Raw genomic sequence first — 103,387 nt, 5'->3', positions numbered from 1 at the left:
AGGTTTCTATTCCACAGGTTATAAGGTTACCAAATGGCCAGTTATACTTCATATTAATACACATTTCCTTTGATATGTACTGGTGGTTCTGAGGCTGGAGATCTGGACTGGCAATCGGAACATTGCCGGTTCGAATCCTGTAAATGTCAAAAGGGACTCTGCTCTGTTGGACCCTTGAGCAAGGCCCTTAACCTACAACTGCTGAGCGTTTTGAGTAGTGAGAAAAGTGCTATATAAATGCAAAAAATTAATTAATTATAGAATTGCATGTATATGTTATATTCTGTGTATGCTGTTGAATATTTGCTTCTGTTGGTATTGTATTATTGTCACAATTCTGAAGAGACATGTAAGTAAGAATGTCATTGTACTCATTTACAGAGACAGCCACTCCATTAGATGACATAGGTGACTGTGATCTGATGGGCACCATTTATAAAAGCTAAGGGCCACATGCTCCGGACACAGAGGGAAACTGTTTGATGAACTCTGATGATACTGAATGAGAGATGTCACCTGCTAGCAGCGTTTATGAAAGTAAAAGTGTGCACTGTAGGTCAAGGGGTGTACACTCCTTAAAGTCCATGGTAAATAAATAAAGGGTCACCATTTGTGTTACTGAAGGGGCTTGCAATCTGGACACCGAGGAGGAACACCACAGCTCATCAAAGTCTAAGGGCTCGTTTATACTTCACGCTCAGAATGCAGACACACACGCATCATAGCTGCCGCGCATTCCCAGCATTCATTTGACGTGTCCTCTGAGCAGGTTCTCAGAAATTAACGCAACGTGTATGCGAGTTGCAGTACCAGCAAAAAGTAGGGGGTCGCAGTGTGATAAAAGTAGGAACGTGACGTCAGAGTCTCTGTGACAGAGAGCTGCTGTGCAGATCCTAGTAGGTTCGATGTGTGCGCTTTGATGTTTGATGAATGGTTCGATATGGTGAACCAAAATACCAACATACCAATAGCCGCTATGTACAACGAGGAGCAATGTCAGTCCACCCTGCCTAGGGCTACAAATAGGCTTCGGCACTGGTCATTTAAACCATCACTTCTATTAGAACGGAGTATAGTGCAATTACCAATAACCCCAAACAAATAAATATAAACAGCCACAATTTGTACACTAATTTATTTAGTTTTCTTTGCCCATTTCGCTGTTTTAATGTTGTGTAACCTAACCCAGTCAATTTGCATTTCCAATACAAATGTAAAGCAAAATATTCAATATAGACTAGATTACATTTATCATACTGGTACAACTATTAAAAATTAATGAAAAATATCCACAAAGTAATAAAAGTTTGTTAATTTACATTCAGAATCACTGGCACAATGAACTGTACTGAAGCACTAGCATTATTTCTTGGGCCAGCATTTATTAGCATAGGTATATAGTGACTTGAAAAATGCTAGTCATTTTAGATTTCACATAAGATCTTAATTCTTACAAGGAGCACATAAACAATACACAAATGCAGCAATAACAACAGCTAAAAATACACTTATTAATTGGGACTGAAATAATATGCAGTCTCATCCTCTGAAAAGACATATAGTTACATGAAAAAAACAGCGCTCTTAAAGAAAAATGCAATAAAATACAGTAATTAGGTAAGTGAGACACTTACTGGAGGTACATTGGTCTAAGACTGGAAAACTCCTGGAAAAAGAAATCCTTTTTTTTTCAAGTAGAGACTATTATCAATCTGTGTACAAAACACTTTCCAAAGAACATTTATCTCCATGGAACTGTTACAGCGTGTACAGGATGGCATGATTTGTTTTGGATCATAGCAGAAATAAACAGTACAGTGTCATGCAGAGTGAATTTGATTGGTTTAGCCTTAGCAGAGGAGCTGGAGCAGCTACTTTAACTTTGAATGCTGTGCCTTCTCTTTTTTTTTCTTTCAATACTTACCTCTCTAATAAATTTGTAAAATGCAGTAAGGTTCTGTCATAAAACTTTTATTGGTTCTATACCAGAATTTTCCTATTTGTGTGCAGACCTCTCCAGCATTAGCATTGACTTAACTAACTAATAATGTGTCCCTCTTTGCTAATGACTAGCAAAACATGCAAGTTCATGCACCTTTCATGTCACAAAAAGCAATCAGACAATGGGATACTAGTGACTGTAATATCATGACATTTTGGCAAATTACAGCCAAATGGATTTAATGCTAAGTAAAGTGAGAGCATTACAACAAGCCACTGTTCTGGAAAATCTATCCTTTATAAACTGCCAAGATTGAAATATCAGCTCTTCATGTTTAGAATCAAATGGTTTAGAGGGTAAAAAGAACAAGCTGCAATAATACAGACACAATATACAGACTACACTCACCTCCAGGGGTGGACCGTCCATTAGGCCATTTGGGGAATTCCCTGTTGGGCTGTGGACTCTGGTCTGGTCATTTTTCATGTTGTTTTATGAAATAAATTTTATGTACTGGTTACAGTTTGATATTAAAATACATTTTCTAAACTACTAAACATTATCTGTCCAGTACTGCAATTTATACAGTCCTATATAATATACTGTATTATGTCATCAAGTTGTTTTAGTTGTCAATACACAACGTTGCAGCAAAAAATTTGGTCAAAACTTCCTTTTGCCGATTTCTGTTTCAGTACCGCTAAATTTTGGTTAGCATATAAATTACTGCAATTTATTTCATTTCATATCTAGTATTTAAATTCTTTGGTACTAATAATTCATTTAGATTTTGTATTATGCATTTTATTGTTCTCTGGTCATCTGCGTGAGTGATAATTACTGGTTTTCAGCTGCAATTATTAGTATGATGAAATAAAGTTGTAAAGCACAGGATAAGAATTTTTCATATTAGGATGGAACATTTATAGTTTATCGTTAAGTTAATGGAACATTTCAATCATGTGAGGTTTTCACTATAACCTCGGTTATAATTTATTCCATTGTAAATGAGCAGCTACTAGCCTACTAGGGTACTGATACTTGGACATGACATTGATATTTGACATGTACTCTAATAACATGTAAGCCATGTTACTAAATTTATAATTTTTCATTAAATTTTATTTCTAAGCATGTCGTCAAATTTTAAGTTGTGTCTAAACAACAGTGTACAGACTAAGTTTGGCAACAGTTTAAATAGAGTTCATGTCATAGGCTCATAGCAAGTAGTGAGCCACGTACTCATCACAATGAATAATGGGGCGAGTGGGTCAACCTCATCACCTCACTCGTTGAAGGATGCCCGGGCCAGTTTTGAGACCCAGTCCGCCCCTGCTCACCTCACTACTTTAACTGCACACTGCATATACAGTAGCAGTGCTAACTTTTGTGTGGCCTGGTGTTTTCAGGTTAAACAATTTCTCTATACATGCCTGTTCCTTTCACACCAGGATCCTGGGCTTCTCTGAAATAGGAGCATTATAATGCTGGCTTTTTTTTCATGAAGTAGAAGGAGAACTTGTAGGCTTCCTTGATGGCCTTTTCCAATTTAGCGCAGTCCTCCTAATTTGTGGGTGAAAATCAATATACAGCGTAAAGTCTTGTAAATAATACATTCCTGATACTGATCTCTAAACACTGTAGGGCCAATTGGTCCAGTCGCTCACCCACAAACAGGCTTGCAGCACTTGGCACGAAGATAATAATTTCACTAACTACAAGAAGAAATATTTTTTTAAATAACTAATTGCAATAACCATAACATAGGAAACTGAACAAGACAAACAATCTTGAAACAAAGCTTATAGTGTTGTAAACACTTTCATAATAAGCTAAACTACTTATTTATGGCCCATAAGGCAGTAACACCACTGGTATTGCCAACTCAAAGATCAATGATCAGTAATTTTCATGTATTTCAACTGGAATGGTGTGCACTGTGTGAAAGAGGTAGGCAATGTCAGTCCTGAAGAGCCACAGTGGCTACAGGTTTTCATTCCGACCCAGTTGCTTAATTAGAAACCAATCCATTGTATGACTCAGGCGCCGCCGCGAGTGGCAGCCTTTCCAACAGCTCCGTGTTGTGAATTTCCCCTTGGATTAATAAAGTATCTATCTATCTATCTATCTATCTATCTATCTATCTATCTATCTATCTATCTATCTATCTATCTATCTATCAATCCTTGTCACTTTAGAAAGTCTCTGATTTTCCAGTAATTGAAAAAATTTTTGTTATGATAAGTTATTAAAATTGAGAATAATTGTTTAAAAGAAGAAAAAATGTTGTCATTAGACTAAAAAACTTTAGGGGTCTCAGTGGCATTGGATAGATTCAAAGTTACTTTATTTAGCCATGTTTTTACAAGAAAACATGAAACTTGCCTTCTCAGCTGCATCTAAATAATAAGACAGAAAGAAATGAAACAAAACAAAACAAATAGAAACAAGACAGGTTGAGGTAAGGCAGTTTGATAGTGCATATTTACTGCACACAAAAATGTTTACAGGATAAATAGCAAACCTTAATCATTTTCTCATATTTTCCTTTTAAAACGTTGTCTGGCACTAGGAAGAAAGAAATTTCTGAAGCAATTTGTGTGAATTTTCAAACCAACTATCCGTCTTCATTTACCGAAGTTAACATGTACATGTAATGGATGTCTGTCATCAGTTGAGATGATTTCCAGTTTCTTTAGCATTATCCTCTGACACACACTTGCCAGGTTGTCTACATCAGATATGTGACTAGCTTTAAAGTTTCCATTAATGTAAATAGTTGAGCCTTCAGATATCACCTTCACGAATACAGTACCTGATTTTTAGTGAGTGCTCAATCACAACACCCTTTCTAAGAATGGAGCATATAAGGAAAAATGAAGCTAAAGATCTCCTCTGCACAGCTAATTATGCAGGTTCGAGTTTAATTCTTTCCAAAGTCTTAAAGTGCGGACATTGTCTCTCCACTAATAAATCTGAAGTTTAAAATTATGACGATCAATTCAATTCAACTCTTTAGTTTTCTAATTTTATCCTGTAATACTTGTTCTAAAACAGTCCCCCAGACTGATGTTTTTACTCCATTACGCTCACTTCTTTTGTAAGACACTTTGGAATTGTGGAATGGAAGTTAAAATCTATTGCTAGCTTCTGTATGAAAATCTGCATGTTCTCTGTATAGCTAGGTATTATTATAACAGATAAATAAGCGTGCTTATATAGAGTAGGGCTGCCAGTGTGGAAATCAGTTTTTGGCTACTTGCTTTAGCAGTGTCTAGATTATCGTCCAATTAAGATGCAAAACGTATGACAAGTTTTCTGATAAGCTTAATTAAAAATATAAGAAAAGACTAGAATTTCTGCTTTTCGTTGTAATCAACAAATTGTGTAAGAATGTTCTGTGACCTTTGGATAACACTGAGCTTATTTTTTCTAACCACTTCTTTGAAGATCTCTGTTATAAAAATGCAACTCACCCCCCTATGAGGGAGCTTTTTGCACTTAGTCTTTGTAAGGCAAAGACCCTCTACTCACCAAGTATAAAGAAATAAAAGAATTCTGCTTATTTGAATAGGTGTCTGCCTGCTGTTGTCTCGACTTCGTCCACAGCATCTACAAAGCAAACTCATATAACGTAAGTGTAAAATGGCACAGTGTGAGTGTGGGTGTCCAACTATACCTAACTGCAGCCTGCAGTAGAAAATAATGTCAATGTCTGTGGTGCTGCAGGATGCTAGAGAGGCACAATCCCAGTCTCTGTCATTCTAACACCTGATGCTGCATTCATGTGCTGTGAATCGACCTTCAAGTTTAGCTTCCTCACTTCCTGATCATTTTTTCCCACTGCTGTTTTATTTTTTAGAACAGATAACCATGATGAGAACAAAAGGTTCTACTGAAGAGACAAAATAGCAAACCTTCAGTGTCTTTGAACATAACAAAATGACTGTTCACTCTTGTCTGTTATGGGGGTGAGTCATTCACTTGTCCACCAATTTTGCACATCTTTTGTCAACTCCTGACTTTTCTCTCTTCCTCTTTCTTGATTTTGACTTCTTCTTCCCAGTAATCGAGTACTCTCAGCTCTCTTTTATGACTCACTTCTGCCTCTTGCTTAAGCTAGTTTCAGACTCCCCTTCCCAGAATCATTTCATGGAGTCCTTGGTGGCTCTTCTATGGTGAGACCTTTTTTTTCCTTGCCAGTGGCATTTCTGCATTAAGGACCAGTGAGGCTTGGCCAAACCAGATGGTTTGTAAAACAAGACTCCCCTCATTAATTTAACATATTATTAAAATGTTTATGAGAACCCTTCTTAAATGACTTTTTCCAACTTTTCCTTCAAAAGATTAATGTTATTTCATATCTAGAAAAATACTGCTTTTTATAGTATGTGGATTTGTGCTTGTTCAGGGTGCTGCAAGTCTGTTTTCGGCTGAGGGGCTAGCTCTATTGGCCATGCAGTGTTCTAGGGTTAACCTTGGGTATGTGTCCACATTGTGCATCCTGAACGTTCCTGTTTTGTGAGTGGAGGCTAGTACCCCTTATTCTCAGCATTAAAATTAGGATCACTTTTTGGTTTTTTAATCACACATTTGTACTTCTGGTGTGAGCTTCTCCCAGTCATGGTTATACAGTGCAAGCCAGCAAAAAGGTACAAAAGTTCAGCACTATTTACTTCCTTAAACCTAGCAATAGTAATGTGAAAATTAAAAAGAAATAAAATCAATATCAGGAATGTATAGCCCACAAGAACTTACGTTGATGGGGTTGAGTGGCATCCAGGTCTTCAGTCACCACTGTGGCAAACCATTTGATGGCAATAATTTTGAAAAAAGAGGCCTTGCATGTGTTCCTTTCACTTCATAGCAAAGAAGCCTGCAGTATGATGCCTGTGCAGAGTCCTGCTGCAGAAAGAATAGCTTTCAAGAAAATTGTTTTATCAATAGTTTCCTGCCAGTGTGCTCTAAAGCAGGGGTTCCCAAACTTGGTCCTGGGGACCCAGTGAGGTTGCAGGTTTTTGTTCCAGCCAGATTCATAATCAGTGACAATACCTGATAACACTGATCTCATTTAATTAACTGGTATTAAAAAAGCACAGAAGCATGATTTTAAGATTTATAAGACATTTAGAAATATTTTTGTTTTTGCTATAGATTTAAACGCTTAACTTTCTTTTGTTGATTTCATTATATGTTGCCGTTTCTCTGTGCAGTTTTCCCCCTTCGTTGTATCTTATTAATGACAATTAAAAATGAGCAGAGCAGACACTCTGGCAAACAACACTGAATAATCAAAGGCTGCAAGTACTTTAGCATCAGAACCACTAATTAGTAAATAATGAATTAAATTAAACAATTAGAACACCTAGAAAAGTAGAATAAAAGATGAAAATATTGTTAAAAAGAAAAAAAATACATTATTCCCATATAACTGTTTAGTACATTTTAATATTTTAGTTTTTTTTTTACCAAAATTAGTTTTCTGATTTCTATATTGGTCCCAAAATACAGAACTTTGGAAATAACAGTTCACTTATTTAGCCCAGGAGACCAAATAAAAACAGAAGCTGGTTGGAACTAAAACCTGCAGCCACAGGGGGTCCCCAGGACCCTGCTCTAAAAAGTAAGCACCTGGCTATGGTGTAGCTCTGCTAAAGGACAGGCCTAGAGTCTTGTGTTCGAGTAGTGCAGTGTGGGTAGTCTGCGTGTTCTTTTCCTGTTACTGTGACTTGTCTGCTTTCAATTCTAAGTTGTTCATCTCTTTCAGTTTTGGCAATCCACAGCCTATATATTCCTGGGTGGTTGCGCGGCTGTCAATTTATTTAATATTTAAATCCATTTTGTTGTATTTTATCAGATGATAGCAATATCAGAGGGTGCCACAAGTACTTTGTGACAGGAAAGAGCCATGAAGTTGTGTGTTTCACTATTGCTTAGCAAATGAGGGACATGCAATATTGGTAAATTAATGTTTACATTAGAGAAGGCTGAACACATAATAGAAGATTCTGGTATGGCCCCTCCAGAATTTTAATGCCAAAATGCCTCTGAGCTTTGCACTCCTGAACCCACACTAGCATTTAAATGGCCACGTCTCTCACACATTCTCCATGCTGGTTGTATTCTTAAAGGCACATCACCATCACATCCAATGACACTGAGGACCATGTAGTACCATAAGACAAGGAGTGACTCTGCCTTATTGCCAAACTGATTCTAAAATGACATATTGGCACTGTTTCAATCCAGAAGATCTTGCAACTCTTGACAGCCCTCAGGGCACCTATATTTTTCTATACATGCACAACTTCTGCTGTATCGCCTGCCCTCTAGCATCCTAAGGGAAGAATCCTAGTTTCCTCCCACAGTGCATCTGTCTTGTGCATTGCCCTGATGGGCTTCATATTTGACAGGGTTTCCTCACATCTAACTGCTCCTGCCTCAACACTGACTTCTCCTTCTGTTTTTATTTAGCAAATAGAATACAATAGAATATGCAAAATGTATTTGACAATGATTCTTTAAATAAGCTTAATAATTTTAAATACAAATCTTAAAATGAGCAAAACAATATATAACAGCCTTGTTGGATATAAAACCTTTTTACTTGCTTAGATTTCACTTTTTGCAGTGTAAGGTGTAATGCATGAAAGACTCTATAGTGTATTTAAAATATATGATGGTTTTGTTGACTTCACTGTAAACCTTTTTCAAAAATAAATTACTCAGGGTGAAACGCCTTGCCAAGTTTTGTTCACACATATGATTCACATTCCTCACACAATAATAAAGGCATGGCCCCGAAGCACACTTGTGAACTGTTAATGGAATTTGCCTTAGTGTGGTGGAAACCTGCTGTTTCAGCACAGCCCACTTTATCAAGTACTGTGATATGCCCATATTATTTAAAAGGTAAATATCCCATTTAAGTGATGTGTTTCCTAGGAGAAATAAATGTACCATAGGAACTTTACGTAATGAAATTTCAAAAATGGAATTCTTCACTGTAAAAATCTTTTCATGCTCCAACATTTTATTAAATCTTTGCTAAGCCTGTACTTCTTAGGATCAAACTGATCAGCTATGTCTTAGGAAAAAAAATAACGGACACTAATACACAAAATAAAGCTGATGTTTTACATTATAGGCACTACCTACAGTATAAACCTCATAGGAGACATCAGTACACTTTGTCTTGAAAAACAACCGCACAATTTATTTATCACTATGCTATTCTCTATCACAAGTCATTCCTTCACTCACACCATCATTTCTGCCATTCACTTCTGCACCAGTCAATATCCTCTCCCATTCTTAGTTCCATTGCCACTTATAGTTATTCATAGTTTATGTCCTAGCCTAGAAAGGTGACCTTGCTTCCTCGAGAGAACCTCACAACTGCTGGAGAAAAATGTCCTTAAAGGAAGGTAAGCTTCTTCTAACTCAATCATTTCTACAGAACGGAAGCAGCCTCATCAGGTTCTGGAAAGCATTGTAGGATTTGAGCTGGAACTTGTGATTTACAGTGGGCGGCTAGCAGGCGGGAGCCAGGTTTGTAATATGAAATAGGAGTAATATTTCTAATGAATAGATGAAGCACTACAGGTTTCCCAGCCTGCAAATGATTCTGCTGCATTTTGTTTATGAGTCCAAAATTCAGTGCTGACCTTTCTCTGTGTTCTGAAGTTATATTTTAACAAACTTTTCTACCACTGTGGTAAACTGTAGCTGTACTATTAGGCTCAGGCACATCTTAGTATGGCTTCTGGCCATGTCTGTCTTTCATTACCATTGCCAATACTTATTTGCAGGGTAGTGACATTGATAATATATGAATGAAAACAGTCCAAGTGGTCTGAAGGTGTACACACCAGCATCAGATCACCCATTGCATAAGGCAACTAAGATACTGTTGTTTTTATTTGGTGCTTGATTACCATCACACTGAACACATAGCCTTGAAAAACAAAATTTTAGGACACAAGTTAAGAAATCTGCTTTGATCATGTATCAGTGTAAACTGAAACAGACAAGTTAACTGTCTCGATTGTCAATGCTCCTCATAAAGAGTATAATAACAATAAAAGGTAGTGATAGATAAATATACACAGAATGATTTTTAAAATCTTAATCCAATTGTGTCTCATGTAACTGATTTAAAAGTTAGACCGTTGAGCATTTATATTGGTAGGTGATGAGTGCCCAATCATTATCCCAAAACATCATTCAAAACAAATGAGCTGCATTCTGTACTCCCTAAGGGGCTGTTTTCCATTTGACTCAATTATCATGACAATGTTTTCCATTTGTCACCTCTTTCTGTTCCATATATAATGACTAAAATTCTCTGCACCCCATTAACTCATCTACTAAACAAAAAAAATATATATATGACCAAGTTTCCTTGTTGGACAAATACTTTTCGTCGCTACACATACAATGCAAGCCTGCAGTTTCACAGGCATAGAAATATAACACCTTGCAACAAATGATTTTAAAATATTAAATCATTCATGTCCTAGCAGGTATTTTGTCTTTCTTTGTCTAAAGGAACAAGAAGAAGAATGCATTACATTTATACAGCTCTTTTCTCACCGCTTAAAGCACTTAACTTACAGAGTGGGGAGCCACTTCAGCCACCTTCCAATGTGCAGTAGCATCTACCCGAATGATGTGATGGCAGCCATTTTGTGACCACACATTTATCTATTAGTTAGTGAAAGGGGTCAGAGAGATAGTTAGCCAATTAAGGATAGGGAATAATAGGAGCCAGAATGACCAGGCTGTGGTGGACAGTTTATCCTGCACATTTGGAAACACCCTGATCTTTATGAAGGATGCCCAGGGATCTTTTAATGACCACAAAGAGTCAGAACCTCTGTTATTATGTCTCATCTAATGAACGGTGCCATTTTTAAAGCATAGTGTCACCATAACTGCACTGGGGCGTTGGGATCCACACACACAACACAGGGTAAGTGCCCTGCTGACCGTCACCAAAACATATTTTAGCTTTAAGTGGATTACCTGTTCTGAAGTGCATGTGGGTTGGAACAAATCTTTGTTTCTATTAGGACACCAGTGCTTTCACATCACTGCAGATTCCATTACACATGACCTCCCAAGCAGTCTATTATGGATCAAAATACCCTACTCTACAGATTTATAGGGTCATTTTTGTCAGGCGTACAAACTACGATACAGTGAAATTCCTATTAGCACGTGTTAATCAACATGCAACACACTGCCATTTTCTGAGACCATTATGAGTGAGTAAAGCTACCTTACCTCAAAACTAGGTTCTCCTTGCCTGAAAAATCTCAGAACACAATTTGGAGATTGAAACCTGCCTCCATCAGATTAATGGCAGCATGCCTTCTCATTTTCCCTTGCCCTAGACAATATTTTAAAAGCATTTATTGAGGTAATGCCTTTATTATATTTTGCTTTATCCAATACAGTATGTTGCATGTGGAAGCCTGATGCGTCTCTTACAAGAGCTGATTACTCAGTTGTCCCTACATAGGCTGTTGCACAGTTACTAACCTATTTTCTTTTCCCCTTTTATTCTAGAAGAGAAAACCCCTGAAGATAAACAGTGACATAGATTCCATCCTCACTGCAATTCAACCTCTTCCAGCTGACACAGTGTAAAAGTGCCATAAAAAGGAAGTCACCCTCGCTAATTCAGCTGCCGTGTTGAAGGACAGACCTCAGCCTGGGCCAAACTTTGTTTCCAAAGTTATTTAGTTTATCATCATTGCCAACAGGTATTTTACCAACTGGGACCTCATTTGTCTCTCCTGTATTACAAATGTGCTTTGTATTGTGAAAAACATACACTTATTTATTGACATAAAAACAGAAATAATTATGCATATACAGGTGCTGGTCATAAAATTAGAATATCATGACAAAGTTGATTTATTTCAGTAATTCCATTCAAAAAGTGAAACTTGTATATTAGATTCATTCATTACACACAGACTGATGTATTTCAAATGTTTATTTCTTTTAATTTTGATGATTATAACTGACAACTAATGAAAGACCCAAATTCAGTATCTCGGAAAATTAGAATATCGTGAAAAGGTTCAATATTGAAGACACTTGGTGCCTCACTCTAATCAGCTAATTAACTCAAAACACCTGCAAAAGCCTTTAAATGGTCTCTCAGTCTAGTTCTGCAGGCTACACAATCATGGGGAAGACTGCTGACTTGACAGTTGTCCAAAAGACGACCATTGACACCTTGCACAAGGAGGGCAAGACACAAAAGGTCATTGCTAAAGAGGCTGGCTGTTCACAGAGCTCTGTGTCCAAGCACATTAATAGAGAGGCGAAGGGAAGGACAAGATGTGGTAGAAAAAAGTGTACAAGCAATAGGGATAACCGCACCCTGGGGAGGATTGTGAAACAAAACCCATTCAAAACTGTGGGGGAGATTCACAAAGAGTGGACTGCAGCTGGAGTCAGTGCTTCAAGAACCACCACGCACAGAGATATGCAAGACATGGGCTTCAGCTGTCGCATTCCTTGTGTCAAGCCACTCTTGAACAAGAGACAGCGTCAGAAGCATCTCACCTGGGCTAAAGACAAAACTGCTGCTGAGTGGTCCAAAGTTATGTTCTCTGATGAAAGTAAATTTTGCATTTCCTTTGGAAATCAAGGTCCCAGAGTCTGGAGGAAGAGAGGAGAGGCACAGAATCCACGTTGCTTGAGGTCCAGTGTAAAGTTTCCACAGTCAGTGATGGTTTGGGATGCCATGTCATCTGCTGGTGTTGGTCCATTGTGTTTTCTGAGGTCCAAGGTCAACGCAGCCGTTTACCAGGAAGTTTTAGAGCACTTCATGCTTCCTGCTGCTGACGAACTTTATGGAGATGCAGATTTCATTTTCCAACAGGACCTGGCACCTGCACAAAGTGCCAAAATTACCAGTACCTGGTTTAAGGACCATGGTATCCCTGTTCTTGATTGGCCAGCAAACTCGCCTGACCTTAACCCCATAGAAAATCTATGGGGTATTGTGAAGAGGAAGATGCAATATGCCAGACCCAACAATTCAGAAGAGCTGAAGGCCACTATCAGAGCAACATGGGCTCTCATAACACCTGAGCAGTGCCACAGACTGATCGACTCCATGCCACGCCACATTGCTGCAGTAATCCAGGCCAAAGGAGCCCCAACTAAATATTGAGTGCTGTACATGCTCATACCTTTCATGTTCATACCTTTCAGTTGGCCAACATTTCTAAAAATCCTTTTTTTGCATTGGTCTTAATTGATATTCTAATTTTCCGAGATACTGAATTTGGGACTTTCATTAGTTGTCAGTTATAATCATCAAAATTAAAAGAAATAAACATTTGAAATACATCAGTCTGTGTGTAATGAATGAATCTAATATACAAGTTTCACTTTTTGAATGGAATTACTGAAATAAATCAACTTTGTCATGATATTCTAATTTTATGACCAGCACCTGTATGTTACCACTTTGGATGGAAGAAATAAAGCATTATAATGTATGAGAGGGAAATACTGTAGATTGTCAGCTTTTGTGTTGGTCAGAAGATGTTTGCTTTACTGTTTTGGGCAGCTTTGTAGAATATCTTACAATATTAGTGTGACTAGAGTTGTCTGTATTGGGGAAAAGAGAGGTGGATGGAAGGATTGGTGTTAATCAAACAATCTGTTTTGGTTTTGGCAATGTAAAATTCCTTAACTTCCTTGTTAGACAAGGGTTGCTGACCATTAGATTTATTTTAGTGTAACACACCCAAACTCATTTTAAGAAACAGAATAATACAATTTATTGGTAATCAATATGATTATAGAAATTATGTCTTACATACAGTATATTAAAATATGAGGTATAAGACAGATAACATGGAAGAGACTGCTGTTAGATGGTTTTAGAGGTTTTATGGAGATTATTTCTCTTTAGATGCTTTAAGTATAAAGTCACAGTCTTCTCACTGTTGCTGTATTGAATGCACAGCCTTAGAAAGGACTTGCATTTTTCTACAGCTTGAGTCTCATTTTTTGCAATGCTCATAAAGTAACATGTTGATTGGACACAGTTATTCCTGAGCTTTGTACGTACTAAGAATTAAACATGAGATGGCAGGTCTTTGGTGGGCTCTTTCCTTTAAGGAGATGTCCAATGGTTTGTGGATGGGGTTGTCATTGCCCTGGGTTCAAACGAACATCTTTACTTGCAATGGAGTACAAGAACTGGTTTTGCCATGTAGTATTGTGTTTGTGCTTGAATTGTAGTATTGTCGTCCTCAGCTCATTTTTGGCATCAGGCTATTTGACATGCAGCTTCAAAGGCAAAACAGTGACTCAATCCGGGTACCCTGATGTGATCAAGTAACACCCAAAGAGTTTAGGCACTGAAATTCTCATCTTAAAGTAATTCCTCTTGTCACACATTGGGTTTACTCACAGAGCTTTTGCTTGGAAGAGCTGATCTTAGAGGTAATAATACACCAAATCATCCAAGTATTCAGAAAAGTTCTAGTGTGTTAATAATCTCCAAGGGCTGAAATAAGGCATTGAGAGTGAACCTTCAGGCTCCAGAGAGGGTTCATTCCACTGTCAAAGTAATTAAGGCTTTAGGTGACAGTTATAGCACGTTCTTGCAAGTGCCTCTTGGACTGGCTAAGTGATTATCAAATGTTGGCTAACACCAGCACTACTGAACAGCTCATTCATTCAAATACTGGAATTATTTCTTCGGAATACAGATGGGAGGGGGCATCTGCATCTCTGTCAAGCCTGTTCTTTTAGCAAAAGAGACCTTGTTTACTATTGAAATCCTAGCAAAATGTGTCAATGCCCTTTTCATTGTAAAACCCTGCCTCCATTCAAAGCCCTTATAAATATTATATGTGTGCAAAGACAACTGTTCTGCTGCCCTGCCATTATCTGATGATCATCTTGATTTTATGAGTAATTCTTGCAAAGAGATGTCAGTTCTTGTGTAAATGAATACAGACTTGTACTGTAGTTGACATGATATTCTGAGTCATTTGCTAAAATAAGAAAAAGAAAAAAAAAAGAAGAAGAAAAGCAAGGAAGCTAAACTAAGTTTCCCAGTTTCTGGTAATTTTAATAATAATGTACTTACTAAAAATATATTTTTACATTTTTTTTCAATTATACATGCTTCAGATACAGTACTGTAAAAATGAAAACCTGAATCAAAATGTTAGAGCCCATACATATATAATAAGTTGGTAGTAAGGGTTTTCAAAACCTGATTATGTCAGTTAATACAGTGGTAAGAATATATTCAGACATTGCATATCAATATGTATCCTTCACATTATTTTGAGCCACCTTTCTGGTATTCTATGATTATCTTAGACACTTTTATAGTTTCACCAAGAAAAAGCAGTCCTTTTGGGTTTTGACTAGACTAGAAGAAAAATCACAAATCAGTTTTCAGTGGTAGAACTCAAAACCGGTGTGGGAATCTTTTAGTGCATTGTTTTCTTTAATTACTTTCTCATGTTGAAAACATTAAATGAATGGTAACTGTAGCTACTCATGATCCTTACTAGAGATTAAAGTAGCCATAAAAATACAAACTGCTTACTGAACTTCAGTGCATAGTTATTAGTCTGATAAGAAAAATCCATTTGGCACTCCCACCAAGCACTCTGTTAACTTGGTACATGTCTTTGCATCACAATATTAGCAGCTCCAGGCAAGTACATTGTATTGGAAGACTAAATATGTTCTGGTAATTCAGCAGAAACATGCAATTTGATTTACTTTATATTGATCTACTGCTCAGCGCAGATGAACATGCAAAGTGTCTTTGTCTAATGAAAATGGCAGGACTGGAACATTAACATGAACCTAATTGACTGGAGTACATGATCTGTGCAACTATCAGACAAAGACAGAATACCAAATATTAAAAGGTCTGAAATGACAGACAAAAAGACAAAGTACCTATTGTAAGACAACATTCAAAATACACAATGGGTTCTTTAATTGCATGTTTCTGTCAGGATCTTATTAAATTCTTTTCCTGCATTGTTTTATGTCATTTAAAAAAAAAAAACTTTTTAAGGTTATTTTGGTGGCATCATCCCGTCTCCAATTTGTTTAGGGTTTCTTCTAGGGGACAGTCATTTTCTGTATTTTTTCCTACTTTCCTACTTCTATTTTTTTTGTCACATGGACCAATGACGACTTTATAAAAGATAACAGTGCACATGGACTGGCGTTGTCTGACCTTGAGACTAAACACAATCTAAACTAAAGCTTTTCTTAAAAAGAAATAACAAACGGGATACTATTTACAAAAGTACTTTAGTCTGTATTTTGACTTCAAGTGTAGTTTCTGTAGTATTCACTGTCCTTCTGCTGTCTCTTGAACAAAGACCTTAGTTTCCCAGTCACCGAAAATCCTAAAGTCTGTTTTCCCTGTCAGCATTTCAAATGAACAAATATAACATTTTTAAATTTAGATTTAAGTGTTTTCTTTGATTTGTTGCAGCATATTATAAAGGATGATTTTAGATGGTTGTATTTGCTGTGCCTGTAGTCTTACCTTCCTAACTATAGCACCTATTAGGTAATTTGGAAGTATGTTTAATGGCAAGATCCCTTCCACAAAATTTTTCTTTACGAATATGTTGCAGTTTTTATCTGTCATCAAGTCTCAATTTTTCCTAAGCACCCGTAATAAAACAAGACTTTGTTTTTGAACCTGAAAAATACTAAACCTGATTTAAGTATGTGTTGTTCTTGTAAACACGTTGTATGCATTTCCTAGGCATTTGTTTCTCCTTTCACTCCTTTTATACAATGCATATAAAATTGTAAAAGCAATCATTTTCAGTGACTTGCTGAAAATGTTTACATAAAACAATGCACCTGAACTATTTGAAAGCACTCATAAGACTAAAATGCACCATTCAGATGGCTAAGGGTTAACCCGCACTCAGAAAGCACAATGGCTAACTTCCATTTGAATTGATTCATTTTTCCCTGAAGTCAATTTTTATAATAGAAAGATCTGACAGACTGCAGTGGATTGATGGATTGTACTCATTTACAAAGTTTAGATTTTTTCAAGTATGGGTTCTTTAGAGAACACACCTCACACGTTAATCAATGAGCACCAGCTATGAGAGTGACACACAATACTGACTGAATCTGATATGTGAAACAAAACCTAAATGAAAGTCCGAGAAAAGAAACAATCAGAAATACAAGATTCATTGGAATAAAATGATAAATGAAGTCAAGATGCCAATTCTTCCCAAAGAAGCAACCTCTCCAACGTGAGAGCTTTTAAGAATTAGTGAATCTTAGATTGGAATATAAGACCAGAGATTACATTGAAGCTACCCTGCGCAACTGGAATTTTTTTTGATTACTCATTCTTTTTGATCCTGCAGATCTGTTCCAGAAAGTATAAAATATACAGAACAATGAGGAAAATTCTCCAGAGTCTAATGTGTATCTTAGGTATATGAAATTTGGACAAAAGCCTCACTTCATCTATAGGATAGTTTGATTGGTGAATCAAAATTCTGAATTTAGTTGTCTTGATATGAAAGATTTGCTGTAGCAGTTCATCTTTGGCTAAGGATCTGCACTGGCATCTGGAAGGTTGCTGGTTCAAAATCCTCTTATTGCAAGAAGGGATTCTATTCCTTTGGGCCCTTGAGCAAGGGCCTTAACCTGAAAAACTGCAACAGCGTGATGACCCTGCACTCTGACATCCAAAAAATCATGCGAAAGACAATTTCTCTTCAGAGATTAACAAAGTATATCAAATCAAAATCATCTGTCTGTCCATTATGTGAGTCTCACCTGGCAGCATTGGACATGGGGCATGAGGATCTTCCACTAATTCTATCCATCCATCCATCCATTATCCAACCCGCTATATCCTAACCACAGGTCACAGGGGTCTGCTAGAGCCAATCCCAGCCAATACAGGGCACAAGGCAGGAAACAAACCTCAGGCAGGGCACCAGCCCACCGCAGAACTAATTATATTATTATATATTATGTTTTATACCATTGTATTAATTATATTATTATTTTTAGCACATTATAGGTGTTAAGATTTGTGAATTCCCTTAATTATTTTATAGCATTAAGCGTTTCAGCTCAAGGCACTCTACACATTTAATTTTATATCCCTGAAAAACAGGTCTTAGAAGACCATTCTGTTCCAGTTCATGTCTTATGAATTGTTTTGCATCTCAGTCATTCATTCATTTTTGAATTGCCAAATCGTTTCTTCTTTTGTTAGACATACAAGAGTAAAATGTAAACAAGCCTCACAATGTTAAAGCTGACCTGTAAAATGAATATGCTGTCTCCCATCTTTGTGGAGCTATGGACGCCTCTAAGATGTAAGTCAAGAGATTCTGGTGACTCAATCCACAGAAAAGAAAAAGCAAAAAGATGTAACAGATTAAAAAAATGATTTAAAGTGAATATAAAAGGCTAAAACAGATTGAAATAACAAAAAGGAACAGTTTAATCACTACTAATATACCTGAATCTTTAGAATTCTGATCTCTGTTTGTTGGAATGAGAATATTCTTCTAATTGCTTAGGCAAGCCCTCATTTTAGAAGTCAAGTTTTAGTGTCTTTCATTTGTAATGTTAATAGGCTCGCCTTTAGTGCTCAGTGTAGTTCAGCTACTACTTGGTGTCAAGCTCATCTCTCAAATAGCCAGTTATCACATTCATACTGATGTGCAAGTGACCTAATAACTAAGCTTATTTAGAATACCTCTAGAGTAGCCTAGTGTCTGCCATTGTATATTAGCTGGGAAGTGCTGCCCTCACTACAATATAAGATGCTTGCACACTGTTTTGCCTTCTTAAATCCACCATCAACTGTGAAGGACATCCTCACTGCTGACAGAATTATAATAAAGGCCTGGCTTTCTTTTGGCACCACCTTTCTCGCCTGACACTTAGTCACTCATTCCTGAAAATTCAGCCCTTCTGTGAAGTGAACACATACCTGACACAAAACGGTGTAGCTTCTGGAGTTCTTTTTATCTGCAGGATTGGCACCATCGCTGCAACCTGCAATGCTTATATATTGAACAGTGTTCACCACATGAGCACTGATATTTTGTAGGCCTTTGCAGCCCATAATGAAGGGAGTTTCTTTCAATATGTGCTATCTCTATTTTTGTTTTATTAAACTGGAGCTCATCAAATAGCTAGTTTGATATCCTTGGTGTTTTAACCCTATTGCCCTGTTCTGGATAAGAAGGTTAGGAATATTTATGGATGCTGTGCGCAATGTACTTCTATTTTTGTGTCGGCAGAACTCAACATGTTTTAGAACCAGGCACTTTTGTTGATAAAGACAAGAACTACCATGTGCCAAGCAGAGCTTAGTTTTAAATAACCATCCATCCATCCAGTATCCAACCTGCTACATCCTAACTACAGGGTCACGGGGGTCTGCTGGAGCTAATCCCAGCCAACACAGGGCACAAGGCAGGAAACAAACCCCGGGCAGGGCGCCTGCCCACCGCAGGGTGCACACACACACACACACACACACACCAAGCACACACTAGGGAACCATATTTTCATATTTATTGTCTTAAGATTTTCATTGGCACCTCTCTACTGATGGATATTTTGTTGTGTTGAATTGCTCTTTTCCTGGCTTTTAGTTGGAACAAGCCATATTGATTACATTGCATGCTGTCACCAGTGAGAAATTGCTCAAGACTTCATGTTTCTCTATTACACTCCCTCACACAGAGACTCCAAGTCAGCAGATGACAGTGTACACAGTTGAGCTAGAGGGAATTCCCTGTGCCCAAATGGGTGTCTGAATTGTACTGTAGCTGTGAGGGTATGGTATCATGCAACAGCAGGCTTGCTCTCTCTCTCTGCCTTTCTGCTCTCACTACACAAGCGAGTATTTCTTTAATGCAGAGATTATATTGCAACGGGAAAGTCCAAGCATTTCAAAAATAGCTGTGCCAGGGTGGTGTCAATCTCTTAATTTTATAAGAGCAGGGTAACATAAATACTTAAAGATTAAATTTATACAGTAGGTACTATAATTCCAATTTCTGAACATTGGTTATTTACATGTAGTGTTTAACACTTAATGGTAGCCAGTGGTGAAGTTAGTGGGGAATTTACAAGAGGAAATGTTATTATCAAGCTGTTTTACATCGAAAAGCACTTTGGCCTAAAAAAGTAGAGAGTCGCCTTAAGGGACAGAGTATTTTAACTGATTCAGCATACTGTAGATTGATGCACCTTCAATAAGGCACAATGCTATGGGTGCTAATGGTAGGTTCAAACAGTAATTACCACAGTTATGTAAGTGTTTAATTCAGGTAACATTCCTGACGATGTGATGAAACTGGCAGCACAATGTGTCAGGACAGAATCACAATAATAGAATATTCTGACTTTACAATAGTTGTGACAAGAACAGGCCGCTCATCCCAACAAGCTTGTCCGTCAAATTCCCTTAGGTTCTCCACATCAACAGTCCTGCTTTCCACCAGTGTGACAAAAAGCTTACTGATGCTGATTTTTGTACAAAATTAATACGTTTTTATTTGTGTCTATGTGTTCTTCTTGAAAAATGCATTTTAAAGTAACAGCTGGGTTCCACTATACTAATTTCCTTCATAACTTTGAACACCAGTCATGTCACCCCTTAATCTCTATTTACGTTAAGTGAAAAGGTTCAACACCTTGAACTGTTCTTCACGGTTCATACCTCTCAGTCCTGGAATCAGCCTTGTCACCCTCCTTTGGACTTTCTCTAGAGTTGCTATATCTTTTTGTAATATAGAGACCAATATCGTACACCGTACTCCATGTGAGGCCCCTCCGGTACATTATATAACTTAAGCATAACCTCACTTGAATTGTACTCCATGCATCGTGATACATAACCTAAAATCTTACTGGCCTTTTTGATTACTTCTGCACACAGTCCTGTTAGTGCAGATGGTGACAAATCCACTATGACTCCTAGATCCTTCTCATAACGGGTGCTTTCAAGTTTCAGAAAGTGTTCTGTTAGTTTTGGCCCCAGCAGTATTGCTTAGCCAAGTTATATTTGCTAATATAGGGTGGTAAAAGTTAGGAAGGATTTTTGGTAAAACAAGAAAGTCTGAAATGTCCAACACTGGGCAAAATAAGATCTCCAGTGAGATTTTCCAGTGAGGCTCTTACTTTATGTTTCTTTTCTGCTTTTTTGTACTCCTCAAAGCTCTCTCACCTACACTGAATATGAGAAAGTTATTTCTGCACAGTAAAATAGACACTGCAAAACATCCTGCATAAGAAGGCACTTGTTCTAAGGACTGCCCAATCAGGACATAAATGCTGCAACCTCTTTGTTAGCCTTGATGGACCAAATTATCATTAATGTCCACTAAGTGCTTTTGAAGAGTAAAATATTTTGCAGCATACCATAATTGAGTAGGCATAAAAAATAATTTACAGTTTAATCACCCTAAAATGATTTCTAGTTCATTTATAGGTTTGTAACTTTCCTAATTACATGGAATATTTGAAGAGAATCATCTTAGCGCTTCTGCTTTAGCACTCCAGACTCCATTTCTTTAGAGTTTTAATATTCTTGTCATATTCTCGTGAGTTTATTTTAAAGATGATTTGGTTTAATCCCTCCTAAATGTTCTGAGTTTGAAGATGCATTTAAGTGTACCCTGTGATTAACTGCATTATGACTTAGGCCTAGTGACACCAGGATGCACTCTGTCATCCAGAACTACTTAGATGGAATAAGAGGGTAAAGCAAATGAATGGATGGATAGATGTACACTATATAGTTTGAATGTATAATGTTTAAAAATACTGAGCACTTACACTGACTTCTGCAGCTTTATAGATTTATACAACCTGGTTGTCAACACCAGACGTCTAAAGCTCCATTTCTCCAGAGACACACATATTGCACATTTGTCAGATGTTGCCTTTTGATTCCTTGACTGTACCTTTCTGAATTATTAGACAGTGTGCTACTGAGTACAGAGATTGAAAGAATTTCACAGATGAAAATACAGCCAGGTCATTTTTTTACAGTTTTTATGGTATACTAATATCTGTTTTTTTTTTCTTTGTAAAAAAATAAACACACACTCATCTGTCTAATAATATTTGGCTCAGTATAGAGAGGTAAAAATGTACAATAAAATCACTGCAGCTGTTTAAAAAGTCAAACACAGGTATCAATTCACGATTTGCTTCTGTTGTACTCCTAGGTGGGCTATTCTCACCATTCAGCCATTGTCTTCATAAAATAAAGTAAAGAAGTAAAAACAACAAAAGCAGGGAGTAAGTGACTGAGAGCCTGCAGCCATCAGCTGTGCCTGGCTTATGCAGTCTGTCACAAGTTTCTCCCCCATAACCCTGATAACAGTGACATTTAAATCTGTCTCTCAGCTCTGACAACTCTTCCACAGAGGGGTTTCCTATCACAATGAAGTTCCCATCTTCTGTTGGTCGTATCACGTAGTTCTTGGGGTTCAAGTGCAAATAGTGAGGTGCCTGCCAGTCCTTTCTCATACACCTCCCATTATTCTGGCACAGATGTTCACTGCAAACTTCAGCCGCTTTTGTCACATTGGTGATGTAAAAGCCAAGATTGTCATTCAGGAACTTCTTGACTTTGGTACAGTTATACTGCAAATTAGAAAACAAACAAGTAGTGTTGTTCAGAGCATCAATGGAAGTTGTCACCCTTTACACCCTTTACCAGTATTCCCACCTGAAAACATTTACAGTATAAAGCAAGTTGACAAAGGGACATTAATTGTCAAATTCAGGTAAAAGTAATTGTTTTCTTTAATATACATACTGTAATTAGTTCTGCTTTGTAGTAGGTACTTAGATGAACTGGCACCCTGTGCAGGGTTGCTTCCTGCCTTGCACTGCATGTGCTCAGATAGGGTCTCAACCTCTGTCCAATGACTAAATTCATAAATTGAATGGATAATACAGCATACTTGCCACATAAATCAGTAATGTAAAGACTTTGCTCTCTGGTAAAACATGAGAAGGCAGCAGTCTTTTGGAGTTACAGTATACCTGTATACAGTATACAGTGTGTACAGTATACCTAGGCATGTCCAGTATACCTGTAACTTTAGATGTGAAGGTCTTCACCCCTCACTTTTGTAGACCTGCTTTCTCTATGACAGGGTTTTGTGAAGTTGGACACTATCTTGTCAATGGTATTGTGAAGGCAAGAACCACACCTAAATGGGGTACCAGACCATCATAACAAACATTTACACCAGGACCTCCAAATCTTGAGAATACTGCCATGATAGTCTCGACCCAATCAATAAGTATCACATGAGGATACACCAAATTACCCAGTGAAAACCAACAGGAGCAAATGTGCAAATTCCACAAAATAGTGACCAGCGGGAAATCCAAGCCAGAAAAGGGCTTGCAGCAGGCCGGTGTGGAGTAACTATGTCTGATGCAATGTACATATTTGTTTGTTCTCGAAACTCCAAGGGGAACCACTCTCCAATCTAATGAAAGTATACTGCGGAGTTCAAAACTCTAAGGGGAACCCTAACACTCTATTAAAAAGTTATAACTTACAGTATGTGTGTCCTCTTCAGGCACTGACCCAGACCCCTGGAGGTGAGAGGTAGTTGTGCTAATCATTGTGCCACCCTTCCAGAAAGGGATCTTACAGACATTCTAAAACTAATATACCACAAAGAGTTTGAAGAATTGACTGGGAGATGGAAATCTAATTGGAACAGGCAAAAGTATACACCAAAAAACGAGTAAGAGCCTGAAGCCGGAAAGTCTAACAAATCTTTCAATACAAACAAAACACTAAACTAGAAAAGAAGTTGGAACACAAAGCGATTTTTAACCAGAAGACCTACGCTAACTTGGGATTCTTTCCATTTCCTACACTGATATTTATTTGACTGTTTTCATTTTTTGGATCCAGAGCAAGGATACCATGACTAGAGTGCCACTAAGGTGTGGTGACATTATGGCTATTATGTGACTATGACTAGTAAAGAACACCATTGTTAGAAACAAAATGGCAATGTCCATGAAAAAGGACACCAAATGTAACAATTTAATAATAATAATAATAATAAACAATTTAATAATAATAATAATAATAATAATAATAATAATAATAATTTAATAATAATAATAATTAATTTAACAAATATCAGTTATAAATCTTTAGCAGAAATAAGTAATTAGGCCAATTCATAGCAGAGGAAACGTTTCCAGCAAAACCGATCTAATAAGCATCAAACAATATAAAAAAATTATTTAATCTGATATGAAAAAAGTCAAGAGAACAATTTAGATTCTATGAGCTTACAGGTACAGTACCACAGAGATTGCATCTGGCCAGGACAGGGAAAAATTTGAAGGCACATTTCAACACTTTTCAAATAATTTAGGACAATTTCAAGTCTAATTACTGTCACCAGTATGTCACATTACCAGGAATAACACAAGTTCTTCAATGTGTGACTTACCCTTGAGGAGGTTAGATTAAGATCTCCCCAGATGACAAAGCCAGCAGCCCCCAAGGATGCACTCTCTCCTATTGTGTACATATTATCATTCTGTAATAAAAATAACATTAAGAATTGGGTCTCACATCTACATGCTTAAAGAATTTTGTAAAATCTAAAAGAACAATCTATGCATTAAAACAAGTACATTTAAATATTGTTTTCCATTTTTCATTTTGTTTTGACTGATAAGACATTTCATATGCATTTTAGATGAACAGCCAATAAAACCCTAGAATAATTTAATAACCCATTTCACAGAAAAATTAATTGCAATTTTATTTCTGAAACTTATTTTTTGTGATCATTTTTTTATTAATATGGCCTAGATTAAACAACACTTAACTTCCACAAATGACAAGTTAAGCAAAATTAGTAACATCCCTGAACCTCAGTCACAACCCATCTCATATTCCAAGTGCCCTGTATTGTGAAAAAGAGAGATGTTGCAGAGAGTTGGATTCAAGAGCCATAACTGATTTCAAGTCGGAAGGTAATCTGAGCTGTTTCATTGCTTACAATGGGCACCAGAGGGCAGGCTGACTTTACATTTGTGATTTGGCTTGTGAAAGAAATTATCATCCTTTTCAGGAGTTATGCATGCAATTCAGTGAACAAGTAAAAGGAGTATTTATTCTGCAGATACATTTTACAATTTAAAAAACATAAATAATTTATTTGTAATGGGTGACATATCATTTTACCACGTTTCACCTAGCTTTTCCTGTAAAGCCCTCTCCACTACATTAACATTTAGGCCATGATACGTGAATGTCCAGAGAAAAAAGTGTAAAAGTATGTTTTATTTTCATTTTCTTTTTATATTTTTATGATTAAACCATGGTTGATGTCCCTTTACAATTTTGATTATGAAGTTGTCTTTGGAGGCCTATTTTATCATTTACTACCTGTATTTTGAAATATATGTAAGATCTTTCAACAGAAATTTTTTAAATTTTTATGACTGTTTGTAGCTTTTGCTGCTTGGATATTTTTGCACAGCTTTTCTAATATTTTTACCTTTACTTTAGTTTTTCTCAACCACAGATTTCATTTTATGTTATTGTCAATTTTTTTTACCCAATTCATGGCTGGATCTGTGACCTACATTTGACTGAATTCTTGCATTTTCCACTTTTTTTTTTGCTCTAGTCTGTATGGTGGCCTTAATATTGTATTTGTACTGTATATAATAAGCCACATGTCTCTCATTTTGAATCCACCTTTACCATCGTCACTAGCACCTCTCTCTGGTACAGGGCCCCCATTTTCACCAACTGAAGAGTAGGGGAGAGTGCACAGGATGGGATAAAGACTTGGCAGGAAAAAGCATCTGCTCCTTGGAACTTAACGGCTGTTTTATTCCTCCGCAGAGCTGTAATACATGAAAGTGAAAGGCTTTCTTATGTTCGGTTTATATAAAACTGGAATCTAGGCATGGATTTGTGTATTGTATTGCTTTTTCTGACTGTTTTCATTCTCCTGCAGTGTATCATCATACCTAAAACTAATATGTTGTGTGATAATATGTTTTCACCCAGCCATGCATTCAGTTCATTATTTTTATATACTTTGGACCCTTTCCCTGTTTACATTTCATACCCAAGGTCTGTCTTTGTTCACACCTTCTACATTCAGCCCGCACTAATCTCACCTCTCACTCAGTCTGTGTTGCTTGGCATGTTTAATTATTGAAGTGATGGAGATGTTTAACACGCAAGTAAGAATTTCACTGTACTCCGTGACAATACTACTACTGCTCAAGTGGTGCTGAACTTAGTTAAGTGCTTTGTAAGAAAGTCTCATTTGTGCTGTGGAGTTACTGCTTCGGGGTCTGATTAAGGCTTTTTTATTGTTGTTACCTGTTTGCAATTTTGTTCTTGCTGGCTTCTCTTCTGCCATCTAACTATTAAAACATTAGAATAATCAGTAACACTTTATCTATTGCTCATATACTCGTAGGTTAACAAGGCCTTAACAAACAGCAACAACAGCATTAATTTTATTTACCATATTTTCATGCAAAGAATGTAGTTTAATGTGCTTTACAAGATGTCAAAGAGAAGGTTACAAGACAAGAAAAAACAAAGTCTTCTTTTGGTTTTAATGACACAAAGCATTAGTAGGGTGATTATTCATCTGTGTAATTTGGTCTACTAACATAACTTCACTTTGGAATGGTCTAAGGTGGCTTATCGGAGACACAGTTCTCTTGACATTACATATTGAGTATAAGACCAGTGAATCCTTCATATTAACAAGCCATTTTACCATCATATTAAAGTGATGAATAACCCATTTACTGATGTTTTGTAAGCATTATGAAGACCAAAAGAAGCCTAAAGTCTTATCAAACAATCTTAATGAGAACAGGCCACTAGCCCAAGATGGTCATCAATCCCACCTCATTCCTCTCAAATAACATCAACTTGAGATTTGACGGCCTCCACAGTACTACCAGCCTATTTGGTAACTTGCTGCTTTAGTTATGTCCACTCTTTGTCCGGCTACTTTATTTCAGATTCTTAGTAAAACTCATAAAGTCATCAAATGAAGAAATTCCTCCTATATTATTTCATAGAACACATTCCTTTCACAAAACACCATTACAAGGTGCTTTGTATGTGCAAATGATTGCACCTGTTTTTTTACAACTGGAGTGACATAGTGAGTCAAATAGTAAAAAATGAAACAGCCAGCCTAGAGAGTAAAATGTAACACCTCTTCCACTGGACTACACTGCCTGACTGATAGTGGTTGCCGTCTGCTGCCTTTAAGTAGTAGTTTCATAAAAGCCATTCAGATTAAAATCAGACTTTGTGACTAGTTTAAATAAATCACTTTTTCTTAGTCTGAGATTCTTTACCATAGATTAATCATTTTCATCGATTTTTAACTTGCTTGTTCCAGTTTTTTTATCTCAGAGCAGCAACACTGGCAACAATGAGTACAACCCACTTTGGGATTGAGCAGCTAATTTATTTTATTATCAACTGAAAAATACTGATAGTTTTAATCAATTTTTATTTATTAATATTTGTCTATTGCCTCATTCTGCACTGTCACAGTAGAATACACAAATGAGACCGTTATCATAGGAAGCGCATCAATCCTGAGGGTCACCAAAACCAGTAAGATGGCGTCTCATTCTTTTCATATGAAACAAGCTAAATATACCCTGAAGTACTGCTTTCCCCTGACATCTTCCAAATGGTGGACCACTCTTATTACTTAGCCTGTTTTTCCTGTTGTCTTCAGAATCACATTAGGTCAGTGATATATAGAAGTTTAAAAAAAGGCAGGTAATTGTAACATGTACTGTATTTGCTCATCCAGCCTACTATGGTAAAACGATTCTTGGGACTTTAAAATGCCTACTAAAGAAACATTTATCAATTCATTTAGTCAATGCCAATTAATTTTCTCCCAATCAGCACCATGAAAAAGCATTGATCATCTTGTAAATGGAATATCTTTCCTAAATCAGCAAATTCTTTACAGGTCATCCTTACTTGGCTTTTGGGACGTGAACTTGAATCTTCATCCCAGGCACACTGAAGTAAGCAACTATCTTAGCCAGTCATATCAAAGGAGAAATCAATTAGACTTCTTACTAAAATTGTATCTCTTCGTTATATATGCTCATTCCATTTGAGCCCCACTTTATTAGCTCATTATTTTCTGTCTCTGGATAGTCTTCAACATTTGAAGAGATCTGCAGAGATTGCTTTCCCCTGAAAAGAAAAGCTTTCCTAATAAAGCATGTTCTTTAGTATTCTTATTTTTGTTGCTCATATCTTTCAAATCCTTAGCATGATTCTGGACCCTGTCATCCCATTAACTTTAGTCTTATGACATTTACACAGGTTTGAATATTCTTCCAGGGTAGTGCAATTTCCTGTGGGAGTGGAGCTTGGACCGGCTCGCTCTTAAATTTTTATGATAGCTTTTATTAAATCAGGTGGGACTTAGAGCTTCTCATTCTTATATTATTATAGAAGGGTTTATCAAATCCTGCTTAGTTATTTCTTTTAGCTGTTACATAAATAACCGATATGTCTCTCTTATGAGTTTTTCATTGCTAAAAAGTCAAGTCAAGTTGGGGAGCATGCACTGGTACAGTGTGTTACCGTGCACACCACATGACGAAACAGCTTGGGATCCCAGTTGGCAAACCCTCAGGCAGACACGTGGTCCAGTATAAACCGTTTGGAAATGACCATCTATCTGCCACAGCCATGTGTTACGTGGGTGACCACTTGGCCTGGTCCAGCCATTTGGGTTCCCAACAATGAGGATCCTGTGAGCCAGATCACCCACGGGGAATCACACCATATGGCCATAGTGCAGGAACTGACTGTCCCTCACAAACAATGCAGATAATGTACCTCATTTGGGACTCCATGATCAACCGCTCATTTGACACAAAGTCAAATCAACTGTATTTTTCCATATACACACAGTACCAAAGGACTTCAGTCTTCGTCTCAGGTCACTGGATAGCGTCCATGTCTCAAAATCATATAGCAAGACAGAAAGCACCAGGACTCTGAAGACATTAACATTATAGCTGTTTATCCATATTTATGCTGTGTTTTGTGTCTTACAAATAATTAATTAAACTTTTCAATTGGTTGATATCTCATTGTTTCCAAGGTGCAAAGTTGTTTGCAACAAAATGACATTACAGGGTGTTGCTCATGTGCTTTTATGGATGTAACCATGTGTTGGGTGCATAACGTTGCTGGGATTGTGGTCTCATGGTCGTTTTGGTAATACTGTATAAAGTAACATGAAAGCACATTTGTGGAGAAGCTTACTTATATTCTGCATTTATTTATTAGAGAGAAAGAAACGAAATTCTCTCAGGGGCAGTTATACATTGCGTTGTCACGATGTAAGTCCAGACACAGAATCAAAATTCAATGCGATATTGACGAAAATTTTATTTAAAAAATTGTTTTACTGTAAAAGTGTAACTTTAAAAATATTTGCATGTTAATTTCAAAGCCAAACAGAGCAAAATCATATAACGCAACGAAACACTTGAATGTAACAACATTAAACATAATTTACTTTCAAATAATTCCGTTTTACTATCTCTCTATTATAATAAAAAAATCCTGGAATGAGAAGAGACTTTTTAGCCTGGGACGAGATGTGACTTTTTCAGAGAGATACTTTCACTTCCCGTGAGGCAAGACTTTGTGACAAAGATTTAACCACGCCTGGGGCTGGAAATAAAAGACAAAGAGTAGATGACAAAGTAGAACATCATAAAGAATTCAATAATGTTGTGGCGTGATACACATGCAGAGCAGGTTAGAGATAATGTAAGTACTAAAATTTGAAAATCTCAAAAAATGATGGTAAAGGTCGCATTAGTGCAAACAAATGGAAATTATTACTCAGTGAAATAATGGAACAGCGAAAAGAGATTGAATATATTGTTCGGATGTGTTTGGTGTGTGGGTGTGTGTCCTATGGTGGGATGGTGCCCTGCCGGGATTTATTCCTGCCTTGTGTCCTGTGTTGACTGGGATCGGCTCCAGCAGACCCCCCCTGACCCTGTGTTAGGATATAGTGGGTTGGATGATGGATGGATGGATGGATGGACGGATGAATGGATTTAAACTGTAAGTCGGAGACTTGTAGATTGTCTAATTCATCTTTGCAATTTTGCATCAAGGAAAAGTAGTGTTTCTTCCCAATGAAGAGACATATCTGCGAGAATTAAAAGATTTTTTGTTTGGTGAAAGTGAAAACCACATATGAGAGACGCAAAGTAGTTGGTGCAAAGTGCTGGCTGGGGGGTTTGCGAGCGTAGTGAGCAGGGGGCAAAGCCCGCTACTTTTTTAAATATGGTTAATTACTCGCTGTAATGTAAAATAGTTAGTTCTGTTATGTATATGTAACAATTCCCAAGGAAATAACAATCTGCTCAAATTGCAAATCCGCATCCCCATATGAAAGCGACAGAACCGCAAAGTGGCTAGTGGTAAAGTGGCTTGGGGGTTTGCGAGCAAAGTCTACTATATAATAAAACACTAAGGTCTATGTGTCCAGTTTCTCAGACCAATGTTATTAGTCAGTTTGGTTTTGGTGTGATTTGTCAGTTTGGTATTGATGATGCAACGAAAGCCAGCCGACTTTAAAGATGGTAAGTATAAAACCAGATAGGAGGGGAGAAAGGTGCCTCACAAATAATGGAAGAGTATGAGACTCACACTCAAATGAGGGAGTGCTGGTGAAGAGGTGTTCATACATAAGCAAATACGGAGGAAAGGCAGTAAAGGTACATTTGCAGTATTTGCAGAGATAACAAATCTTTTTTAATTATTCTGTTACCTGTCTATGATGGGTACTTTGGCTAGTATTATATAAAAATTAAAACTGAAACAGGCAAAATGAAGAATGTATTTAATATTTTTCTAAAACGTGCATCCAAACTTACTTTCAATAGAATGGATCTATTACATCACCTCTAAAAGTTGATGCTAAGGTTATTGTGGGGTATCAGTGCTCATATTTTGTTTCAAAGCTACTTTTTTCACAGTTTGCACTGCTGTTGGATGTTACATCTGAGTTATGTCAGCGGCATTGCCTCTTTTATTTAACTACTGTATTAAGTACTTTAATGAGAAAAAATCAAGAGCTCGACAAGCCTAATCAAATGCTTCCCTGGCCTTTTTTGCCTTCTCTCTACTCCCAATACAAAATCACTTCCTATATACTATAAAATATAGATATTTCTAAAAGGTATATTAATGTATAGTATAATTTGAATTTAATTGTTCCATACATCAATACATTTGATAAATATGAATTTTTTAACTAGGAAATACTGATAAATGATATTAAGCCAAATTGCTGCACTTTAAACTGGCATTAGTCTCTTTCCCAAATTATCTAATTCAGTGTTTCTCATCCTTTTTGGTGTTATGACCTACTTTTTCCAATGCAAATGTCTTTGCGACTCACCGTCGGGTGAATTGAACATGATTGTCAGGGCAGAGAGTGGGTCCCCCTTGTCAAATCAAACACAGTCGTCAAAGCTGGAGGGGTCATTGAAGCAACAAAATATTATGTCCCAACATGACTCACTACCATTATAAATAATAGTAACTCATGACCCAGTCATTGAGAAGCACTAATCTAAATTTATCAAGTTTTAAATTTAAATAATAAATATTATCTTAAAATCTCAAAAAGCATTTAACATTCTAACCAGAAAGATGTTATGATTTGAGGTTTGTTTTTATTATTACTATTCTTGGGCTGGTCTGAAACCAGAAAAATCATTTTGGTGTCGTTTTGGGGGTATAAACATCCAAGAAATCCAGTTTTGTTAGTTGACCATCCATTGGATCCTGACATCCCATTCTTCATGATGCCATTTTGGTTTGTCTGTTTTGTGGCTTTTGTGACACCTGTTTCCTCAGGGATTTTCCCAAGGTGCATCAGGGCAGCACTGTTTGTTATATCATCGATGAGTCAGTATAAAGGTCACCCGAAAACAGTCTCCATTATCCAAGATTGGACCGAAACTAACAACTTACTTCTTTATGCTCTTGATTACTGTATTGGTTATTTGAAAGAAAGCTTTCAAATGAGAAAGCCCCCCAGCAATCACACTTTAACAGAAAAGGGTCATAAAAAATAAAATATAATAACACACACACATCAATGCAGTAACTAGGTTTTAGTTACAACAGTATAACAAAGAAAAAAATCACCATCAGACTAATGCTTGTTTTTATGGTCAAGTCCGCAAGTCCTAAACTAACTGCCTGAAAAGGACAAATTATATATATGCCACAATGTGCAAGAGAAAAAATGGCATGTGATTAAATATGTTTTAAAAATGAACACCAGAAAATAATGGAATCTGACTTCTTGAACATGATCAAAAAATACTAAAATTAGGCCTCATGTCACCATTCCCTCTTGTACTGAGAGTGCTTTTTTAATCCCCCCTCAACCCAGAGTAGCATCAAAGAGGTCAAAATATCTAAAAATACAGCAATTGTGTTTATTAACAAAATAGTATTGCAAAGCCTGAGTAAACTTGGCAAGCCACTAAGGCTGAAAATGAAAACAAATGATCAGGCGAGCTCAGAGCTTATGGTCAATAGGAAAAGGAATATGTCTGATATCAAAAATAAACTCCAAAATCCAAACAAGAGCCAAAAAACAAGGTCAATATTAAACACTGCAAATTTCCTGACCCTTGTAATATTTTAAAGCAGCAGATCCCAAGAATGGATGTGTAGCAATGTGCACCTCTACCCTAAATAGAAATAATGCAGTAACATCATATGTCTCCCCCACATGACATCATGTGCCGCTTCTGGCCGGCAATGGCCATTTTCACTATAAAGATCATAGTGGCACTCATACCTTAACATTGTAAAATGGTGTGGGCTATGACATAAAAAGTAATTAATCAAATTTCATAACAATAACAATAAAAATGAAAAATGTTTTTAAATTTTTAAAAACAGAATAAATATAACTTTAAAATCAGACACTTGTTAGTGACAAGGTAGAGATCGGTAAAGTGATAACACAAAAATACAAAATCTCTGCAACCCTAAATGTGTTTTCTGTTCCCATCTGCCTGGTGGGGTGACATATCCACAACAAATGTCCAGCACCAAACATTGCCCTCTTCACTTGCCATTGCTCCATCCTTCTTCTCTCTGGCCTCTAACTGACAAGAGTTAAAGTCTAGCCTAAACCTGCTTTATATATTATACAGTAATCCCTCGCTACATCGCGCTTTGACTTTCGCGGTTTCGCTTTATCGCGGATTTTATATGAAAGCATAACTAAATATATAACGCAGATTTTTCGCTGCTTCGCGGGTTCTGCAGACAATGTGTCTTTTTTACTTCTTGTACATGCTTCCTCAGTTGGTTTGCCCAGTTGATTTCATACAAGGGACGCTATTGGCGGATGACTGAGAAGCTAATCAATCAGAGCACGCAGTTAAGTTCCTGCCTGCTGAATGCGGTGTTAACCAGGAAGTCTCGTCTCGCTCATTCAGCATCAACGTGTTTCGCTGTGTAAAGAGTTGTGCTCTTTTGTGTTTATCTTTGTGCATAGTCAAGCCCTTCATTATGGCTCCAAAACGATCTGCTACTGCTTCAGGGGCCGTGCCCAGCAAAGCGGAAGATGTTAACGATTGCGAAAAGGTAAACGTTTTGCATGTGTTGAAGGCTACGATTCTTTTTATTTAAAAAATAGGAAAGGAATATAAGATCTACGGCCGCAGTGTCCTTTTAACCAGGGTGCAAAACAAGTTGTAAGTGGATGTAATAAGGCAGTAGTCTGGATGGAATCTGCTTTAGGGATTTGGATTGAAGACTGCCAGAAGAACAACAACGGCAGTGCTACACAATCGCCTGGAGTGGCTCCTTTACAAGGGCTGTAACGCTCTCCTTTGTTGTGCAGTAAAATAAAACTCATTGTTATCGGACAAGTCATCGTGTCATTGTTGGTGAGTAACCATAATTCATTTTCTACTTACAGTACTTAGTACATGTACGTACGTTTAGTGTCACTGTACACACATTTACTGTATACTATTTTTCTTGCATTGTATGCGTATTTATTGCTGGTGGCCTGTCTATCATAATGGCTGTAACATATGTGATATTGGAGACACTCAATATCTTTAAAATAATATTTAGGTTTTACTGTATATAAACAGTGTGTTTATATACATAATTTCAGTGAATCTTACCTTATATCTAAGAGAATACAACGGGATTATGCTGTATAACTCTGCGGGGAATATTTATAAACAGTGTGGGAGAGTTTTTAAGGCCTAAAATATATAAAAATAACCATACAAACATATGGTTTCTACTTCGCGGATTTTCACCTATCGCGGGGGGTCTGGAACGCAACCCCCGCGATCGAGGAGGGATTACTGTATATATTTTTGATTTGTTTTTTGTATTGTGTCAGTTTTCCTACAGCTGTTCAAGGGTGTTGCCATTTCAGCTTTCATTCCTCCAATGTAGTGTTGCCACACTTATTTAGAGAAGTGCCCATGCCAGCTGTGTGTGATATAGCGAGTCCATAGCTTAGTAGAAAAGGGCAGTTTTTAAAAAAATAATCACCACACTCGTGGCTTAAAGAGGGGGCGTGGTAGTGTGGCCGGAGCGGTTCTCAGACACAACGTGCTGCAGGCGTTTCCTTGCTTATATGCACAGGTGAGGAATCATCTGCATTTGTAATTGATGCCGGGAACTGCTAATCGCCACACCTGTGCCACATCCCCATTAAATATAGTAGGAGCGCGAGTGCAGAGGGAAGGGAAGAAAAAAAGATTGAGAAAGTGAGTGGAGGTTAGTGGAAGAAGAGGAAGCTGGACGCCAAAAGCCGGTGCTTGCGAGAGAAAGAGAGAGAGAGAGAGAGCAGGCAGCAGCGTGGAAGAGCCCCTTAGGAGTGTTAGGCCAACTCTCGGGGATAGCAAGTAGTGGTCGCTCTTGCTGAGCGCTTGTGAGAAGCAGGAATGACCAGAAAGTGGTTGGCTCGTAGCAGGAGTTGGAGGCTCAGGAGGTGGAAGCCCCAGCGTAAGCACAGCTGGAACCCAAGTCTCAGTCTAGTGAGAGCTGAACGAAGCCAGTGATCGGGAAGCTTCCAGACCAGTAGCAGAAGAAGCTCAACTGCAGGTAGGGTGACTCCCCTGGTGCATAGCCCAGATGGGAGGAGCAGGGGAGCCACCAGCAGAAGAAGGTACCAGGATTGCTTCCAGCCATTGTTTTAACCTCGGTTTTAAAGGATTTATTTAGTGGATTTTAATCTCCACTGTTTCACTCCGTTTTTAATGGATTATTTATTTAATGACGTTTGGAGCTCTGCACCATATTTTGAACACTGTTTTGTTTTTTTTTAATGAAAGCACTTGCACCTTTTTGCACCATCCCCTTGCTTCGTTGTGTCCTCACTGTCCAGCTCATCCGGTTACATTATTGACGGTGTCAGGTTCAAGAGCTGCCAAAAGTGAAGTGGGAGCATGAAGCAGATCCCGCATCGTCACTCTGTGTTAAAGTCAGAGGTGAAGCCAGCTTTTGTGAACTCCAGACAATTCTGCCAGTAGTTTTCTATTTTTTTACACTAGTGTTAAAACTTTCTAGAATTTGGAACAAAGTGTTGTCTATTCACATTATTTGTTTCACTGTCTCACTGTTGATGGGTAAAACCAAGCAACTCAATGACATGTTTATTAATATTTTTATTTATTCATGTTGAATGCCAGTTGTTTGTGACAATTAGGCACTTCTAATGCCCTATTAATTGGAATTTCCCGTTTTTAATGTTGGGAAAGAGACAAGATTTTTAAGAGCAAATCAGAAGAGAGATGTGAAACAGAAAAAGCTCAAAACCAGGAGTTTGAAAAGTGCTAAAACAACAAAGCAAAAGAGCAAGATGAAAATCAATATCAGAAAAACCAACCAAACATCCAGAACTCCACATATTAATTCGAAAGACAAGAATTATTTGTAATAGATTTAGCAGAGTTTTTTTTATCCATGGACATAGTGAAGTTGGGTGGCTATTTAAACCCACCACTGCCATTACCAGGAAGTGATGAACCTGGACACCACAGTCCTTAACAATGGGAAAGGTTACCATGACAACTGGAACGTGTTGTCATGTACTCAATTCATACAAGAGAGAAGAGATAAAATTCAAAAATATAACACTATGCAAGTCATATCAGGCAGTTTAAGGAGGATGGTGGAGATTTTGTGGTTTAGTTGTAAAGGGAATTTCAGAAGAATTATCAGGATATGGCAAAGGTCAGTACACTTGTAACAGAGATTAATGCCCATATTTTACAGGGCAACACAAAATTTGAGAATGAAAACTATTATGAATGTTAAGTTTCAGAAACAATGATTAGTTTGGGTGCATTATTTTTTTGTTTAACTATTTCTAGTAATACTGTTATATTTTAGCATTTTGCTGGTGATGACATCACAGCACCACTTAGCTTCTCCATCCTCCTCACTGTTAATTTTGTTGGCAACTTGACTGTCTCATAGTTGATGTGAGTGCTGATTGAGATGTAATCACCTCTGTGACCACTTAAGGGCTCCCACAACATTGATAGAATCCAAGATTCTACATAAATAATAATAAAAAAAAAAACTCCACAATTCATATCAATTATTTAAGAAAAGGCTATTTAAATAGTAAGGAACCTTCTGCAACAGTTTTTCTAAGTTCACATTCATCTTGCCTTCTTTGCTTTTCATCTTGACATGCTTAGAGCAAAACTGAAACTAGTCAAAAGCGCAATCCTAAATCTCATTTTTATTTCACAAAGCCTTTCGTTTACTTTAAAGAATCTTTGGACATGCATAAAATGTCAAGGCAATCTAATAAAACAAGACCACAGTCACATCATGAGCTCACGTGCACCACATACATGTCAATCACACAATGGCATAGCGACCAAGCACCTCCGAAGTGGAAACACAGTGAAAAATGATACAAAATGGTGCAGATTTTGACATCACCATGATAGCGATAAAAATATAACAACAGAGAATAACAACAAACATTATCTGTGCAGGTGGTAGCACTGCTGCCTCGCAGTTAGGAGACCCGGGTTCACTTCCTGGGTTCACTTCCCTGCATGGAGTTTTCAAGTTCTCCCTGTGTCTGCGTGGGTTTCCTCCCACAGTCCAAAAACATGCAGGTTAGGTGCATTGGCGATCCTAAATTATCCCTGGTGTGTGTGTGCCCTGTGGTGGCCTGGCGCCCTGCCCAGGGTTTGTTCCTGCCTTGCGCCTTGTGCTGGCTGGGATTGGCTCCAGCAGACCCCCCGTGACACTGTGTTAGGATATAGCAGGTTGGAAAATGACTGACTGACTGGCTGATTATCTGTACACTCCCAGCACTACCCTTGTTCTGAGTCTCCTTTTCCCTGCCTTCAATAACCAAGAGATGAATGGTCACTGTGACATCCAATTTCCATCATACTGCTTCACTGTGTTCACTATGTAATATCATGATGTTGTTCCCATCTTCCATCCTAAGAAGAATCCCAGCTAAAGAAACATATACAAAAAACAATCAAACGATAGAAATGTACCATAACTGCACAACAATGTGTTAATCCAGCTGTATATCCTGAGAACTATCACATGTACACATTCTTGTTGACATGTTTAGCAAGTCCATGTGTGGCATTGTGATTTGCAAAAGATTGCTGTAGATCTTCTATTATGCCTTTGGTATGAGACACCTAAAATGTAAATCAATAAAATCATAAAAAACATTCAGTTGTAATATAAGCATAAAAACCCAGGAAGAATTGTGAAAAAAGAGACCTTGAATGGTTTATGAAATATTGAAGTATAGCACCACAGGAAAGGGTCAACAAGAAACACCCTCAAAGACTTACGTCTTTCTGTAATAAAACTTACTGTAGAAAGAAAAGTAAGCGATTCATCTCGATACCCAAGACGAGTGTAGACAAATGTTGGAAGGTCATACTCCATGGAAGTCATTGAAGCAACCCTTAAAGATTCCAGGACACGGAAGCGGGAGAAATGCAGGTTTTTGATGCTATCTGCATGCACTTTCTTAATAGCTATGGATGGGTAAAGAGCTGTACTGCTGTTCCACAACCAAAGAAGCTCATCATTTCTAATGCGTTCCAACATGGGGCAAGATCCCGTGAAGTTTAGTTCATGAATGTTGTAATTATGGCAGTCTGGATAGAGGTAGTATCCCCAAAGAACTCCAGGTCGCTTCCTAATACCAAGCTCTAGAGTCCTTCTCATGAATTCCATTGCACTTTTTTCAAAGCTTATCCTGGCTAAGTATTCAAGTTCTTCAGCTGAAATGTTAAGGTATGTTTTAGAAACAAGTTCTCTGGATTTCCTTTTGTATATTTCCTTTTTGTGCCAGTTTCTTGTCCATTGTGGCCTCCAACATTCCCAGTCTATAATGGCCAACCCGCTGAAATTTACAGCTGGAATGTAAAACTTAATGTCCTCTTCAGCTTTCTTCAGATGATGCTGCAAGCTGAAGTTCTGTGGAAGACCACCATTCACAGGTAAACCTTGCTCACTATAAAAAGGATAGTATCCCAGTCTGTTTGCATAAAATATAGTAACCTTTTGCCCAGTCAGCGTGCCTCTGGGACTTCCATTAATGTGGAACATTTTCAGGTTCACATGTATGTTGTATTTTCTAGTGCAGAGGTCTATAGGTGCATTCCAGGCAGCAATAAATGGCTTTCGCCCAATCAAAGGCAACATAGCAGGTTTCAGTGCAAATGAGGATGCAATAAGTACCACCAGACATGAGCAGATGAGAACATGTGGAAGAGCCTGGTTGGGGGAGAGATGAGATGTTGTGCTTCTCATTGTGGTATTCATTTCCAACCATTCTTTATTCAGCCTAAAAAAGACAGGGACAAGAACACAATTTACTGTCAGTTGTCTTCATAAAAAAGTCAAATGGTAATAAAGTTCCAAATACACATCTCACAAGTATATATAATAAAATGTTTTAGCCAGTTAAATAAGGAAACTGCAAAACACCACATGAGCATAAGAGAATTTTCAAGCTGCATTTGTTTTCCAAATATCATCTGTTCATTGATTTTTAAATCTGCTCTTTTTTATTATTGTGGTGGTACATGGAGCTGGAGCCTATCCCAGCTGCACTAGTGTTATGTAACAGCTCCCAGGCTTATACTTATTTGTTTTTTTATTGTCATTTTTGAAATATTATTGTTATATCTCAGCCAGTGGTTCCTCCTCTTGCTGGGATTCAGATGAATGTCTCTTTTGTTCATTTTGTATTCTTTGATTTATGTTGCTTAGGTATATCACTCTTTATTTTTGATTTTGTCTATGTATATAATTTGTCTTTGTTATGTTTGGTGAGTTACTGTGACCCGGGTTCGCTTCCCAGGTCCTCCCTTTGTGGAGTTTGCATGTTCCCCCCATGTCTGCGTGGGTACTCCAGTTTCCCCCCACAATCCAAAGACATGCAGGATAGGTGCATTGGCGATCCTAAATTGTTCCTAGTGTGTGCTTGGTGTGTGGGTGTGTGTGTGTGTGTGTGCGTGTGCGTGCCCTGCAGTGGGCTGGCGCCCTGCCTGGGGTTTGTTTCCTGCTTTGCACCCTGTGTTAGCTGGGATTGGCTCCAGCAGACCCCCTTGACCCTGTAGTTAGGATATAGCGGGCTGGATACAATGTTCCCCCTAAGGAACAAGGGCATGTGTGCAAAATATATTTTGTGTGTGCGGTGCTCTGAAACGACTTGTGCAAGGTAATATGTATTTTTAGGCTTGCAATTTAAATATGTGATGAAGGTCTGTATTGTGATAAATTAATATAATATGTATGAAACTTTATTCATTTACCGCCCAGTTATAGAGAAGCATAAATGCAAACAAAATACATGTAGCAAAGAAGCTATCAGTATAACTGACATGTAGTATAATAACTAACGCAATGTAAGTCAACTGTGGCAGTGGCACTACCAATAATCACACTGTTATTAACATAACGATAAATTCCTTCCACACGTTATACGTTTTGTGCAAATCCACAATCTTTGCAGCATTTAAATATAATTTTATTTGCATAAGATGATCCAAATGAGTAATGTCAAGTTTCGTGTTTTCACTTTAACACTATTCATGAGGCTAAAACCTCGTTCACAATCATAGATTTCATCATTTAAAGTTACTCCTGCGATTTCAGGTAGTGAATTTATAGTACCAGATTTCAGTTTCTCTCTGATTTGAAATTTGAAGTCATTGTATTGAGTAATAATTTGAAGTCATTGTATTGAGTAATAATCAACTCATCATTTGTTGTAACAAATCTTTATACTTTACACACAGTTCTTTTATCTCTTTGACACCAAAATCAAATGCACTGTTTTTCAAACCTGTGGGATCAAAAGCTGACCAAAATTGTACTTCATCCGCTGGAAATCTTACCTTTAAGTGATCACAGACTGATTGTATGAACTGTGTGACTTGTCTTGTGTCAATACCTTCATTTTCACTCAAAATTTGCTTGGCTTTTTCATTCCAGTAAACATTCTCACCCAGATATTGTGCTTCCAATTTGCAGATTTTAGAAAAGAAAAATTGATGTGCTTCAATTGGTGATAAATTACTTTGTTGTAATGACAACATCATGTGCTGTATACAGAGCAATCTGATACAGTGGATCTCGTAGTGATTTCAAAACATAATTACAAACAGGATCATTGCAATCTTGCACTTGTTCTTCACAGTATGCAGCTAAAACAACAAGATTTTTAACAAAAGCACTGACAGCAAAGTGACGTGACAACCAACGAACTTCATGAATTGGTCGAAAAGACATTACATCCATATCATTTACATTTGCCAATTCTTCAAGTGCACCTTTTTTTAACTGAAGATCGACTAAATAAAGTATAAACGGTACGCAACAGAATCTCAATATTTTTAAACAAACTAACATCCTTCCAAGAATCAGTGCCAAGTCTTCTCGGTGAGCAACACAGTGCTGTTCCGCAAGATGAGGAACCTTTGCCTTGAGTAAAGCGGCCAATCCCTTCCTACGGACTAACATAACTGATGCCCTATCTGACGTTATCATAACCGTGCGGTTCATATCGAGTCGATGATCAGTGTAGTATTGTCTTATTGCTGCCTCAAGGGCTGAAGCATCACATGCGGTTAGCTGAATGATCTCACCAAAAACGGTTTTGTAATTATGAGGGGCCAAATAGGCCATAAATCATATATTTCTGTGTGTAATCTATTGGTTTACGTGTGAACACTATTGTTTTATTAATATTTACTATCGGTTTGCGTGCATACTTAATTGGTTTGCGTGCGTACAATACTGGTTTCATTCATATGAACTATATTGGTTCGTGTCCGTATATTATCAGTTTGTGTGTGAACTATATCCGTTTGTATATGCATAGCACTGGTTTGCATATGAACTATATTGATTTGCATGTGTATGTCCCTGGTTCCAGTACGATTTGTTATTGGTTTGTGAGTGAACTGCATTGGTTTACGCTTGCATGTTATCGGTTTGCGTATGAATTATATTGGCTTGTGTTCTGTGACGGTCTAACAATGGATTTGCGTATGCACTATATTGGTTTCATGTGGGTAACCTGTCGATTTTGCGCTTGAACTCTATTGGTTGTATGTGTGCACAATGTCGGTTTCGCGTATGAAACATATTGGTTATGCGTGCGCACACTATCGCAACTCTGTGTATGAACTATATCGGTTCTGCGTGTGAACTATATTGGTTGTTCACGTGATCTTCAGAGGAAATGGGCGGGGCAAGAAACAGGGCCTCAGGGGCCGGTAGAGTCATGGAGTGTAAAGAGAAGTGTCTAGGAGACGCATCTGCGTTTAAACGGCACTGTATATTTTTTTTCCACACCATACGTCTGCAAAAGGACTTGGTGGTAATTATTACTATTTAACATAATCTACCCTTGAGTTTGTAATGAACACAAGGCTGAAGTTAGGTACGTATTGGGCCGTCTTCTTATTTGCTTCCTGGATCATGTTTGCTCGCACCCAGCCACAGTACGTTTTCACACAACTTTTGAAACCAGTTATTCATTCTGAAGGCAAAATATTCTACATTTACTAACGCCTTTATTTAACATACAACATTTAGATACTACTGGTTAGATTTGCCCAGTGCCCCCCTGCGCCGCACAGACAGGTGAAGTGACTTGTTTATGGTCACATAGTGTCATTATCAGGACTTGATCCCACGAACTCAGTTTAAAAGTGCAGTCTTAAACACTGCGCCACAATGCTTGCACATCTACAACGTGTATATTAATTAGGATAATATAAACAGATTCCATTGTTAAAGTTGAGTTTAACATTTTTAACCTGTTCACGTTTTGGTTGAAATTTATTTTTTCAAATAATGGATCAGTTTGCGGATTAATGTACACACTGTAGAATATTTTGCCTTGCTGTTAATATAGAAGAAGGTTTGTGAATAAGTAGGTGACTGTAAACTTATACTGGATGTAGCTAGAAGTGAATAAAAAGGCAGCTGAATGTGAACCTAACTTAAAAATAATTACCACCAAACCCTTTCACAAACATACTGTGATGTGCAAAAGTATTCAATCCCCATGAAAGTTGTCATAATTTTATGCAAGACAAAATATTTGTACACATATTTATTCATTCCATATTTTTTCTTATGCTGTAACAAAACATTTCCAAAGTCAAAATAAACTATTTTATGTAGACATTTAATTGAAGAAGAAAATCTCCAAAGTTAGTGTTTACATAAGTGTTTAAACGTCTGTGCTTTGGAAGCTCCAGGTTTACACCAATGACAAGTTAATTACAAAGGTGGCAGACATTTGACAGTCATATTAAACATAATGAGGTGCTCCTTTCTCTCTGGATATAAAAAGCCCCCTTCGTAGGGGCCGTAGTTTTTGGTGGACAGTCACTGAAAAAATCAAGAGAGAGGAGCATTCTGCTGATGTGAGAAATAAAGTTATTGAAATGCACAAGGTAGCAGGAAATAATTATAAAAATATCAAGAGTCTGATGTCCCATTGTGCACTGCTGGATCCATCATCAGAAAGTGGAAGGTTCATCACAGCACCCTGACTCTTGCTAGAACAGGCCGCTCCTCAAGACTGAACATCAGAGTTAGACATCAACTGAGAGAGAGGAGACTAGAAATCCAACTGTCACTCTCAGATGTTTGCAAAGCTTTTGGCTGAAACTGGAGTGAAGGTGCAGGGGTCCACAATTTCAAGAGCGCTCCATTAAACAGGCCTCTACAGGAAGGTGGCAAGAAGGAACCCATTCCTTATGATGGTCCACATAAAACACATATGGCGTGTTTCCAGTTAAATGTGGGGAGAAGGGTTTATGGTCAAATTAAACCAAAATAGAACTTTTTTTCTCAGACTTCAAAGAGAATGTGTGGTGTAAAACAAACACTGGCCGTGCCACAAGAAACACCAGACCTACAGTGGAATATGGTGGTGGCAGCATCTTGCTATGGGGATGTTTTTCATGTGCTGGGACTGAGAATCTTGTCAGAGTTGAAGGGACAATAGATGGGCACAAATTTCACACAATATTGCAAGTGAACTCATTCCAGTCTACTATGAATTTAAAGCTTTCAAGATGACAATGACCCTAAGCATTAGACCAAAGTGACACTGGGATGGCTCAAAAACAGACAGGTGAATGTTTCGGAATGGCCAAGTCAAAGCCCTGATCTTAACCCTGTTGAGAATCTGGGGCACTGTTTGAAAACTGCTGTTCAGAGATACCATCCCACCAACAGAGGGTGCCTAGAAATCATGCCAAGAAGAATAGGGAAGAATCACGCCTGAGCAATGCGCAGAACTGGGACATATTTACGTACCCCAAAAGAATGAAGGCTGTTACTGCAGCAAAAAGGTTCTTGACAAAGTATGAATATGTTGGGCTTGAATACTTAGGCAAACAATCACTTTGGAGTTTTTCTTTGGAGTTTGATAACGTTTTATTACAGCACAAGAGTTCACATTAAAAATACACAATGGATAAATATGTGGACAAATCTTTTGTCATGCAGAAAATTAGGATGACTTTTAAAGGGATTGAATACTTTTGCACGTCACTGTATGTTTGTGAAAGGGCTTGGTGGTAATTCTTTTACCAGTATTTTCCCTTAATTCTGAAATGATCACAGGGCTGAAGTTAGGTTCGCATTCGGCTGGCATTTTATTCACTCCCAGCTACTCCCAGTATAAGCTTGCAGTCAGCTACTTATTCACACAGCTTTTGCAAAGCAGCTTCATATTCTATTATAACAGTGATGCAAAATATTCTACAGCGTGTACATTAATCGGCATCATTACAGACTGATCCATTATTTGAAAAATAAATATTCCACATTTTGGTCCTGCACGGGTCAAAATTGTTAAACTCTAATTTAACAAAGAAATCTGTCCTGTACAAGTTTATATATGCCAATGTCACAAAACTATGAAAATTAAGGTGGCCCAACGCCATTTAACACTTTACAGTGCCCATTAAATATCACAGTAAATCCCATTTATCTGATCTTGAAGTGGGAATACATTGTCAGTTTCACCCTGATACTCGCACTGGGCAGAGCAAAACTCCGCTGCATCTTAAAAAACGCATCTGTCTTTTCACAAAACTGTGAAAGGTAAGGTGGCCCAATATGATGTAACTGACACATGCAGGTCTTAAATGTCAAATGTTTAGCTTTTCATAGAATGGACACGTTTAGTCAATTAATATTCACGTTATAGATGTGCAAGCATTGCGGTTATGGCTTTGCACTTTCAACCCTTTGTTCGTGGGTTCAAGTCCTGGGACTGACACTGTGTGACCCTGAGCAAGTCACTTCACCTGTCTGTGCGCGTGCGGGTCGCCGGGCATAATAAATCTAACTAGTAGTAACTAAATGTTATGTTGCATAAAGACGTCAATCGTAAATGTTGAATATTTTGCCTTTAGAATAAGTAAAAATTTTGCAAATACTGTATGAACAAGTACAGCTGCGGGTTGCAAGCAAGCATGTAGATGGGACCGAATAAGAAGACGGCCGAATACGTACCTAACTTCAGCCTAGTGTTCATTACAGACTCAAGGGTAGATTCTGTCAAATAGTAATAATTACCACCAAGTCCTTTCGCAAACGTATGGTGCGGAAAAAATATACAGTGCCGTTTATCTATCTATCTATCGATCTATCTATCGATCTATCTATCTAAACGCAGATGCGTCTCCTAGACACATCTCTTTACACTCCAATGTGACTCCATGACTCTACCGGCCCTTGAGTTCCTGTTTCTTGCCCCGCCCATTTCCTCTGAAGATCACGTGGACAACCAATATAGTTCACACGCAGAACCGATATAGTTCATACACAGAGTTGCAATAGGGTGCGCACGCATAACCAATATGTTTCATACGCGAAACCGACATAGTGCACACATACAACCAATAGAGTTCAAGCGCAAAATCGACAGGTTACCCACATGAAACCAGTATAAGACGTGCATGAAACCAATATAGTGCATAAGCAAATCTATTGTTAGACCGACACAGAACGCAAGCCAATATAATTCATACGCAAACCGATAACATGCAAGCGTAAACCAATGCAGTTCACTCACAAACCAATAACAAACGTACTTGAACCAGTGATATACACACGCAAATCAATATAGTTCATATGCAAACCAGTGACATACACGTACAAACGGATAATATACGGACACGAACCAATATAGTTCATGTGAATGAAACCAGTATTGTACGCAGGCAAACCAATTAAGTATGCACGCAAACCGATAGTAAATATTCATAAACCAATAGTGTTCACACGTAAACCAATAGATTACACACAGAAATATATGATTTATGGCCTGTTTGGCCCCTCATATGTAATCACACGAACTTGTTGGACGATATTTAAAGTAGATGATTAGCATTTTATGTACTGTTCTGTTAGTACTTTCATCAACAATGAGCGTGTGGAACGATGCAGCTTGAAGTTCTATAAATATGTAGTTTGCAACCACTTCGTTGATTGCTTCAACAAACTCAAAGCCATAGTTCTTACTTTGCCAACTGTCTGGTATAGAAACATATTTTCCCATATGGTCGTGAATCATTTGCACTGACAGCATCGAAGCGTTCATCCTGATGGCATGAAGGACATTATCCATTAAGATTCGAATTTGCTCCTCGTTTGATCACTGGCGCTCGTTATGCTCAATTCGTTCTTCTCGCTCAGTGCTTGTTTCAACCAGAAGACGTTTCAGGTCGATTCCATGTGAGCGATTGTACAAAATGTCAACATTTTCTAAGTGAATACGCGACAATAAATGTCGTTTACAGTATCAAGCTTTCACGTATCCCAGCGCTTTCCGGTGACATATTCGTTGTCTTTGTTAGCCTTATTAGGCCTATTTGAACTAGCAGCACAGAACTTACACTTAAGTCCATTCTCGTCCGAGTATTCGTATGTGCAACCTAATTCAACTGCAACATTCCTTGAATCTGGCCTATCTGAGGTTACTTTTACTTTTAACCATTCAGGCTTAAATGAATCTCGCGCTTTCTTATCTTGCATTTCTTTACCACTTGTTGTACATGCTTTTCTCTTCAACATTTTAAAATATCGACACGAAGACTTTTAATTTAACGAAATCGACCTGAAAACTGTTAATTTAACGCACTACTGTATGTCTAGAGAAAGCGAACTGAGTGAAGTACAGTAGACAGTGCAGCGACTGGTCACTCAACGAAATAAAATGTGCTAGCTAATGTATGAGGGGCCAAAAAGGTCATAAAACATATATTTCTGTGTGTAATCTATTGGTTTACGAGTGAACACTATTGGTTTATGAATAGTTACTATCGGTTTGCGTGCATACTTAATTGGTTTGCGTGCGTAAAATACTGGTTTCATCCATATGAACTATATTGGTTCGTGTCCGTATATTATCAGTTTGTGCGTGAACTATATCCGTTTGTACGTGCATACCACTGGTTTGCATATGAACTATATTGATTTGCGTGTGTATATCACTGGTTCCAGTACGATTTGTTATTGGTTTGTGAGTGAACTGCAGTTTTTTACGCTTGCAAGTTATCGGTTTGCGTATGAACTATATTGGCTTGTGTTCTGTGTCAGTCTAACATTGGATTTGCGTATGCACACTATACTGTATTGGTTTCATGCACGTGTTATACTAGTTTCATGTGGGTAACCTGTCGATTTTGCTCTTGAACTCTATTGGTTGTATGTGTGCACTATGTCGGTCTTTGTGTATGAACTACTGTATATCGGTTCTGCGTGTGAAATATATTGGTTGTTCACGTGATCGTCAGAAGAAATGGGAGGGGCAAGAAACAGGAACTCAAGGGCCGGTAGAGTCATGGAGGGTAAAGTCAAGTGGCTCGGAGAGGCATCTGCGTTTAAACGGCACTACAGTATATATATATTTTCCGCACAATACGTTTGCGAAAGGACTTGGTGGTAATTATTACTATTTAACAGAATCTACCCTTGAGTCTGTAACGAACACAAGACTGAAGTTAGGTACGTATTGGGCCGTCTTCTTATTTGCTTCCAGGATCATGTTTGCTTGAACCCAGCCACAGTACTTTTTCACACAACTTTTGAAACCAGTTATTCATTCTGAAAGCAAAATATTTTACATTTACTAACGCCTTTATCCAACATACAACATTTAGATACTACAGGCTAGATTTGCCCAGTGCCCCCCGCGCTGTACAGACAGGTGAAGTGACTTGTTTATGGTCACATAGTGTCATTATGAGGACTTGAACCCATGAACTCAGTTTAAAAGTGCAGTCTTAAACACTACGCCACAACGCTTGCACATCTACAACGTGTATATTATTTGGCATAATATAAACTTTTCCAGGACAGATTCCATTGTTAAAGTTGAGTTTAACATTTTCAGCCCGTTCAAGTTTTGGTTTAAAATCTGGAATATTTATTTTTTCAAATAATGGATCAGTTTGCAGATTAATGTACACACTGTAGAATATTTTGCCTTGCTGTTAATATAGAAGAAGAAGCTGGTTTGTGAATGTGACTGCAAGCTTATACTGGATGTAGCTAGAAGTGAATAAAAAGGCAGCTGAATGTGCACCAAACGTAAAAAGAATTACCACCAAACCCTTTCTCAGACATACAGTGGCGTGCAAAAGTATTCAATTCCCTTGAAAGCTGTCATAATTTTATGCAAGACAAAATATTTGTACACATATTTATTCATTTAGTATTTTTCTTACACTGTAACAAAACATTTCCAAAGTCAAAATAAACTATTTTGTAGACATTTAATTGAAGAAGAAAATCTCCAAAGTTAGTGTTTACATAAGTATTTAAACCTCTGCAGTTGTGCTTTGGAACCTCCAGGTTTACACCAATGATAAATTAATTACAAAGGTGGCAGACAGTTCACAGTCATAATTAAACATAATGAGGTGCTAATTTCTCTCTGGATATAAAAATCCCCCTTCGTAGGGGCCGTAGTCTTTGGTGGACAGTCACTGAAAAAATGAAGACAGAGGAGCATTCTGCTGATGTGAGAAAGTTATTGAAATGCACAAGGTAGCAGGAAATGACTATACAAATATCAAGAGTCTGATATCCCATTGCGCACTGCTGGATCCATCATCAGAAAGTGGAAGGGTCATCACAGCACTGAGACTCTTCCTAGAACAGGCCATCCCTCAAAACTGAACATCAGTGTTAGACACCAACTAGAGAGAGAGGAGACTAGAAATCCAATTGTCACTCTCAGATGTTTGCAATGTTTTTTGGCTGAAACTGGAGTGAAGGTGCAGGGGTCCACAATTTCAAGAGCTCTCCATTAAACAGGCCTGTACAGAAGGGTGGCAAGAAAGAAGCCATTCCTTAAGATGGTCCATATAAAAACACATATGGCGTGTTTCCAGTTAAATGTGGGGAGAAGGGTTTATGGTCAAATGAAGCCAAAATAATTTTTTTTTTCTCAGATTTCATAGAGGTACTGAATGTGTGGTGTAAAACAAACACTGCCCATGCCACAAGAAACACCAGACCTACAGTGGAATATGGTGGTGGCAACATCTTGCTATGGGTCAGAGTTGAAGAGACAATAGTTGGGCCAAAATACCACACAATATTGAGTTCCTGTTTCTTATCCCCGCCCATTTCCTCTGAAGATCATGTGAACAATCAATATAGTTCATATGGAGAACCGATATAGTTCATACACAGAGTTGCGATAGGGTGCGCACACATAACCAATATGTTTCATACGCGAAACCGAAATAGTGCACACATACAACCAATAGAGTTCAAGTGCAAAATCGACAGGTTACCCACATGAAACCAGTATAAGTCGTGCATGAAACCAATATAGTGCATACGCAACTCCATTGTTAGACCGTCACAGAACGCAAGCCAATATAGTTCATACTCAAACCGATAAAATTCAACCGAAAATCAATGCAGTTCACTCACAATCCAATAACAAACGTACTGCAACCAGTGATATACACACACAAATCAATATAGTTCATATGCAAACCAGTGGTATGCACGTACAAACGGATATACAGTAGTTCACTCACAAACCGATAATATACGGACGGACACGAACCAATATAGTTCATACGGATGAAACCAGTATTGTACGCAGGCAAACCAATTAAATACGCACGCAAACCGACAGTAAATATTCATAAACCAATAGTGTTCATACGTAAACCAATAGATTACACATGGAAATTTATGATTTATGGCCTGTTTGGCCCATCATACTAATGTGGCTGGTTATTTACACTGACGATCTGTGCACGGGATTACAAAATGACTGCGTGGCAGGTTTACAACTAGTGTGCGGCCGCGCAGCTTAGAGGGAACATTGCCCGGGTAGCGAACCCGGGTCTTCTAACTGCGAGGCAGCAGGGCTATCCACTGTGTCACCATGCCACCCAGAGCCCTATATTGTACACTATATTAACATAATATAACATTTTTAAGCCATCCCAGTAAATACAGTGTCACCAAGGGCCAAAACCTACAAGCATCATTTAGCACAAGGCAGGTATTAACATTGAACTATAGGTACCAGTCCACCACAGGGTCCACTCATGCCCACTCCCATACTCAATCTTGCACAGAACAAATTTAGAATCACCTATTAGCCTAGCCTACATGTCATTAGGGAAGAAAACTCTGAGAAAAACAAGGAAACTTCATATAGACAACAAACTTCTGTAAGATTCAAGCACAGGTTGAGGAAACAGCCTTAAACACTACAGAACATTCATACTATTCAACATTACTGCATAGTTTTCAAAATTCATTTGGTCTTGTTGCATAAGTTTGCTATGCAGGTTGTGACATGTAATTGTCCATGCATACCTCCATCCATGCATCAATCCATCCATCAATTACTGAACCCAGTTAATCTGGTCGAAGGTCACAAGGGTTGGAGATTATTTCAGCCGCATCAAACACAGGGAGTATAATGAGTCACTAAGATTTGAATTAAATATGTTGCAGAAAGTGAATGGATGGATGAACGTATCAGAGGTCAAAGTACTTGCATTCCACATCAGGCGAACACAACACCTTTGTCACAATTCAGGTTCTGATGAATTCAAGCAGTTTTAACTCATTAGATAGAAGCAGAAAAATGATTACTCAGTGCATCTCATAATTGATTTTTGAGGTAAAACTTTTTTTACTTGTGACTGTACTCATAGTTGTCACAGATCGCTCCCGTATGTGATAAAATGCTACCTCGTGTGATCTTAAGATGTCTAATAATCTCATTTTGCCCTCTTTTTAGGAGTGGCTTACTTAAAGTGCATCAGATAAGACACACTCAGGAGAAGTGTTAGGTATCAGGACATACTGTATACCAGGGAACCAGAAAACCCAAAAACGTCAGAAAGGTGAAGGAAAGGACTTCCCCTTCCAGGTATGTGATTTAAAGAGAAAGTGGCTGGGAAAGACAAAAGTGTTATTCACTTATGTCCTTTGTGTGTCATTATGCTAGCACCAAATACTCAAAGTACTGTTTGTCAATTTGGCTTCAGATAAAGCCATCTTTATACAATTTAACAGTCACATCATACTTGTAGAATTTTTAAGTAAGTTTTAAAATGAAGAAAACATTCAACATTTAGTTTATTATACCTACAGCAGGTAATGAATTTCCCATCCATCCATTTTTAAATCCACTTCATACAAATATAAGCTATGAGGGAACAGAGCCTACCCTGTTAGCTATAGGCAGTCAGCCATCAAATGTATGGGGAGTCACTAAATAACCGATCCTTCAGGTCTTTGTGATTCAGAGTTCCCAGAGGAAATCCCACGCAGACTCAGAGAAAAATCTACGAACTGCATGTGGGCACCACCAGCACAGCAGGCATCGACTGGCCTTGGATTTAAGCACAATTTCCTGCAGATGTGAGGCAGCAGCAGCACTAATCACAGTACCATCTGCCAATAGATGCTGTCATAAACATTTTCATATGACTAACCTAATACTGTATATCTGCTTAGGGCATACATGAGCACTTTACGGATTTATACATTTGCTTCATATGTTGGTGTATGTGCTGCTTAATCTCTGAGCAATACAGATTCATAATTTTACAAGTAAAAATTGGATCCGGGAATTTTTTTTCTATAGATGTTAAAATTACATATGCAGACATAGATACTTGCTTATAAAAGTGGCTACCAGAATTTATTCTAATCATTTTAAAAACAAATGTCATGCTTGATAATCTGTAGATTGTGCCTCACTTCAGTCAACATATGAAAGTTTGCACATGGTTTAGATTAACCGCTGTGCACAGCTCTCATTTTGGCAGGAGGTATTTGTGTCTTCGGAATCCCATTCCTGTGATTTCAGGCAATGTGGGCAGATGGCTGACTGACAGTTTTTTTTAATTCTGGTTTGAGGTCAGTTGTCTTAGTGGGAAAAACTGGAAAGTGCAGCGAGCTCCTGCTACGCTTGTGTAATCACATTCATCAAATATGGGTTGACAAGTTTAGGCTTTAAAGTAAACTTTTTAAAAGTAATTTGAAATTAATCCTTCCACTTTTTTACACAATAATGGCAAGCATTCTGTTTTACAGTAAGAATGTTATTTGTTATCTAGCAACCTGAAATAAGTAAGCAACATGTAAATTGATGCAAAACGTTTAAAGGGTTAATTACACAAACTAAGGATAGAAAAGCAGTACTATTAAAATCCTGTAATTAGTTTTATAGTGATAAACATAGCGCATCTGGAGACACAGTGGTTAGTGCTGCTGCACCCTCACAACACCAGAGCTCTGAGTTCAAATGACTGTGTGGAGTTTTCATGTTCTTCTGGTACTTGAGTAGCCTTTCTTCGGGTATTTGGGTTTTCTTCTTCACGTCACCAGCTAGTGACATGATGATATTACATGTCTAATGCTGTCACAATACCACATGTCAGAAATCAAAAACGGCGATAGCAATGGCAAAAATTGGTGAAGAAAATATCAAAACAACAATTAAATCATGATACCTGAGGATGTTGGTGTACTGCTTTAGAGGAGACTGTGCAGTCAACGTTAATGATTGTTAACAAATTGTTTGTGCTGAGACAACACCATGATATCTGAGAATTTATTCAAAAACCGAAACACTAAATCAAATACTAAGTTAGGAGAAGGATCACAATTATTCTTTATACATAAGGCCACACCTAAATTGCACACATATTAAGTACTCACAGTCTTGAATGCCATTAAATATGCGGTGCCAGCGTATAAAGAGTCACACTGGTAACGTCAAGAGACATGACTTTGATTTGATTTTCAGGTAACTGTTGATTTTTTGCCTTTTGTTTACCAATTTGGACTTCTTTGCCTTGGTTTGCTTGTTTAGGAATGCCCGTTTTGCTTATTCTTCACCTTTTTATTGTCTTTCCGCCATTTTTGATTATTTTTTAAAAAGAACATTGATTTAGAAAGATTCTTCATGGGTTTTTGTCATTTCAAGCCCAAGGTTTATGTTCATCCTCTCCCTAGTGTTATGCACTGGGTTGAAATTATCTTTGTTTTATTGTTGTTTATGGCATCTTTGAGTTATTATTTTTCATACCTTTATGCTTTTTCTGTTGATTTCATATTAGATGTTGTAATTATGTTCTGTTGCTTCAAATGTAGTTATGTTCCCTGTTTTTTGGAGGTAGAGTCCCAAGAGGTGGGGCCACTCTAACATCACTACTCCTGAGCACTCCCTCTAGCTACTTATACTATGTGACACGGGTCAGGAGTGGGAATCGTTTAGCATTTGTTGGAGTTGTATCACTTTTTATGGTTGGGTTTTCTGTTTTTAATTTATTTTTTCATTTTCTTTTAAGGATTCTGATTGCAGGACTGTGTATTGAGACTTTATTTGCCTAGGATTGTCTTTTAGGTCATTCTTTTTTGCATATTTTTGATCCTTTGAGCATTTTTCTTGTATTTTTCTATCTTTTCTAATTAATCATTTTTTATGAAGATTCTTAGTTTCTCTTTTTGTGTACACCCCAGTGTTTAATGGTGACCCTTCTCCTTGAGCAACTTTTGCTTTATTTTTGTAATATTTATAGTTTTTTTGCCAGCTCCCCAGTTTTGGGCATGCTCCAGCTGAAGCCAGCATGTTCTTAGGAGCCTGGCTGAAGCTAGGTGAACCTTTGCTGGGCTGACCAGATAAGATTCTGGTCAGCTCCCTAGCTGTTTTAGGAGGCCTCATTATATTAGACTTTGTGGAAGACTCCATTTCATGAAACCTTGAAGGTTATTTTGTATATTTGGGAAATTCAAAAGTATTTTTGAACTTTTTTTAGCCCGTGCCCCAATTTGAAACCTATCTTTGACTTTAGGGCCAGGCTGCCTGGGGTGTGGCTTATTTCTGAGTTATCAAATGTTTATTTTCAGTATACAGTTCAAACAGGATTATACTCTACTAGCTGTGTAAGCCCATGCTGTAAAATGTACGGGGTCCTAGAAAGTATTGATATCGTCAGAAAAAAATTGAAATGCAAAGATATCAGGTAGTTGAAAGGGACTATTCTGGTCATCTGTCTCGTAGGAGGTTTTGTATTGCTGACGTGCTCACATCTGTTGTGCATTAGCAGTTAAGGGAATGTTTTTCTTTAGAGGTTTCCTTTTGCTGGCATGCTCGCCTCACTTGTGTTTTAGCAGCAGGAGGAAAAGTAAAAAGGATACAGTTTTGCAGATGTGCTCACCTCGCTTCTGTGTTAGCTGCTAAGCGAGTGACTCTTTCTTCGGAGGTTTTGCTTTGCCGACATGCTGGCCTCACTTGTGTATCCTTGGCCCGACTCCACTTCTCACTTCCAGGCCAGACAGACACACACACTTCCACACGTAGATATTTATATATAAGATATATAAAGTTTAAAACATTCCCATGCACAATCTTACTTGCTACAAGTATGTGTTTTCTGAGTAATTTAGCTGGCATTTTTATATGTTTATCTTTGTATCTAATAGGGGGCTATGCCCCCTGCTTGCTTCGCTCGCCAACCCCCAGTTCAATGTACCATTTTCATCTGTGATATTTAAAGGTAAGTTAAACGTTTTGTGAGCTGTTTTACTGTATGGAAGAAGAATTGCTGCTATACCTGTCCATGCTATCGATGTAATGTTTTTGAATAGCTGTTTGCAATAATGGAGTAAACATTTATACAAAAATGTTTTTCCTGTTCCGTCTGGTCCATCTATGAGGAATAATCGCTGTTTAATTTATCCGAGGACACCTTTTTGAATTGTGTCAAAAATGGATCTTTGATCATCGTTTAATTTTGAGTATATTTCCTGATATATTTTTCTATGGTCTTCCACTGTTACATCTTCGTCTGCTTTTATCTCTTTCTTTACCTCTGATAGCATCAACTTCCCCTGTCATAATTAGGTATACAAAGAAATGTCTTAATTTGTCAGGCATCATTACAGACGTGGCATCAGACATCATTTCATATACACTCACCTAAAGGATTATTAGGAACACTGTTCAATTTCTCATTAATGCAATTATCTAATCAACCAATCACATGGCAGTTGCTTCAATGCATTTAGGGGTGTGTCCTGGTCAAGACAATCTCCTGAACTCCAAACTGAATGTCAGAATGGGAAAGAAAGGTGATTTAAGCAATTTTGAGCGTGGCATGGTTGTTTGTGCGAGACAGGCCGGTCTGAGTATTTCACAATCTGCTCAGTTACTGGGATTTTCACGCACAACCATTTCTAGGGTTTACAAAGAATGTTGTGAAAAGGGAAAAACATCCAGTATGCGGCAGTCCTGTGGGCAAAAATGCCTTGTTGATGCTAGAGGTCAGAGGAGAATGGGCCGACTGATTCAAGCTGATAGAAGAGCAACTTTGACTGAAATAACCACTCGTTACAACCGAGGTATGCAGCAAAGCATTTGTGAAGCCACAACACGCACAACCTTGAGGCGGATGGGCTACAACAGCAGAAGACCCCACCGGGTACCACTCATCTTCACTACAAATAGGAAAAAGAGGCTACAATTTGCACGAGCTCATCAAAATTGGACAGTTGAAGACTGGAAAAATGTTGCCTGGTCTGATGAGTCTTGATTTCTGTTGAGACATTCAAATGGTAGAGTCAGAATTTGGCGTAAACAGAATGAGAACATGGATCCATCATGCCTTGTTACTACTGTGCAGGCTGGTGGTGGTGGTGTAATGGTGTGGGGGATGTTTTCTTGGCACACTTTAGGCCCCTTAGTGCCAATTGGGCATCGTTTAAATGCCACGGGCTACCTGAGCATTGTTTCTGACCATGTCCATCCCTTCATGACCACCATGTACCCATCCTCTGATGGCTACTTCCAGCAGGATAATGCACCATGTCACAAAGCTCGAATCATTTCAAATTGGTTTCTTGAACATGACAATGAGTTCACTATACTAAAATGGCTCCCACAGTCACCAGATCTCAACCCAATAGAGCATCTTTGGGATGTGGTGGAACGGGAGCTTCGTGCCCTGGATGTGCATCCCACAAATCTCCATCAACTGCAAGATGCTATCCTATCAATATGGGCCAACATTTCTAAAGAATGCTTTCAGCACCTTGTTGAATCAATGCCACGTAGAATTAAGGCAGTTCTGAAGGTGAAAGGGGGTCAAACACCGTATTAGTATGGTGTTCCTAATAATCCTTTAGGTGAGTGTATATAGTTGTCCAATTTACATAATCCAGCTTCTCGAGTCGCTTCTTAGTTAGAACATTTCTATACAATGTTGCTCCTTTCGATTCTCGTAACAACAGTTTTAAATGAAAGCGTTCGCTATCTTTTGGTGATACAATATTCAATCGTGAAACACTTTTGCAATTAATTTTTCTTGGATGCCATTCGTTTTTATTTTTGCCACGTGTAATGTTGAGGAATTTGTGCATACATATATGCCTTTGCATTTAAGTCTTTTTTATTTAGTTTGAAATAAGCCAATAATTTTTTTATTTTTTTGCTACTTGTAAAGCATCTGCTTCTTCGCCTCCTTTAAATTGAACCATATTCTGTCCTTGTAAATGAATCGGTAATAGTTCTACAGAATGACTTTGACCGTGCATTGGTAATTCCATTAAATGCCACCTGCTTTCCATTGCACTAATGTATCGAGTATCTAAATATGCTTGAACTTCGTCCTGAGCTTGTTCTTTCAATAAAGTTACAGGTACTCTATAGTGCCCTTTATGAATGTACTTGTAGATGTACTTAATACTCATCACTGATGCACAATATTCAACATTAATATGACAATCAAATCTTTTTAGCAAATACTGGTTATATAGTACAGTCATTGAATTATTGATCATCACAATTTTTCCATCTTTCTTTCCGTGATAAGTGTGTTGTTTATGACGATATCTCTTCGGCGATAATCTGGAAAGCTAGCCTTAGTCATATCTGTTGTTTGAACGAAAGCTTTTGGAAATTTTTTTAAACACTTTTTTCCTGTCGAGTCCCAATATGCTGAATCTTTTAAATGAGGTCCGTGAGACATGTGTTTAATGACTTTGTACCATAATTCAGGATTGGTTTCTCTGTTTGGAATTTCAGCACAGACAAAACGATCTACATCATCAGCAGTTAATGATTTTTTTTTGTAAAGTAACCAATAAATGCTGTGAGGTAAACCCCGTTTTTGAAATTCAATTGTGTAAATGTATGCTCGGATTTGACCGAACACCCTTTTGAGTTCTTTCAATAAAATTAAGACCTTCTGATAAAACAATCTACTTATGAAAGTCGGAATATCCAGAGCCGATGTAACTTGTGGCATTGTTTTCAAGTATCTCCGGATTTCTGGCCATTGTGGATTGCAAGTCATTGTAATAAATAAAGCTGTCTGACCTATAGTTCTGTATATTGCCATTGCATCATGATATAACTGCTGCAATGCTCTTGGACTACCTTGATATGATGATGGTATATTACTGCTTTACCTATTTTGAATTTGGCTGAACTATTGATATTTGAATTTCGAGTGTGATCAATGAGTCCTTGCATATGTTCCACTCTAAGTTTTGCTTGATTCGATTTAATAAAGAAAATATGATTAGCTTCGACTTTTAGATACACATTAATAATGTAATGTTGTGTTAAGACATTGAGATGACAGAAGTGGGTTAAATACATTGGAACGACATATTGCTAATTTTGCCATGAAATATTGTGTTGGTGTTAACCGTTTTTCTGAATTTGTGTGTTTCATATTGTATGACCATCCTGTTTCTCCATCTGGGAAAAGCAAGGGAAAGAGTAATGGATCGGAATGTGGTGAATTATTAGACAGAAATGTTGATTCATGTTCTGCTTTCGGATGAACATGAATATCTACTGTGTTTTTGATATTTCTGTCTTTCGATTTTATTATCGCTGATAACTCGCCACATGTTGGTTTATTATATATGTGTGCGTGATCTTTCTGATTTATATAGAAATCCAAGAAATCTTCTTTGTCCGTGTTTTGTCCTTGCTTTATCCTGCTTTTTTTCAATGACACCTGGTCCGTGGTGACTATTTTCCCTTTTTCGAGTAGTAATTTCTGTTTGGTTGCGCTACGGCGATCTTTACTTTCTTTTTTTTATTCTTTCTAATTTTCCTACTTTCATATTCTTTAACTTTCTCCACATGTGTATTGCTCCATTGTTGTTTTTTTTAGCCTTTCGAATTCTACTGCTTTCATAATCTCAAACCTTCTCTGCATGTGTATAGAGGCAACATCTGAATTGGATTTGCTTTTTTTTCAATTCCGCTTGTTCCTGGCTGATAATTACTTTCCTTATTTTATGAATTTGCACCTAGATTATTCTTTTTCTTTTTTGTCTTTCCAACGCTTTTGAGTCTCTTTTCTCTGCGCTGCTCTTTCTTCTTCATTTAGTTGTCTGTGTTTCACTTATAACGTATTGTCCTTATACGCTTTATATGCTCTGAGAGCCCTGGATCTGTGTGTGGTCAAAGCATTTACATGAGTGATGGTTTTTCTCTTCGTGGTCTTATTTGATATTGCTTGTAAGCAGGGTCTGTCTTGCAAGAATCTCATGTTCTACGTCCCCGTGAGACGTTTCTGGGTCAATCTCTTGGCACAAAGTCTCATGTTTATGGTCCAAGCGAGACGCTCCATGGCCAATCTCTTTCGTCTTGTGGGTCTTTTAACTGTCTTCTGTGTACTTAACATGAAGATCACGTATTGTCTCCTAGTCATTTCCTCCCACAGGATTTTGTTTTCATAATAGAGAGATAGGAAATATAGAAACTCATTTTGATTCTAATGTCTTTTTTACCCTGCCAAATCCTCAAAATAATAACTAATAGAATAGTAAAAAGTAGTAGTTTTAAAGAATATATATGAGTTTAAGTTTTGTTTTTTTCCATTTTGTAGTTTGCAAAATGTATGGAACTTGGGTGCCTCATGTAATTAAGTTTCAATTCTGAATTACCACAAATTACAGAGTAGCAATTATAATGTGTGAGTCTTTCTTTCCACAATGTCATACATCAAGATTAATCAACATTTCCACCATCAAAAATGTGATGTCATATAGTTTGAAAATCCACAGCTATATTTCATTTATTAAAATCGTTTTTAAAATAAAATATTTAAAAGTATCATTCTTCTTCTTTTTTTGTACTTTATTTGGAATGCCATTTTATGGGTTCACTTAATGTCACTTGTAAAAGGATAGTTTGGAATGGTTTATTGCATTAAAAGAGGGGGAGAGAGAGGGAAAGGGAAAAAGAGTTAAACTTGAAACAAGTGATTGAGACAAACCTCCACTGAATTACATGTAACATGGGGGCCCTAGTGGCCTCTCTTCACACTGAGCCTTTCTATAAGAGATTTAACTCTTGTGTGCATAAGATGGCATCTTCTTCACATGCCTGTCTTTTAAGTAACTCTTCAAGCATTCCCTTCACATCTTCCATCTCTTTCTCTGTCATAACAGTAGTCTGTTTGTCTCACCAGTGAGCCTTCACCCCAACACTCCTCCAACCCCAGGTTTAGTTACATCTTCAAAGCTTTCCTCCCAGGTTATGACTTTTTTGATCAGGGTGACTCTTCTTTCATGACAAGGATGCCACAGTAAAGCTCCCCCTAGTGGACTCTGAGCTCCCAGTAGTCCTGAAGGGCTGGTTCTTCAGGACATGCCCTGTCCCTTAAAAGATACAGTATAGTTCCACCCCCATGAGTCAGGAATGGTGTCCATCTCTCTAGTAGTTGGGTGGGTTAGATTTGGCCTCCTGCCAGTCCTCAATAATCTTACTCTTGAATGGACAGCCTGGATGCAGCACATCCATTTGCAGGACAGTATGTCTTGTGGCCATAGTCTCTCACACACATCAAATGAAGGATCAGGCACCTCTTGCATCTGGTGCTCCCTTCCCCTCGGCTCAGTTTCCCTCTGCAGTTCCGCTGGTGTACATGCATGTTTCACATATGAGGCACCATGTTAGACAAGGCCTATTATCTTCTGTATAGGTGTGCCAACTTGCTTTCCAGCAGCCAGTGTGTCTCTCTCTCTCTTCTGTGAAGGTTCACTGGGACACTTGCCTATACAAACTGCCAGCTTCCACAGCTTCTTTCTGGTCACTTATTGCTTTAAACAATTTGACATTTAAAAGCAGCACATATCTAATGCAGTTCTCTTTAAACCAAATGTTTGTTCAGGATAAATTTTAGTCTCCGTGAAGGTAATTATAGTACAATTATACATTATTATAAAACAAAGTATTGTGGCTTGATTTGCACCCGAGCATGTTTTTTTTATTTTGTAGTGTTTGCATGTTGTCTAATTATATATTTGTTTGTTTTTTTTTTCCACATACTGAAGACATGTGTGATAGGATAGCTGGATTCTCTAAATTAGCCCTGTGGGTGTTTTACATGTGGGGCTCAGTGCCACTGACATGTGGGAATCCTTGTAATGGTTACATAGATTCAGAAAATGAATGGAATATTACTGCCTTTTTGTAAATACATGATAAACGGATGCCTTACAAGTCCTCAGTTGGCTGCTTCCTAAAAAAGATCACTCTAAAGACCAGTTTCATCAGGAATGGTGAAAAGATGATTCTTAGATTTTGGTTTTAGAGTTTCAAAGAAAAAATATACCTGACTCATAATGAAAAGTTTCAAATGGATAAAGATGTAGAACTACACAGAAATCCATGCTCCTATGTGTGCTTTTTCACCCATTTAACCGTTTCTTTTAGAAGGCACTGTTATTTGGAGTGTATTTAAGGAAGAAGCCAACTGAGGACCTGTAAGGTGCTTGTTTCTCAAACTGCAGATTTCCATGTCCTTGTCTGGGCCTTCATATCCTGGTTAGATCCATCTTGTCCTCTTTTCTCAAGACAGTAATAGACACCTTACACCTTTGTAAGAAATCTTCAGTTTTTTGGAAATTTGTCACATGCAATAACATCCATTACACAAACCAACAATAGACTGACACATTTCATGAGAAAGCTGTTTCGGTCTGGACATTTCAGAGCATAGAGTCGAAGTTTAGATATGCCAGGGCCTTGCAACCCAAAGAAAGACAATTTACTTGATTTGTTGAACAGAATAGCAGGTTTCAGCAATGCAAATAAAATTACAAAGGTTTCTCTAAATATTACGTAGCGGTGAGTTAAGAAAGTTGACTATTAGGACAATGAAGGAATGGCTGCTGAAAATGGGCTTTGCACTCATAATGTGAGTAATGAAATAAAAATCAGTTATTTCAAGCAGCAATAGAAACACTAGTAATGCTTTAGCTGCATTTTTACATCAATTTAAATGGTATCAATTCCTATTAAAAACACAAACATTTCTAGGTGATTCCAAACCTTTGAGTGCAGGTGTAAAATGCCCAATAGGGTCTCATACAGCAGTTTCAATTGTCATTTGACTCTTACATTAAAATGACATGTAATGTACTTCAGTATCAGAGTATTTTAGGCAAACATATTTTGCTTGCAAAACAACCTTTGTATTACAGTATATCGTGCCTTGTATTTAGTAGCAAACTCACAAATCAGCTTACTCCTGATTATGCTGAATCTAAGCACAGCTTTAAACACAAAAGCTTTCCTTCAATGAGGACTGAGGTTTAGTCGACTCATTTGTGTTTTCCATTATAGTATTATAATGCATATTATTTATCGGGGTGCAAAAGCATGCAGATGTGTTGCATGTTGATTGGACCAGAAAGTAAGCATTTTACTGTACTGTGTATTCATGGCAATCCCATTACCAATTAATACCAGTTTAATTCCAAAATACCCGGAGACAGTGCAGTATCATATTAAGCCTAGTGTGCATTAATATATATTACCACTTGGAGGCACAGTCTTTCAGTGTTTCATGTTACCAGCAAATAATAATAAAACTGAAATACTATATGCACATACTGACCTCCCTGTTAAAGTGACATTTTAATAAAATCTGTCCATTTTTATAATACTATCTAAATTTATGGTAAATACTATATTTGCCATAAAATATATATGTGTTCTAATTTTCCCAATATTAATATCATAAATGCAATTTTTAAGTTTTGGGAAAGCACTAATTATAACTAGTAATTTTAGAACACAAACTGCAAGAAGACTACTTACCTATTGGTTGCCAGTCCTGTATATCCACATCATCCTTTTTATTTCTTTAAATTCTTTATATGATTTTGTAGTTTAAAAAATGTAAATGATGCTCCACAAAAAGGAAAATCAAAAATTATGAAGTAAAAACATTACAGCTTTAAATGTTACAAAATACAATTATGAAGTAATCTAAAACATTAGTCTGCATTTGTGTAAACGTGTACCAATTCATCTATAATCCTGACAAGTCCTTGTGACCATCTGTTCCTTGGTAATGGTGCTTTTTTTAAAAAAATTTTTATTCCATCAAAGAATTACGAGCATTTCAGCAGCTTCCGAGAACTGTATGCATCTCTTTTTTTTTACATAACGACCATTAAAACATGCTCATCAAAACCGATCATCAGCTGTAGTCATAGCTTTTCTCAAACATTTTGTACATTTTAGTTTCAAAAGTGTTCTTCCACTATCCTGAAATTAAGAATTTGCTGGAGAACTCTCTGAAGCTGTAAAATGACCCTGCCACACCAACAGGAGGTTCCCAACCAATAGCCTTTTATTTGAGAACAAAAGTACAATATTACCTTTTGGGAATTACAGGCGATTTTAAGAAAAATGATGTTTTTCCTCATCACAGGACTTCACATCTTTGTTTTTTTTATAAGTCTTTGATAATCTGCGTTTATTATTTTAAAACTGCCTGCTCTTGGTATGTGCATTGTGGTCAGCCTTTATGATGTTTTTGGAATTTAGAGAAGAAGTGATTTCATAAATCTGTTAACCATGAAGGAAATTGACCATATGATGCTTTAACATTTATATTTTTTGCTTAATGCTTACTATGAAATATTCTCAGTGTTCAAAGTTACTTTTTCCTATTCAGGGCCAAAAGCAACCACAATAAGAGCAAGGCAGAAGACATGCCAGCCCATCGAAGGGCGCCCAGACTTTGGAAACTCACCAAGCCAGCATGTCATTCGCTGGTGGCAGGAAACTGGCAACTGGTTAAGATTGTCTTCTACCAGACAGTGACTTTGGGAATCGATGACTTCAGTCATTTACAGAATATATTTCAGACCTCCCACATTGATCACAAAGGACAGTCACTTTTGATGGCATGCTAGTGTCAGTGAATTGGCCTGTTGCTCCCTCATTACTCTGATATAGAGCTGTTCCTAAATCTTCCTTTTGGTCACCACTAAGAGCTAATGCAGTTCTTTTTTTATCATTTCCATGATTTGTTTTACTAGGGGGCTTTGGCCCCTGCCCGCTTCACTTGCCAACCCCTCTGGCCTGCACTACACGCCAGCCACTTCACGTCTCTGACGCTTGTGTATGTGAATTTCATTTTCACCAAACAACAAATCTTTTAATTCTCGTGGATATGCATCTTCACTGGGAAGAAACACGCTAATGCGATCTTTACTATCATTTTCTTGAGACTTTGAGAATTTTATTATCTCTAACCAGCTCTGCATGTGTATCGCGCCAACATTTTTCAATTCTTTATGACGTTCTACTTTGTCATCTACTCTTTGTCTTTTATTTCCAGCCCGTGGTTAAATCTCTTGGCACAAAGTCTCATCTTGCGGGACATAAAAGTATCTCTCTGAAAAAGTCGCATCTTGTCCCAGGCTAAAAAGTCTTGTCTTGTCTCAGGATTTTTTTATTATAATAGATTTATGTTTTTCCATCTGCATTGGGTGTAAAACATGTCCAATGGGTGTTGATTTAATAGAGATTTGCAACAGAGTGCATCAGGTAGGTGCCTCAGGGGGCTTTGTTAGAGCTGTTGTGAAATTTGAAATGCACATCACAGGTAAATGGAAAGGCCAAGCTGCTTTTAAGTGAAGTTGGCTGCTGGATAAAAGGATAGTTTGTTTTTTTCTCACAGTATGATTTGCCTATAATGATGGTAATGGTGTGTAAAAATGCAAGTGCTAAAAATTATTTTAGCAAGTTATTTGTTACAGGCATTGGTGACACTGAATTGGCCTTGTGTGGGTATGGGTGTGACTGGATCCTGTGAAAGACTAGCATCCCATCTGACTTGTAATCGATTATGCTGGAATAGGTTCCATTATTCCACATCCCTGAATTGGATTAAGTGGGTTTGAGAATAATGCGTTATGTTATGCAATGTTTTGGTTTGAGAATTTGCACAGCTTGGTAGTGAGTACTCCATTCCAGTAACTAGAGGTTGTGGATTGAAATTTAATTTTGACATATTGCTGAGGTACTGAGTGTTGTCGTAGGCTAACCCATCCCACTATAACTAGCACTAAGCAGAAGGTAACAGTAAATGGGATACCAATACATTGTCGGGCACCCAGCACATTCCAATTTAGAGGTTGGTAACCAGTAAACATCTTTGAACTAATAACCATAATTCTTAGTTTTGTGTTGTGATCTGCTATTTTTGCCTGCATCTCAATTACTTTGTCTTTTCTGTCATGCTGTCTTGCCATGGGCGCCCTGGACTATCCACCCATTCATCCATCCATTTTGTTACAGCAGGACCTTGCTTTCAATGTTCTTTGGCAACATTTTTTGTAAGGCATTATATGATTGTTACCTTAACTAAATGCAGAATCAATCATAAATGTTCTACAACAACATCCACAGATCCACTTTCTGACCTTCTTAGTCTGCTTTGATTAGATATATTGAAAACAAAAGTATTTTTGCTATGCCTCACTCAGAAAGATGTTATTCTACTGGCTTTCCTTGCAAATGTGTACAGTGGATTCTGAATGTACTCAGACCACTTTATGTTCTGCTCATTTTATTGTCTTGTATATTTAATTTTAAATAGATAAATTTGTCATGTTTTCCCATCATTCTACACTCAATAATGCAGAGTGACAAAGTAAAAACATATTTTTGGAAGTGTTTGTAAATTTATTAAAAATTACAAAAACTTAAATCTCTCATTTATAATATTTAGTATTTAGACCTTTTGCTGTGGTGCTCCAAATTATAGTCAGGTGCATCCTGATTACTTTAATTATCCTTCAGATACATCTAGAACTTCATCTGAGTCCACCTGAGGTAAACTGAACTGATTAGTCACGGTTTATAAAGAGACACACCCGTGTGTATAATAAGGTCCCACAATTCACACAGCATGTCAAGACAAAACAATCCGAGGAACTCTCTTTAGATCTCCATGATAAAATTATAGTTAGGTATAAATCAGAGAAAGAGTATAAAACCACTTTTAAAGTGTTGAGTGTTCTCAGGAGCACAGTGACCTCAATAAAACTGAAATGGAAGAAATTTAGAACCACCAGGACTCTTCCTAGAGTTGGCCTTCCAGCCAAACTGAGTAACTGGGCAAGGAACCCAATGGTCACACTGAGCTTCTTCTTAGATGGGAGAACTTATCAGATGGACAATCATCTCATCAGCCTCCATTAGTCATTTATGGTAGATTGACTAGACAGAATTCGCTCTTGAGTAAAAGGCATATGACAGCCTGCTTGGAGTTTGTCAAACTGTATTTAATGATTTAACAGTCTAATGAGACGCAAATTGAACTCTATGGGTAGAAATCCAAGCACTATGTCTGGTAAAGACCAGACACCGTTCCTCATCTGCCTAAATACCATCCCTACATTGAAGCATTCTGGTGGGATCATTATGCTATGGAGGTGCATTTCAGCAGTAGGGAAATAGGAAATGGTCAGATTTAAAGGATGAATTCAGTCAAATACAGAGACATGCTTGGAGAAAATCAAACCTGCAATTCATGTGACCTCAGATTAAGGTGACAGTTAATCTTTCAGCACAACAATGACTTGAAACGTACAGCCAATACAACCTTGCAGTGGCTTTGATACAAGTCTGTGACTGTCCTTGAGTGGCCCAGCCAAATCCAAAGCACACAGAACATCTATGGAGAATAGAGAGACCTGAAAATAACGGTTTACAGGTGCATCCCATTCAATCTGAAAAGATCTGTTAGGGACAGTGCTCAAAGCTTGTGGAGACTTACGCAGAAGACATAAAGTTGTATTTGCTGCCAAAGAGGCTTTCACAAAGTAATGCATTTTAGAGTCTGAATACTTTCAGTTTTTGATGTTTTAAAATTTTCTGAATCCACTATTTGCTTAAAAATAATCACAGTTATTGTGTTAAAATGAATGTTAAACAGTAACAAAGCAGTTAGGCAACAGTATTATAACACGTGTGAAAGGTGTTGTATGGTACATCATACATTTTATTGCAACAAATAAATCAGTGGTTTGTAGGGCAGGTCAAACTATAAGTACTAAGAATGACAACAGCAAAGAAAAATAAGAGATTAGCATTTCAAGCTCAAGTCGGCTTTTGGGCTTCTTTATAGATTGAAAATATGCATTCCATAAAAGCTTTGTAACTGCTCCTCTTTGATCTTTGGAAATGATAAACATGCCGATTTGTAGGAGTACATTTTGGCTTTAATCCATTAAAGATTGCTGCAGATCTGGCAACACTTTCATAATCCTGTGTTAATTACAGTATTAATCTTTGTGTTAACATTCAAAGCATAATTACAGCTCTTCTCTTAATGTACCCATTTCATAAAATAATGGAATTAGTTTTGATCTCTCTTGCTCTTGGGAATAAATAGGCACACAAGAACATTAAACAATAATAGGTGTATTTATACCTTGACACAGTCAAAGCTGCTCATGTAGATTAATAGAAAAACTGTATTTCTTCCAATGAAACATATTTTGCATGTCAAAACATAGGTACTTAAATAGCATTCTTTAGTCTTATGAAACTTTACACTTTTAAATTACAATGCCAACAACCAGCACAGAGACAGAAAATAACATGGCATGGACTGAGAACTTTAACAAGACAACGTATGCCTTTCTCAGTTCTGTTCATCTCCATCCTGGCAGAACTTTGCCAATTTGTTTATCATCATTGACTGTTTCCAAGGTAATTGATAGCCATGTGACCTGTGTCTGCCTGGTGTCTGACATCACGATGACATCTAAGTATTTGGATAGTACGAAAGCTCTACTTTGTGAATATCTTGCTTTTTATTTTTAATTTTTAATTTTTTATTCTAAGCATGATCTTTTGGTTACATAATATTTTTAAACCTCTGTCATAACAACTTAGATACATGCTTTTTCAGCACTTATTTTGTACTATATACTGATGACCAAAATGTGAAATTGAATTTCAGATTCCACAAAAAATTGACATGCATTGATTCTGTATGTGTCTAAATTTTTGGTATTTAAAAAAAGATCTGTAGTTAAAAAAAAAAAAAAGCTCCACACCCATTTCCTGTCACATGTAGACATTTTGCTGAGCATTCAGACATGCGTTGTGTGTATACTATGTGATGGATGGTTGGGGTTTTTACCCAGCCGGGACAACTTCACGTTGGAAGGACCAGGGGCCTCATGTATAAACGGTGCATACGCACAGAAATTTTGCATACGCCCGTTTCCACGCTCACATTGCAATGTATAAAAACTAAACTAAACTAAAGCCACACACATTTTCACGCCAGCTCAATCCCTGGAGTACACAAGTTCTCCGCTTGGTTTTGCAAACTGCCAGCACCCAGCATCAAAGCAGTGCTTTTGTTCCAGTGTGGTTTCACTTTCTTGTTTAGATTCACATCCCTGACGCAGCTTTATCAAATACACTGAAATTAACGGCATATCGTTTATTAGTTTCAGGCATCTCATTGTAATCAACCTATAACCATATAATGGTGCACCGAATGGCCAAAGTATTCTAAATACCATCACTGCTTTAGTGTTGTTATTCCAAGTGCACCACTGAGTATTTAACCCACTGTATCTGAGTGTGGAATCATAGCTGTACAGCAGCTGATCAGATTATTGGGATACAGCATCTAGCACACTGTCTCAGCCATGCACACAGTGTATGTGAGCTTTACCCATACAGTATGGCAAATGCTTCACAGCCTTTCCTGTAGGGACCATGCGACTGAGAAACAGTTTCATCCCAGGAGCTCTAAATGCACTCAATCAGTCCATCAGTTGTTCCTGGCTTGGCATTTATTACAGAGCTGATTGTGTTGGGAATGGTTACTTGGAGAAAGAAAAGGAAGGACAGGAATTGGAGATTACTGCAGCTGTACTGTCTCTTTCAAAAGTACTAAATTATTTCATTGAAGGTTGCGCTCAGTGCAACAAGCATCTTGCGGGAGGCAGGAACAATCTCTAGACAGGGCGCCAGCTCGTCACTATCACTGCGCCACCATGTTCCCATGTTTAATACATACTTTAATTCCTATCATTATGAAAATGAAATCAAGTATACATTTTAATATTTAAAGTGTTCAGACAGCTGTAATATCATGAATGTAATGTATTCTGTGTCCTGTCGGCAGAAGAGAAAACCCATTTAAGAAGCATGTAGTGATTCACACACACAGAGCACATGAAAATACACATAGAAAGAAGCATTTAATGTGCTACTTTAGTTACGGTGGAATCTGAGAAACTAGTAAATTAAATGATTTTAAGATGAAGTTTTTGACGTTCTACTTTGATGACAAAATAAAGTACGTGATTAGAGTGGAAATTTTGAGATTAAAATTGACATTTGGACAGTTTTTTTAGCTGTGTCCCTATTTTGGGCACTTTATAACTTTCTGACCTTGAACCTTCGAGTTTCTCTGCAACTCTGTTACTTGATCAACTTCCTTTTGTTGTTTATATCACTGCTTAAACCAACAAATAGTATGTTTTTCCTAGCCTTCCTTGGTATTCACTGAAATTCTTCTTTTTCCCCAGTGCTTTTCCCATTGTCTTTTAACAGAACACAAAACATAAGAGGCTATTTACATTGATTTGCATATTCAAAGATGCATATTTCTGGGAGGAGTCTGGGAGGGGTGACAGGCGCGTGCACAGGCGTTTAATTTCATGCAGACCAGGATTTATGTAGCGGACGAATGTGGAAGTTGGCGTACGCACAGATTTATGCATCTGGATTTTTTTGTGCCTATGCACATTTCCGCTTTTGTCCATATGCCATGTTTTAGTGTGAATTCTACGCCCAGCATTATGCATGAGGCCCAAGGAAAGAGAACTTGTACAGGACATTACCTCCCCTGTATTGGCAGAGGGCAGCCCCCCGGTACAGTGCTCAGCTGTACTGGGGTCAATGGTCACCACCAGGGAGTACATGGAGAACTGTTGAGCCCTTTATTGCAGCACTTACGCCACACCCTGAAGGAAATCACGGAATACCTGGAGCATTTCCAGGTGACCTATAAAAAGAGCCGCCTTACTCCATTCGGGGAGCCAGAGTTGAGAGGTGGAGCATGAAGCTTGCTGGATGAGGAGTTAAGGCAGAAAGAGACAGAGAGAGGAAGAGAAAGAGAAGAAGAAATGGCATTGCTGTGTGCTTTATTACATATTACATATTACATGGCTTGTTGGTGCTTTTGTACAGTGCATTGGTGGGAAATGATTTGGGCAGTGTTTCCCACTGAATAAAGCCTTTGTGTGTGCTGGACTTGTGTCTTGCATCTGTTTGTGTAGGCCTCTTACTTTTCCCTGATGGCAACACAAAATAGATGATCTATAAGTCTCCAACTTAAAGTTTAAATCCGAACAATATGTTCAATCGTGAAAGTATCCCTCTGAAAAAGTCACGTCTCGTCCCAGGCTAAAAATGTTCGTCTTGTCCCAGAATTTTTTTATTTTAATAGAGAGACATAACATTCCATACAATTTAGTCAAATTTAACAAATTTAGAGTCAGTTTGTAAAATTCTGCACAAATTGAAACCTCCCTGTTTTGTTTATCACTAAAACTTTCCCTCAGATCATCTCCTAGTCCATTTTTTCAAAATTCCTTTTCAGGACAAACTGACAATTTTTTTTTCACCTCTGAGGCAAAATTGACAGGAAGTGAACGGTGAATGATCTTTTACTTTAACTGTTTATTATTTGTAAACTTCTAAAAGAGTTCTGAGACTACTCAGAAATCATATAATTGAATTGTTCCAAGTTAAACTGAATTATCGCAGTGGAGTGGGATAAATGCTGCTATCTCAGAGACCCAATAGGAAGGGCACAATGCCCAGCCCAGTTACTCTCTGCATGTGTGGAGTCTGCATATTCTGTTGTCTTCAAAGCAGTACTCTCACATATTACAAAAATGTTTATTGTAGTGGAATTTCTGGCTTTACATTATCCTGGAATGAGTGATTTTAAGCTACCAATAAAATGCACCTTTATAATGGTCGCAATAGCATTTTTAGCTCTCTGCACTCTCCTTCTTCTAACTGCTTATTTTCCACAATGCTTCCCAAAAATAATAGAAAATATTTATAAAACCTGACAAAGTGCAGGCAATGAACAAGATGTTTGGAAGAAAGCCAAGGTATCGACCAGGTCCTTCCGTCTCTAATAGAGACAGAGGAACATTAGCTGAGAACCTGAGTCTTTATACTTTCTGGAGTGCTAATGCTTCCCTCCTAGCACTCCATTAAATTCACAACACTCCAGTTTCTTTAAATCTCCAAATAAATATTACTTTATTTTCACTGAGTACCATATTTGCTCAACTGAAGTTTCACTAAGTAAATAAAGGCCGGGTTTTTATTCAGACAGCTAGCAACTAAAAAGCCTGTTAAGTTGACACCAGGCTAGTATATGCAGCATATGGCATTTACTAATAGTTAAAAGCGATGCAATGTACATTATAAGCATAAATGTACCTGAACACAATGGTTTATTTAGTAGGAACACAACTCTAAGTCAGCTAAAAGGCTGCATTACGCAGTCAGTTCCATATTACAAATTATTTCCTTAACACAGCTAAACTCATTCACTTCAAGTTTTCAGGAAAATACCGGGACACCCACTTCCTGTGTATATGTCGATATGTCAAACCACAATCAGCTCTTCCAGTCTTTTCAGATCTTCATTAATCATGCCTGTTTTCCTGCAATGTAAATTCAACAAATTCCTAAGAATGACAATAGCATTCATCCATAAAATACAGCAAGAACCTTACAGATGAAGGTTCTGTGCTCTGTAATGGGCCAGGATGCCATCCAAAGCTTGTTGCTCCCGATGGTGTCAGCATGCATTCTGCTCTCCAATGACCTTGTAATAGAATTAGCATGTACTAAGGAATAGATAGATGAACTGAATTAGAAAACATCTTAAAAGGCATCTGAAGGCAATAACAACAAAAAAGGCTAAAAAAGTGTTATAACAGAAGATAAAAGAAAATGTAATATGATTCATCCATACCATGTCAAAACAGCCTGCAACCAATGATGATCAAATTTTCTAGAGAGCTGCAGTACCTATGACTGTGATTTGTCAGTCATCTTTTAACATTGTCTCTTTAACAGCCTCCAAAGCTGTACAACTTGGTAACAGGGTCTTCAGTAACCAAAAATAAACTTAAAATTGGTTGACATGAGTTTAGTTAGATTTCTCATTGGCTTTCTATACTATTAAATTGTTACCTCTTGTTGAGTAGCTTCTTTGAGATTTGAATTTTGATTTTAACTTGTGTGACAACTAGTGGACGTTACAACACCCCAAACACCTTACACAACTGCATGAAAAGTCCTGGGATTAAACATAAGGTTTATTAATACTTTACAAAAGGCTTTTATCACGTTGTATAAACACGAGTATTTCTTTCTTTCTTCTCTCTCTCGCACTCCAACTCGCCTGGGTGAGGCAGAGTTGACTCCTTTTATGCAAGACCTAGGTGTATCTCCAGTGCTAGGGCTTGTGGGAAGTCCCTGAAAGCAGTGATCATAAATCACTACTGCACCGCCTGGTGGAACCCGTGGAACACAACATAGCTGCTCCTTTGCACCACAGTTCCCATCATGCTCTGCAGGTGTCCATTTGGGTTCCAAGGCTCATGATGCTGCCATCTAGCATATGGAGTCCTTACCAATTGCTCCATTATGTTATCCTCCTAGCCAGTTAAAGGTCCTTTAGCCACACCTGCTGGGATGCTTACAAACTCCTCAAATTGTTAGCTCCTCATGCCAACCTTGTGTGTCATGCCTTTTCTTTCTCCTGGCTTCACAGTCAGGTAATGGACTGGGACCCACCCAGACAGGGACAGCAGCCCATGTGAGCTGTTGTTACACTTGGTAGTAGTAGTGTAGTCAGGTGTGCATAGTGCAGTGAAATTCTTACTTGTACCCATTCTCAGGCAACATGATAAAGAAGATTTTGTTAAAATGTAGAACTTTATTTTATTTAATGGAAATCACAAATCTGCTTACCTGATATACTCCTTAGTCTTGTCCTCTAAGCACGCCAATTTCATCTTTTAACACACCTGACTACAGAATTCTTGTAAAGAAGACAGACTGGGAATTTAGTGAGATTATCTACTGTATGTTGCCTGAGGTGGCTGATTGAGTTTTTTTATAGAATATATCAATTGGATGCATTCTAGATGTAAAAGGATATGTAAAGGCACAATGCAAAATGCACTCATGACTCACTGATTTTGAGCTCACATTACAAGAAGAAAATGTCTCAAAGTCACACTCGCAGTCCTAACTAGTCATAGTAGTACTACTTATTAATATTATTTATTTATTTGGTTGATGCATTTTTACAAGGTGACTTACATCATTTGAGATACAATTAGTATTGTCACATATCTACAACTGAGTGCTTTTACAAACTGAAGAAATGAATGAGACACATTCACCCAAAAGAAACAATCGCCAGTGATGCCTACCCTAACTAACCCTAACCCTAATCTCAGAATAGCTATAGACTTAAAATTAATCTTGCGTCACAAACCTAAAATTGTCTGCAACTCTCTTTACAGTTATTCACACATTATCACACCTTTCTAAAAAAATGTTGCCGTTCCATGTGAACAGCTGACTCGATTGGATTTATAATTCAGATCTGCATTTACAAAAGAGACAGAGCTTTGCAGAAGGGTTTTTAAACTCTGACATTTGCTAATTCTTAGTACACTCCTGGAATTGCCTGTGCAGTCCCAGAGGGCACACGGAAACTCCCTCCAATGGCTTGAGTCTCTTCTACACTGCTGTGCCACAGATGCAGCATCCTGTGTCAACTGAGGAAGGCTCCCAACATGCCAACAAGAGTTCCCTTTTGTTTTAGTTTATCTATATTCAGGGTCCTGACTGACCCCACTTCTCTCTATTGTGGTCAATCATATAGGGCAGCACTACCTTAATACTATTACACTGTCTTTCCATCTGTAAAAGGTACACTGAGCCATCTTTAACTCATGGGCAACACTTTATAATAACTTTTATTATTTTCATTAATAAACTTTTCCAGTGAATAAGCAGATTCAGCTTTAGTTTAGGTCCTGCTAAAATATGTATCACTAATGATCCACATTAATAAAAGGATACGTGTCTGTGTGTCTCTCTGGTTGCTGTGTCTCTGTCATCCCAAAAGACAGCGCATCACAAACATTCATGCTGCTTTTACAAATCTCATACCAAATGTTATAAAACTCAGACATATATGCATTGTGTGGTTCACTGTAAATGTTAATGCTGAGGTCTATGTTGAACTTAGAAGTTCAGCCCATCTTAGACGGCTAGCACAGCTAGTTAGATTCTGAAGATTTAAACAAGCATTTTGTTACTCGATAATGAAGATTAGAAAATAGTAGTCATCTTTAAGACGGCAACATGGGTCCGGCTCTCATCATTTAAGACAGTATGCTGCCATTTGTCAAGCATTCTCTCGGTGACTCTCCCTCTTTATATGTGAGCACAGAGTCAAGACCCAGGAGGATTGACTTCTCTTGTTTTTTGTTATGGCTCAGTTCCTCTTTGATTACAACTCTGCTAAAGTTTGTGGATTTTCGATTGCCATAAGTTTAGTAAAAATGACAAAAGCAATCCCTTCCACGAATATAAATCAATAATCTAACAGAAGAAAATGTCGACATACCTCTCTGTCTAAGAGACAGTGGGCTCCAGATGATGCCTTTGGTTTCTGACTGAAACATTCACGCTGAAGCTCTTCTCAACAAAGAAGACATTTGAATTGGCCATTCTTGTTTTATATACCAAATGCCAAACAAGATGGAATGAATTAAAAAAAATAGAAAGCAGGGGTCCAAAAAATTCTTTCAAATGTTATTTTATTTCTTTTTTTCTGAGATGCTTTTTCAGTCAAAATAAGAGCCACAAAGTTGTTTTATTAGGTTTGAAAAATCTGAGACATCATTGTGGTCAGGACAACAACCAAGGTAACCACAAACCTCAACTGGGTAGCCAAATCCTGTCATACAGTCACAGTGCATTGGACGACAGACTAGCTGGAACCGAGAACTTCTTCATTGCCTTTCTGTCATTTAGCAGAATTTGAGAAATGAAACAGAGTATGTGAACGTTTGACAAAAAGAAGTATAAGCAAAAATAACATGAAAACATAAATGTAACCACTCAATTTACTTATAATATAGGCAGATAACTCTTCCATGCTAAGAACAATGGCATGTTCCACAAGAGCTCATTTATGCTCCAGGCAAAAGACTATCATTTGGATTTTTTATAGAAATGTCTTCACAGGGAAGCTTTTCAGTCACACCCACACTGCTAGTGGTTAGTAAGAAAACATTTTAATTAGACAAGTCGTGAAGCCATCATTTGAGCAAACACTCCATAACTTTGAGCCGTTTTTCTTCTGTTTTGATGCGCTGGTCATAGAAACAAAGGCTCCATCCATGTTAAACAAAGGAGAGCTTCATTCATGCCAACCCCAGCCAAAGAATACAGAGTAACATCCGGCTATATCAGCTAAATTTTATTTCCTATCCAGGGATGTTAAAGGGCTCAAAAAGCATAAAGAAATTCGGACTGGAGTTTTAAGTTTGCTAGTGTGAATTGTAATATATACAGTATATACAAAATTATATTTTAATATGGATGGAGTGCTGACTCTGAGGTTTGGTATCTGGAATGTTGCTGGTTTAAATACCATTACTGTCAGAAGAGATCCTAATCCATTGGGCCCTTGAGTAAGGCCCTTAACCTGAAGATTTCTCCAGGGGTGCCATACAATAATACCAATTATCTTTACATTTATAAAGCATTTTTCTCATTCCTCAAAGGAATTCAGTGAGTGGGGGAGCCACTTTAGCCACCACTAATGTGTAGCATCCCCCTGGATGATGCAGTGGCAGCCATTTTTGTGCCAGTACACTCACCACACATTAGGTGGTGAAGGGGGTAAGAGAAAGAGCCTGTTAGAGACAGGGAATGATTATGAGGCCAGAATGACTAGGCCATGGTGGGCAATTTAACCTGGACATCGGGAAACATCCTGCTGTTTACAAAGGATGCCCAGAGATTTTTTTATGACCACAGAGAGTCAGGACCTCGGTTTTATGTCTCATCAGAAGGACCATTTTTACAGCACAGTGTCCCCATAACTGCACTGGGACATTGGGATCCACAATTTATCCCACAGAGTAAGCTCCCCCTGCTGGCCTCGCCGACACCTCTTCCAGAAGCAACCCAAGCCTTTCCTGGTTAGTGTCCAATCCAAGCACTGGCTAGGTCCAAACGTGCTTAGCTTCAGGTAGATTAGGTGTTCTAAAGTGCACGTGGCATGGCTGTTGTTAATGGCTAACCTTGTGCTCTGACTTTCAAAGGTCAAGCAAAAAGACAATTTCCCTTCAGGGATTAATAAAGTATATCATATCAAAAAAAAATCCAAAATGTTTGACTTTGTAGCAATTGGCACCCATCCTGCCTTGTGCCCAGTACTGTCAGGATACACCATGAAATGAATACGTGCATTAGAAATTAGATAAACAGGAGGCTTCCATCATAGAACTCACTAGATTACATAATTTACCCATGAGTCATGCCTGTATTTTTTGTTACTATATACTTAGGCAGGTACTGAATGGGCAAAATGGGGGTTTACAGTTCAAAGTTTCAGCCTTTACGCCTCACTCCCTGCATTTTTGTAAACCAGAAAGGGGGAGGACTCTTTCCATGTTGCATGAGTGTGAATAATCCATCCATCCATTATCCAACCCGCTACATCCTAACTACATGGTCATGGGGGTCTGCTGGAGCCAATCCCAGCCAACACAAGGCGCAAGGCAGGAAACAAACCCCGGGCAGGCTGCCAGCCCACCACAGGACACACACACACACACACCAAGCACACACTAGGGACAATTTAGAATTGCCAATACACCTAACGGGCATGTCTTTGGACTGTGGGAGGAAACCGGAGTACCCAGAGGAAACCCATGCAAACTCCACGCAGGGAGGACCCGTGCCGCCCTGAGTGTGAATAATATATTTTGAAAACATCTTAAATGAATGAATGCATTTCCTAATGTTGTTTTGCAAAATTCTGAGTGCTACATCATTACCACAAAGGATTCTTTTCTGTTTCCCATTCAAAAATCTTTGCTGGAACCCAGCACTGCCGCCTTTTTGCACCAATCAGGGAGAAGACATTTTTTGGTGCTCGCTTTAGCAATCACAATAATTAAGACTAACTGTCCAATCTTTACGGTGTGTCAATTGTCTAATCTTAAGCAGAAATCAGTCACCCCATAACCACAGCAGGCTATTCTGTTTGCAGCAGTATGTTGCTTTGTTGCCTGATTCCCATTGCACGTACCCTTGAAAAGCAAAACTTTTAAGACCTTACAGTTTTTGCTGACTTGCACAGTTATGCTTCCATAAATCCTAATAAACAGGAATGTAATAAAGATTGTAAGTGTTAATGACCAAGGTCATAAATTCTGTGGTCTGAGGTTGCTGATTAAAACGCATGGAAGGAGCATTGCTGAAATTCTTTGCCTGAATGCTTTTTGCCATCGTGTCTGATTGGGCTATCATTATAGGCTCCTCCATTCACTCCTCATGGCAGCTCCAGCTGTTTCCAACTGTAAATCCATTTAGTGGACAGATTCCCTGAAAAGCCCTTTTGCATCATGACTTGGATCCTAATAAATCTGACCCTTGTCTCCTCAGAACATTTTGTGCCTTTGATGCACAAACAGGAGTGTGAATGGCTCGATAATTCTTCACTTCACTTGACCTGAGTCCATTCATTCCGAATTATAAGTTTTTTACTATATAAACTGCATTTTTGTTTTTTTTTTGTTACTTAAGATATATGGTTTTTACCCTTTGGCCATCCACATGTTAATGTAGCTTTGCCATATTCTCCTAGGCCAGCGTTTCTCAACCTTTAAGTATTTGCGACCCGAGTTTTCATAACAGTTCTAATCACGCCCCCCCCTAACATTTGTTTGAAATGTAGATGCATATTTTATTATACCCACTGTGGTGTACAGCCCAGACACAGACAGGTAGACATGCTGGTTTCACCACACACACGTTTATTTACAAGTATTATTTACAAATAAGTGCACGAACCCAGTGCCTCAGCACCAATCACCCCTTTAAGTCCTGGCCACACAACAATGCCTTCTAAGTCTTCAGACTGCCTCCACTCCTCTCCTCCGAGCTCCGTCCACTTCCACCTGACTCTCGCCATCGAATGGAGGGAGGCGGCCCCTTTTATGCACCCCTGGATGGGCTCCAAGTGCTTCCTGAGGAACTTCCGCCGACACACCCCCATGTGGCGGGAGCACCAGCTGTGTAGCCGGAAACCATCCAGGTGTCGCTGCTCCTCTTCCCACCAGTACTTCCTGGTGTGGCGGAAATGCTGAGGTCCAGGGCTCCCAAGGCATTGGGGTGTCCCCTGGTGGTGACCACGGGCCCCTACAGGGTTGGGCTTCCAAGCCCTCTACCCATGGCCCCCAACACAACCAGGACGGTCGCCCCCTCATGATCTGGAGGAGGCACAAGCCCTCCTCCGGTCCTCCTGGGCGTCCTGGCTGGGTACCACCCCCAGCCGCGTGCCACACCACTTAACTTTTATCGACATTTATCTAACTCTATATTTATTGTTCTAGTATCAGAATGTAGTTTAAGTTCATTTGTTTTGGTTTCAACAGATGTTTTTTGCATATTTTTGATTCTTGTTTTCTTTTTTTCACATCTTCGCGCCCCCTTTTTGTTACTTCGTGCCGCCCTAGGGGGGCCTGCCCCACAGGTTGAGAACCACTGTCCTAGGCCACTGGCTCTTTGTCCACTAATCAATTCCTGTAGTGCATAATGAAAAAATTGTCCAGAGTGTAGAAGTGTGTGGCATAACAAGCCTGTCTCATTCATCAGCAATGGACATGCCAGTCATATTAGTGGTGGGACCTGTGTTCAAATTTGGCTGTTGAATTTGAAAACAAACATAACCTTGTCTTCAGTTAATTCTGGACTATAACCAGATTGATTGATGGGAATTCCTTTGAACATTTCATAAAATGCTGACCGATGTTTGACAGAACAGTCATGCTCTTGAGAAGAAGCACACCAGGCTAATGAAGTATAAAATATATAATTGACTCTGTGTCCCTCAGTATACGGTATGTGGCAACACTGAGAATGACTGAAATTTTACAACTCTAGGTGATACTAAAATTTTAAAAATATTTAAAATCAGAAACTGATTACCTACTTTACATGACTAGTACATATCTCTCTATTATAATAAAAAAAATCCTTTGACGAGGCAAGACCCAAGAGATGAGACTTTGTGCCAAGAGATTTAACTACGCCCGGGGTCAGGAAATAAACGACAGACTAGACGACAAAGTAGAACGTCGTAAAGGATTCAAAAACATTGACACGATACACATGCAGAGCAGGTTAGAGATAACGACAGCACGAAAATTCGAAAGTCTCAAAAAATGATAGTAAAGATTGCATTAGCGCAAACAAATGGAAATTATTACTCGGTGAAATAATGGAACAGTGAAAAGAGATCGAATATGTTGTTCAGATTTAAACTTTAAGTCGGGGACTTGTAGATCGTCTAATTTGTGTTGCCATCAGAGAAAAGTAGTGTTTCTTCCCAATGAAGAGGCGAATTTGTGAGAATTAAAAGATTTATTGTTTGGTGAAACTGAAATCCACATACGCGAGTGACAGAGACGCAAAGTGGCTGGCGCATAGTACAGGCGGGGGTTGGCGAGCAAAGCGAGCAGGGGGCAAAGCCCCCTAGTAAATATAAAAATATAAATCTGAGCAGTGCTGTCAAATTTAAGATTTAAAATAAATTGGACTTTTTTCATGATGCAATTGATGTTAGACAGCACATAATACATTGTCTATAACACATTAGATGGTGTTGTCATAAACTGCCTAGCTGGTTGCAGCTGCCTATTACATGGCGTGGCACCACAGTGTAAAGCACTGCTAACTCATGGATCCTGCCTTTGATGGATGCAGCCTTTGAATGCCCCAACCAGAGAGTTTGAATATTCTCTTCCTTATTTTATCTGAGTTCCCAGGTTTTCCTCTCATGTTTGACAAATGTGGATGAGTGGACCTTGTGATGAACTGGCGTCGTTGATGCTGTTTTGGATTAAGCAGATTTGGGACTAATATCTTATTACTAAGTGGAGCACAATGGTGGCACAGCTGCCTCACAACAAAGAGACAAAGATCAAGTTGTGGTTGTTCCTTATGTAGAGGTTTGCATGCTCTCCCTGTGTTTGTGTGAATTTGCTCGTTTCTTCGCACAGTCCAAACACATGCAGATTAGGTGAATTGGCATTGCTTAGTTGGCCCTAGTGGATGTGAATGTTTTCACCCTGGACTGGTGCCCTCTCCAGGGATTGTTACTGCTTTGCTCCTGATGCTTGCCTGGGTAGACTCCAGCTTTCTCACAGCCCTGCTCAGAATAAGCGTTTTTTGATGAATCTTATTACAAAGTTATATTTTGGCTAATATATTATACTAGCTGTACTATAAGCCTGTGCTGTAAAAAGCCTGGGCTCCTAGAAAATATTGAAATCGTCAGAAAAAAAATTGAAATGCAGAGTCAGCGGTTTCGTTTTTCAGATCTGCTCGCCCTCCTTGTCTATCAGCGGCTAAGCAAGTTTCTCTCTCTGAGGTTTCATTTTGCCAATGTGCTCGCCTTGGTTGTGTATTAGCAGCTAAGCGAGTTTGTCTTTCGTCATTTCTTTGAGCTTCATGCTGTAGCCTCGTACTTCCGGGCTGGACATTTATATATGAGATATATATATGTGTGTGTGTGTGTGTATGTGTGTGTGTGTAAGCGTGTGTGTACCATATCTTCTGTGTTATGGCACACTTGACATGAACATGTTTATTTATTAGCGATAAAATCAAGCTACTTATAGGCCAATCAGTCTATGATCTTTAAACTTTAATTAATCTCCAACTGCAGACTGTGATCAAGAAAGTTTTTTTTTATTACTCGGATGCATGATAGAATGTATGTAGTTGCATTTTGGAGAATAACTACTATATTCATTGAGGACTATAACTGGCCCCATGTAAGTGAGTGTAGGTGTGTGAGTAAATGTGGCACTTTGTGGACTGGCTTCCCTTTGTGATTCTGTTCTGGAACAAGTGGGTTTAGAAAAATAAATAAATGAATGAATGAATATTAGAAGGAATGAAGGATGAAGATGAAGGATGAAGGATGGCATAGTGGCCAGTGGTGGTGCTGCTGCCTCACAACAAGGACACCAGGGCTTGTGGCCTCAGTTGTTCTTTGCATGGAGTTTGTATATTCTCCTCATTTCTGGGTGAGTTTCCTCCGGGAGCTCTGGTTTTGTAATGCAGTCCAAAGACATGTTATTGTTAAATTGACCTCTGATTTGTGTTTGTGCGTGTTCACCTTGTAATGGACTGATGCTCTGTCCTTACTAGGATAGGCTCCAGCTTTTTAGCAGTCATGCCCTAGATGAGTGGAAAACTTGATGGATCGGTGAACACTAAATTGCTGCAACTTCTGTGCCAGTGAAATAGACTGGCAAAGAGACATCAAAGTGGCAGCATATTTTTTCTTGTTGTTTTTGTAAGATCAAGATTAGTGTGCTTTGAACTATGAAAAATATCATCCTAAACATAGGAGCTAACAATAGTGAACATTTCCTACCCAACCTTCCACCTTTTGTAAGTTCAAGTCCCATGTAATCCTAACATGGGCAATGGTGTCATCAGCTGACAACATTAGTCTACAGGTAAAAGGGAAGGATATTAAAAAAGGAAAAGTTAGAGGTCCGCTAAAACTACTAAAAGGATGAAACAGCAGTGGACCGAAGTTTGGCACTTCTGCATTAACAATGTTCAGGAGGATTTATCTAGAATGCCAACAGTTTGCAGTACTGGATTGACTCACTAGTCCATCAAAAATATGAAATGCAGGTACCTCTGTCTATCAGAATATAAGAACAGGGCAGTGAGTTAATTGAGGAAATCAATATGGGGGCCTTCCATTTGGGGTGAGGTCATATTTTAACAGCTATTGTGCCCAAACAGATGAAATTATGATGATTAATTGAGAGAATTTGGAGAGGTCAAGTAAAATGGAACTGAGAAAGATACCATCATAGAAAGTGAACAGGGAATTAAAAACTACATGTCCAGAACAGGAGAAGAATACCAGTACATAGGCATGAACATAACATGTATAACATCGGACTAGAGATGGCAGAGATTATCACAGTATGTAGTTTAAAGTTAATCAGATACTGCCTGTGTACTTAAATACATTATTATTATTATTATTGTTATTGTTATTATTTATACGGAATCTTTCCCATGCTCAAAACACTTCACAATTATTCAAAAGCATTCCAAAAGAATAAAAATGCAGAAAAAGATCAAATAAACTATAATGGATACAAACTAATATTAAACATTAAACAAAAAGCAATAGATGAATGCATAATTTGTAAGTACCAGGCAAAAAAAAGGATTTTACCTCACTATGATTAGACAGGCAGAAAACCCACCAAAACAAAAAAACGCAAGGGAAAAGAGAGTTTCAGAAAGCAAGTTGTCACATTCAGTTCTGTGTGAGAGGTGACACGCTGGGACATACGGATCATCAATTCTTGTCATGGATGGGGCATGGCAGTGAACAACCCAAAAGCTTTCACACTTGACAGGCAATGGGCTAAAGAAAACCAGCCTGTTTTACGTTTATAAGAAACACAGCTTGCTCTAATCCTTCTTTCACAATATGTTGGACTAAGATATGAGGTGAAGTAGGCTATTTGTGGTATTAGTTGCTTGATACACTCAGTGCAATGTTGCTGATCAGGATTATCACTTCATGAAAGCAGTGCATCCACCTTTTCCAGTGTAATGCCCCATAGCACAAGGCTAGGATAGTCCTGGATAGGTTCCAGATATGTGAAAGTGAATTTAGCTTAACGCTTCCCCATCACCAAATTTTAATTTCTGTTAACAATTTTTCAAAACTGGAAGGCAGAAAAACAACAAAACATTCCTTGTCCACTACAATTGTTTAATCAGCTTAATAATTTAATTAATCAAAACTTTATATAAAAAACCTAATAAAATGAAATTATCCATCCATCTTCCAACCCGTTGAATCCAAACACAGGGTCATGGGGGTCTGCAGGAGCCAATCCCAGCCAACACAGGGCGCAAGGCAGGAACCAATCCCAGGCAGGGCACCAACCTACCACAGGACACACCTACACCAAGCACACACTAGGGACAATTTAGAATCGCCAGTCCACCTAACCTGCATGTCTTTGAACTGTAGGAGGAAACTGGAGTAAACCCACGCAGACACGGGGAGAACGTGCAAATTGCTTCCCGGGTCTCCTAACTGCGAGGCAGCAGCACTACCACTGCGCCACCATGCCGCCTAAAATGAAATTAGTGAAGGAAAATCAATAATTATAGTGAATATAATTTAAAAGATGCTATCTAGAAAAATAAACAGGAAAATTCTCAAAACTAAGCAATAGAAAACATTATAGGAGACTTTCAAACCAAAAGACAAGGAAATAACATAAACCAGAAGTAGTCTTAGAGCTATAATTCCATAAAAAAAAATACAAAACTAGTGCAAGAGACAGAAAATCAAAAATATTAGATGGTCAACAGAAACAGCTACCCTTCACAATAAGAGGAAACACAAAAGTAGGAAAAAGAACACAGTTGCAAAAATATGAACTAATCACACTGTAAATGGCTGTGGCAGCAGGTTCCTTAAATGATCCTCTCAGATAACAGTAATGCTATTGACAACAGCACCTGAGAGGTATGCAATAAGAGGCCCTGCTCTGCAAACAAAGATAAAAGACTTGGAGAAAATAAAAAATAAAAAAGATCTAAAGAAGCAGCGGGAAACAAACACAAAATAAAACAAACAGTGGCAAGGAACAGAAAAAAAATGTTGTAACAAATTCAATTGATCATCTATCAGATGAGATAGAATGTGTTATTTGGAGTTATGATCCACCATAGCCTGAGATCCTTTTGCCACACTTTTGACAATCTATTGAGCCCATTGTATGAGGAACTTAGGCTCTTCTTAGGACAAAGCCCTCCACATACCTAATAAAGTGTCCAAGCAGTGTACACTTGTTAGCGCAGTTATTTGACATTTTCATTGTACCATGTGGACCTTATTGACTGTTTATAGTAAATAAACAGTGTTGCCTCCAGCTATATTGACCCTATTTAAAAGGTCTGTTGATTATCTAGTCCACGGGTCTCCAACTGCATTTCTGGGACCTCATGCATAATGCTGTGTGAAGAATTCACACTATAACATGGCGTATGGACAAAAGCGGAAATGTGCATACGCACAAAAAAAATCCAGATGCATAAATCTGTGCGAACACCAGCTTCCATATTCTTCCGCTACATAAATCCCTGTCAGAGTGAAAAGTAACACATGTGCACATGCCTACTGTCCAGCCCTGTTTCCTCCTAGAATTACGTCTCTTTGAATATGCAAATCAATATAAATAGCTCTTAAGCTCAGCGCTCTGTGAAAGGGCAATGGCAAAAGCATGGGGGGAAATAGAAGAATTTCAGTGAATACCAAGTGGAGGCAAGGAAAAACATACTATTTGTTGGTTTAAACAGTGGTATAAACACCAAAAGGAAGTTGATCGAGTGACATAGTGTGTCAGAGAAACTCGAAATTTCAAGTTTACAAAGTTGCACAGTGCCCAAAATAAAAAAGAAGTTGCCAGCTATCAAAGTTGCTGTGAACAGGCGAGTTGCAGCCCACCATCTGAGTGTCATATGAAAGCTTATCAGAGTACAGAGAAAAAAAAAAAAAACAATTTGGACACAGTGAGGAAAAACCTTGAAATGTCAACTTTAATCTCTAAATTTCCACTTTAATCATGTAGTTTATTTTGTCATTAAAGTAGAATATCATAAACTTCATCTTAAAATTGTTTAATTTACTAGTTTCTAAAATACCATTGTAACTAAAGTAGCAAGTTAAATGCTTTGTTTTGTATTTGATCTATGTGCTCTATAAGTGTATATCACTACGTGTTTCTGGGCTTCTTCTTTCTCCAACAGGACACAGAATCCATTACATTTGTGATATTACAGCTAACTGAATAATTAAAATACTGGGATGTATACTTGATATAATTTTCATGAACACGGTGGCGCAGTCATTGTTTATGCTTCACGCAAGATGCTTGCTGCGCCATGCGCGACCTTCGATAAAATAATTTATTGCAGCAGTACTGTCACTTTCAAACGTACTAACCCCCAATTCCTGTCCTTCCTTTTCTTTCTCCAAATACCCAATCGCCACACAATCAGCTCTGTAATAGACGTTAAGCCATCTGTAAGCTTTGAACGCCATTTCTTCAAACCTTTTAAAGAACATTGAAATATCTTCATAGTACATGTTTAGATATTCCATCCGTCTATCCTTCCCTTGTCGCGCCAGCCCCAGCAAGAATACAGCGCGAGGCAGGAACAATCCATAAATGGAGTGCCAGCTCCTCGCTAGTGCTGCAGCACCATGTTCTCACGTGTTATTATTGACAATATAGATTATTTAAATTAAGTTAAAGTTTTATCTGTATAATATAATAAACATATTTTGCTGTATTTCATCTTAAAAATGATATCATCATCATATGTAAATACATACTTTATATAGTGGCTCAGGTTGTGCAATATTATAACTGTATCACAAGTTTACAGTGAGGTAATTGTACTTATAAGTACAAACAGTTCTACAAGGAGTACTTGATGGACTGATTGATTGCGTTTTTAGTTCTTGGGATGAAACTGTTTCTGAACCGCAAGGGAAGGCTCTGAAGCATTTGCCATATGAGAGCAGTTCAATAGATAGCATGGCTGAGGCAGTGTGTGCTAGATTCTTTATACAGATAATTCTCTTTCTAATCAGCTGCTGTACAACTGTGATTCCCCACTTGGATACAGTGATCTGAATACTCCAAGTGGTGCAGTGAAATTAATATGGAAAAAGATGATCCGCTGTGGCAACCCCTAACGGGAGCAGCTGAAAGAAGAAGAAGAAGGTGCAGTGAGAGTAACAACGCTAAAGCAGCTATTGTAGTTTGACCATTCTGTGGACCATTATATTGTTACAAGTTAATTACAATCAGATGCATTAAACTAATAAACAATATGCGGTTAATTTCAGTGTATTTATAAAGCCACATCAGGGATGAAGATCTTAAAAAGAAAGGGTAGCCACACAGGAACAATAGCACTGCTTTGACGCTTGGTACCGCCACTTTGCAAAACCGAGCAGAGAACTTGCGTACGCCAGGGTTGGAGCTACCGTGAAAATGTGCGTGGCTTTACGCCAAGTTTAGGTTTTATACATCGCTATTTGAACGTGGAAACATTTGTACACAACATTTTTGTGCGTTTATACATGAGGTCCCTGGAAAGCTACTGTGGCTGCAAGTTTTCATTCTAACTCTTTTCTTAATTAGTGACCAGTTTTTGCTGCTAATTAACTATTTCCCTTTATTTTAATTGCCTTTTCTTGAGACTCTGACCGCTGAATTGATTAGTTTTTCCATAAACAACACCTAAACATAAATTTGATGTGAAGTGAGCCAACAGGTGACCAACTAAGTTGGGGCCTCAAACTCCAACCTACTTCACTTCATTGAGTTTCTTAATTTGAAGCCAATTCTCATTGCTAATTAAAACCATTATTTAATTCCATGGCACTCATTCTGCCATGGCAGACAACTCCAAAACTGTTAATTTTCTTTTTTAAGAGCGCTGTCAAAATGTTTTATGGACCTGAGCAGATCAACATTACTGAGGCCTTCACCTTTCTTCATTTTCAGTTATTGTGTGATGGACGCAGGTTGTTGTTTATGTGTTGGTTCATTGTGTGTCATAATATTGTTTGGTTGCTAATTAAGTAAAAAAGAAATAATTAAGTTGTACATTAATTAAAATTAAGGCAAAGAGTTAATAAGCAGAATGAAACCCTGCAGCCACAATAGCTCTCCAGGACTGGAGTTGGAGACCCCAATCTAGTCTTTCTAAATTATCTGCGTTGCATCCTGTTATCTTGTGCTTGTTTGATTTTTTTTGTGTGTGTGTATAGCAGTTTGAGCTGATCTCTCAAAATGAATATGAGGTTGAAAGGTAGTGATGAACCCAGGATAGGGCACCAGATCATCTACAAATAGTGAGCTGCTTACAGCTTCATACACGGAGGCAATGAAGGGATTTTAACCTGTTGGATTATATTCAGCACCATAGCCAATAAACCTCCATTATTTGTAGGACTTACTTAATCTGTCTCAAAGCTACCATTTTTTAGAATAAAATTAAGAAACTGTCTTTAGTTGTATTAGGAGCCTTCCATTGTCCCAGTCTTAAATATCAACACGCCTCACTGTTGCAAGCTTGATCGCTGTGATGAAAAATTCCAAATGTATAGATCACTCCTGCAAATATAGAATTGAAATAGTGATGCTGTATAAATAATATAACAAGCTGGTACTAAATTTCTGTAGAATGTACTTTATAAATGTGTATTGGGTTGAATAAGACTATCCATATATATATATATATATATATATAATTTTTTTTTCAAGCCTGCTTAATCCAATTCATTGTCATAGTAAGATGGAGCCAGTCCCAGCAGCCCTAAGAGCATGTCAGGGTTGAGCCTCAGATAAAACAGTGATCATCTGTAAAAGTTATTAATTACTTTTCAAAGGTTGTTTATTCCAACACACATCCCAAAAGCCTGTTTTATTATATCAAGGCTCATTAGCAGCACACAAATGAAGCAAACACTGTCTATAGCTGTTCTAGGAATGATGAAGGCTTGTTGAAGCTATTATCATTTGCTTGACAGGAAAACAGCCAGTGTACCTGGATGACTTTACAGGATTTTCTAGCTTTCCTCTGTCCTTGCTATGCCAGGGCTGTAGTTTGAGGCTTCGTTATCGTGGGTTTCCACAACACTCACCACTATATTTTTCAAAAAGCCATTTAAACCAGAGAAGGTCTGCACTAATCACTACCCCTCCCTGATTTTACTACTATAAAATTAAAGCGAAATGTTATCCTGTTCATTCATTTTTGTAAATGCATGCCGCCTACACATTAGCCAATATATTCCAAAGGCAACGCTTAGCCACAAATTAAAATCCATCTAGCAGTCTTTCATTTGTGTATTAAAAACAATGTAAATGAAATACAGGGAAGTCAGACTATTGAAATACTGTTTAAACTTAAATTACCATTTTATAGCCAAATAAGTTTTCTGAAACATATAATTGCATTAAAAATAAATAGAACTTTAGTTACTGAATGTTTCATATTAATGACTAGCATAAAATACTTTAAAAAACATCAAGAACATTTTTGCAAACCATAATGAAGATTAGAAATTTGAGATTAGCCATGGAAACAATGACAAAAGAGAAGACACTTTTAAGAACAAAAACAACTTAAGTAATAAAAATATAATATACAGCACACAAGAAATGAAAGCAATGTAATCTTTACCTTCATGTTGGTTGTCTGAAAGTTCAGTACCTGCTGAAATAAAAGAGAGTTGTGACTGTGAGTTATACTGGCAGCCCAGAATGAAGCCTACTATTACGTGGTGACTCAGTGAATGAACTTAACTTGGCAGAGAGAGTGACTCTCTTTTTAAGGATGGGCTTAGATAATTTTCCTTTTTTTTGGCTTTGTTTTCACTTTTTTTCTTCTCATCAAATGCTACAAATTCCCTACTTTTTTGAATGAATAAAATTCAGTTAACAATGTCTCATAAGTTGCTAGAGGATACACTGCTACTTATTTGCTTAAATGCCTTAGCATTATCTCTGACTGTGGTCTCCACTGTTCAGCACTGATCCATCAACAGAAGATTTTTATGTTTTGTTGAGGGCCACACCTCAATGGAATATGGATTGATCTAATGGTGATCTCTTCACAGAGAAAACTTCTCCCTCTGTAAAATGTACGAGTCTGTGATTTGTACTTATGATGATGGGCTATTTAAAGTTTGATAAAAGCAGTTACTTACAGATAGCAGAGTGGTGAAGAGGTTACTGCTATGATAGATAGATAGATAGATAGATAGATAGATAGATAGATAGATAGATAGATAGATAGATAGATAGATAGATAGATAGATAGATAGATAGATAGATAGATAGATAGATAGATAGATAGATAGATAGATAGATAGATAGATAGATAGATAGATAGATAGATAGATAGATAGATAGATAGATAGATAGATAGATGCATTATGCAGGTGCCCAGTAGCGTTTCTTGACACACTTCTGGTTATGGTACATCTAACTATTGGTTAGATGTATGCAGTTTTAGTAACATACTTTATTTCAATTGCATCTGTGGTGGATGGATAATGTTCTTGATTCATTTTCAGTTTACTGGTTCTGCACATTGACTAAAATTTTAGTTTTATGATCACTGATGTAGCTGATGCTTTATTTCCATTGCCCTGATTTCTTTTGGGTTTGCACTAACTGCCTGCATCCCTCATTGGGAATGGGATGTAGACATCAAATCTGTTTACTGAAGACAGCTTCAAAGTGCATACATAACTTTATAAATAAAAATAGTAACAAATACGTTCTTAATCTTAAAACATATTAATACATTTTTTAGATTGAATTTAGATGAACACTGACAGTGATATCCACAAAGTGTAGCTAAATCTTGCTAATACAAGACATGACCAGTTGGCAACAGAAAAAACTAAACTCCAGTTAACTAAGTTCATGAAGAAAATAAATCTCTTTTGGATCACCGTCCTTTGGAATAAGGAAAACTAGAGGTTACCTGCCATGTAGACTACCCATATAAGGTGTGCATTAATAATAATAATAATAATAATAATAAGTTTTATTTATATAGCGCCTTTCATACACTCAAGGACACTTTAAAATTCAATATACAACATTAACAAGACAGTAGAAATTACATACATGAAAAAGAATAATACTCATTGACAATGTGTTTTTAACAGAAGTTTGAAATTAATAATAGATTTTTCCTCACGAAGGCTGAGAGGGAGAGAATTTCAAATTTTAGGGGCTATCACACTGAAAGCTCTGCCACCCATAGTTATTAACCTGTATTTAGGTATAATGAGTAACTTAGCATCTGATTATCTTAATGCATGAGCAGGAGTGTGAGGAAGCAGCAGCTCTGACAGATAATGAGGGGCTAAACCAAGAAGGGCTTTAAAGGTGAGAAGAACAATTTTATATTTGATTCTTGAAGAAACTGGTAACCAATGTAAATCATAGAGGACAGGAGTGATGTGAGCAGATTTTGTAGTGTGTGTAAGTAAACAAGCAGCAAAATTCTGAACATACTGTAATCTATTGATATATTTAGTCGGGAGGCGATAAAACAAATCATTGTAATAGTCCAGATGGTTAGTGATTAAAGCATGAATGAGTGTCTCAGTATCTTTCATACTGAGGAAAGAATGCAGATGAGCAAATGTTACGAAGATGACACTATTTTACTATTGAGCTAATGTGTGATTGAAAAGTAAGAAGCTGATCAAAGATGACACCCAAATTACAGACTGATGCTGAGGGTTGAACCAGGATCCCATCAATGTCAATTTTTAGCCCACGAAGGCTATAGAGGACAGATTTGGTACCAACTAATAAGATTTCCGTTTTATAAGCATTGAGTTATAAAAAAATTATCTGTTATCCAATGATTAATTTCCCAAATGCAGTCAGTCAGCTCAACTGGTGAAGATGTTGCAGTTGCTTCAACACTTACGTAAAGTTGTGTGTCATCGGCATAGCAGTGGAAGCTCAGACCATACCGACAAATAATCTCACCTAATGGGAGCATATAGATATTGAAGAGGATTGGACCGAGAACTGACCCTTGAGGGATACCTTGTGTGAATGAAGTAGTGGCAGATTTGTATTCCCTAATGAAGACGTAATACTGGCGATCACAAGGTATGATGTGAATAAAGAAAGAGCAGCGACAGAGACACCTATAGCTGAAAGTTGGGACAGTAAAATGTTATGGTTAACTGTATCAAACGCCGCGCTCAAGTCAAGAAGAACTAGAATAGCGGCCATCCCAGAATTATAAGTAAGTCATTGGCTTCCTTAAGTAAAGTAGTTTCAGTGCTATGTAGGGCTCTGAGTCCAAATTGAAAAGGCTCAAGCAGGTTATGCATATTTAAATAATCATTGAGTTGAGCAGCAACAACCTTTTCTGAGATCTTAGTCATAAATGGTAGATTAGAAATAGGAGCTGTAAGGGATGTGAGCCAGGATTTTTTTTTAAACAGGGGTTACAGCAGCAGTTTTTAAATCATTAGGATTTAAATCATTAGCATTGGGCTCAGAGTAGCCCCATGGCTGTACTTCTATTTTCTCAATTCATGTGATCATCTATGTACTGGAAGTCTGAATCAAGAACCCATAAATGAAGGTGAGTGGTATATTTTTAAGATTGATTTTAATGTAATCATTTAAAAACTTCTATGCTATTTATTTAAGTGCTCCTTACATTCGACGTCATTCATTTCAGTCCTGAAGAGTCGCAATGGCTATAGGTCCCAGGTGCTTCTACTGAAGCCATTGTTGCTCAAGCACCATTTTAGTTAACCCACTTGCTAAGATTGCCAACCAATAGCTTCTTCTTTTAGTCTGAAACAACTGCATTGTCTGTTTCAAGTTGCTTCTTGTTCCTTTAACCAGCTTGCAATGGGAAGCAAATGACAAAGGACGTTTATTGTCTAACTCAGTCCCATTTGCACTTGTGTGTTCACCGTGAAGTAAATTAGAACATTAGAATAGTCAAGATGAGAACAGGCCATTCAGGCCAACAAGCTTGCCAGTCCTTTTCACTTAATTCTTCCCAAAGAAACTTTAAGTTGAGTTTTGAAGGTCCCAGAAGTCCTACTCTCTACCACACTACTTGGTTAACTTATTCCATGTAGCTACTGTTCTCTGTGTAAAGAAAAACTTCCCAATTTTTGTACGAGATTTTCCCTTAACAAGTTTCCAACTGTTTCCACCGTAATAATTCCTTTAATAATTTTAAACACTTCAATCTTGTCTCTTTTTAATGTCTTTTGGCTTAAACTGAAAAGTTTCAACTCTTTTAATCTTTCCTCATAATTCATTCCCTGTAGCTCTGATCAGCCTAAGTCACTCTTCTCTGGACTTTTTCTAGTACTTCTATGTCTTTTTTGCAGCCAAAACTGCACATGGTATTCCAGATGAGGTCTAACCAGTGTGTTATAAATCTTGAGCATAACCTCCTTCTGACTTGTACTCCAGACATCATGCTATATAACTTAATATTTTGCTGGCTTTCTTAATGGCTTCTGAACACTGTTATGTATCTGCTTTAGAAAAAAAATATTTGGAAAGAAATAGAAGACAAAAAATGAACTGAATGAGTGAAAATTACTAACCTGCTCCAGGCAACTAATCATTTGGATGATATCCTAGAAAAGGAAAAATCTACAGTATGGAAATGATGTGACATGGATGAATGACAAAACTTACAAGCCATACAATTAAACAAGAACTTCCATCATCATTATCAAGAACTAAAAAACTAGGCTGGAAAAAAAATCAAAAAACTGTGGCTGCTCCGTGGGATCGAACGTGGGGGACACTGACTTATTATGAATGCACTAGCTGTGCTGCCCATCTAAGATGAGTTGAGATCTAAGTAATCAAAGTAGACCTCAGCATTAATGTTTGCAATGCAGCGTGTCTGTCTAGTTGCTCTGTCTCTGTCTCTGTTACATACCATTTGGTACAGGATTCATAAAAGCAGTGCTAATGTTTGTGATGCACCATCTGTTGGACTGCAGAGATATAGCAACCGGATGGAGACACAGGCGGACACACGAACACTTGTCCTTTTATTTAGATGGATACTCTGGCTGAGAAGCAGAACTCTGTTTAGTTTATTTTAGTTTACTAATTTACACACTGTCTGTTACATTTTTTCAAATAAACATATAGGACTTTTTTATTTTGTGTTTCCTTAATGAATCTCCATTTTAGTAATCTTATATACTATAATTGCTGAATAGGAATGCTATAACAAAGATATGCCTGTTATGCCTGCATAAGTAGATCTGGAAGATGGATGAATGAATGGTAGTAGCTCCTTTAATATTTCTCATTAACCATGGGATAAACATTTTTGTGTAAAACCGTTTAAAGTTAGCTATAAGCCTCATTGCGTGCATTCTTTGTATGATCCAATGAATAATGAATAAACAATGAACATAAACTTAATTTTACTTATATTATGTTATAAGAAGAAAGGACAGGAAAACACAAAAGGATCATGCTCCACTGTATCAGCCTGGCGAATTCCTATAGGCAGGCTATTCCAGATTTTAGGTGCATAGCAGCAGAAGGCCGCCTCGCCACTTCTTTTAAGCTTTGTTCTTGGGATTCTAAGGAGACACTCATTTGAGGATCTGAGGTTATGATTTGGAATATAAGGTGTCAGACATTCCAATATATAAGATGGGGCGAGATTATTTAAGGCTTTATAAACCATAAGCAGAATTTTAAAGTCAATCCTGAATGACACAGGTAACCAGTGTAGTGAAATCAAAACTGGGGAAATGTGCTGAGATTTTCTTTTCCTAGTTAGGATTCTAGCAGCTGCATTCTGCACTCGTTGCAAACGATTTATGTCTTTTTTGCGTAGTCCTGAGAGGAGTGCATTACAGTAATCTAGTCGACTGAAAACAAAAGAGTGAACTAATTTCTCAGCATCTTTCAATGATATAAGAGGTCTAACTTTTGCTATGTTTCTTAAGTGAAAAAATGCTGTCCTATTGATCTGATTAATATGCAATTTAAAATTTAGATTACTCCAGCTACAAATTTCTTTCACTATCTTCAAATCAGGAACTTTAGAACCTTCCAGATTTTCCTCATCTTGCACCCTCATCCATGCTGGAAAAAATATTGCTCAATCTCAAGAACTTAGACTCCATCTCTACAATATATAAAATCATTTTACAATCCCTCCCTTTCAAAGATCCAAGAGGACACCGGGAAAAAGATCTCTCAATTAATATATCAGAAAAGGAGTGGAAAGTAGCAACGCAGAGAATTCACTCGAGCTCCATATGCGCAAAGCATACAATTATACAACTTAAAATTATATATCGAGCACATCTGTCTTGACTAAAACTCTCCAAAATGTTTCCAGGACATGATCCAACCTGCGAACGTTGCAACCAAGTCCCAGCCTCACTGGGTCACATGTTCTGGGCCTGCACCAAATTAACATTATTCTGGACAAAAATTTTAAAATACCTTTCAGGCAGTCTTGGTCTCACAATCCCTCGTAACCCATTAACAGCTGTGTTTGGGGTTCTTCCAGAGGGGCTTAAAGTGGAGAAAGACAAACAAATTGTGATGGCATTCACTACACTGTTGGCACGCAGACTCATTCTGATAAACTGGAAGAACCCAAACTCTCCTCTTTTAAGTCAGTGGGAAACCGATGTGTTATACTGTTTGAAATTGGAAAAAATCAAATACTCAGTTAGAGGATCCGTACAGACTTGCTTCAAAACATGGCAGGATTTAATCAGTAATATTTTAAAATAAGCTCATAAAGCACAGAGAATTTATTGAATTAGGTATGTTTACAAGACTTAAATTTCACACCGTTTGCCTTGCTCTCTCTCTCAGGGGTGGGGATCGATCTGTTCATAACTCAATTTTTCTTTTTGTAAAAACTTGATTGCTTTGTATGGATTGCAATAAAATTAATAAAAAGGAAAAAAAATAAAATAAAATAAAATTTAGAGTACAGTCAACAGTTACCCCTAAGCTTTTTACCTCCGTCTTGACTTTTAATCCTAATGTATCCAGTTTAATTCTAATAGCCTCATTGTATCCATTATTGCCAATCACTAAGATTTCAGATTTCTCTTTATTTAACTTGAGAAAGTTACTATTCATCCATTCTGAGATACAAGTCAGACATTGTGTTAGTGAATCAATAGAATCGGGGTCATCAGGAGCTATTGATAAGTACAGTTGTGTGTCATCAGCATAGCTGTGGTAGCTCACGTTGTGCCCTGAGATAATCTGACCTAACGGAAGCATATAGATTGAGAATAACAGCAGACCCAGGATAGAGCCTTGTGGAACACCATATCGGATATCATGTGTCTTCGAGTTGTAATTACCACAACTAACAAAGAATTTTCTCCCTGCCAGGTAGGATTCAAACCAATTTAAGACACTGCCAGAGAGGCCCACCCATTGACTAAGGCGATTTCTAAGAATATTATGATCAATGGTGTCAAATGCGGCACTCAGATCTAAGAGGATGAGAACAGATAAATGGCCTCTGTCTGCATTTACCTGCAAGTCATTTACTACTTTAACAAGTGGAGTTTCAGTGCTGTGATTTGTTCTAAAACCCAACTGAAATTTATCAAGAATAGCATGTTTATTGAGGTGGTCATTTAACTGAATAATGACTGCCTTCTCTAGAATTTTACTTAAGAAAGGCAGGTTAGAGATGGGTCTAAAATTTTCAAGAGTCGAGGGGTCGAGATTATTAGTGATGTTCTTGTAGTTATACGGACTAATGGGTTTTAACAACAATAAAAAATTACTTTTAATGTAGAAGCATAAGTTCAATTATTTTCAAGTCAAGTTATTTTTCCCCAATGAAAATATATATTAATTTGCCACAGGAAATTGTGTTCTTAAATGAAGCATTTTTTTGTAAATAAAAACAAAAACCATAATACTGTGCCTGTTCTTGCAGTTTAAAATATGACCTGTGGGGCATCAGTGTAAACATGAAGTCAAAAACCTTAAAAGTTGCTAAACATTACATTTACAAGTCAAGAATGTTTTTGAGTATGGATTCCCATCTTGCAATTGGACACATAATCTAAAATAGTGTATCCATTTTGTTTTTAGAAAAAGAAAAAAAAAACGAGATGTATTTCTGAGATTCTACCATTTTAAAAGAAGTCTGACTGTGTTCTAAACGTCATTGCCTACCTCCATCCACAGCAACATTTCAGCCTTAGGAGAGTAGTTTACTGTAGTTTATTTTGTAAATGTTGCAGTTGCCATTGTTTTCTTTTTTTTGGAGTAATTTGTGGGCTTATGGTAAGAATGTTCTCAAGGTTTACATAAATTAACTTTCATTTTATACTCCACCACACAGACGCACAACCATCGCACAACCATCCATATACTAATTTCCACTCATTTTGGATCACCAATTCATCTAATCTGTATGTCTGTGGGAATGTGGATGGAAACCCAATGATAGCTTGAGGAGAACATGGACACTCTGTGGAGATGATGATCAGTGTCGCAGGCGGCTGGGGGTGGAGCCTAGCCAGGACGCCCGACGGGACCGGAGGAGGGCTGGTGCCTCCTCCTGACCACGAGGGGGCGATTGCCCTGGGTGCCTGAAGAACCCTGGAGCCCAGCACTTCTGCCACACCTGGAAGTGCTGGGGGGAAGAAGAATGGGGACACCCGGAGGGCTTCCGGGTGCGCAGCTGGCACTTCCGCGACACGGGGGCGTGTCCAAGGAGGAGGAGGATGGAGCTGGAAAGAGGACTGGAGGCGGCCAGAAGGAAGGCTTAAAGGACTGTGTGAGAGGCCCGGACTTTTGGGGAATCAGTGCTGGAGGCACTGGGTTGTGCACTGGACTTGTAAATATTGTATATAGTTGTGGTGAATAAATGGGTGTGTTGGGTGAACAAACGTTGTCCGCCTGTCTGTGTCCAGCGCCTGTTCCACATCAGGCACAAGATTTACAACAAGGATGCAAGATTCATGAAGCAGCAGTGCTAGACTATAAGAGCGACTCATCTATGCAGTTTTCATTTTGCTAGTAAACAACATTCCCATTGCTTCAATTAAACCATTTTGTGTTTCACCTTTTGGCTTCAGTCACCTGGAAAACGTTTGGAAATGCAGATCATCAGGAAAACATTTTTTTTTTCATCCTGTGCTTTAAGTAATTATCCTTGGAATAGTGAGTGCCACAAACTGGCTGAAGAAGGACATTCAGCACCATACTTGGACCACAGTGCTTGATTTGCTTGAATCTGTTGTGCATGTACAGTATTCTCAGCCACATTTGTTGTGAACCAAAAAGTTAATCACAAGTACCAAAAACCCAGTGACCCTTGCAAAATTTTTCAGGCACCAACTCTGACTTCATGGCATCATTTTCAACAAAAGGGATTGAGAGTAGCACTTGATTGTATATTTTATATGGGTGCTTTTCAAAACAGTTTAGTAGAAGTTAATTTGACGCTAAGCAGCTCTAGATGTGTAATTTTGTGCTATCCTACTTCCTTATTTATATCAAAACTCCACTAATAATAACTTATTCTTAACTCAGGGAAACAGTGCCAAGATTCTGTGATAAAATGTATTACAGTACTTCCAATTTCCTTTCGTTATCAAAAAACATTCCTTAGATGACATATTTTCTGAAATGGACAACTTTGCTGCTTCAAAGTGAGTGTATTTGGTAAATTTTAAGGCTTTTGCAGAACCTATTTTAATAACAAAAACAGCACGTTATTTTCATTTTTTAGAGTATCACAAGGGTGTCATAATAAAGAATTACACTCCATGGTAAAACTCAGAAAGGATGGACCTGAGAGCAATTCAGCATATCAGCGTGAAATAGCAGAGACTGATAGAGTAGTAGGTATCAAGTATCAGGTATGGTGCTACGAAAGTGCAACACAAAGAAGACAGCCACTTTCTAGATAAAAAAAAATCCTGTGATACCCCAGGTTGCTAGTGAGCCAGCAGATGCCAGGATGTCTCAACCTCTGAGACAGAAAAAAGAAATAACAAGAGGCAAGTGGGTTCCTCCTTCTGAAAAGAAGGACCAAGGTATAGTACATCTTTACAGGTCTGGCTGGAAGCCATTGGTGATAACAGGCAGGATTGTCCTGTCCCTTTAAAAGAACAGATTAAGATCTGCCTTGGAGAGAAAGCCTACAGGCCACTAGGAAGAAGTCTAGTTTGGCGAAACCTAAAGCCAGAAAAAGCCTACCCTGAAACTCGGAGTAGGCTTAGCTGGAAGTAACACCAGAAGCTCATTTAAGTCCCTGCTCTTCCAGAAGCAGCATTTTGCCTGTAATTAGAAAAGGGGGGTGGTTTACCCTCAGTGGACAAGAGGGTAGCCTCCCTCCACCTTGGGGGGACGGGTCCTAACTGTTGTTTGTGTGTATGCGACGAATGGCAGTTTGGAGTACCCACCCTTTTTGGAGTCCCTGGAGGGGGTGCTAGAGGGCATACCTTCTGGGGACTCCCTCGTTCTGCTGGGAAACTTCAATGCTCACGTGAACAATGACAGTGAGACCTGGAAGGGCGTGATTGGGAGGAATGCCCCGATCTGAACCTGAGCTGTGTTTTGTTATTGGACTTCTGTGCTCGTCACGGATTGTCTATAACAAACACCATGTTCAAGCATAGGGGTGTTCATATGTGCACTTGGCACCAGGACACCCTAGGCCTCAGTTCAATGATCGACTTTGTGGTCATGTCATCAGACTTGCGGCCACATGTCTCGGATGAAGAGAGGGGCGGAGCTGTCAACTGATCACCACCTGGTGGTGAGTTGGCTTCGATGGTGGGGGAGGATGCCGGTCAGGCCTGATAGGCCCAAATGTGTTGTGAGGGTCTGCTGGGAACATCTGGCAGAGTCCCCGTCAGAAGTAGCTTCAACTCCCACCTCCGGCAGAACTTCGACCACGTCCCGAGGGAGGTGGGGGACATTGAGTCCGAATAGGCCATGTTCCTTGCCTCTATTGTTGAGGCAGCTGACAGGAGCTGTGGCCGTAAGGTGGTTGGTGCCTGTCGTGGCAGCAATCCCCGAACCCGTTGGTGGACACCAGTGGTGAGGGATGCCGTCAAGCTGAGGAAGGAGTCCTACCGGACCCTTTTGTCCTGTGGGACTCTGGAGGCAGCTAATAGGTATCGGCAGGCCAAACGGAATGCGGCTTTGGTGGTTGCTGAGGCAAAACATCGGGCATGGGAGGAGTTTGGGGATGCCATGGAGAACAACTTTCGGACAGCTTTGAGGAGATTCTGGTCAACTGTCCGGCATCTCAGGAGGGGGAAGCAGTGCAGTGTCAACACTTAATATGGTGGGGATGGTGCGCTGCTGACCTCGACGTGGGAAGTTGTGGGTCGGTGGGGGGAGTACTTCAAAGACCTCCTCAATCCCACTAACATGCCTTCCAATGTGGAAGCAGAGCCTGGGGACTCAGAGGTGGGCTCCCCCATCTCAGGGACTGAGGTCACCATGGTGGTCAAAAAACTCCTTGGTGGCAGGGCCCCGGGGGTGGATGAGATACGCCCGGAGTTCCTTAAGGCTCTGACAGTTGTAGGACTGTCTTGGTTGACATGTCTCTGCAACATTGCATGGACATTGGGTTTAGTGCCTCTGGATTGGCAGACCAGGGTGGTGGTCCCCCTCTTTAAGAAGGGGGACCAGAGGGAGTGTTCCAACTACAGAGGGATCACACTCCTCAGCCTCCCTGGAAAAGTCTATTCGGGTGTTCTGGAGAGGAGGGTCCGTCAGATAGTCGAACCACGGATTTAGGAGGAACAGTGTGGTTTTCGTCCTGGTCGCGGACCAGTGTACCAGCTCTACACCCTTAGCAGGGTCCTGGAGGGTGCATGGGAGTTTGCCTAACCAGTCTACATGTGTTTTGTTGACTTGGAAAAGGCGTTCGACCATGTTCCTTGAGGAATCCTGTGGGGGACATGGTGGTATTATGGGGTACCGGACCCCCTGATAAGGGCTGTTCGGTCCCTGTACAACCAGTGTCAGCGCTTGGTCCGCATTGCCGGCAGTAAGTCGAACCCGTTTCCAATGAGAGTTGGACTCCGCCAGGGCTGCCCTTTGTCACCGATTCTGTTCATAACTTTTATGGACAGAATTTCTAGGCGCAGCCAGGGTGTTGAGGGGGGTCCTGTTTGGTGGACTCAGGATTGGGTCATTGCTTTTTGCAGATGATGTTGTCCTGTTTGCTTCAACAGGATGTGATCTTCGACTCTCTCCAAAACAGTTTGCAGCTGACTGTGAAGCGGCTGGGATGGGAATCAGCACCTCCAAATCCGAGACCATGGTCCTCAGCCGGGAAAGGGTGGAGTGCCCTCTCAGGGTTGGGAGTGAGATCCTGCCCCAAGTGGAGGAGTTCAAGTATCTCGGGGTCTTGTTCACTAGTGAGGGAAGAATGGAGCTTGAGATCACAGGTGGATCGGTGCGGCATCCGCAGTGATGCAGGCTCTGCATCGATCTGTCGTGGTGAAAAAGGAGCTGAGCCGTAAGGCAAAGCTCTCAATTTACCAGCTGATCTACATTCCTACCCTCACCTATGGTCATGAGCTATGGGTAGTGACTGAAAGAACGAGATTGCGAATACAAGCGGCTGAAATGAGTTTCTTCCACAGGGTGTCTGGACTTTCCCTTAAAGATAGGGAGAGAAGCTCAGTTATCCGGGAGGGGCTCAGAGTAGAGCCGCTGCTCCTCCACATTGAGAGGAGTCAGATGAAGTAGCTTGGGCATCTGATCAGGATGCCTCCTGTACGCCTCCCTGGCAAGGTGTTCCGGGCACGTCCAACTGGGAGGAGACCCCGGGGAAGACCCAGGACACGCTGGAGGGACTATGTCTCTCGGCTGGCCTGGGAATGCCTCGGAATTCCCCTGGAAGAGCTAGAAAAAGTGGCTGGGGAGAGGGAAGTCCTGGCATCTCTGCTCAAGCTGCTGCCCCTGCGACTCGATCTCAGATAAGCGGAAGAGGATAAATGGATGGATGGATGGATGGGGTGGTTGAGGCCACAACTAAACATGTTCTAAGAGATGAGGAAAGCGACATGGAAGATTGTCTTTAGTGGAACCTTGGAGATGGAAAAGAGAATGGGCTACCACACCTTGTACACAGAGGCTCCACCCAGTGTAATTAGGTCCATGAGGGAGATAATGTTTGTCTTTTATTTATAAATCTATTAGACATGAGTCCCCATGGATAATGATGTTTAATGATGACATCATGATCTTTAGCAATAGTAGGGAGCAGGTTGAGGACACCATGGAGAGGTGGATATAGGCTCTAGAGAGGAGAGGAATGAAGGTCAAGACAGAATACATATATGTAAATGAGAGGGAGGTCAGTGGAATTATGATGATGCAGGGAGTAGAGTTGGCGAAGGTGGATGAGTTTAAATACTTGAGATCAACAGTACAGAGTAATGGGGATTGTGGAAGAGAGGTAAAAAAGAGAGTCCAGGTAGGGAGGAATGGGTGGAGAAGAGTGTCAGGAGTAATGTGTGACAGACGGGTATCAGCAAGAGTGAAAGGGAAAGCGTACAGGACGGCAGTGAGACCAGCTACGTTATATGGGTTGGAGACGGTGGCACTGACCAGAAAGCAGGAGACAGAGCTGGAGGTGGCAGAGTTAAAGATGCTAAGATTTGCTCAGTACATTAGAGGGTCAGCTCAAGTTGGACAGTTGGGAGACTTTGTCAAAGAGGCAAGATTGCCTTGGTTTGGACATGTGCAGAGGAGAGATGCTGAGTATATTGGGAGAAGGATGTTAAGGATAGAGCTGCAAGGGAAGAGGAAAAGAGGAAGGCCTAAGAGGAGGTTTATGGATGTGATGAGAGAGAACATGCAGGTGATGGGTATAACAGAACAAGATTCAGAGGACAGAAAGATATGAAAAAAGATGATCCACTGTGGCAACCCCTAACAGGAAAAGCTGAAAGAAGAAGATGTGGCACATGTTATTCTTTTTTATCTGACCAATACTTGTTTAAAAGAATAGAAGCACCATTCTATCTTTTTACTATAAAAGATAATAAAAAAGCATAAGTTATAAAGGAACATGAAGCGTTCGTGCATAAGGAATTAAATTTTATAATGGAAGGTTGCTGGTTCACTTTAAAACAAATAAGTGAAGAGTCCTATGGACTCTGACTTAGTCATCCATTTTCTAACTGTCTTATGTAGTTCAAGGTTGATGGCAGCAGTGGGTTCAAGGCAAAACCATCCTTCTTCGCAACTCCAGTCCATTACATTTGGGAATTTTGCTCTTTTCAATTTTCATTGCTCTTTTGGTTTGAGCTAGTACTTAAAATGATGGATGGTTCCACCTCGAGGATGTTAAACGTAACATTAGTTTCTCACCTTATGGTTTAGTTTTGTTTTAGTAATAACAATTGGGCCATTTGAGCAAACATTTTGATTATTTATTTTGATTACTTTTGGAGTTCCTGTTGTCAGGGCAGCACCAGCATTTTTAGGGGCATGTCTTCTGAGGTTGTGAACCATCAGTCATGATGCATTGGGATAAAAGTTTACCTATAAGGTCATTTCTTCATCTAAGTTCATGGATTCAAATCAAAACATTTGGTTTTGCTACAACCTTTTTCTTACTGATTCTGGTCATCCGAGGAAATGACAAGCTGAAATGTAGACAAATTTTTGGGAAGCCATCCCAGCTGTCCCTGTTTACATAAGTTTTTTAAACAAAAGAAACAGAAAATGCTGCCACTGTAACAATTGCTCTTAGTGGCTTCTACAGTTGTTATTTGGATGTGGGGCTCTTTTGCTCAGGTCGTTTAGACAAGAAGTAATGCCTCCTTCCATGTTTATGAACCATGGACTGGAAAGGATGGAGTCAGTTGCCCTCATTGGGCAGTTTCTCTGCACTGTAGAGGAAGAAGAAGAAGGCATGACAGTTAACGGCAGCACCCGCTCATGGTTTGGGGTGGAATAACTGGAAGGAACTCAGAGGGTGGCCCTCTAACATGCATGCGTGACATGTTCTTTCTGGTTAAGAACTTTTACTCTCGTTTTCCAGCTTTGACTTTTGTATCGTGATTTTATTTTGGTTACTGTACTTTTTGATCTCCCTGCATTTGGCTTGCTGCTGTCTTGTTGCTGTCTTTTCTCCTGGTCACTTTAAAAACCCAACATGCTTTCCTATTACAAAACGTCAATTACCTACAGAAAAAAAATATTTAAAAGATCTCTATCAGAATAAACACTAAACAGAGTACATATTTAAACTGAAAATTTTCCTGCATTTCACATATAGCCATTCCTGGATAAGCAAGTTATGTAAATGGATGGATGGATGGCTACAAGAAATGGTGTCACTGCCGTACTTGTCCCTTCAGCCAATTCTTCACAAAAGTGATTGAGAACCAGGCATCTCCTGATGGGATGCTTTAATAATAATAATAATAATTCCAATAATAATAATTGTTATTTATATAGCACCTTTCCCGTGTTGCCTGGCCTTGAGCGGTACTGAAGAAAATCTGAAAAGGATTAAGCTATTCCTAGGTCAGTTTTTACAATTAAGTAGCACATTCATTTGACAAGAATGAATCAAAAATGCAACTTTGTAGTTTTTTTTTATAGTATAAACTGTCCGTTTCTTTCACAATGTTATTCAGTATGTTGTTGTTTTAGTACCTCGTGGTTCAAAATGAAAATTTTTTTTAACACAAGACACAGAAGCGGAGCAGGCCATGACTGTACAACAACAAGGAGACTGAACGAAAATACAGAAGAAATGAAATACATGAGGTTGCTCCGTTCAAGCTGTTTTCCGGCTGTTATTTCCCTCTGACTGAGTAATGTTTTTCTCAGCTGTGGGTGGCAGCCTCTTAAGGAAGTAATAGTGTCTAAACTCACAGCAGACAACACAG

The 103,387-nt window shown here is 38.4% G+C and overlaps 1 protein-coding gene across 2 annotated transcripts; it reads right to left on the bottom strand.

Moving 5' to 3' along the window:
• Positions 1-19,518: 19,518 nt before the first annotated feature.
• On the bottom strand, positions 19,519-88,234 carry LOC120533979 (hyaluronidase-4). 2 transcript variants are annotated; one of them, XM_039761153.1, is made up of 4 exons: positions 88,144-88,234; positions 37,977-38,958; positions 24,487-24,576; positions 19,519-22,636 (listed from the first exon to the last, which is right to left on the bottom strand). In XM_039761153.1, exons 2-4 carry the CDS (start codon positions 38,934-38,936, stop codon positions 22,247-22,249), a joined length of 1,440 nt encoding a protein of 479 aa, XP_039617087.1. In that variant the 5' UTR covers positions 38,937-38,958; positions 88,144-88,234; the 3' UTR covers positions 19,519-22,246. The 2 variants fall into 2 exon arrangements, with proteins under 2 accessions (XP_039617087.1, XP_039617089.1); XM_039761155.1 differs by lacking the exon at positions 88,144-88,234 and adding an exon at positions 74,201-74,265.
• Positions 88,235-103,387: the final 15,153 nt, after the last annotated feature.

This window comes from Polypterus senegalus, chromosome 8, assembly GCF_016835505.1.
Source record: "Polypterus senegalus isolate Bchr_013 chromosome 8, ASM1683550v1, whole genome shotgun sequence".
Taxonomy (NCBI): Eukaryota; Metazoa; Chordata; class Cladistia; order Polypteriformes; family Polypteridae; genus Polypterus; species Polypterus senegalus.
The sequence above is the reverse complement of the archived record's forward strand: the minus strand, read 5'-3'. Positions and strand labels throughout refer to the sequence as shown.

What these genes read in the sequence shown, in the direction of transcription:
- LOC120533979 (XM_039761153.1), bottom strand. Translation starts at nt 38,936, where the DNA reads ATGAATACCACAATGAGAAGCACAACATCTCATCTCTCCCCCAACCAG. An exon ending in CGCTTACTTTTCTTTCTACA is followed by an intron (nt 24,577 to 37,976) that starts GTAAGTTTTATT and finishes TTTTTATTACAG; the next exon opens with AATGATAATATGTACACAAT. An exon ending in TTAATCTAACCTCCTCAAGG is followed by an intron (nt 22,637 to 24,486) that starts GTAAGTCACACA and finishes TCTAATTTGCAG; the next exon opens with TATAACTGTACCAAAGTCAA.